The 144,179-nt window shown below is 46.8% G+C and overlaps 3 protein-coding genes across 4 annotated transcripts; 2 read left to right on the top strand and 1 right to left on the bottom strand.

The window, feature by feature from the left end:
- The first annotated feature begins 30,712 nt into the window (after window positions 1–30,712).
- LOC122926555 (radial spoke head 1 homolog) lies at window positions 30,713–44,351 on the top strand. 2 transcript variants are annotated; one of them, XM_044277961.1, is made up of 10 exons: window positions 30,713–30,988; window positions 38,943–39,056; window positions 39,128–39,233; window positions 39,331–39,421; window positions 39,592–39,727; window positions 40,043–40,114; window positions 41,501–41,602; window positions 42,737–42,857; window positions 42,988–43,290; window positions 43,934–44,351. In XM_044277961.1, the coding sequence occupies exons 1-10, from the start codon at window positions 30,938–30,940 to the stop codon at window positions 43,942–43,944; spliced, it is 1,107 nt and encodes a 368-aa protein (XP_044133896.1). In that variant the 5' UTR covers window positions 30,713–30,937; the 3' UTR covers window positions 43,945–44,351. The 2 variants fall into 2 exon arrangements, with proteins under 2 accessions (XP_044133896.1, XP_044133903.1); XM_044277968.1 differs by lacking the exon at window positions 41,501–41,602.
- A 383-nt stretch (window positions 44,352–44,734) lies between these two features.
- ART1 (ADP-ribosyltransferase 1) lies at window positions 44,735–92,612 on the top strand. The gene is made up of 5 exons (XM_044277937.1): window positions 44,735–44,801; window positions 67,795–67,879; window positions 87,465–88,209; window positions 88,299–88,337; window positions 92,107–92,612. Exons 2-5 carry the CDS (start codon window positions 67,802–67,804, stop codon window positions 92,196–92,198), a joined length of 954 nt encoding a protein of 317 aa, XP_044133872.1. The 5' UTR covers window positions 44,735–44,801; window positions 67,795–67,801; the 3' UTR covers window positions 92,199–92,612.
- A 6,606-nt stretch (window positions 92,613–99,218) lies between these two features.
- On the bottom strand, window positions 99,219–143,525 carry LOC122926569 (protein sel-1 homolog 3-like). Its single transcript, XM_044277981.1, has 22 exons — window positions 143,465–143,525; window positions 142,900–143,026; window positions 142,360–142,481; window positions 135,700–135,815; window positions 134,956–135,005; window positions 126,568–126,700; window positions 126,104–126,224; window positions 123,633–123,776; window positions 123,070–123,275; window positions 122,788–122,967; window positions 122,279–122,398; window positions 120,379–120,519; window positions 118,368–118,430; window positions 113,407–113,580; window positions 112,918–113,045; window positions 112,665–112,748; window positions 110,994–111,084; window positions 110,586–110,673; window positions 109,296–109,405; window positions 104,416–104,543; window positions 103,855–103,957; window positions 99,219–99,446 (listed from the first exon to the last, which is right to left on the bottom strand). Exons 1-22 carry the CDS (start codon window positions 143,523–143,525, stop codon window positions 99,345–99,347), a joined length of 2,592 nt encoding a protein of 863 aa, XP_044133916.1. The 3' UTR covers window positions 99,219–99,344.
- Window positions 143,526–144,179: the final 654 nt, after the last annotated feature.

Here is a 144,179-nt window from a genome sequence, read left to right as displayed (position 1 = left end):
AACCAGACTCCAACCAGGCTTCTTCCGTGGTAGTGATGGCACCATGGCAGAGTCCCGCTGATCCCTGCCCACAAAGCAACCTCCACTCCAAGCCAGGGAGCAACTCAGAGACCGGGAGTACCAGCTTCCAACATAACTTTGGTGGATTCACTGGACAGAGACAGCCTACTAAATTCAACAGGTCCAGTATTGGGTTGTGGGTGGGCTGCCAGACTAACTCAGGTACCGACCGGCGTGAGGTCAGGTATCTGGTTAGTCTTCCCTGGGGGGGGGAGATGTGTGGCGAAACCAACCTCGCCACTGGGTTTTGGAGAGGACTGTTTAAAAGCCTCTTGCCTCAGGATTATGGCCCATAGTAACTGTAAAGGAGAAGACAGACCGGCCGCACAGCTTAAATCTGTCTGTAGAATTGTGTTTTATGTTTATTATGCGTTCGGTTAAATTGTATGTTATGTGAGGCACCCAGATAGCTAATATTATTGTATTCGTGTATTCTGAGTGCCATTCACCTAATGATATGCACTCAGACTTGAGCTATCTGGGGATATGTTAAATGTCTGTGTTTGCTGTGGGGGTGTGCCATTGTGTGTTTGGGTGGTGATTCCTGTCCTGTTGTCTCCACATGTGTATTGGCGATCTCCCCTTTGTCCTGAGAGATAATTGGATTGTGTTCGGTCGTCTCCGGGACAGAGGGGAGGAAACCATGATGCATTGTGGGGATATGTTGTATCTGTCCTGTATCTGCAAAAACTGTAATAAAAACCAGGCTGGGTGTGCCAGCACTTCAGATCACTGCTTGACCCTCAACACGGAGCCTTGTCTCGTTATTGGGGGATTCCCTGTATGCTGTTGGAGACTGATTGCCAGGAGTGTAAGCTGACGGATACGCTTTTCCTGTTCGTCTGACTGACAGCTACTTGTGAGGTTCCAGTTTGGAGTGCTATTTTGTATCCAGTTCGGGAGGTTGGTGTTCTGCAGTAGCTGTGCCTGTCTCTCGGAAAGGGGCATATCGCCTAAACGGACTTTAACCCCTTGTCTGCTGAAACGGTGCCGTTACAGTAATGAGGGGGAAGTCGCAGACAGCGACGAGGAGAAAGCAAAGCTGTTAAATATTTTTTTCTCCAATGTATTCACTGAGGAAAATAAACTGTCAGATGACATGCAGAATGTAAAAATAAATTCCCCATTAAAATTGTCCTGTCTGACCCAGGAAGAAGTACATCAGCGACTTAAAAAGATTAAAATAGACAAATCGCCAGGACCAGATGGCATACACCCCCGTATCCTAAGGGAATTAAGTAATGTCATAGCCAGACCCTTATTTCTGATATTTGCAGATTCTATACTGACAGGGAATGTTCCACAGGACTGGCGCATGGCAAATGTGGTGCCGATATTCAAAAAGGGTCCAAAAACAGAGCCTGGAAACTATAGGCCGGTAAGTTTAACATCTGCTGTGGGTAAACTGTTTGAGGGTTTTCTGAGAGATGCTATGTTAGAGCATCTCAACTGAAATAAGCAAATAACGCCATATCAGCATGGCTTCGTGAGGGATCGGTCATGTCAGACTAATGTAATCAGTTTCTATGAGGAGTAGGGATGAGCGAACTCGAACTGTATAGTTCGGGTTCGTACCGAATTTTGGGGTGTCCGTGACACGGACCCGAACCCGGACATTTTCGTAAAAGTCCGGGTTCGGGTTCGGTGTTCGTCGCTTTCTTCGCGCTTTTGTGACGCTTTCTTGGCGCTTTTTGAAAGGCTGCAAAGCAGCCAATCAACAAGCGTCATACTACTTGCCCCAAGAGGCCATCACAGCCATGCCTACTATTGGCATGGCTGTGATTGGCCAGAGCACCATGTGACCCAGCCTCTATTTAAGCTGGAGTCACATAGCGCCGCCCGTCACTCTGCTCTGATTAGCGTAGGGAGAGGTTGCGGCTGCGACAGTAGGGCGAGATTAGGCAGATTAACTCCTCCAAAGGACTTGATTAACTGATCGATCTGCAGCTGTGGATCATTGAGCTGCTGATCCTCAATTGCTCACTGTTTTTAGGCTGCCCAGACCGTTTGTCAGTCACATTTTTCTGGGGTGATCGGCGGCCATTTTGTGTCTTGTGGTGCGCCAGCACAAGCTGCGACCAAGTGCATTTAACCCTCAATGGTGTGGTTGTTTTTTGGCTAAAGCCTACATCAGGGTGAAGCTGTCACACCAAGTGCATTTAACCAGCAATAGTCTGTTCATTTTTTGGCCATATACTAAATCAGGGGCAAGCTGCGCCTGTCACCAAGTGCATTTAACCCTCAATGGTGTGGTTGTTTTTTGGCTAAAGCCTACATCAGGGTGAAGCTGTCACACCAAGTGCATTTAACCAGCAATAGTCTGTTTATTTTTTGGCCATATCCCAGTCTAATTCTGTCACTAAATCCATACCTGTCACCCAGCGCCTAAATACTAGGCCTCAAATTTATATCCCGCTAAATCTGTCCTTAGTGCTGTAGCTGGGCGAGTTATTTAGTGTCCGTTCAAGCACATTTCTTGTTCTGGGTTGAAATACAATTCCCAATTTAGCAATTTCATAATTTAGTGGTTTCTGCTATATCAGAGCTATTTGAAATCTATCCCTAAAAGGGTATATAATATTCAAGGTGCACATTGGGTCATTCAGAATAACTTCACACACACCCGCTACTGTGTATTTCCAAGTCTAATTCTGGCACTAAACCCATACCTGTCACCCAGCGCCTAAATACTAGGCCTCAAATTTATATCCAGCTAAATCTGTCCCTAGTGCTGTAGCTGGGCGAGTTATTTAGTGTCCGTTCAAGCACATTTCTTGTTCTGGGTTGAAATACAATTCCCAATTTAGCAATTTCATAATTTAGTGGTTTCTGCTATATCAGAGCTATTTGAAATCTATCCCTAAAAGGGTATATAATATTCAAGGTGCACATTGGGTCATTCAGAATAACTTCACACACACCCGCTACTGTGTATTTCCAAGTCTAATTCTGGCACTAAACCCATACCTGTCACCCAGCGCCTAAATACTAGGCCTCAAATTTATATCCCGCTAAATCTGTCCTTAGTGCTGTAGCTGGGCGAGTTATTTAGTGTCCGTTCAAGCACATTTCTTGTTCTGGGTTGAAATACAATTCCCAATTTAGCAATTTCATAATTTAGTGGTTTCTGCTATATCAGAGCTATTTGAAATCTATCCCTAAAAGGGTATATAATATTCAAGGTGCACATTGGGTCATTCAGAATAACTTCACACACACCCGCTACTGTGTATTTCCAAGTCTAATTCTGGCACTAAACCCATACCTGTCACCCAGCGCCTAAATACTAGGCCTCAAATTTATATCCCGCTAAATCTGTCCCTAGTGCTGTAGCTGGGCGAGTTATTTAGTGTCCGTTCAAGCACATTTCTTGTTCTGGGTTGAAATACAATTCCCAATTTAGCAATTTCATAATTTAGTGGTTTCTGCTATATCAGAGCTATTTGAAATCTATCCCTAAAAGGGTATATAATATTCAAGGTGCACATTGGGTCATTCAGAATAACTTCACACACACCCGCTACTGTGTATTTCCAAGTCTAATTCTGGCACTAAACCCATACCTGTCACCCAGCGCCTAAATACTAGGCCTCAAATTTATATCCCGCTAAATCTGTCCCTAGTGCTGTAGCTGGGCGAGTTATTTAGTGTCCGTTCAAGCACATTTCTTGTTCTGGGTTGAAATACAATTCCCAATTTAGCAATTTCATAATTTAGTGGTTTCTGCTATATCAGAGCTATTTGAAATCTATCCCTAAAAGGGTATATAATATTCAAGGTGCACATTGGGTCATTCAGAATAACTTCACACACACCCGCTACTGTGTATTTCCAAGTCTAATTCTGGCACTAAACCCATACCTGTCACCCAGCGCCTAAATACTAGGCCTCAAATTTATATCCCGCTAAATCTGTCCTTAGTGCTGTAGCTGGGCGAGTTATTTAGTGTCCGTTCAAGCACATTTCTTGTTCTGGGTTGAAATACAATTCCCAATTTAGCAATTTCATAATTTAGTGGTTTCTGCTATATCAGAGCTATTTGAAATCTATCCCTAAAAGGGTATATAATATTCAAGGTGCACATTGGGTCATTCAGAATAACTTCACACACACCCGCTACTGTGTATTTCCAAGTCTAATTCTGGCACTAAACCCATACCTGTCACCCAGCGCCTAAATACTAGGCCTCAAATTTATATCCCGCTAAATCTGTCCTTAGTGCTGTAGCTGGGCGAGTTATTTAGTGTCCGTTCAAGCACATTTCTTGTTCTGGGTTGAAATACAATTCCCAATTTAGCAATTTCATAATTTAGTGGTTTCTGCTATATCAGAGCTATTTGAAATCTATCCCTAAAAGGGTATATAATATTCAAGGTGCACATTGGGTCATTCAGAATAACTTCACACACACCCGCTACTGTGTATTTCCAAGTCTAATTCTGGCACTAAACCCATACCTGTCACGCAGCGCCTAAATACTAGGCCTCAAATTTATATCCCGCTAAATCTGTCCCTAGTGCTGTAGCTGGGCGAGTTATTTAGTGTCCGTTCAAGCACATTTCTTGTTCTGGGTTGAAATACAATTCCCAATTTAGCAATTTCATAATTTAGTGGTTTCTGCTATATCAGAGCTATTTGAAATCTATCCCTAAAAGGGTATATAATATTCAAGGTGCACATTGGGTCATTCAGAATAACTTCACACACACCCGCTACTGTGTATTTCCAAGTCTAATTCTGGCACTAAACCCATACCTGTCACCCAGCGCCTAAATACTAGGCCTCAAATTTATATCCCGCTAAATCTGTCCCTAGTGCTGTAGCTGGGCGAGTTATTTAGTGTCCGTTCAAGCACATTTCTTGTTCTGGGTTGAAATACAATTCCCAATTTAGCAATTTCATAATTTAGTGGTTTCTGCTATATCAGAGCTATTTGAAATCTATCCCTAAAAGGGTATATAATATTCAAGGTGCACATTGGGTCATTCAGAATAACTTCACACACACCCGCTACTGTGTATTTCCAAGTCTAATTCTGGCACTAAACCCATACCTGTCACCCAGCGCCTAAATACTAGGCCTCAAATTTATATCCCGCTAAATCTGTCCTTAGTGCTGTAGCTGGGCGAGTTATTTAGTGTCCGTTCAAGCACATTTCTTGTTCTGGGTTGAAATACAATTCCCAATTTAGCAATTTCATAATTTAGTGGTTTCTGCTATATCAGAGCTATTTGAAATCTATCCCTAAAAGGGTATATAATATTCAAGGTGCACATTGGGTCATTCAGAATAACTTCACACACACCCGCTACTGTGTATTTCCAAGTCTAATTCTGGCACTAAACCCATACCTGTCACCCAGCGCCTAAATACTAGGCCTCAAATTTATATCCCGCTAAATCTGTCCCTAGTGCTGTAGCTGGGCGAGTTATTTAGTGTCCGTTCAAGCACATTTCTTGTTCTGGGTTGAAATACAATTCCCAATTTAGCAATTTCATAATTTAGTGGTTTCTGCTATATCAGAGCTATTTGAAATCTATCCCTAAAAGGGTATATAATATTCAAGGTGCACATAGGGTCATTCAGAATAACTTCACACACACCCGCTACTGTGTATTTCCAAGTCTAATTCTGTCACTAAACCCATACCTGTCACCCAGCGCCTAAATACTAGGCCTCAAATTTATATCCCGCTAAATCTCTCGTTACCGCTGTCCTGTTGTGGCTGGGAAAGTTATTTAGTGTCCGTCAAAGCACATTTTTTGTTCTGGGTTGAAATACAATTCCCAATTTAGCAATTTCATAATTTAGTCGTTTCTGCTATATCAGAGCTATTTGAAATCTATCCCTAAAAGGGTAGATCATATTGAAGGTGCACATAGGGTCATTCAGAATAACTTCACACACACGCTTCTGTGCATTTCCAAGTCTAATTCTGTCACTAAATCCATACCGGTCACCCAGCGCCTAAATACTAGGCCTCAAATTTATATCCCGCTGAATTTGAATACAATACATTGGGCCAAATAATATATTTGTTGTTGTGGTGAACCATAACAATGAGAAAAACATCTAGTAAGGGACGCGGACGTGGACATGGTCGTGGTGGTGTTAGTGGACCCTCTGGTGCTGGGAGAGGACGTGGCCGTTCTGCCACATCCACACGTCCTAGTGTACCAACTACCTCAGGTCCCAGTAGCCGCCAGAATTTACAGCGATATATGGTGGGGCCCAATGCCGTTCTAAGGATGGTAAGGCCTGAGCAGGTACAGGCATTAGTCAATTGGGTGGCCGACAGTGGATCCAGCACGTTCACATTATCTCCCACCCAGTCTTCTGCAGAAAGCGCACAGATGGCGCCTGAAAACCAACCCCATCAGTCTGTCACATCACCCCCATGCATACCAGGGAAACTGTCTCAGCCTCAAGTTATGCAGCAGTCTCTTATGCTGTTTGAAGACTCCGCTGGCAGGGTTTCCCAAGGGCATCCACCTAGCCCTTCCCCAGCGGTGAAAGACATAGAATGCACTGACGCACAACCACTTATGTTTCCTGATGATGAGGACATGGGAATACCACCTCAGCATGTCTCTGATGATGACGAAACACAGGTGCCAACTGCTGCGTCTTTCTGCAGTGTGCAGACTGAACAGGAGGTCAGGGATCAAGACTGGGTGGAAGACGATGCAGGGGACGATGAGGTCCTAGACCCCACATGGAATGAAGGTTGTGCCACTGACTTTCACAGTTCGGAGGAAGAGGCAGTGGTGAGACCGAGCCAACAGCGTAGCAAAAGAGGGAGCAGTGGGCAAAAGCAGAACACCCGCCGCCAAGAGACTCCGCCTGCTACTGACCGCCGCCATCTGGGACCGAGCACCCCAAAGGCAGCTTCAAGGAGTTCCCTGGCATGGCACTTCTTCAAACAATGTGCTGACGACAAGACCCGAGTGGTTTGCACGCTGTGCCATCAGAGCCTGAAGCGAGGCATTAACGTTCTGAACCTGAGCACAACCTGCATGACCAGGCACCTGCATGCAAAGCATGAACTGCAGTGGAGTAAACACCTTAAAACCAAGGAAGTCACTCAGGCTCCCCCTGCTACCTCTTCTGCTGCTGCCGCCTCGGCCTATTCTGCTGCTGCCGCCTCGGCCTCTTCCTCCGCCTCTGGAGGAACGTTGGCACCTGCCGCCCAGCAAACAGGGGATGTACCACCAACACCACCACCACCACCTCCGTCACCAAGCGTCTCAACCATGTCACACGCCAGCGTTCAGCTCTCCATCTCACAAACATTTGATAGAAAGCGTAAATTCCCACCTAGCCACCCTCGATCCCTGGCCCTGAATGCCAGCATTTCTAAACTACTGGCCTATGAAATGCTGTCATTTAGGCTGGTGGACACAGACAGCTTCAAACAGCTCATGTCGCTTGCTGTCCCACAGTATGTTGTTCCCAGCCGCCACTACTTCTCCAAGAGAGCCGTGCCTTCCCTGCACAACCAAGTATCCGATAAAATCAAGTGTGCACTGCGCAACGCCATCTGTGGCAAGGTCCACCTAACCACAGATACGTGGACCAGTAAGCACGGCCAGGGACGCTATATCTCCCTAACTGCACACTGGGTAAATGTAGTGGCAGCTGGGCCCCAGGCGGAGAGCTGTTTGGCGCACGTCCTTCCGCCGCCAAGGATCGCAGGGCAACATTCTTTGCCTCCTGTTGCCACCTCCTCCTTCTCGGCTTCCTCCTCCTCTTCTTCCACCTGCTCATCCAGTCAGCCACACACCTTCACCACCAACTTCAGCACAGCCCGGGGTAAACGTCAGCAGGCCATTCTGAAACTCATATGTTTGGGGGACAGGCCCCACACCGCACAGGAGTTGTGGCGGGGTATAGAACAACAGACCGACGAGTGGTTGCTGCCGGTGAGCCTCAAGCCCGGCCTGGTGGTGTGTGATAATGGGCGAAATCTCGTTGCAGCTCTGGGACTAGCCAATTTGACGCACATCCCTTGCTTGGCGCATGTGCTGAATTTGGTGGTGCAGAAGTTCATTCACAACTACCCCGACATGTCAGAGCTGCTGCATAAAGTGCGGGCCGTCTGTTCGCGCTTCCGGCGTTCACATCCTGCTGCTGCTCGCCTGTCTGCGCTACAGCGTAACTTCGGCCTTCCCGCTCACCGCCTCATATGCGACGTGCCCACCAGGTGGAACTCCACCTTGCACATGCTGGACAGACTGTGCGAGCAGCAGCAGGCCATAGTGGAGTTTCAGCTGCAGCACGCACGGGTCAGTCGCACTACAGAACAGCACCACTTCACCACCAATGACTGGGCCTCCATGCGAGACCTGTGTGCCCTGTTGCGCTGTTTCGAGTACTCCACCAACATGGCCAGTGGCGATGACACCGTTATCAGCGTTACAATACCACTTCTATGTCTCCTTGAGAAAACACTTAGGGCGATGATGGAAGAGGAGGTGGCCCAGGAGGAGGAGGAGGAGGAGGAGGAGGAAGAGGGGTCATTTTTAGCACTTTCAGGCCAGTCTCTTTGAAGTGACTCAGAGGGAGGTTTTTGGCAACAGCAGAGGCCAGGTACAAATGTGGCCAGCCAGGGCCCACTACTGGAGGACGAGGAGGACGAGGATGAGGAGGAGGTGGAGGAGGATGAGGATGAAGCATGGTCACAGCGGGGTGGCACCCAACGCAGCTCGGGTCCATCACTGGTGCGTGGCTGGGGGGAAAGGCAGGACGATGACGATACGCCTCCCACAGAGGACAGCTTGTCCTTACCCCTGGGCAGCCTGGCACACATGAGCGACTACATGCTGCAGTGCCTGCGCAACGACAGCAGAGTTGCCCACATTTTAACCTGTGCGGACTACTGGGTTGCCACCCTGCTGGATCCACGCTACAAAGACAATGTGCCCACCTTACTTCCTGCACTGGAGCGTGATAGGAAGATGCGCGAGTACAAGCGCACGTTGGTAGACGCGCTACTGAGAGCATTCCCAAATGTCACAGGGGAACAAGTGGAAGCCCAAGGCCAAGGCAGAGGAGGAGCAAGAGGTCGCCAAGGCAGCTGTGTCACGGCCAGCTCCTCTGAGGGCAGGGTTAGCATGGCAGAGATGTGGAAAACTTTTGTCAACACGCCACAGCTAACTGCACCACCACCTGATACGCAACGTGTTAGCAGGAGGCAACATTTCACTAACATGGTGGAACAGTACGTGTGCACACCCCTCCACGTACTGACTGATGGTTCGGCCCCATTCAACTTCTGGGTCTCTAAATTGTCCACGTGGCCAGAGCTAGCCTTTTATGCCTTGGAGGTGCTGGCCTGCCCGGCGGCCAGCGTTTTGTCTGAACGTGTATTCAGCACGGCAGGGGGCGTCATTACAGACAAACGCAGCCGCCTGTCTACAGCCAATGTGGACAAGCTGACGTTCATAAAAATGAACCAGGCATGGATCCCACAGGACCTGTCCGTCCCTTGTCCAGATTAGACATTAACTACCTCCCCATAACCATATATTATTGGACTCCAGGGCACTTCCTCATTCAATCCTATTTTTATTTTCATTTTACCATTATATTGCGAGGCTACCCAAAGTTGAATGAACCTCTCCTCTGCCTGTGTGCTAGGCCTAAATATATGCCAATGGACTGTTGCAGTGGTGGGTGACGTGAAGCCTGATTCTCTGCTATGACATGCAGACTAATTCTCTGCTGACATGAAGACAGATTCTCTGTTACGGGACCTCTCTCCTCTGCCTGTGTGTGTGCTGGGCCTAAATATATGCCAATGGACTGTTGCAGTGGTGGCTGACGTGAAGCCTCATTCTCTGCTATGACATGCAGACTAATTCTCTGCTGACATGAAGCCAGATTGTCTGTTACGGGACCTCTCTCCTCTGCCTGTGTGTGTGCTGGGCCTAAATATATGCCAATGGACTGTTGCAGTGGTGGCTGACGTGAAGCCTCATTCTCTGCTATGACATGCAGACTAATTCTCTGCTGACATGAAGACAGATTCTCTGTTACGGGACCTCTCTCCTCTGCCTGGGTGCTGGGCCTAAATATATGCCAATGGACTGTTGCAGTGGTGGGTGACGTGAAGCCTCATTCTCTGCTATGACATGCAGACTGATTCTCTGCTGACATGAAGCCAGATTGTCTGTTACGGGACCTCTCTGCTCTGCCTGTGTGCTAGGCCTAAATATATGCCAATGGACTGTTGCAGTGGTGGCTGACGTGAAGCCTCATTCTCTGCTATGACATGCAGACTGATTCTCTGCTGACATGAAGCCAGATTGTCTGTTACGGGACCTCTCTCCTCTGCCTGGGTGCTGGGCCTAAATTTATGACAATGGACTGTTGCAGTGGTGGCTGACGTGAAGCCTGATTCTCTGCTATGACATGCAGACTGATTCTCTGCTGACATGAAGCCAGATCCTCTGTTACGGGACCTCTCTCCTCTGCCTGTGTGTGTGCTGGGCCTAAATATATGCCAATGGACTGTTGCAGTGGTGGCTGACGTGAAGCCTCATTCTCTGCTATGACATGCAGACTGATTCTCTGCTGACATGAAGCCAGATTGTCTGTTACGGGACCTCTCTCCTCTGCCTGTGTGTGTGCTGGGCCTAAATATATGCCAATGGACTGTTGCAGTGGTGGCTGACGTGAAGCCTCATTCTCTGCTATGACATGCAGACTAATTCTCTGCTGACATGAAGACAGATTCTCTGTTACGGGACCTCCCTCCTCTGCCTGGGTGCTGGGCCTAAATATATGCCAATGGACTGTTGCAGTGGTGGCTGACGTGAAGCCTCATTCTCTGCTATGACATGCAGACTAATTCTCTGCTGACATGAAGACAGATTCTCTGTTACGAGACCTCCCTCCTCTGCCTGGGTGCTGGGCCTAAATATATGCCAATGGACTGTTGCAGTGGTGGGTGACGTGAAGCCTCATTCTCTGCTATGACATGCAGACTGATTCTCTGCTGACATGAAGCCAGATTGTCTGTTACGGGACCTCCCTCCTCTGCCTGGGTGCTGGGCCTAAATATATGCCAATGGACTGTTGCAGTGGTGGCTGACGTGAAGCCTCATTCTCTGCTATGACATGCAGACTGATTCTCTGCTGACATGAAGCCAGATTGTCTGTTACGGGACCTCTCTCCTCTGCCTGTGTGTGTGCTAGGCCTAAATATATGCCAATGGACTGTTGCAGTGGTGGCTGACGTGAAGCCTCATTCTCTGCTATGACATGCAGACTGATTCTCTGCTGTCATGAAGCCAGATTGTCTGTTACGGGACCTCTCTGCTCTGCCTGTGTGCTAGGCCTAAATATATGCCAATGGACTGTTGCAGTGGTGGGTGACGTGAAGCCTCATTCTCTGCTATGACATGCAGACTGATTCTCTGCTGACATGAAGCCAGATTGTCTGTTACGGGACCTCTCTCCTCTGCCTGTGTGTGTGCTAGGCCTAAATATATGCCAATGGACTGTTGCAGTGGTGGCTGACGTGAAGCCTCATTCTCTGCTATGACATGCAGACTGATTCTCTGCTGACATGAAGCCAGATCGTCTGTTACGGGACCTCTCTGCTCTGCCTGTGTGCTAGGCCTAAATATATGCCAATGGACTGTTGCAGTGGTGGGTGACGTGAAGCCTCATTCTCTGCTATGACATGCAGACTGATTCTCTGCTGTCATGAAGCCAGATTGTCTGTTACGGGACCTCTCTGCTCTGCCTGTGTGCTAGGCCTAAATATATGCCAATGGACTGTTGCAGTGGTGGGTGACGTGAAGCCTCATTCTCTGCTATGACATGCAGACTGATTCTCTGCTGACATGAAGCCAGATTGTCTGTTACGGGACCTCCCTCCTCTGCCTGGGTGCTAGGCCTAAATATATGCCAATGGACTGTTGCAGTGGTGGGTGACGTGAAGCCTCATTCTCTGCTATGACATGCAGACTAATTCTCTGCTGACATGAAGCCAGATTGTCTGTTACGGGACCTCTCTCCTCTGCCTGGGTGCTGGGCCTAAATTTATGACAATGGACTGTTGCAGTGGTGGCTGACGTGAAGCCTGATTCTCTGCTATGACATGCAGACTGATTCTCTGCTGACATGAAGCCAGATCCTCTGTTACGGGACCTCTCTCCTCTGCCTGTGTGTGTGCTGGGCCTAAATATATGCCAATGGACTGTTGCAGTGGTGGCTGACGTGAAGCCTCATTCTCTGCTATGACATGCAGACTGATTCTCTGCTGACATGAAGCCAGATTCTCTGTTACGGGACCTCTCTCCTCTGCCTGTGTGTGTGCTGGGCCTAAATATATGCCAATGGACTGTTGCAGTGGTGGCTGACGTGAAGCCTCATTCTCTGCTATGACATGCAGACTAATTCTCTGCTGACATGAAGACAGATTCTCTGTTACGGGACCTCCCTCCTCTGCCTGGGTGCTGGGCCTAAATATATGCCAATGGACTGTTGCAGTGGTGGCTGACGTGAAGCCTCATTCTCTGCTATGACATGCAGACTAATTCTCTGCTGACATGAAGACAGATTCTCTGTTACGGGACCTCCCTCCTCTGCCTGGGTGCTGGGCCTAAATATATGCCAATGGACTGTTGCAGTGGTGGCTGACGTGAAGCCTGATTCTCTGCTATGACATGCAGACTGATTCTCTGCTGACATGAAGCCAGATTGTCTGTTACGGGACCTCTCTCCTCTGCCTGTGTGTGTGCTGGGCCTAAATATATGCCAATGGACTGTTGCAGTGGTGGCTGACGTGAAGCCTCATTCTCTGCTATGACATGCAGACTAATTCTCTGCTGACATGAAGACAGATTCTCTGTTACGGGACCTCTCTCCTCTGCCTGTGTGTGTGCTGGGCCTAAATATATGCCAATGGACTGTTGCAGTGGTGGCTGACGTGAAGCCTCATTCTCTGCTATGACATGCAGACTAATTCTCTGCTGACATGAAGACAGATTCTCTGTTACGGGACCTCCCTCCTCTGCCTGGGTGCTGGGCCTAAATATATGCCAATGGACTGTTGCAGTGGTGGCTGACGTGAAGCCTCATTCTCTGCTATGACATGCAGACTGATTCTCTGCTGACATGAAGACAGATTCTCTGTTACGGGACCTCTCCACTGCCTGGGTGCCGGGGCCTAAATATCTGAGAATGGACTGTTCCAGTGGTGGGTGACGGGAAGCCAGATTCTCTGCTATGGAACCTCTCTCCAATTGATTTTGGTTAATTTTTATTTATTTAATTTTTATTTTAATTCATTTCCCTATCCACATTTGTTTGCAGGGGATTTACCTACATGTTGCTGCCTTTTGCAGCCCTCTAGCTCTTTCCTGGGCTGTTTTACAGCCTTTTTAGTGCCGAAAAGTTCGGGTCCCCATTGACTTCAATGGGGTTCGGGTTCGGGACGAAGTTCGGATCGGGTTCGGATCCCGAACCCGAACATTTCCGGGATGTTCGGCCGAACTTCTCGAACCCGAACATCCAGGTGTTCGCTCAACTCTAATGAGGAGGTAAGTTCTAGACTTGACAGCGGCGAATCAATGGATGTCGTATATCTGGACTTCTCCAAAGCATCTGACACTGTACCACATAAAAGGTTAGTATATAAAATGAGAACGGACTAGGAGAAAACGTCTGTAAGTGGGTAAGTAACTGGCTGAGGGATAGAAAACAGAGGGTGGTTATTAGTGGTACACACTCAGATTGGGTCACTGTCACTAGTGGGGTACCTCAGGGGTCAGTACTGGAGGGGTCACTGTCACTAGTGGGGTACCTCAGGGGTCAGTACTGGAGGGGTCACTGTCACTAGTGGGTACCTCAGGGGTCAGTACTGGAGGGGTCACTGTCACTAGTGGGGTACCACAGGGGTCAGTATTGGGCCCTATTCTCTTCAATATATTTATTAATGATCTTGTAGAAGGCTTCCATAGTAAAGTATCAATTTTCGCAGATGACACTAAACTGTGTAAAGTAATTAACACTGAAGAGGACAGTACACTGTATATATACTACAGAGGACAGTATACTGTATATATACTACAGAGGACAGTATACTGTATATATATATACTACAGAGGACAGTATACTGTATATACACTACAGAGGACAGTATACTGTATATATACTACAGAGGACAGTATACTGTATATATATATACTACAGAGGACAGTATACTGTATATATATATACTACAGAGGACAGTATACTGTATATATATATACTACAGAGGACAGTATACTGTATATACTACAGAGGACAGTATACTGTATATATATATACTACAGAGGACAGTATACTGTATATATACTACAGAGGACAGTATACTGTATATATATATACTACAGAGGACAGTATACTGTATATATACTACAGAGGACAGTATACTGTATATACACTACGGAGGACAGTATACTGTATATACACTACAGAGGACAGTATACTGTATATATACTACAGAGGACAGTATACTGTATATATACACTACAGAGGACAGTATACTGTATATACACTACGGAGGATAGTATACTGTATATATACTACAGAGGACAGTATACTGTATATATACACTACAGAGGACAGTATACTGTATATACACTACGGAGGACAGTATACTGTATATACACTACAGAGGACAGTATACTGTATATATACTACAGAGGACAGTATACTGTATATATACTACAGAGGACAGTATACTGTATATATATATACTACAGAGGACAGTATACTGTATATATATATATACTACAGAGGACAGTATACTGTATATATATATACTACAGAGGACAGTATACTGTATATACTACAGAGGACAGTATACTGTATATATATACTACAGAGGACAGTATACTGTATATATACTACAGAGGACAGTATACTGTATATATATATACTACAGAGGACAGTATACTGTATATATACTACAGAGGACAGTATACTGTATATACACTACGGAGGACAGTATACTGTATATACACTACAGAGGACAGTATACTGTATATATACTACAGAGGACAGTATACTGTATATATACACTACAGAGGACAGTATACTGTATATACACTACGGAGGATAGTATACTGTATATATACTACAGAGGACAGTATACTGTATATATACACTACAGAGGACAGTATACTGTATATACACTACGGAGGACAGTATACTGTATATACACTACAGAGGACAGTATACTGTATATATACTACAGAGGACAGTATACTGTATATATATATACTACAGAGGACAGTATACTGTATATACTACAGAGGACAGTATACTGTATATATATATACTACAGAGGACAGTATACTGTATATATACTACAGAGGACAGTATACTGTATATATATATACTACAGAGGACAGTATACTGTATATATACTACAGAGGACAGTATACTGTATATACACTACGGAGGACAGTATACTGTATATACACTACAGAGGACAGTATACTGTATATATACTACAGAGGACAGTATACTGTATATATACACTACAGAGGACAGTATACTGTATATACACTACGGAGGATAGTATACTGTATATATACTAGAGGACAGTACACAGAGGACAGTATACTGTATATACAACTACGGAGGATAGTATACTGTATATACACTACAGAGGACAGTATACTGTATATATACTACAGAGGACAGTATACTGTATATATACACTACAGAGGACAGTATACTGTGTATATATACTACAGAGGACAGTATACTGTATATATAAACTACAGAGAACAGTATACTGTATATATACTACAGAGGACAGTATACTGTATATATACTACAGAGGACAGTATACTGCTACAGAGGGATCTGGATAGACTGGAGGCTTGGGCAGATAAGTGACAGATAAGGTTTAACACTGATAAATGTAAAGTTATGCACATGGGAAGGAATAATGCAAGTCACCCGTACATACTAAATGGTAAAACACTGGGTAACACTGACATGGAAAAGGATTTAGGAATTTTAATAAACAGCAAACTAAGCTGCAAAAACCAGTGTCAGGCAGCTGCTGCCAAGGCCAATAAGATAATGGGTTGCATCAGAAGGGGCATAGATGGCGGTAATGAGAACATAGTCCTACCACTTTACACATCACTAGTCAGACCACACATGGAGGACTGTGTACAGTTCTGGGCTCCTGTGAACCAGTCAGACATAGAAGAGCTGGAGAGGGTCCAGAGGAGGGCAACTAAAGTAATAACTGGAATGGGGCAACTACAGTACCCTGAAGCATAATCAGCATTAGGGTTATTCACTTTAGAAAAAAGACGACTGAGGGGAGATGTAATAACTATGTATAAATATATCAGGGGTCAGTACAGAGATCACTCCCATCATCTATTTATCCCCAGGACTGTGACTGTGACGAGGGGACATCCTCTGCGTCTGGAGGAAAGAAGGTTTGTACACAGACATAGAAGAGGACTCTTTACTATAAGAGCAGTGAGACTATGGACTCTTTACTGTAAGAGCAGTGAGACTATGGACTCTTTACTGTAAGAGCAGTGAGACTATGGACTCTATACTGTAAGAGCAGTGAGACTATGGACTCTATACTGTAAGAGCAGTGAGACTGTGGACTGGACTCTTACTGTAAGAGCAGTGAGACTATGGACTCTTACTGTAAGAGCAGTGAGACTATGGACTCTTACTGTAAGAGCAGTGAGACTATGGACTCTATACTGTAAGAGCAGTGAGACTATGGACTCTTTACTGTAAGAGCAGTGAGACTATGGACTCTTTACTGTAAGAGCAGTGAGACTATGGACTCTTACTGTAAGAGCAGTGAGACTATGGACTCTTACTGTAAGAGCAGTGAGACTATGGACTCTATACTGTAAGAGCAGTGAGACTATGGACTCTTACTGTAAGAGCAGTGAGACTATGGACTCTATACTGTAAGAGCAGTGAGACTATGGACTCTTTACTGTAAGAGCAGTGAGACTATGGACTCTTACTGTAAGAGCAGTGAGACTATGGACTCTTACTGTAAGAGCAGTGAGACTATGGACTCTTACTGTAAGAGCAGTGAGACTATGGACTCTATACTGTAAGAGCAGTGAGACTATGGACTCTTACTGTAAGAGCAGTGAGACTATGGACTCTTTACTGTAAGAGCAGTGAGACTATGGACTCTTACTGTAAGAGCAGTGAGATAGGGACTCTTATACTGTAAGAGCAGTGAGACGTGGACTCTTTACTGTAAGAGCAGTGAGACTATGGACTCTTTACTGTAAGAGCAGTGAGACTATGGACTCTTTACTGTAAGAGCAGTGAGACTGTGGACTCTATACTGTAAGAGCAGTGAGACTATGGACTCTATTACTGTAGAGCAGTGAGACTGATGGACTCTTACGGTAAGAGCAGTGAGACTATGGACTCTTTACTGTAAGAGCAGTGAGACTATGGACTCTTTACTGTAAGAGCAGTGAGACTATGGACTCTTACTGTAAGAGCAGTGAGACTATGGACTCTATACTGTAAGAGCAGTGAGACTATGGACTCTTTACTGTAAGAGCAGTGAGACTGTGGACTCTATACTGTAAGAGCAGTGAGACTGTGGACTCTACTGTAAGAGCAGTGAGACTATGGACTCTTTACTGTAAGAGCAGTGAGACTATGGACTCTACTGTAAGAGCAGTGAGACTATGGACTCTTTACTGTAAGAGCAGTGAGACTATGGACTCTTTACTGTAAGAGCAGTGAGACTATGGACTCTTTACTGTAAGAGCAGTGAGACTATGGACTCTATACTGTAAGAGCAGTGAGACTATGGACTCTTTACTGTAAGAGCAGTGAGACTATGGACTCTTACTGTAAGAGCAGTGAGACTATGGACTCTTTACTGTAAGAGCAGTGAGACTATGGACTCTTACTGTAAGAGCAGTGAGACTATGGACTCTTTACTGTAAGAGCAGTGAGACTATGGACTCTCTACTGTAAGAGCAGTGAGACTATGGACTCTTTACTGTAAGAGCAGTGAGACTATGGACTCTTTACTGTAAGAGCAGTGAGACTATGGACTCTTTACTGTAAGAGCAGTGAGACTATGGACTCTTATACTGTAAGAGCAGTGAGACTATGGACTCTTTACTGTAAGAGCAGTGAGACTATGGACTCTTTACTGTAAGAGCAGTGAGGACTATGGACTCTATACTGTAAGAGCAGTGAGACTATGGACTCTTTACTGTAAGAGCAGTGAGACTATGGACTCTTACTGTAAGAGCAGTGAGACTATGGACTCTTTACTGTAAGAGCAGTGAGACTATGGACTCTTTACTGTAAGAGCAGTGAGACTATGGACTCTTTACTGTAAGAGCAGTGAGACTATGGACTCTTTACTGTAAGAGCAGTGAGACTATGGACTCTTTACTGTAAGAGCAGTGAGACTATGGACTCTTTACTGTAAGAGCAGTGAGACTATGGACTCTTTACTGTAAGAGCAGTGAGACTATGGACTCTTTACTGTAAGAGCAGTGAGACTATGGACTCTTACTGTAAGAGCAGTGAGACTATGGACTCTTTACTGTAAGAGCAGTGAGACTATGGACTCTTTACTGTAAGAGCAGTGAGACTATGGACTCTATACTGTAAGAGCAGTGAGACTATGGACTCTATACTGTAAGAGCAGTGAGACTATGGACTCTTTACTGTAAGAGCAGTGAGACTATGGACTCTTTACTGTAAGAGCAGTGAGACTATGGACTCTATACTGTAAGAGCAGTGAGACTATGGACTCTTTACTGTAAGAGCAGTGAGACTATGGACTCTTTACTGTAAGAGCAGTGAGACTATGGACTCTTTACTGTAAGAGCAGTGAGACTATGGACTCTTACTGTAAGAGCGTGAGACTATGGACTCTATACTGTAAGAGCAGTGAGACTATGGACTCTTATCTGTAAGAGCAGTGAGACTATGGACTCTTACTGTAAGAGCAGTGAGACTAGGACTCTTTACTGTAAGAGCAGTGAGACTATGGACTCTTTACTGTAAGAGCAGTGAGACTATGGACTCTTATACTGTTAAGAGCAGTGAGACTATGGACTCTTACTGGTAAGAGCAGTGAGACTATGGACTCTTTACTGTAAGAGCAGTGAGACTATGGACTCTTTACTGGTAAGAGCAGTGAGACTATGGACTCTTTACTGTAAGAGCAGTGAGACTATGGAACTCTTTACTGTAAGAGCAGTGAGACTATAGACTCTTTACTGTAAAGCAGTGAGACTATGGACTCTTTACTGGAAGAGGCAGTGGAACTATGGACTCTTACTGTAAGAGCAGTGAGACTGGACTCTATACTGTAAGAGCAGTGAGACTATGGACTCTTACTGTAAGAGCTGTAAGAGCAGTGAGACTATGGACTCTTTACTGTAAGAGCAGTGAGACTATGGACTCTTTACTGGTAAGAGCAGTGAGACTATGGACTCTTTACTGTAAGAGCAGTGAGACTATGGACTCTTTACTGTAAGAGCAGTGTAGGACTATGGACTCTTTACTGTAGAGCAGTGAGACTATGGACTCTTTACTGTAAGAGCAGTGAGACTATGGACTCTCTACTGTAAGAGCAGTGAGACTATGGACTCTTTACTGTAAGAGCAGTGAGACTATGGACTCTTTACTGTAGAGCAGTGAGACTATGGACTCTATACTGTAAGAGCAGTGAGACTATGGACTCTTTACTGTAAGAGCAGTGAGACTATGGACTCTTTACGGTAAGAGCAGTGAGACTATGGACTCTATACTGTAAGAGCAGTGAGACTATGGACTCTTTACTGTAAGAGCAGTGAGACTATGGACTCTTACTGTAAGAGCAGTGAGACTATGGACTCTTTATGGTAAGAGCAGTGAGACTATGGACTCTTTATTGTAAGAGCAGTGAGACTATGGACTCTATACTGTAAGAGCAGTGTAAGAGCAGTGAGACTATGGACTCATTACTGTAAGAGCAGTGAGACTATGGACTCTTTACTGTAAGAGCAGTGAGACTATGGACTCTTTACTGTAAGAGCAGTGAGACTATGGACTCTATACTGTAAGAGCAGTGAGACTATGGACTCTTTACTGTAAGAGCAGTGAGACTATGGACTCTATACTGTAAGAGCAGTGAGACTATGGACTCTTTACTGTAAGAGCAGTGAGACTATGGACTCTTTAAGGTAAGAGCAGTGAGACTATGGACTCTATACTGTAAGAGCAGTGAGACTATGGACTCTATACTGTAAGAGCAGTGAGACTATGGACTCTATACTGTAAGAGCAGTGAGACTATGGACTCTTTACTGTAAGAGCAGTGAGACTATGGACTCTTTACTGTAAGAGCAGTGAGACTATGGACTCTATACTGTAAGAGCAGTGAGACTATGGACTCTTTACTGTAAGAGCAGTGAGACTATGGACTCTTTACTGTAAGAGCAGTGCGACTATGGACTCTTTACGGTAAGAGCAGTGAGACTATGGAGCTCTCTGCCTGAGGAGGTGGTGATGGTGAGTACAATAAAGGAGTTCAGGAGGGGCCTGGATGTATTTCTGGAGTGTAATAATATTACAGTCATAGCTACTAGAGAGGGGTCGTTGATCCAGGGAGTTATTCTGATGCCTGATTGGAGTCGGGAAGGAATTTTATATTCCCCTAAAGTGGAGAAAATTGGCTTCTACCTCACAGGGTTTTTTGCCTTCCTCTGGATCAACTTGCAGGATGACAGGCCGAACTGGATGGACAGAGGGCTTTTTTCAGCCTTATGTACTATGTTACTATGTTACACACAGATAGATGAGAGGACACTAATGACTGTGACACACTGGAAGATGAGGGGACACTAATGACTGTGACACACAGATAGATGAGAGGACACTTATGACTGTGACACACAGGGAGATGAGGGGACACTAATGACTGTGACACATGGAGAGAGAAGGGGACACTAATGACTGTGACACACAAGAAGAAGAGGGGACACTAATGACTGTGACACGCGAGATGAGGGGACACTAATAACTGTGACACATGGAGAGAGGAGGGGACACTAATGACTGACACAGGGGGAGATGAGGGGCCACTAATAACTGTGACACACAGATAGATGAGGGGACACTAATGACTGTGACACACAGATAAAACAAAACCTGACCCAAGAGAGAGTCACAAGAACCACCCCATAAATGCACATCCGACAATGAATCAGTATGAAAAATATATATAAAGTTTATTGGACACACCAACAGACAAATATTAAAAATTGTATACAATTGGAACAAAGTGCGGTATGCAATAAAATGTATGTAACCGACACACACAGGTCCACTGAATTGCCACAAAATGGGCATAAATGCTATAAACCAGCATATGAAAATACAATGCAAAACATAAAGCAAATATGAAGTAAGGTAAGACCACTAAAAATGCAAACAGACCATGATAAGGTCTAATTTAGAGAGCCAAAACCTACATGAGCCGCTGGAGCAGTGGACCTGGAAGAATGAGTAACTTCATATTTGCTTTATGTTTTGCATTGTATTTTCATATGCTGGTTTATAGCATTTATGCCCATTTTGTGGCAATTCAGTGGACCTGTGTGTGTCGGTTACATACATTTTATTGCATACCGCACTTTGTTCCAATTGTATACAATTTTTAATATTTGTCTGTTGGTGTGTCCAATAAACTTTATATATATTTTTCATACTGATTCATTGTCGGATGTGCATTTATGGGGTGGTTCTTGTGACTCTCTCTTGGGTCAGGTTTTGTTTGATGCTCTTTTTACCACCCTTTGCACTCCGTGTATTATTTGGTGTGCCCCCAACCTTTTTAAAATCATTTGTGACACACAGATAGATGAGGGGCCACTAATAACTGTGACACACGGGGAGATGAGGGGACACTAATGACTGACACACAAGGAGATGAGGGGACACTAATGACTGTGACACACAGGGGGATGAGGGGACACTAATGACTGACACACAGGGAGATGAGGGGCCACTAATAACTGTGACACACAGGGAGATGAGGGGACACTAATGACTGACACACGGGGAGATGAGGGGACACTAATGACTGTGACACACAGGGAGATGAGGGGACACTAATGACTGACACACGGGGAGATGAGGGGCAACTAATAACTGTGACACACAGGGAGATGAGGGGACACTAATGACTGACACACGGGGAGATGAGGGGACACTAATGACTGTGACACACAGGGAGATGAGGGGACACTAATGACTGACACACGGGGAGATGGGGGGCCACTAATAACTGTGACACACAGGGAGATGAGGAGACACTAATGACTGACACACGGGGAGATGAGGGGCCACTAATAACTGTGACACACGGGGAGATGAGGGGACACTAATGACTGACACACGGGGAGATGAGGGGCCACTAATAACTGTGACACACGGGGAGATGAGGGGACACTAATAACTGTGACACATGGGGAGATGAGGGGACACTAATAACTGTGACACACGGGGAGATGAGGGGACACTAATGACTGACACACAAGGAGATGAGGGGACACTAATGACTGTGACACACAGGGAGATAAGGGGACACTAATGACTGACACACGGGGAGATGAGGGGCCACTAATAACTGTGACACACAGGGAGATGAGGGGACACTAATGACTGACACACGGGGAGAAGAGGGGACACTAATTACTGTGACACACAGGGAGATGAGGGGACACTAATGACTGACACACGGGGAGATGAGGGGCCACTAATAACTGTGACACACGGGGAGATGAGGGGACACTAATAACTGTGACACACGGGGAGATGAGGGGACACTAATGACTGACACACGGGGAGATGAGGGGCCACTAATAACTGTGACACACAGGGAGATGAGGGGACACTAATGACTGACACACGGGGAGATGAGGTGACACTAATGACTGACACACGGGGAGATGAGGGGCCACTAATAACTGTGACACACGGGGAGATGAGGTGACACTAATGACTGACACACGGGGAGATGAGGGGCCACTATTAACTGTGACACACGGGGAGATGAGGGGACACTAATAACTGTGACACATGGGGAGATGAGGGGACACTAATGACTGTGAAACACGAGGAGATGAGGGGACACTAATGACTGTGACACACAGATAGATGAGGGGACACTAATGACTGTGACACACGGGGAGATGAGGGGACACTAATGACTGTGACACACGGGGAGATGAGGGGACACTAATGACTGTGACACACGAAGAGATGAGGGGACACTAATGACTGTGACACAGGGGGAGATGAGGGGCCACTAATAACTGTGACACACGGGGAGATGAGGGGACACTAATGACTGTGACACTCGAGGAGATGAGGGGACACTAATGACTGTGACACAGGGGGAGATGAGGGGACACTAATGACTGTGACACACAGGGAGATGAGGGGACACTAATGACTGTGACACATGGAGAGAGGGGACACTAATGACTGTGACACACTGGAAGATGAGGGGACACTAATGACTATGACACACAAGAAGAAGAGGGGACACTAATGACTGTGACACGCGAGATGAGGGGACACTAATAACTGTGACACATGGAGAGAGGAGGGGACACTAATAACTGTGACACACGGGGATATGAAGGGCCACTAATAACTGTGACACACGGAGAGATGAGGGGACACTAATGACTGTGACACACAAGGAGATGAGGGGACACTAATGACTGACACACGGGGAGATGAGGGGACACTAATAACTGTGACACACGGGGAGATGAGGGGACACTAATGACTGACACACGGGGAGATGAGGGGCCACTAATAACTGTGACACACAGGGAGATGAGGGGACACTAGTGACTGACACACGGGGAGATGAGGGGCCACTAATAACTGTGACACACGGGGAGATGAGGGGACACTAATGACTGTGACACTCGAGGAGATGAAGGGACACTAATGACTGACACACGGGGAGATGAGGGGACACTAATAACTGTGACACACGGGGAGATGAGGGGACACTAATGACTAACACACGGGGAGATGAGGGGCCACTAATAACTGTGACACACAGGGAGATGAGGGGACACTAATGACTGACACACGGGGAGATGAGGGGACACTAGTGACTGACACACGGGGAGATGAGGGGCCACTAATAACTGTGACACACGGGGAGATGAGGGGACACTAATGACTGACACACGGGGAGATGAGGGGCCACTAATAACTGTGACACACGGGGAGATGAGGGGACACTAATAACTGTGACACACGGGGAGATGAGGGGCCACTAATAACTGTGACACACGGGGAGATGAGGGGACACTAATGACTGTGACACTCGAGGAGATGAGGGGACACTAATGACTGTGACACAGGGGGAGATGAGGGGACACTAATGACTGTGACACACGAGGAGATGAGGGGACACTAATGACTGACACACAAGGAGATGAGGGGACACTAATGACTGTGACACACAGGGAGATGAGGGGACACTAATGACTGACACACGGGGAGATGAGGGGCCACTAATAACTGTGACACACAGGGAGAGGAGGGGACACTAATGACTGACACACGGGGAGATGAGGGGACACTAATGACTGTGACACACAAGGAGATGAGGGGACACTAATGACTGACACACAGAGAGATGAGGGGACACTAATGACTGACACATGGGGAGATGAGGGGACACTAATGACTGACACACGGGGAGATGAGGGGACACTAATGACTGTGACACAGGGGGAGATGAGGGGCCACTAATAACGTTGACACACGGGGAGATGAGGGGACACTAATGACTGTGACACACGGGGAGATGAGGGGACACTAATGACTGTGACACACGGGGAGATGAGGGGACACTAATGACTGACACACGGGGAGATGAGGGGCCACTAATAACTGTGACACACGGGGAGATGAGGGGACATTAATAACTGTGACACACGGGGAGATGAGGGGACACTAATAACTGTGACACACGGGGAGATGAGGGGACACTAATGACTGACACACAGATAGATGAGGGGACACTAATGACTGTGACACTCGAGGAGATGAGGGGACACTAATGACTGTGACACACGAGATGAGGGGACAGTAATGACTGACACACAAGATGAGGGGACACTAATGACTGTGACACACGAGGAGATGAGGGGACACTAATGACTGTGACCCATGAGGAGATGAGGGGACACTAATGACTGTGACACACAGATAGATGAGGGGACACTAATGACTGTGACACACGGGGAGATGAGGGGACACTAATGACTGACACACGGGGAGATGAGGGGACACTAATGACTGTGACACAGGGGGAGATGAGGGGCCACTAATAACTGTGACACACGGGGAGATGAGGGGACACTAATGACTGTGACACACGGGGAGATGAGGGGACACTAATGACTGACACACGGGGAGATGAGGGGCCACTAATAACTGTGACACACGGGGAGATGAGGGGACACTAATAACTGTGACACACGGGGAGATGAGGGGACACTAATAACTGTGACACACGGGGAGATGAGGGGACACTAATGACTGACACACGGGGAGATGAGGGGCCACTAATAACTGTGACACACGGGGGGATGAGGGGACACTAATGACTGTGACACTCGAGGAGATGAGGGGACACTAATGACTGTGACACACGAGATGAGGGGACAGTAATGACTGACACACAAGATGAGGGGACACTAATGACTGTGACACACGAGGAGATGAGGGGACACTAGTGACTGTGACCCATGAGGAGATGAGGGGACACTAATGACTGTGACACACAGATAGATGAGGGGACACTAATGACTGTGACACACGGGGAGATGAGGGGACACTAATGACTGACACAGGGGGAGATGAGGGGACACTAATGACTGTGACACACAGATAGATAAGAGGACACTAATAACTGTGACACACAGGGAGATGAGGGGACACTTATGACTGACACACAGGGAGATGAGGGGACACTAATGACTGACACACGGGGAGATGAGGGGACACTAATGACTGTGACATACAGGGAGATGAGGGGACACTAATAACTGTGACACACGGGGAGAAGAAGGGACACTAATGACTTTGACACACAGGGAGATGAGGGGACACTAATGACTGTGACACACGGGGAGATGAGGGGACACTAATGACACACAGGGAGATGAGGGGACACTAATGACTGTGACACACAGGGAGATGAGGGGACACTAATGACTGTGACACACAAGGAGATGAGGGGACACTAATGACTGTGACACACAGGGAGATGAGGGGACACTAATGACTGTGACACACGGGGAGATGAGGGGACACTAATAACTGTGATACACGGGGAGATGAGGGGACACTAATGACTGTGACGCAGGGGGAGATGAGGGGACACTAATGACTGACACACGGGGAGATGAGGGGACACTAATAACTGTAACACACGGGGAGATGAGGGGACACTAATAACTGTGACACATTGAGAGATGAGAGGACACTAATAACTGTGACACACGGAGAGATGAGGGGACACTAATGACTGACACACGGGGAGATGAAGGGACACTAATGACTGACACACGGGGAGATGAGGGGACACTAATAACTGTGACACACATGGAGATGAGGGGACACTAATGACTGACACACAGAGAGATGAGGGGACACTAATGACTGACACACAGAGAGATGAGGGGACATTAATGACTGACACACGGGGAGATGAGGGGACACTAATGACTGACACACGGGGAGATGAGGGGACACTAATGACTGACACACGGGGAGATGAGGGGACACTAATGACTGTGACACAGGGGGAGATGAGGGGACACGAATAACTGTGACACACGGGGAGATGAAGGGACACTAATGACTGACACACGGGGAGATGAGGGGACACTAATGACTGTGACACACGAAGAGATGAGGGGACACTAATGACTGACACACGGGGAGATGAAGGGACACTAATGACTGACACACGGGGAGATGAGGGGACACTAATGACTGACACACAGAGAGATGAGGGGACACTAATGACTGTGACACACGGGGAGATGAGGGGACACTAATAACTGTGACACACGGGGAGATGAGGGGACACTAATGACTGTGACACACAAGGAGATGAGGGGACACTAATAACTGTGACACACAGGGAGATGAGGGGACACTAATGACTGACACACAGAGAGATGAGGGGACACTAATGACTGACACACAGGGAGATGAGGGGACACTAATGACTGACATACGGGGAGATGAGGGGACACTAATGACTGACATACGGGGAGATGAGGGGACACTAATGACTGTGACACACAGAGAGATGAGGGGACACTAATGACTGACACACGGGGAGATGAGGGGACACTAATGACTGTGACACACGAGGAGATGAGGGGACACTAATAACTGTGACACACGGGGAGATGAGGGGACACTAATAACTGTGACACATTGAGAGATGAGAGGACACTAATAACTGTGACACACGGAGAGATGAGGGGACACTAATGACTGACACACGGGGAGATGAAGGGACACTAATGACTGTGACACATTGAGAGATGAGAGGACACTAATAACTGTGACACACGGAGAGATGAGGGGACACTAATGACTGACACACGGGGAGATGAAGGGACACTAATGACTGACACACGGGGAGATGAGGGGACACTAATAACTGTGACACACAAGGAGATGAGGGGACACTAATGACTGACACACAGAGAGATGAGGGGACACTAATGACTGACACACAGAGAGATGAGGGGACACTAATGACTGTGACACAGGGGGAGATGAGGGGACACTAATGACTGTGACACAGGGGGAGATGAGGGGACACGAATAACTGTGACACACGGGGAGATGAAGGGACACTAATGACTGACACACGGGGAGATGAGGGGACACTAATGACTGTGACACACGAAGAGATGAGGGGACACTAATGACTGACACACGGGGAGATGAAGGGACACTAATGACTGACACACGGGGAGATGAGGGGACACTAATGACTGACACACAGAGAGATGAGGGGACACTAATGACTGTGACACATGGGGAGATGAGGGGACACTAATAACTGTGACACACGGGGAGATGAGGGGACACTAATGACTGTGACACACAAGGAGATGAGGGGACACTAATGACTGACACACAGAGAGATGAGGGGACACTAATGACTGACACACAGAGAGATGAGGGGACACTAATGACTGACACACGGGGAGATGAGGGGACACTAATGACTGTGACACACGAGGAGATGAGGGGACACTAATGACTGGCACACAAGGAGATGAGGGGACACTAATGACTGTGACACACAAGGAGATGAGGGGACACTAATGACTGTGACACACAAGGAGATGAGGGGACACTAATGACTGTGACACACAGATAGATGAGAGGACACTAATGACTGTGACACACGGGGAGATGAGGGGACACTAATGACTGTGACACACAGGGAGATGAGGGGACACTAATGACTGACACACGGGGAGATGAGGGGACACTAATGACTGTGACACACAGATAGATGAGGGGACACTAATGACTGTGACACACGGGGAGATGAGGGGACACTAATGACTGACACACAGGGAGATGAGGGGACACTAATAACTGTGACACACGGGGAGATGAGAGGACACTAATGACTGACACACAGGGAGATGAGGGGACACTAATGACTGACACACAAGGAGATGAGGGGTCACTAATGACTGACACACAAGGAGATGAGGGGTCACTAATGACTGACACACAAGGAGATGAGGGGACACTAATGACTGACACACACACGGGGAGATGAAGGGACACTAATGACTGACACACGGGGAGATGAGGGGACACTAATGACTGACACACAGAGAGATGAGGGGACACTAATGACTGTGACACATGGGGAGATGAGGGGACACTAATAACTGTGACACACGGGGAGATGAGGGGACACTAATGACTGTGACACACAAGGAGATGAGGGGACACTAATGACTGACACACAGAGAGATGAGGGGACACTAATGACTGACACACAGAGAGATGAGGGGACACTAATGACTGTGACACACGGGGAGATGAGGGGACACTAATGACTGACAGACGGGGAGATGAGGGGACACTAATGACTGTGACACACAGAGAGATGAGGGGACACTAATGACTGACACACGGGGAGATGAGGGGACACTAATGACTGTGACACACGAGGAGATGAGGGGACACTAATGACTGGCACACAAGGAGATGAGGGGACACTAATGACTGTGACACACAAGGAGATGAGGGGACACTAATGACTGTGACACACAGATAGATGAGAGGACACTAATGACTGTGACACACGGGGAGATGAGGGAACACTAATGACTGACACACAGGGAGATGAGGGGACACTAATAACTGTGACACACGGGGAGATGAGGGGTCACTAATGACTGTGACACACGGGGAGATGAGGGGTCACTAATGACTGTGACACACGGGGAGATGAGGGGACACTAATAACTGTGACACACGGGGAGATGAGGGGACACTAATGACTGTGACACACGGGGAGATGAGGGGACACTAATGACTGTGACACACGGGGAGATGAAGGGACACTAATGACTGTGACACACAGGGAGATGAGGGGACACTAATAACTGTGACACACGGGGAGATGAGGGGACACTAATGACTGACACACGGGGAGATGAGGGGACACTAATAACTGTGACACACGGGGAGATGAGGGGACACTAATGACTGACACACGGGGAGATGAGGGGACACTAATAACTGTGACACACGGGGAGATGAGGGGACACTAATGACTGTGACACAGGGGGAGATGAGAGGACACTAATGACTGCGACACACAGATAGATGAGAGGACACTAATGACTGTGACACACGGGGAGATGAGGGGACACTAATGACTGTGACACAGGGGGAGATAAGAGGACACTAATGACTGACACACAGGGAGATGAGGGGACACTAATGACTGTGACACACAGGGAGATGAGGGGACACTAATGACTGACACACGGGGAGATGAGGGGACACTAATGACTGTGACACACAGGGAGATGAGAGGACACTAATGACTGACACACAGGGAGATGAGGGGACACTAATGACTGTGACACACAGGGAGATGAGGGGACACTAATGACTGACACACGGGGAGATGAGGGGACACTAATGACTGTGACACACGGGGAGATGAGGGGACACTAATGACTGACACACAGGGAGATGAGGGGACACTAATGACTGTGACATACAGGGAGATGAGGGGACACTAATGACTGACACACAGATAGATGAGGGGACACTAATAACTGTGACACACAGATAGATGAGAGGACACTAATGACTGACACACGGGGAGATGAGGGGTCACTAATGACTGACACACAAGGAGATGAGGGGACACTAATGACTGTGACACACAAGGAGATGAGGGGACACTAATAACTGTGACACAGGGGGAGATGAGAGGACACTAATGACTGACACAGGCTTAATACAGTTTGGTTCTGCCCTTTACAAAGATGGCCACTCAGCAATCATGTGACTTTATCACCATAGAAACCACAGGCGCCGTTTGGCGGCACTGATCTCTATGGATACTGGACGCGTCTCCTTGGTAACGGAGGCTGTAGCTACAGGAAGAGCGCGTGGCCCGAACCCTCGGCAGACAGCACCGGAGAGCGGCGGATCCCGGCACACACTGAGTAGACCGGACACAGCGCCGCCGTATACCGGATATCTTCCGTGCAGCCTCATCAGACATGTCAGACCTGGGCTCCGATTTTGAGGAGGACGCTGTGCCCGACCTGGGGGTGAGATACAGAGGCTGTACAGGTGTACAGCGGTGTCTGGATTATTAGGTGGAGGTACAGGGGGTGTCTGGATTACTAGGTGGAGGTACAGGGGTGTCTGGATTACTAGGTGGAGGTACAGGGGTGTCTGGATTACTAGGTGGAGGTACAGGGGTGTCTGGATTACTAGGTGGAGGTACAGGGGTGTCTGGATTACTAGGTGGAGGTACAGGGGTGTCTGGATTACTAGGTGGAGGTACGGGGGTGTCTGGATTACTAGGTGGGGGTACAGCGGTGTCTGGATTACTAGGTGGAGGTACAGGGGTGTCTGGATTATTAGGTGGAGGTACAGGGGTGTCTGGATTACTAGGTGGAGGTACAGGGGTGTCTGGATTATTAGGTGGAGGTACAGGGGTGTCTGGATTACTAGGTGGAGGTACAGGGGTGTCTGGATTATTAGGTGCAGGTACAGGGTGTCCGGATTACTAGGTGGAGGTACAGGGGTGTCTGGATTACTAGGTGGAGGTACAGGGGTGTCTGGATTACTAGGTGGAGGTACAAGGGGTGTCTGGATTACTAGGTGGAGGTACAGGGGTGTCTGGTTTATTAGGTGGAGGTACAGGGGTGTCTGGATTACTAGGTGGAGGTACAGGGGTGTCTGGATTACTAGGTGGAGGTACAGGGGTGTCTGGATTATTAGGTGCAGGTACAGGGTGTCCGGATTACTAGGTGGAGGTACAGGGGTGTCTGGATTATTAGGTGGAGGTACAGGGGGTGTCTGGATTACTAGGTGGAGGTACAGGGGTGTCTGGATTACTAGGTGGAGGTACAGGTGTGTCTGGATTATTAGGTGGAGGTACAGGGGTGTCTGGATTATTAGGTGGAGGTACAGGGGGTGTCTGGATTATTAGGTGGAGGTACAAGGGGTGTCTGGATTACTAGGTGGAGGTACAGAGGTGTCTGGATTACTAGGTGGAGGTACAGGGGTGTCTGTATTATTAGGTGGAGGTACATGGGTGTCTGGATTATTAGGTGGAGGTACAGGGGGTGTCTGGATTATTAGGTGGAGGTACAGGGGGTGTCTGGATTACTAGGTGGAGGTACAGGGGTGTCTGGATTATTAGGTGGAGGTACAGGGGTGTCTGGATTATTAGGTGGAGATACAGGGGTGTCTGGATTATTAGGTGGAGGTACAGGGGGTGTCTGGATTATTAGGTGGAGGTACAGCGGTGTCTGGATTACTAGGTGGAGGTACAGGGGTGTCTGGATTATTAGGTGGAGGTACAGCGGTGTCTGGATTATTAGGTGGAGGTACAGGGGTGTCTGGATTACTAGGTGGAGGTACAGGGGTGTCTGGATTACTAGGTGGAGGTAAACGGGTGTCTGGATTACTATGTGGAGGTACAGGGGTGTCTGGATTACTATGTGGAGGTACAGGGGTGTCTGGATTACTAGGTGGAGGTACAGGGGTGTCTGGATTACTAGGTGGAGGTACACGGGTGTCTGAATTACTAGGTGGAGGTACAGGGGTGTATGGATTACTAGGTGGAGGTACACGGGTGTCTGGATTACTAGGTGGAGGTACAGGGGTGTCTGGATTACTAGGTGGAGGTACAGGGGTGTCTGGATTACTAGGTGGAGGTACAGCGGTGTCTGGATTATTAGGTGGAGGTACAGGGGTGTCTGGATTACTAGGTGCAGGTACAGGGGTGTCTGGATTATAAGGGGGAGGTACAGGGGTGTCTGGATTATTAGGTGGAGGTACAGGGGTGTCTGGATTACTAGGTGGAGGTACAGGGGTGTCCGGATTATTAGGTGGAGGTACACAGGGGTGTCTGGATTATAAAGTGGAGATACAGGGGTGTCAGGATTATTAGGTGGAGGTACAGGGGTGTCTGGATTACTCGGTTGAGGTACAGGGGAGTCTGGATTACTAGGTGGAGATACAGGGGAGTCTGGATTACTAGGTGGAGGTACAGCGGTGTCTGGATTATAAGGTGGAGGTACAGGGGTGTCTGGATTACTAGGTGGAGATACAGGGGTGTCTGGATTATAAGGTGGAGGTACAGGGGTGTCTGGATTATTAGGTGGAGGTAAAGGGGTGTCCGGATTACTAGGTGGAGGTACAGGGGTGTCCGGATTACTAGGTGGAGGTACAGGGGTGTCAGGATCATTAGGTGGAGGTACAGGGGTGTCTGGATTACTAGGTGGTGGTACAGGGGTGTCTGGATTACTAGGTGGAGGTACAGCGGTGTCTGGATTACTAGGTGGAGGTACAGGGGTGTCTGGATTATTAGGTGGAGGTACAGGGGTGTCTGTATTATCAAGTGGAGGTACAGGGGTGTCTGGATTACTAGGTGGAGGTGCAGAGGTGTCTGGATTACTAGGTGGAGGTACAGGGGTGTCTGGATTACTAGGTGGAGGTACAGGGGTGTCTGGATTACTAGGTGGAGGTACAGGGGTGTCTGGATTACTAGGTGGAGGTACAGGGGTGTCTGGATTATTAGGTGGGGGTACAGGGGTGTCTGGATTACTAGGTGGAGGTACAGGGGTGTCTGGATTATTAGGTGGAGGTACAAGGGTGTCTGGATTACTAGGTGGAGGTACAGGGGTGTCTGGATTACTAGGTGGAGGTACAGGGGTGTCTGGATTATTAGGTGGAGGTACAGGGGGTGTCTGGATTACTAGGTGGAGGTACAGGGGTGTCTGGATTACTAGGTGGAGGTACAGGTGTGTCTGGATTATTAGGTGGAGGTACAGGGGTGTCTGGATTATTAGGTGGAGGTACAGGGGGTGTCTGGATTATTAGGTGGAGGTACAAGGGGTGTCTGGATTACTAGGTGGAGGTACAGGGGTGTCTGTATTATTAGGTGGAGGTACAGGGGTGTCTGTATTACTAGGTGGAGGTACAGAGGTGTCTGGATTACTAGGTGGAGGTACAGGGGTGTCTGTATTATTAGGTGGAGGTACATGGGTGTCTGGATTATTAGGTGGAGGTACAGGGGGTGTCTGGATTATTAGGTGGAGGTACAGGGGGTGTCTGGATTACTAGGTGGAGGTACAGGGGTGTCTGGATTATTAGGTGGAGGTACAGGGGTGTCTGGATTATTAGGTGGAGGTACAGGGGTGTCTGGATTATTAGGTGGAGGTACAGGGGGTGTCTGGATTATTAGGTGGAGGTACAGCGGTGTCTGGATTACTAGGTGGAGGTACAGGGGTGTCTGGATTATTAGGTGGAGGTACAGCGGTGTCTGGATTATTAGGTGGAGGTACAGGGGTGTCTGGATTACTAGGTGGAGGTACAGGGGTGTCTGGATTACTAGGTGGAGGTAAACGGGTGTCTGGATTACTATGTGGAGGTACAGGGGTGTCTGGATTACTATGTGGAGGTACAGGGGTGTCTGGATTACTAGGTGGAGGTACAGGGGTGTCTGGATTACTAGGTGGAGGTACACGGGTGTCTGAATTACTAGGTGGAGGTACAGGGGTGTATAGATTACTAGGTGGAGGTACACGGGTGTCTGGATTACTAGGTGGAGGTACAGGGGTGTCTGGATTACTAGGTGGAGGTACAGGGGTGTCTGGATTACTAGGTGGAGGTACAGCGGTGTCTGGATTATTAGGTGGAGGTACAGGGGTGTCTGGATTACTAGGTGCAGGTACAGGGGTGTCTGGATTATAAAGGGGAGGTACAGGGGTGTCTGGATTATTAGGTGGAGGTACAGGGGTGTCTGGATTACTAGGTGGAGGTACAGGGGTGTCCGGATTATTAGGTGGAGGTACACAGGGGTGTCTGGATTATAAAGTGGAGATACAGGGGTGTCAGGATTATTAGGTGGAGGTACAGGGGTGTCTGGATTACTCGGTTGAGGTACAGGGGAGTCTGGATTACTAGGTGGAGATACAGGGGAGTCTGGATTACTAGGTGGAGGTACAGCGGTGTCTGGATTATAAGGTGGAGGTACAGGGGTGTCTGGATTACTAGGTGGAGATACAGGGGTGTCTGGATTATAAGGTGGAGGTACAGGGGTGTCTGGATTATTAGGTGGAGGTATAGGGGTGTCCGGATTACTAGGTGGAGGTACAGGGGTGTCAGGATTACTAGGTGGAGGTACAGGGGTGTCAGGATCATTAGGTGGAGGTACAGGGGTGTCTGGATTACTAGGTGGTGGTACAGGGGTGTCTGGATTACTAGGTGGAGGTACAGCGGTGTCTGGATTACTAGGTGGAGGTACAGGGGTGTCTGGATTATTAGGTGGAGGTACAGGGGTGTCTGGATTATCAAGTGGAGGTACAGGGGTGTCTGGATTACTAGGTGGAGGTGCAGAGGTGTCTGGATTACTAGGTGGAGGTACAGGGGTGTCTGGATTACTAGGTGGAGGTACAGGGGTGTCTGGATTACTAGGTGGAGGTACAGGGGTGTCTGGATTACTAGGTGGAGGTACAGGGGTGTCTGGATTATTAGGTGGGGGTACAGGGGTGTCTGGATTACTAGGTGGAGGTACAGGGGTTTCTGGATTATTAGGTGGAGGTACAAGGGTGTCTGGATTACTAGGTGGAGGTACAGGGGTGTCTGGATTACTAGGTGGAGGTACAGGGGTGTCTGGATTATTAGGTGGAGGTACAGGGGTGTCAGGATCATTAGGTGGAGGTACAGGGGTGTCTGGATTACTAGGTGGAGGTACAGGGGTGTCTGGATTACTAGGTGGAGGTACAGGGGTGTCTGGATTATTAGGTGGAGGTACAGGGGTGTCTGGATTATTAGGTGGAGGTACAGGGGTGTCTGGATTACTAGGTGGAGGTACAGCGGTGTCTGGATTACTAGGTGGAGGTACAGGGGTGTCTGGATTATTAGGTGGAGGTACAGGGGTGTCTGGATTACTAGGTGGAGGTACAGGGGTGTCTGGATTATTAGGTGGGGGTACAGGGGTGTCTGGATTATTAGGTGGAGGTACAGGGGTGTCTGGATTACTAGGTGGAGGTACAGGGGTTTCAGGATCATTAGGTGGAGGTACAGGGGTGTCTGGATTACTAGGTGCAGGTACAGCGGTGTCTGGATTACTCGGTGGAGGTACAGGGGAGTCTGGATTACTAGGTGGAGGTACAGGGGAGTCTGGATTACTAGGTGGAGATACAGGGGAGTCTGGATTACTAGGTGGAGGTACAGCGGTGTCTGGATTATAAAGTGGAGGTACAGGGGTGTCTTGATTACTAGGTGGAGATACAGGGGTGTCTGGATTATAAGGTGGAGGTACAGGGGTGTCTGGATTACTAGGTGGAGGTACAGGGGTGTCTGGATTATTAGGTGGAGGTACAGGGGTGTCTGGATTACTAGGTGGAGGTACAGGGGTGTCTGGATTATTAGGTGGAGGTACAGGGGGTGTCTGGATTACTAGGTGGAGGTACAGGGGTGTCTGGATTATTAGGTGGAGGTACAGGGGTTGTCTGGATTATTAGGTGGAGGTACAGGGGTGTCTGGATTACTAGGTGGAGGTACAGGGGTGTCTGGATGGCAGCGGTGGTCATGACTCAGTATAGATGGCGGCAGTGGTCAGGACTCAGTATAGATGGCGGCAGTGGTCAGGACTCAGTATAGATGGCGGCAGTGGTCAGGACTCAGTAGAGATGGCGGCAGAGGTCAGGACTCAGTAGAGATGGCGGCAGAGGTCAGGACTCAGTATAGATGGCGGCACTGGTCAGCACTCCAGTATAGATGTCGGCAGGGGTCAGCACTCAGTATAGATGGCGGCAGCGGTCAGGACTCAGTATAGATGGCGGCAGCGGTTAGGACTCAGTATAGATGGCGGCAGTGGTCAGCACTCCAGTATAGATGGCGGCAGTGGTCAGCACTCAGTATAGATGGCGGCAGCGGTCAGGACTCAGTATAGATGGCGGCAGCGGTTAGGACTCAGTATAGATGGCGGCAGTGGTCAGCACTCCAGTATAGATGGCGGCAGTGGTCAGCACTCAGTATAGATGGCGGCAGTGGTCAGCACTCAGTATAGATGGCGGCAGCGGTCAGGTCTCAGTATAGATGGCGGCAGTGGTCAGGACTCAGTGTAGATGGCGGCAGCGGTCAGGACTCAGTATAGATGGCGGCAGCGGTCAGGACTCAGTATAGATGGCGGCAGCGGTTAGGACTCAGTATAGATGGCGGCAGTGGTCAGCACTCCAGTATAGATGGCGGCAGTGGTCAGCACTCAGTATAGATGGCGGCAGCGGTCAGGACTCAGTATAGATGGCGGCAGCGGTTAGGACTCAGTATAGATGGCGGCAGTGGTCAGCACTCCAGTATAGATGGCGGCAGTGGTCAGCACTCAGTATAGATGGCGGCAGTGGTCAGCACTCAGTATAGATGGCGGCAGCGGTCAGGTCTCAGTATAGATGGCGGCAGTGGTCAGGACTCAGTGTAGATGGCGGCAGCGGTCAGGACTCAGTATAGATGGCGGCAGCGGTCAGGACTCAGTATAGATGGCGGCAGCGGTCAGGACTCAGTATAGATGGCGGCAGTGGTCAGGACTCAGTATAGATGGCGGCAGTGGTCAGGACTCAGTACAGATGGCGGCAGTGGTCAGGACTCAGTGTAGATGGCGGCAGTGGTCAGGACTCAGTGTAGATGGCGGCAGTGGTCAGGACTCAGTAGAGATGGCGGCAGCGGTCAGGACTCAGTATAGATGGCGGCAGTGGTCAGGACTCAGTATAGATGGCGGCAGTGGTCAGGACTCAGTATAGATGGCGGCAGTGGTCAGGACTCAGTATAGATGGCGGCAGCGGTCAGGACTCAGTATAGATGGCGGCAGCGGTCAGGACTCAGTAGAGATGGCGGCAGTGGTCAGGACTCAGTATAGATGGCGGCAGTGGTCAGGACTCAGTATAGATGGCGGCAGTGGAGTGGTCAGGACTCAGTATAGATGGCGGCAGTGGTCAGGACTCAGTAGAGATGGCGGCAGTGGTCAGGTCTCAGTATAGATGGCGGCAGTGGTCAGGACTCAGTATAGATGGCGGCAGTGTTCAGGTCTCAGTATAGATGGCGGCAGTGTTCAGGTCTCAGTATAGATGGCGGCAGTGGTCAGGACTCAGTGTAGATGGCGGCAGTGGTCAGGACTCAGTGTAGATGGCGGCAGTGGTCAGGACTCAGTATAGATGGCGGCAGTGGTCAGGTCTCAGTATAGATGGCGGCAGTGGTCAGGACTCAGTATAGATGGCGGCAGCGGTCAGGACTCAGTGTAGATGGCGGCAGTGGTCAGGACTCAGTATAGATGGCGGCAGCGGTCAGGACTCAGTATAGATGGCGGCAGCGGTCAGGACTCAGTATAGATGGCGGCAGTGGTCAGGACTCAGTATAGATGGCGGCAGCGGTCAGGTCTCAGTATAGATGGCGGCAGTCGTCAGGTCTCAGTATAGATGGCGGCAGCGGTCAGGTCTCAGTATAGATGGCGGCAGTCGTCAGGTCTCAGTATAGATGGCGGCAGTCGTCAGGTCTCAGTATAGATGGCGGCAGTGGTCAGGACTCAGTATAGATGGCGGCAGCGGTCAGGACTCAGTATAGATGGCGGCAGCGGTCAGGACTCAGTATAGATGGCGGCAGCGGTCAGGACTCAGTGTAGATGGCGGCAGTGGTCAGGACTCAGTATAGATGGCGGCAGTGGTCAGGTCTCAGTATAGATGGCGGCAGTGGTCAGGACTCAGTATAGATGGCGGCAGCGGTCAGGACTCAGTATAGATGGCGGCAGCGGTCAGGACTCAGTGTAGATGGCGGCAGTGGTCAGGTCTCAGTATAGATGGCGGCAGCGGTCAGGACTCAGTATAGATGGCGGCAGCGGTCAGGACTCAGTATAGATGGCGGCAGTGGTCAGGACTCAGTATAGATGGCGGCAGCGGTCAGGACTCAGTGTAGATGGCGGCAGTGGTCAGGACTCAGTATAGATGGCGGCAGTGGTCAGGACTCAGTGTCGCCCCCTTTCTCCCTCCGCAGTATTATGAAGGGGAGAAGAATGAGGCCGGGGAGAGACACGGACAAGGTAAAGCGCGGCTTCCGAATGGAGACACGTATGACGGGATGTATGAGAACGGGCGGCGGCACGGTCAGGTGAGCACATTAGCCCCGCCCCCGGTATGGAAGCGGTGTGATCGGCCGCCACTCACGCTGCTTCTCCGCAGGGGACGTACCGCTTCAAGAACGGCGCACGCTACGTGGGAGAATACTACCAGAACCGCAAGCACGGCGGGGGCACCTTTATGTACCCGGACGGATCCCGATATGAAGGTAACGCCCATCACACTCCCGGCTGCTGCAGAACCTCTTAGTGCAGGAGCATGGCACCACCGCGCTGCGGGCGCTAACACTGCTTCTCCTCTTCCAGGTGACTGGGTGGATGACCAGCGACAAGGCCAGGGCGTGTATACTTATGCCAACGGGGACACCTACAGCGGGGACTGGTATGCCCATCAGAGGTAGGCAGCTCAGCGGGGGCAGGGCCCGGGCGTCCGATGGGGGAGTCCTGTGTGAACAGATCCCTGCATGCACCTGCAGTACCTTCTGTCACCACAGATCCCTCATAGACCCCAATGCAACAGCGCCCCCCTGAAAGCTGTGTGTCTCATATGAAGGGTCTTCTCGGCAGGCACGGGCAGGGGGTCTACACCTACGCGGACACCGGCTCCAGGTACATGGGCACCTGGGTGAACGGGAAACAGGAGGGCGCCGGAGAGCTCGTCCATCACAACCACCGCTACCAGGGGAAGTTCTCCAACAACACGGTGAGGAGACGTCCACTACAAAGATCGTGCTGTCAGTGAATAGAAACCGAGGCCGAGAACCTGTACAAGCCTGATACTTTACACAGCTGAGGGTTTGTTACTGTGTGTCAGTGTAAATGATGCTGAGCTTCAGGCTGATGGTTTTTACTCGCACTGACACACTGTAACAAGCTGTCAGCTTGTTTTTCCGGTGTTGAAAAAAGTTTAATATTTTGGCACAAAACTGGCGAAAGTGCCGTAATAAGCTCCTCCCACAGTCACATTGGGGGCGGGGTCTGCAGCGGCATGGCTGATCTCTCCCTGTCTTCTCCGCAGATCCTGGGTCCGGGGAAGTACGTTTTTGACATCGGCTGCGAACAACATGGATCATACGTGCAGGCAGAGCAGGTGAGCGCAGAGCAGGCATCACTATCCCAGCACAGATACTCCTCATCCGCTGGGCAGAGCTGGTCTTAAGGGCCCACTCAGACGGCCATATGAACGGGTCCGCGCGGGCGTGGACCTATTCATTTCAATGTGGACACGTGGTTCTGTTCCACGGCCCCGCGGAGAGGGGAGAGCCTGTCCTGGTATGTCCGCAGACAGGGGTAGGCATTTTCTATTATGGTTGCGGCCATGTGCGGTCCGCCAAACACTGAGTGAGGCCTCTGAGCAGCAGCCCAACTCTCAGCAACATACTGACTCACTCCAGTCACACCCAGAGCTGCATTTGCAATTCTATTGTTACATTACACCATATGCTCCAGTCACATCCAGAGCTGTAGTCACTGTCCTGCTGTTACATCGCATCATATGCTAGGCCCCTTTCACACGGGCGAGTATTCCGCGCGGATGCGATGCGTGAGGTGAACGTATTGCGCCCGCACTGAATCCTGACCCATTCATTCCTATGGGGCTGTTCACATGAGCGGTGATTTTCACGCGGCATGTTCTATATTGTGCGTTGCGGTGCGATAATCCACGCAACGCAGGCCCCATAGAAATGAATGGGGTTGCGTGAAAATTGCAAGCAAGTGCGGATGCGGTGCGATTTTCACGCACGGTTGCTAGGAGACGATCGGTATGGAGACCCGATCACTATTATTTCCCCTTATAACATGGTTATAAGGGAAAATAATAGCATTCTGAATACAGACTGCATAGTACAATAGCGCTGGAGGGGTTAAAAAAATAAAAAATAATTTAACTCACCTTAATCCACTTGCTCGCGTAGCCCGGCATGTCTTCTGTGCTCTGTGCAGGAAAAGGACCTGTGGTGACGTCACTCCAGTCATCACATGGTCCGTCACACTTTTACCATGGTGATGGATCATGTGATGGACCATGTGATGACATGAGTGACGTCACCACAGGTCCTGTTCCTGCACACAGCATAGAAGACAGACAGAAGGAGATGCCGGCTGCGCGATCAAGTGGATTGAGTTAAATTATTTATTTATTTATTTTTAACCCCTCCAGCGCTATTGTACTATGCATTCTGGGTACCAAACATGCCGATTTTTCTCACGCGAGTGCAAAACGCATTACAATGTTTTGCACTCGCACGGAAAAATCGTGCGTGTTCCTGCAATGCACCCGCACCTTTTCCCGCAACGCCCGTCTGAAAGGGGCCTTATGCTCCAGTCACATGTATCCCTGCAGCTCTGGATGTGACTGGAGAATAGGGCGTGGGGGTGCGTCGGGGGAGGGGGATCAGTCGCTGCAGTCTGCGGCTCCTGTCTTGTAATGTTTTATGATTGTCCTCCATTAACAAGTCTGCACCTTGTGTTAAAGCCACAGCAGCCGCCGCACCCCGGCCGGGGGAGAGCAGGGGGCCCCTCCAAGGACCCCCCTGTAATCAAGGGCTTTGTGCTGAACGCCCCCGCGGAAGTCCAGGTCCTGGCCGGCTTGATGTGCAGTGTGTGTACATTGTGTGCAGTGTGTGTGCAGTGTGTGTACATTGTGTGCAGTGTGTGTACATTGTGTGCAGTGTGTGTACATTGTGTGCAGTGTGTGTATATTGTGTGCAGTGTGTGTATATTGTGTGCAGTGTGTGTGCAGTGTCTATATTGTGTGCAGTGTCTGTATTATGTACAGTGCGTTTACATTGTGTACATTGTGTGCAGTGTGTGTATATTGTGTGCAGTGTGTGTACATTGTGTGCAGTGTGTGTACATTGTGTGCAGTGTGCGTGCAGTGTGTGTACATTGTGCAGTGCGTGTACATTGTGTGCAGTGTGTGTACATTGTGCAGTGCGTGTACATTGTGTGCAGTGTGTGTGCAGTGTGTGTACATTGTGTGCAGTGTGTACATTGTGTGCAGTGTGTGTACATATTGTGTGCAGTGTGTGTACATTGTGTGCAGTGCGTGTGCATTGTGTGCAGTGCGTGTACATTGTGTGCAGTGTGTGTGCAGTGTGTGTACATTGTGCAGTGCGTGTACATTGTGTGCAGTGTGTGTACATTGTGTGCAGTGTGTGCAGTGCGTGTGCATTGTGCAGTGCGTGTACATTGTGTGCAGTGTGTGTACATTGTGTGCAGTGTGTGTACATTGTGCAGTGTGTGTGCAGTGTGTGTACATTGTGCAGTGTGTGTACATTGTGTGCAGTGTGTGTACATTGTGTGCAGTGTGTGTACATTGTGTGCAGTGTGTGTACATTGTGTGCAGTGTGTGTACATTGTGTGCAGTGTGTGTACATTGTGTGCAGTGTGAGTACATTGTGCAGTGCGTGTACATTGTCTGCAGTGTGTGTATATTGTGTGTACATTGTGTGTGCAGTGTGTGTACATTGTGTGCAGTGTGTGTATATTGTGTGCAGTGTGTGTACATTGTGTGCAGTGCGTTTACATTGTGTACATTGTGTGCAGTGTGCAGTTCATAGAGTGCAGTGCATGCTGGGGATGGATTGCAGCTGGGCCCCTACACCCGGGTGCCACACATAAAGCTTCGCCGCAGGGTGCTGGTGCAGACAATCCATCCTGAGGAGGGGGCAGCGGGGCGTCTCCTAATGTCCTGCTGCTCATCACACAGGAGAAGGATGACGAGGAGGAGGAGGAGCCGCTGGCGGTGCCCGTGACCCGGTGGATCCCAGAGAAGATCAGCGGCTTGACCCTGTGGTCCCCGACAGCGGAGGTGCAGCCGCCCCCACCAGGTACCCAATATCTATCCCAGGATCCCCGACCTCTGGGGCCTCCACCAATCACAGAGTCCAGGGGTCTGTGAGGTCCCAGAGGTTCACCCCACCAGTTAGCGACAACTTGATTAATCCAGTCTCCTTCTAGTGGTTGGAGACCCAGCAGAGGTGACGGCATCTGACGCCGCTGCTCTGGACACCGCTGCTCTGGACACCGCTGCTCTGGACGCCGCTGCTCTGGACGCCGCTGCTCAGGACACCGCTGCTCAGGACACCACTGCCCAGGACGCCGCTGCTCAGGATGCCGCTGCTCAGGACGCCGCTGCTCATCACCAGAACGCAGAGACCACCAAGGCCCCGGCCCAGGAAGAGTCACCGAATCGAATCACTGCCGAGGCCGAACCGCAAATACCTGACAGCGCCAGAGGCGGCGACACTGCGCGGGACGAAGGTGAGAGGTCAGGTGACCAGCATTAACCCCTCAGCGACACATACGGTAAATGTACAGTGTGCAGTGAGGCTGGCGCTCTGCTGCAGTGTGACGTAGACAGATCCCAGCCGCTTAACCCAGTGGATGCTGTAACAAATTGTGGTCATGGCATCTGGGTGGTTAGTAGAGGGATGGGCTTCCTTGACCACCCTGTCTACACCACCCCACACCATCAATTGTTGGGTTTCCATGGCAGCCGTCGGCCTTATTGCGCTCCCCTGGTCCGCCATCTTTGGGCCACGTCAGAGAGGCTGGTAGTGCGGGATACAAAGGGTGGGACAGGACATGGCATCTACAGTGATGGGAGCGCTGTGCTTGCTCTGAGGTTACCATGGTAATGTTTACACCATGGACTTTCTGTCATGTGATCACCACTCATAGGAACTAACCTGGAGGTCACATGACAGGAAGTCCAGGAAAACATTTATGTGGTAATGCTGCTATGGCAACCCCAGAGCAAGCGCAATACATAGATGGCTACAGCTCAGAAGTGAGAAGGGGGGGAAGAGACTAGAAAGGGTCAGGACTTTTAGGAATACAGTATGGTTGGGCCCTATGTGGCCCCTGCACATGAAGCCCTTGTGCTGATGATTTTCTCTTGCAGACGCCAATTAACACAATGAGAGACGGGAAGGAGACCGAGGAACATCTGCATCCTCCAGCATGGACCCAACCACCCAGAAGAACACGGACACCACCGCCCACAGGAGCCCGAGCCAGACCCCAGCGCCTAGAGGTACCTGGAGCCCAGCGCCCAGAGGAGTCCACGCTGGAGCCCACCACCCAGAGGAGTCCACGCTGGAGCCCACCACCCAGAGGAGTCCACGCTGGAGCCCACCACCCAGAGGAGTCCACGCTGGAGCCCACCACCCAGAGGAGCCCAAGCGGGAGCCCACCACCCAGAGGAGTCCACACTGGAGCCCAGCACCAAGAGAAGCCCAAGCTGGAGCCCACCACCAAGAGAAGCCCAAGCTGCAGCAGCTTCTACACAACTTGCTCACTAATAAACTGTGTTCACCCCAGATGTGGCCTGTGGTCATTACTGCCTGTAGGCACAGAATACGGTATATCCCCCTCACACCAGAACCTGCGGTATAGAGGGGGGCCCCGCAGAGAGGACTCCTGTATACCCTGAGTGCGATAAAGATAGGTAGATAGTCACGGATTGATGTGTATCCTTCTCTAGGAGGTTCTGCAGCAGTTGGGTCTTAGATGACGCCATTCTCCAGCTACGATACGGTCGGGAGCTCCTCCCGGTCTTATAATTTACGTGTGCGTTACACCCCGTGTGCCCCCTATGATTTATTTGGGGGGACCCGTCCATCGGCTCGCTCTGTCTGGATTATTACAGATCCTGCCTGACAGTTGTCGTCTTCCTGCTTCTATATTAAGAACAGGCTGTCAGGCTTCTTAAATATCCATGCCAGGGTCGGGCGTCACAGCAGCTGAGGGGCTCCGGAGCCGGACAGCAGGTAAACATGAGTCTGTGTGGCCCCCTGTGCAGCAGACGGGCCCCGAATCAGGTACTACACTATCAGAGGTTTATGCTCAGGGCCTGCAGGAACAAATGCAAGTGATCAGAGCGGTCTGTTCACCCCAACCATGTACAGTGAGGCTGTAGTAGTCAGGGGCCCGTAGCCTCTAATGCTGGGGGCCCAGATCACTTACAGGCCACCTGTATGTGGAGGTGGGGGGATGGTAGCAACACAAACTTCACCAGTTATATCTCCTCCATCCAACTCTAACTTACTGACACAACAGCAATGAGAAAGATAAATGATGAGAAGAGTAGTACTTAAAATACTAGAAGATGCATGATTAAAGCTATAAACCCAGGGATGCAGTACTTGGAGGAGGGGTCCTATTACCTATAAACCACCACAAAGTAATTCAGGAAGAAACAATACCCTTTCTTAGTACGGCGCCCCCTAGTGTTCAGTAACACACATAGTATGGCGTCCCCTGGTGTTCAGTTACTTACATGGTATGGCGCCCCCTGGTGTTCAGTTACTTACATAGTATGACTCCATCTGGTGTTCAGTTACTTACATAGTATGACTCCACCTGGTGTTCAGTTACTTACATAGTATGGCTCCCCCTGGTGATCAGTTACTTACATAGTATGGCGCCCCCTGGTGTTCAGTTACTTACATAGTATGACTCCATCTGGTGTTCAGTTACTTACATAGTATGACTCCACCTGGTGTTCAGTTACTTACATAGTATGGCTCCCCCTGGTGATCAGTTACTTACATAGTATGGCTCCACCTGGTGTTCAGTTACTTACATAGTATGGCGCCCCCCTGGTGTTCAGTTACTTACATAGTATGGCTCCCCCTGGTGATCAGTTACTTACATAGTATGGCTCCACCTGGTGTTTAGTTTCTTACATAGTATGGCTCCACCGGAGATCAGTTACTTACATAGTATGGCACCCCCTGGTGATCAGTTACTTACATAGTATGGCTCCCCCTGGTGATCAGTTACTTACATAGTATGGCTCCACCTGGTGTTCAGTTACTTACATAGTATGACTCCCCCTGGTGTTCAGTTACTTACATAGTATGGCTCCCCCTGGTGATCAGTTACTTAAATAGTATGGATCCCCCTGGTGTTCAGTTACTTACATAGTATGGTTCCACCTGGTGATCAGTTACTTAAATAGTATGGCTCCACCTGGTGTTCAGTTACTTAAATAGTATGGCTCCACCTGGTGTTCAGTTACTTACATAGTATGGCTCCCCCTGGTCATCAGTTACTTATATAGTATGACTCCACCTGGTGTTCAGTTACTTACATAGTATGGCTCCACCTGGTGTTCATTTACTTACATAGTATGTCTCCACCTGGTGTTCAGTTACTTACATAGTATGGCTCCACCTGGTGTTTAGTTTCTTACATAGTATGGCTCCACCTGAGATCAGTTACTTACATAGTATGGCGCCCCTTGGTGATCAGTTACTTACATAGTATGGCTCCAACTGTTGTTTATTTACTTGCATAGTATGGCTCCACCTGGTGTTCAGTTACTTACATAGTATGGCTCCACCTGAGATCAGTTACTTACATAGTATGGCGCCCCCTGGTGATCAGTTACTTACATAGTATGGCTCCACCTGGTGTTCAGTTACTTACATAGTATGGCTCCACCTGGTGTTTATTTACTTACATAGTATGGCTCCACCTGGTGTTCAGTTGCTTACATAGTATGGCTCCCCCTTATGTTCAGTTACTTACATAGTATGGCTCCACCTGGTGTTCAGTTACTTACATAGTATGGCTCCACCTGGTGTTCAGTTACTTACATAGTATGGCTCCACCTGGTGTTCAGTTACTTACATAGTATGGCTCCACCTGGTGTTCAGTTACTTACATAGTATGGCTCCACCTGTTGTTTATTTACTTACATAGTATGGCTCCACCTGGTGTTCAGTTGCTTACATAGTATGGCTCCCCCTTATGTTCAGTTACTTACAAAGTATGGCTCCACCTGGTGTTCAGTTACTTACATAGTATGGCTCCACCTGGTGTTCAGTTACTTACATAGTATGGCTCCACTTGCCGATCAGTTACTTACATAGTTTGGCTCCACCTGGTGTTCAGTTACTTACATAGTATGGCTCCACCTGGTGTTCAGTTACTTACATAGTATGGCTCCACCTGGTGTTCAGTTACTTACATAGTATGGCTCCACTTGCCGATCAGTTACTTACATAGTTTGGCTCCACCTGTTGTTTATTTACTTACATAGTATGGCTCCACCTGGTGTTCAGTTGCTTACATAGTATGGCGCCCCCTGGTGATCAGTTACATAGTATGGCTCCACCTGTTGTTTATTTACTTACATAGTATGGCTCCCCCTTATGTTCAGTTACTTACATAGTATGGCTCCACCTGGTGTTCAGTTGCTTACATAGTATGGCGCCCCCTGGTGATCAGTTACATAGTATGGCTCCCCCTTATGTTCATTTACTTACATAGTATGGCTCCACCTGGTGTTCAGTTACTTACATAGTATGGCTCCCCCTGGTATTTAGTTACTTACAAAGTATGGCTCCACCTCGTGTTCAGTTGCTTGCATAGTATAGCTCCACCTGGTTTTTAGATACTTACATAGTATGGCTCCACCTGGTGTTTAGTTACTTACATAGTATGGCTCCACCTGGTGTTCAGTTACTTACATAGTATGGCGCCCCCAGGTGTTAATTTGCTTACATAGTATGGCTCTACCTGGTGTTCAGTTACTTACATAGTATGGCTCCACCTGGTGTCCAGTAACTTACATAGTATGGCTCCCCCTGGTGTTCAGTTACTTACATAGTATGTCTCCACCTGGGGATCATTTACTTATGCAGTATGACTCCACCTGGTGTTTAGTTACTTATACAGTATGGCTCCCCCTGGTGTTTAGTTACTTACATAGTATGGCTCCACCTAGTGTTCATTTACTTACATAGTATGGCGCCCCCTTGTGTTCAATTACTTACATAGATTGGCTCCTCCCGGTTTTCAGTTACTTGCATAGTATGGCTCCACCTGATGATCATATACATACATAGTATGGCTCCCCCTTGTGTTCAGTTACTTACATAGTATAGCTCCACCTAGTGTTTAATTACTTACATCGTATGGCGCCCCATGGTGATCATTTACTTACATAGTATGGCTCCACCTGGTGTTCAGTTACTTACATAGTATGTCTCCCCTTGGTAATCAGTTACTTTTGCCTCCACCTGGTGTTCAGTTACTTACATAGTATCGCTCCCCCTGGTGATCAGTTTCTTACATAGTTTGGCTCCAATTGGTGTATAGTTACTAATATAGTATGTCTCCACCTTGTGTTCAGTTACCTACAGTGTATGATGCCCCCTAGTGTTCAGTTACTTACATAGTATGGCTCCCCCTGGTGTTCAGTTACTTGCATAGTATGGCTCCACCTGGTGTTCAGTTACTTACATAGTATGGCTCCTCCTGGTGTTCAGTTACTTACATAGTATGGCTCCACCTGGTGTTCAGTTACTTACATAGTATAGCTATTCCTGGTGTTTAGTTACTTACATAGTATGGCTCCACCTAGTGTTCAGTTACTTATATAGAATAGCTCCACTTGGTGTTCAGTTACTTACAAAGTATGGCTCCAGCTAGTGTTCAGTTACTTACATAGTATGGCTCCACCTGGTGTTTAGTTTCTTGCATAGTGTGGCTCCACCTGATGTTCAGTTACTTACATAGTATGGCTCCACCTAGTGTTGAGTTACTTACATAGTATGGCTCCCCCTGGTGTTCAGTTACTTACATAGTATGTCTCCACATAGGGATCATTTACTTACGCAGTATGACTCAACCTGGTGTTCAGTTACTTATATAGTATGGCTCCACTTGGTGTTTAGTTACTTACATAGTATGGCTCCACCTGGTGTTTATTTACTTACATAGTATGGCGCCCCCTGGTGTTCAATTACTTACATAGTTTGGCTCCTCCTGGTGTTCAGTTACTTGCATAGTATGGCTCCACCTCGTGTTCAGTTACTTGCATAGTATGGCTCCACCTGGTGTTCAGTTACTTACATAGTATAGCTCCACCTGGTGTTGAGTTACTCACATAGTATGGCGCCCCCTGGTGATCATTTACTTACATAGTATGGCTCCACCTAGTGTTCAGTTATTTACATAGTATGGCTCCCCTTGGTGTTCAGTAACTTACACAGTTTGACTCCACCTGGTGTTCAGTTACTTACATAGTTTGGCTCCAATTGGTGTTTAGTTACTTACCTAGTATGGCTCCCCCTGGTGTTCAGTTACTTACATAGTATGGCTGCACCTGGTGTTCAGTTTCTTAGTGTGGCGCCCCGTAGTGTTCATTTACTTACATAGTATGGCTGCACCTGGTGTTCAGTTACTTACATAGTATCGCTCCACTTGGTGTTCAGTTACTTACATAGTATGGCTTCACCTACTGTTCAGTTACTTACATAGTGTGGCTCCACCTGGTGTTCAGTTACTTACATAGTATAGCGCCATCTGGTGTTCAGTTACTTACATTGTATGGCTCCACCTGGTGTTCAGTTACTGACTTAGTATGGCTCCACCTAGTTTTCAGTGACTTAGTTACTTACATAGTATGGCTTCACCTAGAGTTCAGTTACTTACATAGTGTGGCTCCACCTAGTGTTCAGTTACTTACATAGTATGGCTTCTCCAGGTGTTCAATTACTTACATAGTATGGCTCCACCTTGTGTTCAGTTACTTACATAGTATGAAGCTCCCTAGTGTTCAGTTACTTATATAGTATGGCTGCTCTTAGTGTTTAGTTACTTACATTGTATGGGACCACCTGGTGTTCAGTTACTTACATAGTATGGCTCCATCTGGTGTTCAGTTACTTGCATAGTATGGCTCCACCTGGTGATCAGTTACTTACATAGTATGGCTTTACCTGGTGTTCAGTTACTTACATAGTATGGCTCCCCCTGGTGTTCATTTACTTACATAGTATGGCTCCACATGCTGTTCATTTACTTACATAGTATGACACCCCCTGGTGTTCATTTACTTACATATTTTGGCTCCCTCTGGTGTTCAGTTACACAGTATGGTGCCCCCCTAGTGTTCATTAACACACATAGTATGGCTCCACCTGGTGTTTAGTTACTTACATAGTATGGCTCCATCTGGTGTTCAGTAACTTACACAGTATCGCTCCTCATGGTGTTTAGTTACTTACACAGTATATCTCCAAATGGTGTTAATTTACTTACTTAGTATGGCGCCCCCCTGGTGTTTATTTCCTTACATACTTTGGCTCATCCTGGTGTTCAGTAACTTACATAGAATGGCTCCACCTGGTGTTTAGTTACTTACATAGTATGGCTCCAGCTGGTGTTCAGTTACTTACATTCTATGGCTCCACCAGATGTTTAGTTACATGCATAGTATGGCTCCACCTGGTGGTCAGTTACTTACATAGTATGGCTCTTCCTGGTGTTCAGTTACTGACATAGTTTGGCTCCACTTGGTGTTCAGTTACTTACATTTTATGGGACTACCTGCTGTTAAGTTACTTACATATTATTATGCCTTTCCCTGGTGTTCAGTTACTTACATAGTATGGTTCCACCTGGTGTTCAGTTACTTACATAGTATGGCTCCTCCTGGTGTTCAGTTACTTACATAGTATGGCTCCCCCTGGTGTTCATATACTGACATAGTATCGCTACTCCTGGTGTTCAGTTACTTACATAGTACGGCTCCAGCTGGTGTTCAATTACTTACATTGTTTGGCTCCTCCTGGTGTTTAGTTACTTACATAGTATGGCGCCCACTAGTATTGAGTAACACACATAGTATGGCTCCTCCTGGTGTTCAGTTACTTACATAGTATGGCTCTACCTGGTGTTCAGTTACTTACATAGTATGGCTCTACCTGGTGTTCAGTTACTTACATAGTATCGCTCCTCCTGGTGTTCAGTTACTTACATAGTATCGCTCCTCCTGGTGTTCAGTTACTTAAAAAACAGATTCCAAAAAAGTTGGGACACTATACAAATCGTGAATACAAACTGAATGCAATGATGTGGAGGCGCCAACTTCTAATATTTTATTCAGAATAGAACATAAATCACGGAACAAAAGTTTAAACTGAGAAAATGTACCATTTTAAGGGAAAAATATGTTGAATCAGAATTTCATGGTGTCAACAAATCCCCAAAAAGTTGGGACAAGGCCATTTTCCCCACTGTGTGGCATCTCCCCTTCTTCTTACAACTAGGGATGAGCGAACTCGAACTGTATAGTTCGGGTTCGTACCGAATTTTGGGGTGTCCGTGACACGGACCCGAACCCGGACATTTTCGTAAAAGTCCGGGTTCGGGTTCGGTGTTCGTCGCTTTCTTCGCGCTTTTGTGACGCTTTCTTGGCGCTTTTTGAAAGGCTGCAAAGCAGCCAATCAACAAGCGTCATACTACTTGCCCCAAGAGGCCATCACAGCCATGCCTACTATTGGCATGGCTGTGATTGGCCAGAGCACCATGTGACCCAGCCTCTATTTAAGCTGGAGTCACATAGCGCCGCCCGTCACTCTGCTCTGATTAGCGTAGGGAGAGGTTGCGGCTGCGACAGTAGGGCGAGATTAGGCAGATTAACTCCTCCAAAGGACTTGATTAACTGATCGATCTGCAGCTGTGGATCATTGAGCTGCTGATCCTCAATTGCTCACTGTTTTTAGGCTGCCCAGACCGTTTGTCAGTCACATTTTTCTGGGGTGATCGGCGGCCATTTTGTGTCTTGTGGTGCGCCAGCACAAGCTGCGACCAAGTGCATTTAACCCTCAATGGTGTGGTTGTTTTTTGGCTAAAGCCTACATCAGGGTGAAGCTGTCACACCAAGTGCATTTAACCAGCAATAGTCTGTTCATTTTTTGGCCATATACAAAATCAGGGGCAAGCTGCGCCTGTCACCAAGTGCATTTAACCCTCAATGGTGTGGTTGTTTTTTGGCTAAAGCCTACATCAGGGTGAAGCTGTCACACCAAGTGCATTTAACCAGCAATAGTCTGTTCATTTTTTGGCCATATACTAAATCAGGGGCAAGCTGCGCCTGTCACCAAGTGCATTTAACCCTCAATGGTGTGGTTGTTTTTTGGCTAAAGCCTACATCAGGGTGAAGCTGTCACACCAAGTGCATTTAACCAGCAATAGTCTGTTTATTTTTTGGCCATATCCCAGTCTAATTCTGTCACTAAATCCATACCGGTCACCCAGCGCCTAAATACTAGGCCTCAAATTTATATCCCGCTAAATCTGTCCTTAGTGCTGTAGCTGGGCGAGTTATTTAGTGTCCGTTCAAGCACATTTCTTGTTCTGGGTTGAAGTACAATTCCCAATTTAGCAATTTCATAATTTAGTGGTTTCTGCTATATCAGAGCTATTTGAAATCTATCCCTAAAAGGGTAGATCATATTGAAGGTGCACATTGGGTCATTCAGAATAACTTCACACACACGCTTCTGTGCATTTCCAAGTCTAATTCTGTCACTAAACCCATACCTGTCACCCAGCGCCTAAATACTAGGCCTCAAATTTATATCCCGCTGAATTTGAATACAATACATTGGGCCAAATAATATATTTGTTGTTGTGGTGAACCATAACAATGAGAAAAACATCTAGTAAGGGACGCGGACGTGGACATGGTCGTGGTGGTGTTAGTGGACCCTCTGGTGCTGGGAGAGGACGTGGCCGTTCTGCCACATCCACACGTCCTAGTGTACCAACTACCTCAGGTCCCAGTAGCCGCCAGAATTTACAGCGATATATGGTGGGGCCCAATGCCGTTCTAAGGATGGTAAGGCCTGAGCAGGTACAGGCATTAGTCAATTGGGTGGCCGACAGTGGATCCAGCACGTTCACATTATCTCCCACCCAGTCTTCTGCAGAAAGCGCACAGATGGCGCCTGAAAACCAACCCCATCAGTCTGTCACATCACCCCCATGCATACCAGGGAAACTGTCTCAGCCTCAAGTTATGCAGCAGTCTCTTATGCTGTTTGAAGACTCCGCTGGCAGGGTTTCCCAAGGGCATCCACCTAGCCCTTCCCCAGCGGTGGAAGACATAGAATGCACTGACGCACAACCACTTATGTTTCCTGATGATGAGGACATGGGAATACCACCTCAGCATGTCTCTGATGATGACGAAACACAGGTGCCAACTGCTGCGTCTTTCTGCAGTGTGCAGACTGAACAGGAGGTCAGGGATCAAGACTGGGTGGAAGACGATGCAGGGGACGATGAGGTCCTAGACCCCACATGGAATGAAGGTCGTGCCACTGACTTTCACAGTTCGGAGGAAGAGGCAGTGGTGAGACCGAGCCAACAGCGTAGCAAAAGAGGGAGCAGTGGGCAAAAGCAGAACACCCGCCGCCAAGAGACTCCGCCTGCTACTGACCGCCGCCATCTGGGACCGAGCACCCCAAAGGCAGCTTCAAGGAGTTCCCTGGCATGGCACTTCTTCAAACAATGTGCTGACGACAAGACCCGAGTGGTTTGCACGCTGTGCCATCAGAGCCTGAAGCGAGGCATTAACGTTCTGAACCTGAGCACAACCTGCATGACCAGGCACCTGCATGCAAAGCATGAACTGCAGTGGAGTAAACACCTTAAAACCAAGGAAGTCACTCAGGCTCCCCCTGCTACCTCTTCTGCTGCTGCCGCCTCGGCCTATTCTGCTGCTGCCGCCTCGGCCTCTTCCTCCGCCTCTGGAGGAACGTTGGCACCTGCCGCCCAGCAAACAGGGGATGTACCACCAACACCACCACCACCACCTCCGTCACCAAGCGTCTCAACCATGTCACACGCCAGCGTTCAGCTCTCCATCTCACAAACATTTGATAGAAAGCGTAAATTCCCACCTAGCCACCCTCGATCCCTGGCCCTGAATGCCAGCATTTCTAAACTACTGGCCTATGAAATGCTGTCATTTAGGCTGGTGGACACAGACAGCTTCAAACAGCTCATGTCGCTTGCTGTCCCACAGTATGTTGTTCCCAGCCGCCACTACTTCTCCAAGAGAGCCGTGCCTTCCCTGCACAACCAAGTATCCGATAAAATCAAGTGTGCACTGCGCAACGCCATCTGTGGCAAGGTCCACCTAACCACAGATACGTGGACCAGTAAGCACGGCCAGGGACGCTATATCTCCCTAACTGCACACTGGGTAAATGTAGTGGCAGCTGGGCCCCAGGCGGAGAGCTGTTTGGCGCACGTCCTTCCGCCGCCAAGGATCGCAGGGCAACATTCTTTGCCTCCTGTTGCCACCTCCTCCTTCTCGGCTTCCTCCTCCTCTTCTTCCACCTGCTCATCCAGTCAGCCACACACCTTCACCACCAACTTCAGCACAGCCCGGGGTAAACGTCAGCAGGCCATTCTGAAACTCATATGTTTGGGGGACAGGCCCCACACCGCACAGGAGTTGTGGCGGGGTATAGAACAACAGACCGACGAGTGGTTGCTGCCGGTGAGCCTCAAGCCCGGCCTGGTGGTGTGTGATAATGGGCGAAATCTCGTTGCAGCTCTGGGACTAGCCGGTTTGACGCACATCCCTTGCTTGGCGCATGTGCTGAATTTGGTGGTGCAGAAGTTCATTCACAACTACCCCGACATGTCAGAGCTGCTGCATAAAGTGCGGGCCGTCTGTTCGCGCTTCCGGCGTTCACATCCTGCTGCTGCTCGCCTGTCTGCGCTACAGCGTAACTTCGGCCTTCCCGCTCACCGCCTCATATGCGACGTGCCCACCAGGTGGAACTCCACCTTGCACATGCTGGACAGACTGTGCGAGCAGCAGCAGGCCATAGTGGAGTTTCAGCTGCAGCACGCACGGGTCAGTCGCACTGCGGATCAGCACCACTTCACCACCAATGACTGGGCCTCCATGCGAGACCTGTGTGCCCTGTTGCGCTGTTTCGAGTACTCCACCAACATGGCCAGTGGCGATGACGCCGTTATCAGCGTTACAATACCACTTCTATGTCTCCTTGAGAAAACACTTAGGGCGATGATGGAAGAGGAGGTGGCCCAGGAGGAGGAGGAGGAGGAGGAGGAAGAGGGGTCATTTTTAGCACTTTCAGGCCAGTCTCTTCGAAGTGACTCAGAGGGAGGTTTTTGGCAACAGCAGAGGCCAGGTACAAATGTGGCCAGCCAGGGCCCACTACTGGAGGACGAGGAGGACGAGGATGAGGAGGAGGTGGAGGAGGATGAGGATGAAGCATGGTCACAGCGGGGTGGCACCCAACGCAGCTCGGGTCCATCACTGGTGCGTGGCTGGGGGGAAAGGCAGGACGATGACGATACGCCTCCCACAGAGGACAGCTTGTCCTTATCCCTGGGCAGCCTGGCACACATGAGCGACTACATGCTGCAGTGCCTGCGCAACGACAGCAGAGTTGCCCACATTTTAACCTGTGCGGACTACTGGGTTGCCACCCTGCTGGATCCACGCTACAAAGACAATGTGCCCACCTTACTTCCTGCACTGGAGCGTGATAGGAAGATGCGCGAGTACAAGCGCACGTTGGTAGACGCGCTACTGAGAGCATTCCCAAATGTCACAGGGGAACAAGTGGAAGCCCAAGGCCAAGGCAGAGGAGGAGCAAGAGGTCGCCAAGGCAGCTGTGTCACGGCCAGCTCCTCTGAGGGCAGGGTTAGCATGGCAGAGATGTGGAAAACTTTTGTCAACACGCCACAGCTAACTGCACCACCACCTGATACGCAACGTGTTAGCAGGAGGCAACATTTCACTAACATGGTGGAACAGTACGTGTGCACACCCCTCCACGTACTGACTGATGGTTCGGCCCCATTCAACTTCTGGGTCTCTAAATTGTCCACGTGGCCAGAGCTAGCCTTTTATGCCTTGGAGGTGCTGGCCTGCCCGGCAGCCAGCGTTTTGTCTGAACGTGTATTCAGCACGGCAGGGGGCGTCATTACAGACAAACGCAGCCGCCTGTCTACAGCCAATGTGGACAAGCTGACGTTCATAAAAATGAACCAGGCATGGATCCCACAGGACCTGTCCGTCCCTTGTCCAGATTAGACATTAACTACCTCCCCATAACCATATATTATTGGACTCCAGGGCACTTCCTCATTCAATCCTATTTTTATTTTCATTTTACCATTATATTGCGAGGCTACCCAAAGTTGAATGAACCTCTCTGCTCTGCCTGTGTGCTAGGCCTAAATATATGCCAATGGACTGTTGCAGTGGTGGCTGACATGAAGCCTGATTCTCTGCTATGACATGCAGACTAATTCTCTGCTGACATGAAGCCAGATTGTCTGTTACGGGACCTCTCTCCTCTGCCTGGGTGCTGGGCCTAAATATATGCCAATGGACTGTTGCAGTGGTGGGTGACGTGAAGCCTCATTCTCTGCTATGACATGCAGACTGATTCTCTGCTGTCATGAAGCCAGATTGTCTGTTACGGGACCTCTCTGCTCTGCCTGTGTGCTAGGCCTAAATATATGCCAATGGACTGTTGCAGTGGTGGCTGACGTGAAGCCTCATTCTCTGCTATGACATGCAGACTGATTCTCTGCTGACATGAAGCCAGATTCTCTGTTACGGGACCTCTCTCCTCTGCCTGTGTGTGTGCTGGGCCTAAATATATGCCAATGGACTGTTGCAGTGGTGGGTGACGTGAAGCCTCATTCTCTGCTATGACATGCAGACTGATTCTCTGCTGACATGAAGCCAGATTCTCTGTTACGGGACCTCTCTCCTCTGCCTGTGTGTGTGCTGGGCCTAAATATATGCCAATGGACTGTTGCAGTGGTGGCTGACGTGAAGCCTCATTCTCTGCTATGACATGCAGACTGATTCTCTGCTGACATGAAGCCAGATTCTCTGTTACGGGACCTCTCTCCTCTGCCTGTGTGTGTGCTGGGCCTAAATATATGCCAATGGACTGTTGCAGTGGTGGCTGACGTGAAGCCTCATTCTCTGCTATGACATGCAGACTGATTCTCTGCTGACATGAAGCCAGATTCTCTGTTACGGGACCTCTCTCCTCTGCCTGTGTGTGTGCTGGGCCTAAATATATGCCAATGGACTGTTGCAGTGGTGGCTGACGTGAAGCCTCATTCTCTGCTATGACATGCAGACTGATTCTCTGCTGACATGAAGCCAGATTCTCTGTTACGGGACCTCTCTCCTCTGCCTGTGTGTGTGCTGGGCCTAAATATATGCCAATGGACTGTTGCAGTGGTGGCTGACGTGAAGCCTCATTCTCTGCTATGACATGCAGACTAATTCTCTGCTGACATGAAGACAGATTCTCTGTTACGGGACCTCTCTCCTCTGCCTGGGTGCCGGGGCCTAAATATCTGAGAATGGACTGTTCCAGTGGTGGGTGACGGGAAGCCAGATTCTCTGCTATGGAACCTCTCTCCAATTGATTTTGGTTAATTTTTATTTATTTAATTTTTATTTTAATTCATTTCCCTATCCACATTTGTTTGCAGGGGATTTACCTACATGTTGCTGCCTTTTGCAGCCCTCTAGCTCTTTCCTGGGCTGTTTTACAGCCTTTTTAGTGCCGAAAAGTTCGGGTCCCCATTGACTTCAATGGGGTTCGGGTTCGGGACGAAGTTCGGATCGGGTTCGGATCCCGAACCCGAACATTTCCGGGATGTTCGGCCGAACTTCTCGAACCCGAACATCCAGGTGTTCGCTCAACTCTACTTACAACACTCAACAGACGTCTGGGGACCGAGGAGACCAGTTTCTCCAGTTTAGAAATAGGACTGCTCTCCCATTCTTGTCTAATACAGGCCTCTAACTGTTCCATCGTCTTGGGCCTTCTTTGTTGCACCTTCCTCTTTAAGATGCGCCAAATGTTCTCTATAGGTGACAGATATGGACTGCAGACCGGCCATTTCAGTACCAGGATCCTTCTCCTACGCAGCCATGATGTTGTGATTGATGCAGAATGTGGTCTGGCATTATCTTGTTGAAAAATGCAGGGTCTTCCCTGAAAGAGATGACGTCTGGATGGGAGCAGATGTTGTTCTAGAACCTGAATATATGTTTCTGCATTGATGGTGCCTTTCCAGACATGCAAGCTGCCCATGCCACACACACTCATGCCACCCCATACCATCAGAGATGCAGGCTTCTGAACTGAGCGTTGATAACAACTTGGGTTGTCCTTGTCCTCTTTGGTCCGGATGACATGGCGTCCCAGATTTCCAAAAAGAACTTCGAATCGTGACTCGTCTGACCACAGAACAGTCTTCCATTTTGCCACACTCCATTGTAAATGATCCCTGGCCCAGTGAAAACGCCTGAGCTTGTGGATCTTGCTTAGAAATGGCTTCTTCTTTGCACTGTAGAGTTTCAGCTGGCAGCGGCGGATGGCGTGGTGGATTGTGTTCACTGACAATGGTTTCTGGAAGTATTCCTGAGCCCATTCTGGGATTTCCTTTACAGTAGCATTCCTGTTTGTGGTGCAGTGTCGTTTAAGGGCCCGGAGATCACGGGCATCCAGTATGGTTTTACCGCCTTGACCCTTACGCACAGAGATTGTTCCAGATTCTCTGAATCTTCGGATGATGTTATGCACAGTTGATGATGATAGATGCAAAGTCTTTGCAATGTTTCGCTGGGTAACACCTTTCTGATATTGCTCCACTATCTTTCTGCGCAACATTGTGGGAATTGGTGATCCTCTACCCATCTTGGTTTCTGAGAGACACTGCCGCTGTGAGAAGCTCTTTTTATACCCAATCATGTCGCCAATTGACCTAATTAGTGTTAATTGGTCTTCCAGCTCTTCGTTATGCTCAAATTTACTTTTTCCAGCCTCTTATTGCTTCTTGTCGCAACTTTTTGGGGATTTGTTGACACCGTGAAATTTTGAATCAACGTATTTTTCCTTTAAAATGATACATTTACTCGGATTAAACGTTTGATCTGTCATCTACGTTCTATTACACATAACATACTGACATTTGCCATCTCCACATCATCGCATTCAGTTTTTATTCACAATTTGTTTAGTGTCCCAACTTTTTGGGAATCCGGTTTGTACATAGTATGGCACCCCCTGGTGTATATTTACTTACGTAGTTTGGCTCCTCCTGGTGTTCAGTTACTTACATAGTATGGCTCCACCTGTTGTTCAGTTACTCACATAGTATGGCTCCACCTGTTGTTCAGTTACTTACATAGTATGGCTCCACCTGGTGTTCAGTTACTTACATGGTATGGCTCCACCTGTTGTTCACTTACATTATATGGGACTACCTAGTGTTCAGTTACTTACATAGTATGGCTCCACCTGGTGTTCATTTACTTACATAGTATGACGCCCCCTACTGTTTAGTAACTTACATAGTATGGCGCCCCCTGGTGTATATTTACTTACATAGTTTGGCTCCTCCTGGTGTTCAGTAACTTGCATAGTATGGCTCGACCTGGTGTTCAGTTACTTACATAGTATAGCTCTTCCTGGTGTTCAGTTACTTTCATTGTATGGCTCCACCTGTTGTTCAGTTACTTACATAGTATGGCTCCACCTGGTGTTCAGTTACTTACATAGTATGGCTCAACCTGTTGTTCAGTTACTTACATAGTATGGCTCCACCTGGTGTTCAGTTACTTACATAGTATGGCTCCACCTGTTGTTCAGTTACTTACATAGTATGGCTCCACCTGGTGTTCAGTTACTTACATGGTATGGCTCCACCTGTTGTTCACTTACATTATATGGGACTACCTGGTGTTTAGTTACTTACATAGTGTGGCTCCACCTGGTGTTCATTTACTTACATAGTATGACGCCCCCTACTGTTTAGTAACTTACATAGTATGGCTCCACCTGGTGTTCATTTACTTACATATTATGGCGGCCCCTGGTGTTCATTTACTTACACAGTATGGCTCCTCCTGGTGTTCAGTTACTTACATAGTATGGCTCCTCCTGGTGTTCAGTTACTTACATAGTATGGCTCCACCTGGTGTTCAGTTACATACATAGTACGGCTCCACCTGGTGTTCAGTTACTCACATAGTATGGCTCCACCTGGTGTTTAGTAACTTACATAGTATGGCTCCACCTGGTGTTCATTTACTTACATATTATGGCGGCCCCTGGTGTTCATTTACTTACATATTATGGCGGCCCCTGGTGTTCATTTACTTACACAGTTTGGCTCCTCCTGGTGTTCAATTGCTTGCATAGTATGGCTCCACCTGATGCTCATTTACTTACATAGTATTGCTCCATCTGGTGTTCAGTTACTTACTTAGTATCGCTCCCCTTGGTGATCAGTTGCTTACATAGTATGGCTCCACTCTGTGTTCAGTTACTTACATAATATGGCTCCAACTGTTCAGTTACATTATATGGGTCTACCTGGTGTTCATTTACTTACATAGTATCGCTCCCCCTGGTGATCAGTTACTTACATAGTATGGCTCCACCTGTTGTTCAGTTACTTACATAGTATGGCTCCACCTGGTCTTCATTTACTTACACAGTATGACTCCACCTGGTGTTTATTTACCTACATATTATGGCTCCAACTAGTGTTCAGTTACTTACATAATATGGCACCCCTGGTGTTCAGTTACTTACATAGTATCGCTCTCCCTGGTGAACAGTTACTTACATAGTATTGCTCCAACTGGTCTTCGGTTACTTATATAGTATGGCTCCACCTGGGCTTTAGTTACCTACATAGTATGACGCTCCCTAGTGTTCAGTTACTTACAAAGTTTGGCTCCCCCTGGTGTTCAGTTACTTGCATAGTATGGCTCCTCCTGGTGTTCAGTTACTTACATAGTATGGCTCCTCCTGGTGTTCAGTTACTTACATAGTATGGCTCCACCTGGTGTTCAGTTACATACATAGTATGGCTCCACCTGGTGTTCAGTTACTTACATAGTATGGCTCCACCTGGTGTTCAGTTATTTACATAGTATGGCGCCCCCTATTGTTCATTTACTTTAATGGTATGGCTCCCTCTAGTGGTCGAGGATGTTCAGTCACTCTGCTTTTAGCTGAGTCTCTCCATAGTGATCATCTGTCCACTAGGAATAAAGCCTCATTCACACTTTAATGTTTCACTTTTGTGTTCTCCACGGACAGCAGACGTACCCATTAATTTTAATCTGTTTTTTACCACGGTCCGTAGAAGCACGCCCTATTTTCTCCTTGTTCACGGATCCATCACGCCCATTATTGTCTATGATTTCGTTAGCATCACGGATGCCATCCGTATTTCATAGATCATTAGGAAGAGATTCTTTTAAACTTATTTTCTAGCTGTACAGCGTCAATGAAACACGGATGACACATCGAAAGCAAAAAACGGACACACATTCCACAAATGGATCCATCACGGACATCTTTACAGAGGCATCACTGACCTTCTTTAACGGATTTAAGCACGGACGTGTGAATGAGGCTCAACACGGTCAAGAGAATCCTCTGCAGCAGGATGGCAGTATAGCAGAGAAGACTCTGTCTGGTGGGAAATAAGAATCGGGCAAAAAAAGAAACAGAAGAACTTCATTTTTCATGAATCATATAATTTTTCAAAACAATTTGGCAAAAAACCCTGCGATTCTAGGGAGACTCGTTCACATTGCGGCTGGCTATTGGCTGCCCCCTCGTCTTGGATGTTTTTATCCGCGTGACACAGAGATGCATCGGTGGCAGACATCAGAAGCAGTGCGGGTTCTAGGGAGCTGGGTATGTATAACTAGTATGAGGGGCCGGGGCATTTTGGGGGTTATTATAGGGTTAGATAACCCCTTCAACTTTTGGGGATCTGATCCCCTCTACAATGCATTTCTATACATCTGTATTGTAATCCATTGTCTGTCAGTGTATTACACAGTGTAATACAGTGGGCTGGGTCTCACAGGCTTACACTTATATGTAAAGGGTAGTAGTACTAGTGGTGGTAGTAGTAGCAGTAGTAGTGGTAGTAGTAATAATGCAGTGTGGATGTGGAAAGGGTACAGTAATAAGAGGTACGTTGCCACAATAGTAGCAGCAGCTGAAGCAACACAGCATGGAAGCTACAATGCTGTCTATGGGTAGAAGTAGTAATAGTAGGAGTGGTGACTGTGTGGCATCAATGGCAGTAGGGGAATAGCAGCTATGGTGACAGCAGCAGCCATACTGTACAGAACATGATGGTAGGCAGACAGACAGCAGCAGTGGCAAGATCCAGCCAGAGGAATGTAATAATTCACCCAGATCCAGACCAAAAAAGTGACGTTTTGGACACTAGCAAAGGACAATTTGGTCAGTTTGGGTGTCACTAGCCCCCCGCGGTGCTAAGAACCCTCGCCGAGATGACACTGGAGGCTGGGAAAGAAAGAAGAAAGCGGTCATGCTGTGCCAGTTCTGGCCACTTTTCCAGTCTGCCTGCCTAGAAATCCATGAGGTCAGGGAACAGGGTATGCTCCAGAGGCCGGTCATAGTTTAGAAGAACCTAAACCTGGGTGTTGAGGTGGGAGCTGTCGGCTTGCTGATTGGCCTCAGCTGGGAGCAGGACATGGAGAAACTGCTCCATCATGTTGAGGAGACTGAAATGGCTGCTGTTGTGGCTTCTGGGGGAATGGTAAAAAAGTCCAGAGTGTCAGTGTCTGCAGTAACCAGGGTGCTTCTTTACTGGAGGAATTCAGGAGCAAAACAGTACAGGCGAGGCGTAGGGCTGGCTTCTCCCTGAGACAAGGCATTGAGATGGCTTCTCCAGTCTCCTCCTGGGCAGAAGAAGGGTTCGATGCTGAGCAAAGGCATCAGCTAGCTGTCCCTCCCTCCCTCCCTCCTCTCTCTCTCTCTCTCTCTCTCTCTGAAGGCTGGTACCCTGGTCCAAGGCTGGTGAGCCAGGGTCTGTGGCAGAGTATCCCCATCTCAGCGTCTTCTCATGGTCACTCAGTAGTCTGGCAGTCTACTCTTCCAAGCACTGTTCCCTAAGTGCAGCACACTAGGGGCTCTGACTAGAACCTTCTAGTGGGAGGGGTGGAGTGGAGAAGCTCAGCACAGACAGATACACTGTAACACTTTCCGTCTGTCATAGACTTACATTACAGCTTCAATGAAACTCAATGGCAATGACACCGCAGATTTTCCAGACAAAAACAAGTTTCCAGACATAAAAACAGAGCTAAACCAGACAGTCCCAAGGTCAGTTTGTCTGGTTTTGGTGGTAAACAAGTCTGGCCTTTTCCCTCCAAAATATGGTCTTCTTTAAACTCTATGGCAGCTATGGAAAATGACCAGCTTCTCATTCAAAGTCCTAACAGTCTCTCAGTGCTCATTAACCCTTTCTACAGAGCCTTGCAAATACAGTGATGATGAACAGGATATATATCACAACATATATATAAAATGCAGTTACACAGTATTAAACAGTGCAAGTCAACCTTTTCAAGTGAAATAAAGTAAGAAGTTTATAACTATGCATAGGGGAAATAGGCAAATGTCCACAAATGTCCAAACATGAAAGTACTCCCTACTCCAGAGCACTTTCCCCCAACAGCTAAAAGGGGTGGCAACAAGATGCGTCAGCTGTTCTTCTGCCGTCGTCCCCTGCTACATGAGCATCAGCAACTGTTCTAAGATAAATATGAGAGGCATGACATTGTTGATGCTGCAGTTGTCCCCTGCCGAAAAACTTTCTGGCCTATTCGAAAGGCTTCAGCACCTGACAGGAGTCTCAGTTGAGCTGCCACTGTCTGACCTCGTATGAACACATGCTCCTTCCTGCTGAGGCGTCTGGTGCATGACAAAATCATTCACAACTTTCCACTGATCGAACAGATGCTTGAGCATGTGCAATGTCAAATTCCAGCAAGTTGGCGCGTCCATCATGGCGTGAGATGTGCCGCAAGGTGAGAATCGCAGGGAGTGGCCCACATTGTTCATCTAAAGGCAGCAGACTCCACTAAATGGTACGGCAGCGACTGGAACTTGGCTGGGTGTCAGGGGATTGCTAGGCATGTAAATTTGTTTCCTGGCCCCACATTCTGTAATCAATGGCTGACGATGAACCGGAGAAGGAGTCTGAGCTGGACAGGCAGAAAGTGATGACGACTATGTGAAAGACACCATACTACCCGTGGATGCTGCCTATCTGGCACAAAGGAGACTGGGAGAAGGAGTAAAGTCTTGTTGTGCTAGCACCCACCTCTGTTTTCCCACTGGATCAGTGATCATGTGGTTCAATAGTGCTGTGGTGCCTATGTTTGTGTTTGAAGGCCCACGGCTTATTTTCATCCTGCAGATCTTGCACAGTGCAATGCTTCTGTCAGAAAGGTGGAGAAACACTTGTACACTACGTAGAGAGCTACCGGAAGCTGAGCTTAGCTTAGATCTGGCACATTTTGAGTCTGTGCCCAGAGTATCAGCAGCATCACCAGTTCCTGAGCTGACCACAATAGAAGCAGATCTGACCCTGGCAGTTCTTTGGGAGGTTCTGGCCATATGTGTTCTCTGCTCTTTATTGCTGCTAGTGTTGATCGAGCATGCATGTTAGTCAGGAAGAGCTGTGCTGAAGAAGGGAAAGATGCAGGGAGGGAAATATATATTTTTTTAAAGGACTATTGTGTGTGGCAGCAATATATATTTTTAGCCCAACCTGCGCTAAATTGCTAAAACTTTACAGACCCAAAAGCGAAGTCTTGCCTGTTGGTACTCTGGCACACATGGCTGATTTTATGTTAGGCTGCCTTTCCCGTGACCCATTGGACAACACCGATTACTGGTTGTTCACCCTTCTCGACCCCCGCTACAAAGAGAACTTCTCATCTCTCATTCCTGTGGTGGAGAGAAAGAGCAAAATGCTGCAATACCAGAAGGTTCTTGTGGAAAAATTGCTCCAAAAATTTCCAGCTGACAACGCTGGCGGCAGAGTACTTATTTCCTTGGGCAACCGAGGAGGGGAGACGAGGGGAACACACAGCAGTTCCAACACAGGCAGGGCAACACTCTCCAAGGCCTGGGACAGTTTCATGACACCGGACAAGCACCCTCACCCTGATGCGCGGCTTAGTGTCACAAGGAGGGAAACATTTTGGAAGATGGTGAAGGAGCGCGTAGCAGACCGTGTCAGCGTCCTCAATGATCCCTCAGTTTCTTACAACTACTAGGTGTCCAAGCTGGACACGTGGCACGAACGTGCTTTGTCAGAGCGGGTATTTAGTGCTGCTGGGGGCATAATAACTGATAAGCGCATCCGCCTGTCAACTGGCAATACTGACAGGTTGACTCTTATCAAAATGAACAAGGCCTGGATTGCCCCTGACTTCTCTACTCCACCAGAGGAATGCTGATGAACATAAAAGCACTTTAAATGTGTTTTTTTTTATAATGTACTGAATACACTGTATTCCCATGCACCCCTTCCACCACAAAAAAGGGTATATGTTTCAATCTTCCTTTTTTCGCCATCTTCCTCCTCCTCTTCCATCATATCAACATGCTTATTAGGGTCAGCTCCCCAGGAGGCCCTCACCTATAATCTTTTAGAGGGTCAGCTCACCTGCAGGCCCTCGCATATAATGTTTTAGAGGGTCAGCTCACCAGCAGGCTCTCACCTACAATTCTTTAGAGGGTCAGCTCACCTGCAGGCCCTCGCATATAATGTTTTAGAGGGTCAGCTCCCCAGGAGGCCCTCACCTATAATCTTTTAGAGGGTCAGCTCACCTGCAGGCCCTCGCATATAATGTTTTAGAGGGTCAGCTCACCAGCAGGCTCTCACCTACAATTCTTTAGAGGGTCAGCTCACCTGCAGGCCCTCGCATATAATGTTTTAGAGGGTCAGCTCCCCAGGAGGCCCTCACCTACAATCTTTTAGAGGGTCAGCTCACCTGCATGCCCTCGCATATAATGTTTTAGAGGGTCAGCTCACCAGCAGGCTCTCACCTTCAATTTTTTAGAGGGTCAGCTCACCTGCAGGCCCTCGCATTTAATGTTTTAGCGGGTCAGCTCACCAGTAGGCCCTCACATACAATCTTTTAGAAGGTCAGCTCACTGCAGGCCCTCGCATATAATGTTTTAGAGGGTCAGCTCACCTGCAGGCCCTTGCATATAATGTTTTTGAGGATAAGCTCACCTGCAGGCCCTCAACCATAATTTTTTACAGGGTCAGCTCACCAGCAGGCCCTCAACCATAATTATTTTGATGCTCAGATCAGCAGCAGGCACTCGGCCCTAATGATTTAGAGAGTCAGCTCTGCAGCAGATCCTCACCCCTAAAGTTTTAGATGGTCAGCTCAGCAGCAGACCCTAGCCTGTAATGTTTTAGAGGGTCACCAGCAGGCCCTCAACCATAATGTTTTTGAGGGTCACCAGCAGGCCATCAATCATAAATTTTCAAGGGTGTATGATGCCCTCCTTTATGTGTAATAAAGGGTATATTGGAGTGCCGGTTCCTTGTAATTTTTGAAAGCCCTGTCACTTAGTACATAGGCTTTATGAGTTTAGGAGTCCCACTACCTGAACAATTGTACCACAATGTTAATGAGGCCCTCCTTTATGTGATATACAGGTTGCATCAGAGTGCCTCTTCCTTGTAATCTTTCCATAATTTTTATCTTCAGTTTTGTGCGTATTAGTGTTAGTCTGTAAAAGTGGCGTACTCCTAAGACAACATCGTTCCCAGCAGCGACCTGGGAGTCCAAGATGCATCCAGACATTCTTCCCATGCTGTTCCCGAACCATTTCAGTGGTGGTACCATAAATTTTTGACCTTTTCCTATGAACCAGACACCCTCTCATCTCCAGAGCAGGGGGCGCCTGGTTTAATGCTCGGGTTCTCCCATTGACTTGCATTGTGCTCAGGTGCTCGGTAGAGCACCCGAGCATCCCGAGGTGTTCGGCCCGAGCACTTTGGTGCTCGATTAACACTATTTGCTGCCACTGCTACCTTGGGTTGGGCGATATACCGCTGTTTCCTCATTACCGCAGTATTTTGTGAGGTCATAGAAGCGGTCATGAGCGCTGACCGTTTCAAAATCTGCGTCTGCGGAACCTGAAGAGTTAATTGCGCGGATCACAGCGTCCTGTCAGAGGTCAGGGGCCGGTAATGTTCTTCAGTCTCTGCATTGGTGGCAGTGGGCAGTCCGCCCCCTCCCTCCCCAGTATTAATCATTGGTGGCAGTGGCCACAGGGTCCCCCTCCCCCTCTCCCCCGCCATCATTGGTGGCAGTGGGCAGTTCCGATCAGAGTCCCAGCAGTGTAATGCTGGTGCTCCGATCGGTTACCATGGCAGCCAGGACGCTACTGAAGCCCTGGCTGCCATGGTATGTTAGTGAGCAGCATTATACTCACGTGCGCCGTTGCCGCCCCGGGCGCTCCTTCTTCTCATAGGTCTGTGCGCATAGGTCTAGGAGCGCCCGGCGGCCACGGCGCACGTGAGTATAATGCTGCTCACTAACATACCATGGCAGCCAGGGCTTCAGTAGCGTCCTGGCTGCCATGGTAACCGATCGGAGTCCTCTTGCAGGCTGCAGCAGGTTTTTGGACAGAATCTCCCTGTGTTTGGGTCATTATTTCTCCCTCCGTCTTTAGAAACCTTCCTGGAACTGGAGCAGAAAAGATAATCCCCCCCCCGCCAACGTCCCCAGACAGAGGGGATGGCGGTGCCTGGTGACATCATATCATATCTTTTGGTGATATAGTGCGTGTGCAGCATGTTTCTCTCACTGAGTGAGACCCAAGAGTTTTTGAAGTAGTTTAGTTTTCAAGAGAATCTGACAAAAAAAAAAAACAGACACCGGGAGTTATATGTACAGAACTGTGAATGATGAACGCCCTCACTAACAGCGGTGTGCCCCACGTCACCCGCAGAGGCTCACACACCCTCACTGGTGCCCTCGGCACATGGTCACTCCGACCACATCAAAATCCTGTGCCTGCTATCAACTCTCCTAAATCTCTCTAATTTCAGGTGAAAAATGGGGAAGCAATCCGATTATTCCTGTACTACAACACCCATCATCATCAGCCTGATAATACTGAGCACAGTCATACAGGTAAAATAACAACAAATATCTCTGTACATACAAGGCAGTATTATAGTAGTTATATTCTTGTACATAGGAGCAGTATTATAGCAGTTATATTCTTGTACATAGGAGCAGTATTATAGTAGTTATATTCTTGTACATAGGAGCAGTATTATAGTAGTTATATTCTTGTACATAGGAGCAGTATTATAGTAGTTATATTCTTGTACATAGGAGCAGTATTATAGTAGTTATATTCTTGTATATAGAAGCAGTATTATAGTAGATATATTCTTGTACACAGGAGCAGTAATATAGTAGTTATATTCTTGTACATAGGAGCAGTATTATAGTAGTTATATTCTTGTATATAGGAGCAGTATTATAGTAGTTATATTCTTGTACATAGGAGCAGTATTATAGTAGTTATATTCTTGTACATAGGAGCAGTATTATAGTAGTTATATTCTTGTACATAGGAGCAGTAATATAGTAGTTATATTCTTGTACATAGGAGCAGTAATATAGTAGTTATATTCTTGTACATAGGAGCAGTATTATAGTAGTTATATTCTTGTATATAGAAGCAGTATTATAGTAGATATATTCTTGTACACAGGAGCAGTAATATAGTAGTTATATTCTTGTACATAGGAGCAGTATTATAGTAGTTATATTCTTGTACATAGGAGACAGTATTATAGTAGTTATATTCTTGTACATAGGAGCAGTATTATAGTAGTTATATTCTTGTACATAGGAGGCAGTATTATAGTAGTTATATTCTTGTAGATAGGAGCAGTATTATAGTAGTTATATTCTTGTACATAGGAGGCAGTATTATAGTAGTTCTATTCTTGTACATAGGAGCAGTATTATAGTAGTTCTATTCTTGTACATAGGAGCAGTATTATAGTAGTTATATTCTTGTACATAGGAGCAGTATTATAGTAGTTATATTCTTGTACATAGGAGCAGTATTATAGTAGTTATATTCTTGTACATATGGGCAGTATTATAGTAGTTATATCCTTGTACATAGGAGCAGTATTATAGTAGTTATATTCTTGTACATAGGAGCAGTATTATAGTAGTTATATCCTTGTACATAGGAGCAGTATTATAGTAGTTATATTCTTGTATATAGAGGGCAGTATTATAGTAGTTATATTATTGTACATAGAGGGCAGTATTATAGTAGTTATATTCTTATACATAGGAGCAGTATTATAGTAGTTATATTCTTGTACATAGGAGCAGTATTATAGTAGTTATATTCTTGTATATAGAGGGCAGTATTATAGTAGTTATATTCTTGTACATAGAGGGCAGTATTATAGTAGTTATATTCTTGTATATAGAGGGCAGTATTATAGTAGTTATATTCTTGTACATAGGAGCAGTATTATAGTAGTTATATTCTTGTATATAGAGGGCAGTATTATAGTAGTTATATTCTTGTACATAGAGGGCAGTATTATAGTAGTTATATTCTTGTACATAGGAGCAGTATTATAGTAGTTATATTCTTGTACATAGGAGCAGTATTATAGTAGTTATATCCTTGTACATAGGAGCAGTATTATAGTAGTTATATTCTTATACATAGGAGCAGTATTATAGTAGTTATATTCTTGTATATAGAGGGCAGTATTATAGTAGTTATATTCTTGTATATAGGAGCAGTATTATAGTAGTTATATTCTTGTACATAGGAGCAGTATTATAGTAGTTATATTCTTGTACATAGGAGGCAGTATTATAGTAGTTATATTCCTGTACATAGGAGGCAGTATTATAGTAGTTATATTCTTGTACATAGAGGGCAGTATTATAGTAGTTATATTCTTGTACATAGAGGGCAGTATTATAGTAGTTATATTCTTTGTCAAATTTCTTTTTATTGAGAAAGGCACAAAGTTATGTAAAAGAACATACATCTCATGTACCAGACGCAGCTGGGTTTAAGCTTAATCAGCATACACGATACATCTCAGTGATGGCATACATAACTCCGAACAGTAATAACCTGTGCAAACAGATATCTGGTGGTGGGGGAATCGACAAGACAAGGGGAAGATGGGACAGGGGGAGGGGAGGATAGGGTCAGGTAGATGTCAACCATATAGCTTGCAATTTGTCTTATCAAAGCCTAGAACTTGCAATATTGTTTCCAGGGGGACCAAATTTTAACAAACGTCGCTCTAGAGTGATTCTCCCAGTGGGCCAGCTCTTCAAACCGGTATAGTTGGTCAATTTTCTCGGTCCACATCACGTGTGAGAGAGCCGCATCATTCTTCCAGAGGAGAGGAACCAGTAAACGGGCCGCTGTTATAAGCATGGTGGGTAGATTAGACTTCGAAGGGGTAAGCGTACTATTAGGGCACCAAAGTAATAGGAGCTTTGCATCTAGCCTGACCTGGGTATTACAGATCTTATTTATAGCTGCCACCACTTCTACCCAGAAAGGCTGGATTTTCTCGCAACCCCACCAAATGTGAGATAAAGAACCGGGACCTCCCCCACACCTCCAGCAACTGTCTGGGATAGCGGGATTAAGCTTATGGAGGAATTCTGGCGTTTTGTACCATCTTGTAAGTAATTTATACGAGTTAGCTTGAATCTTAATGCAGCGGTTGAATCCGTGCGAGTGTGTGAGGATAAACGCTTTTTCAGGTTCCGATAATGTTATGGACAATTCTTTTTCCCAGGCTGCTAGGAACCACAGATCTGGAGGCGTGGAGGAGAGCAGCTCCTTATAAAATGTGGAGAGAGGTTTCTTTGGGCGAGTGGTGATAGAGAGTTTGCCTTCTAACCATGAGGGATCCATAGTAGGCCTAGGGAGCGTTGCTAAGCACGCCAAATCCTTTTTAAAAGCCATAGCCGCTCGGAATTGCGTCTATTTTGCTCCAATCTAAAGCACCCGACACTGACGTGATGTCTTGTAGTTTGAGGCCGGACAACAGTGCCCAGATTCCTGATGCCCCAGAGGTGGTAGGATGCACATAAGCCTGCAGCAGTTGCAGGGGAAGGTTCAAACTAGGAAATTGGAGGGTAGAAGAGCTATATAGTTTGGACCACTCTGTTAATAAGCCCTTCCATAAGGGCGATGCAAACTTATTGTTGGCGGTGCATTTGCGTAAGCCCCAAAAAACCAGCTTATCGTTGTATGAAAGCATATCGCACTCCAGTCGGGAGACAAGGCCGGGGGGACGCCAAGATAGGAGGCTCAAGGCTCTATTTAGCATTGACGCTCTATAATAGAGGTACATGTCAGGTAGGCCGAAGCCTCCCAACCTTCTCTCCCGAGTGAGAATGGCATACGCCAGTCTAGGGGACTTGCCTGACCACACGAATGCTGAGAAGACTCTGCGGACCTCCACAAAGAAGGAATGGGGTAGCCAGATAGGGAGTGTTTGGATGAGATAGAGCAGTCTGGGGACAATAAAAGCTTTGAGGTAATTCTTCTGTCCTATCCATGAGATAAACGGTAGCTTTAAAGAGTGTAGGTGAGATTTAATGGATTTAAGCAAGGGGGCCTGATTCAGCTCAAAGAGCTCCTCTGGTTTTGCTGAAATGTTAGTACCCAGAAATGGGATTGACTTAGGGGCCCACGAAAAGGCAGTGGAACTTTTAAGCGTGGCCACAAAGGAGGGTGGGCAAGAGATATTCAGGGCCTGTGACTTAGTATAATTAATCTTAAAGTTTGAGACCATTCCATATTCTTCAAAAAGGGCCTGAAGTCTGGGAAAGGAGGTTAAAGGGTTGGACGTTATAACCAGCAGATCGTCCGCAAAAGCAGCTGTCAAGTGAGTCTGCGACCCTAAAGTGATACCTGCAATGTCCGGGTCCTGCCTGATCTTAGCCAGCAGGGTCTCCATGACAATAACAAAGAGAGCAGGTGAGAGAGGGCAGCCCTGTCTCGTCCCATTAGTGATGGGAAAGGATGGGGACAGTGTTCCATTGATCCGTATTCTGGCAGAAGGGAGCGAATAGAGTGAGAAGATGGATTGGATGAACTGGTCCGAAAGGCCAAATTTCGACAATGCTCGCGACATGAATTGCCAGCTGATCCTGTCGAAGGCCTTCTCTGCATCCGTACTAAGTAGTGCTAGCGGTACCGAGTGCTTTCGGGCATGTGTAATCAGTTGTATGACACGGACCGTATTCTCACTCCCTTGCCTGCCAGACACGAATCCCACCTGCTCCTCGTTGATAATGCCAGGGAGAACCGCCTGAATCCTTTGAGCCAAAATCTTGGCCCACCACTTCACATCTGTATTCAGAAGCGAAATTGGGCGGTAACTCCCACAGTTTAGGGGATCTTTCTTTTCCTTATGGATTACTGTGATGTGGGCAGCAAGCGATTGGGGCGGGAGGGAACCCCCCTGGAGTAAGTGGTTACATAGGATGTTAAACTGGGGGATTAAAATGTGCTTAAAGGTTTTGTAGTAGGAGATGGTGAAACCATCAGGGCCAGGGCTTTTCCCTGAGGGTATGGAGGAGAGGACCTTACCAATTTCAGTGTCAGTGATGGGTGATAAAAGCTGAGCTGACTGCGCTGGGGTAATAGCAGGTAACTGAAGGGAGGAGAGGAATTTCTCCGTCGCTTCCCCTAGTTGGTCTGGTGAGAGGCCATCTGGTGTTTTAAGATTATAAAGGTCTCTATAGAAGGCACAGAAGGACCTTGCAATGTCCGGAGTACTTTTATGCAGGACACCTTTATCGTCTTTAACTGCAGGAATAAAGGAGTCAGTTCTCTGCTTCTTGACTAGGGCAGACATCAACCTGTTACCTTTGTCCCCGTGAGCGTAAGAGCGGAATTTGGCGCTGAGTAACAGCTTGGCTGAAGTGACATTCATCAGGTTTTTGAGCTTAGTGCGTGCTTCTGCGAGCTCTGAGGCACAGCTAAGAGCCTGGGAAGTTTTATGCGATAGCTCTAGAGCCTGGATCTGGGAGAGAAGTGACACCATGGCTTGACTTCGTTGTCTTTTAATATGGGCACCTAAGGCTATTAGTTCTCCTCTCAGGACCGCTTTATGGGTTTCCCAAATAATGGAAGGGGAGGGCGCGTCCGGGCCTGAAGCGTTAGCAGTGAAGAAATCAGTTATGATAGAGGAGAGTTTAGCAGCATGGGAGGGGTCCGAAATAATGGTCTCGTTTATGCGCCAATTCCATTCCCTCTTTGGGAGGTCCTGCAGAGAAATGCTCAGGAATACAGGAGCATGGTCAGACAGGGTGATGTTCCCTATGTGGGATCCGATAGCCCTATTAGCAAAGGATTTAGACAGGAATAGATAATCTAGTCTATGATAGGACAATTTAGCTGCCGAGTAAAAGGAAAAATCCCTACCAGTGGGGTTTGTGGTGCGCCAAATATCTAAGACTCCCAACCTCTGTAAAGCGCGTTTAAGGCGTCTTAAGCGAACATGTGTAATGGCAGATTTCCCATTTGATGAATCTAATGCAGGTTCAAGGGTAGCATTAAAATCACCTCCTAAGATAACCATTCCCTCCTTGAAGGAGGACAATAAGCCAAGGGTCTGAACGAGCCAAGCAACCTGCCCTCTGTTGGGAGCATATACAGTTGCCAGGGTAACAGGAGCGTCAGCGATAGTGCCCTTAACAAACAGGTAACGACCCTCAGGGTCCGAGGAGACAGCAGAATGCTTGAAGGGGAGCTGCTTGTGGATCGCTATGCTGACACCCCTGCTAGCCGAACCGTAAGTGCTGTGGAACCATTGTGAAAACCTTTTGGGGGGCAATTTGGGAATCTTACCCTCTCGGAAGTGGGTTTCCTGAAAGAATGCTATAGACACTTTATCCCTCTGTAAAAGGGCCAGGATTTGGGACCGCTTGCAAGGCTCGTTCATTCCCCGGACGTTAAAGGATGAAATCACAATAGACGACATTCTGAGAAATAAAGTAGACAATCAGCATCTGACAATGCAATATATGACATCTGATGGTGTACGACTAAGCATTTGCAATTCGACATCTGATGGAAGGGGAGTGGATCTGACACACAAGGAAAGGAGGGGAGACAAACAGGTGGGAAACATGACAACATTGCAAATATGGCTTGCAAGAGAAGCTCTGCTGAGCACCTCCTGACTATATAGCGACCCTTTCGCATCACGGCTATCAGCCGGGGTCTGTCAGGTGGGGGGTCCCGCAGAGCTAAAGATGGCCAGTGGGCAGCCATCAAGAGGGGAAAAGGGTAATCCTCGGGTACAACCGGGTTAACCCCTGCAAAATAGGATGAAGGCAGGGAGTGGGGAAGGGAAACATCTCAGAGAGGCTTCCGAATCCTAAAACAAGAAAAAGATCATACTAACAGCAAACAATAACTATAAGACTGGCAAGAAGCAGCAGCCTAAAGTCAGGTAAAGAACCCTGGGGCACATCCAGCTTCAGGCCTTCCCGCCAAAGTAACATGCAGTCCCGCACAAATCGCTAGAAGCGAATAAGAAATGAAGAGAACCTTACTAACTGTCAGGTAATCAGGTTGAGGCAAGTGCAGACTTTTCAGCCCTGGTTCTGGGCCCTTTCCTCCCTGGTACGGAGCTCCAGCCGGCCATCTGCGGAGGTGGTATAGGTGGATCTTCCAGATCCGCCGGCATCCATGATGGAATTTCAATAGGGGATATCTCCAATGCGGCCCAGCTTGCTTGAAGGTCTACAGGTGTTCGGATGGTAAGCTGGCGACCGTTCCGCAGAATCGCTATGCCGAACGGGTAGAGCCAGCGGAATTGAGTCCTGGACTCTCTGAGGGCATTCAGGAGCGGCCGCAAGATGCGCCGCTTAGCCAATGTGGACGGCGCCAGATCCTGAAAGAACTGGATAGGCGACCCTTCATACTGCAGACTTTCGGCCTCCCTGCCTGCTCTCATAATTGCGGCCGTATCCACAAAGCTAAGAAGGCCGCAGATCACATCCCGAGGTGGATCTGCAGCTTTGGGCTTTGGCCTAAGCGCGCGGTGTATGCGCTCAATTACGATGCGCTCCGATCTGTCAGGCCTGAGGAGACCCGCGCCACCTTGTCCAATGCTTCATTTGCGAACGATTCTGGGAGGCCACGGATCCTAAGATTCCTCCTGCGACTCCTTGGTCCTCGATGCGAAGAAGCGCGTCATTTAATAATGCGGAATGCGCGTTAATCGCATGATACGATTTCTCCTCCCTTTTAACGGCCGCCTCATGCGCATTTTCTAGGTCCGACACCCTGTGCCCGATGCTGCGAAGATCCTCCTTAATATCGGAGAGGTCCTTTTTTATAGGAGCGAGTGCCGAGTTGAGCACTTCCAGGAGCGCAGCTTTGGTAAAGGTTCCCCCCTGGTATCGGGACTTACAAGTCGAGGTATCAGAAGCGCTGCCAGCATCCGACTCCTCTTCCGCATCTGATAGCTGAGCAGGGGTCGCCGCCATCTTAGGGGTCTCAGCCGCTCTAAGCTTCGGATGTTTCCTGAGATATTGGTCCATCTCAGGCTGTCTGGACTTAGCAGGAGTATGGTCCACAGGTTCTTTGGTTCTGTCCTTTCCCACTTTACCCATCTGTGCAGCTTATTAGCTATTTTAAGGGGTTAAAACACCGGTAAGGTAGAGGAGCTCAGCAACACACAGCCATTCAGCTAGGCAGCCAGGCTCCGCCCCATAGTAGTTATATTCTTGTACATAGGAGCAGTATTATAGTAGTTATATTCTTGTACACAGAGGGCAGTATTATAGTAGTTATATTCTTGTACATAGGAGCAGTATTATAGTAGTTATATTCTTGTACATAGAGGGCAGTATTATAGTAGTTATATTCTTGTACATAGAGGGCAGTATTATAGTAGTTATATTCCTGTACATAGGAGGCAGTATTATAGTAGTTATATTCTTGTACATAGGAGCAGTATTATAGTAGTTATATTCTTGTACATAGGAGGCAGTATTATAGTAGTTATATTCTTGTACATAGGAGCAGTATTATAGTAGTTATATTCTTGTACATAGGAGCAGTATTATAGTAGTTATATTCTTGTACATAGGAGGCAGTATTATAGTAGTTATATTCTTGTACATAGGAGCAGTATTATAGTAGTTATATTCTTGTACATAGGAGCAGTATTATAGTAGTTATATTCTTGTACATAGGAGCAGTATTATAGTAGTTATATTCTTGTACATAGGAGCAGTATTATAGTAGTTATATTCTTGTACATAGGGGCAGTATTATAGTAGTTATATTCTTGTACATATGAGCAGTATTATAGTAGTTATATTCTTGTACATAGGAGCAGTATTATAGTAGTTATATTCTTGTACATATGAGCAGTATTATAGTAGTTATACTCTTGTACATAGGAGCAGTATTATAGTAGTTATATTCTTGTACATAGGAGGCAGTATTATAGTAGTTATATTCTTGTACATAGGAGCAGTATTATAGTAGTTATATTCTTGTACATAGGAGCAGTATTATAGTAGTTATATTCTTGTACATAGGAGCAGTATTATAGTAGTTATATTCTTGTACATAGGAGCAGTATTATAGTAGTTATATTCTTGTACATAGGGGCAGTATTATAGTAGTTATATTCTTGTACATATGAGCAGTATTATAGTAGTTATACTCTTGTACATAGGAAGCAGTATTATAGTAGTTATATTCTTGTACATAGGAGCAGTATTATAGTAGTTATATTCTTGTACATAGGAGCAGTATTATAGTAGTTATATTCTTGTACATAGGAGGCAGTATTATAGTAGTTATATTCTTGTACATAGGAGCAGTATTATAGTAGTTATATTCTTGTACATAGGAGCAGTATTATAGTAGTTATATTCTTGTACATAGGAGCAGTATTATAGTAGTTATATCCTTGTACATAGGAGCAGTATTATAGTAGTTATATCCTTGTACATAGGAGGCAGTATTATAGTAGTTATATTCTTGTACATAGGAGCAGTATTATAGTAGTTATATTCTTGTACATAGGAGCAGTATTATAGTAGTTATATTCTTGTACATAGGAGCAGTATTATAGTAGTTATATTCTTGTACATAGGAGGCAGTATTATAGTAGTTATATTCTTGTACATAGGAGCAGTATTATAGTAGTTATATTCCTGTACATAGGAGGCAATTTTTATTAGTATAAAACAAGTAAAAATACAATAGTACATTCCGAAATGAGAATGAACAAACAATTATTGAACTGAAATCATACATATCATCAAAATAATAAGTTTATAATAACTATAACTTAAGAGTCCATTGCAAATAAATGGGAGAAAAGATGAATAAATAAACATAATTCCAGGATACATGAACCAGAAATTACTCCAAATATACATTCTTCCATAATTTTCCATTCTCGCCCTTTCTCCTAACTTCTATAGATCTGACCCACCTTAGCTCCGACAGGATGAGGTTTACGGCTTTCTCATGGTTGAAGGGCTCACTATGGATGGATACTCTTGTTCTTGTCTGCCAGTGATAGTACTTAACGATGGTAATAATCAAATGCAGGGTCCCCCGGTCAATGTCAGCTACCTGTGATGTCACACCATATACAATGTCTGGGTAGGTCAGAGACTGCAGCCTTGGGATTTTTAGCTTGCTGGCTATCTCCTGCCATATCTGTCGCCCTCCCCAGCACTCAGTTATAAAATGTTCCATAGTCTCCTCCTGCTGACAGCCCAAGGGACACATGCGATCTAGAACACTCAGGAACTTTAAATTGCCTCTGACAAAAAGCTTCCCATGGAATGACAGCCAGGCAATGTCAAACAACTTTGCAGGAAGCCTTGGTCCGTTGAGGAACCTAAGACTTTCCTGCAAGGTGGCTGTTGTACAGTCTCTCAGTGCTGGCTGCAAGTTATAGAAGGCCCCACAGATCTTTATATAGAGATCCTTCCTGGTCTTAGTCTCCAGATACACCTTGTCTATTCCCCATTTCTTCACACACTTTAGACCATATTCCAGGTACTGGGGGAGGAAGCCACGAGTAAACCGACCCCTCTTGAGACTGCCGCCTCGCACCCAAGACTCTGCAAAAGGCAATATCCAGTCCCTGACACTGTTCGCCCACAGGGAGCTGCTGTTTGAGTCCAGGCAACCAAAATTAACTTTTAGAAACATGGAGTCAAAGAACACCCTTGGATTTAACATATCCAGCCCACCCTCTCTCCTCTGTAGGTAGGTGATCCCTCTTTTTATTGGGTTCAACCTGTTCCCCCACAAAAGTTGGAAGAACAGGCTAAAGAGCCTAGCCGAGAAAGGTTCTGGCAAAGGAAAGACAACAGAGACGTACAAGAAGACGGGGACCAGGTAAGTCTTCAACATAGTAACCCTTTCTCTATAGGTCAGCCTCCAGTTCTTCCATCGCTGAACCTTTGCATTTCCGGAATCCAACTTTTCTTCCCAATTTAGTTTGGCATTATCTTCCCTCCCAAATTTGACCCCAAGGATTTTAATATAGGTGGAGGCCTTTGCAAATTGTGGCAGATCAAAGTCTGGATCAGTACTTAAAGTCCAGAGAGCTTGACTCTTCTCAAGGTTGACTAGAGACCCCGAGGCCTCCGAGTAGCTTCTGATGGCTGCAGACAACATCTGCACCTCACGAGGCTCAGATATCACCACAGTCACATCATCCGCATAGGCAACTACTTTCAAAGGCAAGCAGTGGGGGACCGGCACCCCCTGAAAATCGCACTCCTGCAGTGACCTCAGGAACGGGTCCAAGGCAAACACATACAGCAGTGGACTCAAAGGGCAACCCTGTCTCACCCCTGCCTCTACTTCAAAAGTGTCCCCTTGCCAACCATTGATTAGAGGAAAGCTCTTCGCCTCACAATATAAAGTTTTCAGCCAATCTACAAATTGTCCTGGAATACCGTACTTTGACAAAGTGGCCCATAGATACTCGTGATCCACTCTGTCAAAAGCTTTAGCCTGGTCCAGACCTACAACATATCTCCCACACCTCAGAGCTTTACATCTCTCAAACATCTCCCTTATCGAGATGACTGCTCCAGAGATGTTCCGCCCTTTTACTGTGCCAAACTGACAGCCTGCCAACAGTGCCCGGGACAAACAGACTAACCTAGAGAACATGATTTTTGCCAGAATCTTCCTGTCAACATTCAAGAGGGCAATCGGCCTCCAGTTCTTGATGTCACTAGGCTCCTTACCTTTAGACAGCAGAATTAGCGAGGACACCCTCATGGACGGAGGCATCAGGTGATTTTCTAGACAATTTTTGTACACGTCCACGAGGATTGGGGCCAAGTGGTCTACGAACTTCTTATAGAATTCTGCTGTTATACCATCTGGACCTGGTGCCTTCTTCAGATGTAACTGATCAATGGCCACTTTAACTTCCTCCACCGTTAATTCTGCTGTCAAAGGAGAAAAGTCCACATCATTAGTATCAGGACCTGGAGTTGCCTCCAAGAATTGAGTCATCTTCTCTTTATCCAAAACCTTCTTCTGAAATAAGCCAGCATAGTAAGATCTCACCACCCCCAGGATACCCTCCCGAGATTCCTGCAAAACACCCTGGGAGTCAGTGAGACCTGCCACCGATCTATTAGCCACACGTTCCCTGCAATTCTCAAAGGGATCAGGAGCCCCTAAGGTCCCATAATCCCGTTCCAGAACCAGGGAGGTGTACCTGCTGTACTGATACTGACTTATCTCAAATTTCAGTTGGTCGATCTTTTGTTTTTCATCCCCACCCGCCGAATACAGTGACTCCAATTCTTTCCGCAGCCTGAGATACTGGCTATACTTACTCTTCCCTCTTTTAACTGACAGTCCCTGTAAGAGGGATCTGATCTCCACCTTGACATCCTCCCACCAGTCGGCCACGTTGTTATAAAAGTCCACTCTCTGAAGCTGAACCTGGAAAAGAGAGTGGACACAATCCTGGACATAGACATCATCCAGGAGGCTAGAATTAAGCCTCCATAGCCCTCTACCAATATCAGAGCGTCTAGTGGCTCCCAAGCAAAAAAACAAAGCCAGGTGGTCAGAGTAGGGGACGACCTTCTCACTTATCCCGCTAACAGTCTCTGTGGGGTTCACAAACGCCATGTCGATTCTACTGCTTCTGTCAGCACAAGAATATGTGAAGTTTGGCTTCCTGCCACCCCATGTGAAGACATCACTTAGGCCAGCCTGCGATATTATATTACTTAAGACTCTGGAGTCTCTGACCACCGCCCTGCCCGAGGACCGGTCACCTGATGACAAAGTGACATTAAAGTCCCCCGCCATTACTACAGGTATAGAGGTGAAAAGATACTGCTTCACATCATTAAACAGCTGGATTCTCTCAGCCACTGTCTGTGGGCCGTAGATGTTAATAAAGCGGAGCCGTCTACCATGGATGGTCACTTCCAGCACCAGGCACCTTCCCATAGCTACCTCCGTTAACCTGTGCACAGTCACGTCATTTGTGTTAAACAATATGGCCACCCCGGCATAAGGCTCCACAGCCAGCGACCAGCAAGAAGGACCAGACCGCCATTCACTCTCAGCCTCACGTAGATGCCCCAAGGTGTTCAAACGTGTCTCCTGCAGAAAGATGACATCTGCATCCAGGTATCTGAGGTGATCGTATACCGCGTATCTGGTCCTTCTTACTTTGATGCTGTTCACATTGCTCGAAGCAACTTTTAGAAAAAACCCAGCCATCACAAGACAACATAGAAAGAGCAGATAAGTGACTCCCATCAACATAGGTCAGGATCAGAGGCTTCCTGCCTACCACCGGTCTCCATATCTGACTCTACAAGGGCTTCTACAGGAGGGGGCTTCTTCTTTGTTGGGGGGTCCCCTGTGTCTGCCTCACACTCATTATCTATTCTCTGTTGCTCTTCCTCATAATCCCCATCAGACTCTGATAACGCCTCATATCTGTTTGATAGGACCATGACGCCTGCACCGGTACTGACTTTTTTCCTGGTGTTTTGGCCCAGGTTATGTTCCTCCTCAGACTTACGGGAAGACTTATCTTTTTTCCTCCTTTTGTTCCTCTTGGCCTCTTCATATACAGACGGTGATACAGAGGCGGCTGCCTGAGACTGGTCCTGAGTGACCACCTCCATGGTGCCCTGTGTGCTCTCTGAAGGCTGAGGTTCGGGTGTTGTCTCACCTGACCCCTGTTGTACCTCGTGCCTCGTCAGTATGGTCCCTGACATCAAAGCCTCCTCCTCTATAGCGTCTGCGGCCTCCGCTAACTCCTCATCTGGAAGCTCCCTGCATACGTTATGCCAGGCATCTGGGCAATCCTTATGTGAGTGGCCAATCTGCCCGCAGAGATTGCACCTAACGTTCTTACATGTGGCACTCAGATGGCCGAGCTCACCACACAGGTTGCACTTGACCACTGTGCACACATTTGCCACATGACCGACTTTGCCACACTTGAAGCACTTTCTAGGTTGCCCAGGATAAAAACAGACGCCCTTCTCTCTACCGATAAAGAAGGAGTTAGGGAGATGTAAGGTGATGTTATTGTGCTGGCGCAGCTTCACCAGCACCTTCCACCCTCCAGTCCAGACACCATCATCGTCCCTGTTCTTAGTGAGATCGGACACGAGGTCACAGTGCCTCCGGAGCCACACCACAATGTCCTGGGGAGGAACAGATTCATTCCAGAAGATGACATTCACAATAACAGTGTCTGGCTTGGAAATGGGAATGAAAATGAACTTATTCCAGCCCTCGGTGTCTCTAACCCTGGCAAAGTTTGCCCAGAACCTATCCAGACTAGACATAAGCTTAAAGCTGACATCATAGCCCTGCCTGTCTGGTAGATTTATCACCGCCAGGATGTCCTCTGGAGCAAACCCCATCTGGTGGCACAGGAGTTCCCTCACCACAAACCTCCTATCGGGGAGGTCTTCTTTGGTGCCTCGGTGCTTAAACCTTACCACGTTCCTCCTCTTAAACGCCTGGCCTGTATAGCCTGCACTGGAGGTGAAGGATGGAGCACCGCGGCTCCAGGCATTCCTGGGAGGATCCTGACGGGGCTCACTACCTTGAGTATTGGGCCGCGCGTCTGCACTAGAAGGGACAGTCTCATCCGACGTAGGTTGTGTTAAGGGGGGGAAATTACAGACATCATTCCGTACACCCTCCTGACCACCATCCACCTCTATATCCCACACAGACTGTACAGTATCCCCAGCCCCCAACCCCTCAGGTACAATATCAATGTCCCCGGTCTGTGCCCCAGTAACAGAGCTCTCCTGCGTCACCGCATCACCCTGACCCATGGATACATGTCCACTGTCCTGCTGTTGGGCTGGCTCTGCTGGGACTTGTGGTGCCACATATCCAGGATGTTGCTCAGGGACAGCTGAAGGTTCTTGCTGCTGCACTTGCCCACCTCCCTTCTGGAAAGAGAAACTTGCAGGCTTCAGTATTGGTTGTGTCACTCGCCGGGCCTCATCTGGGGACACGGACCCTGATTGTGCTCCAGAGGAGCGGGATCCAGAGTCACTGTTCTGTCTCTGCTGTGAGAAGCGTTCCTGGTTCCCGTAGGACTCGGCCAGGGGCCCCATCCTCTCCAGGACACAGTCCATCTCCTTCACCACCTGTGCCAGCTCTATGCTCAGTGAGTGCAGCTTGGTATCATACAAGGTGTTACTATCGGGGTGTGCAGTTTTCAGGTTATATATACAGTCTATCTGCATCTGTAGCAGTTGTTTGTGATGCTTTAACTCCCCCATTCTCCTTACCAGTGCCGGGATCTCCTCCGCCATCTGCAGCTCAGGTGCTCTCGTGGTCTCCTTCACCTGCTGTCCTGGTCGGGGCAGGGGTCCAGGCTGTTTGGATTCACCGGTCTCCTGCAGCTTTGCCTTCCCAGCTTTACTGCTAGTACTTGCGGTTGCATCTGCTGAGGCCTGTTCACACTTTGCAGTGTTTGTAGACATGGCATTCCTGGTTACCTGTGGAGGCATTGCTGCAGATCTGGTGCGGCCCTGACAGGCCATGCTGGAAGCCACAACTTGCTGCTTCAGGTTTTCTTGCAGTGTTTGTTTCTCCAGTGATGTCCGTCTCTGTCTGTGTGCAGGAGAGGGGAGCTGCTCACCTGCTGCACGGCCTGTGCTCATCACCCCTGCACCTTGCTGGCTGGACTTGGGATCCGCTTGCATCTTCACTGCACTCACTTTCCTCTCTTCTTCTTTCTTCAGAACAACAATATTTCCTTCATCCTGCTGCTGACTGGAAACTTTGGGATTAGTATCCACTTTAGGAATGGTTTGGGAGTTTTCTCCCAGTGTAGGCCTGGAAGCCTGGGCCTTGCTGAGGGAAGTTCCCCGCCCGGGCTGGCCACACCCTGGGCTCTGGACAGACATCCACAGGCTCAGGAGAGCTACTCACACACGTCCTCACAGCTAGGAGGCAGTATTATAGTAGTTATATTCTTGTACATAGGAGCAGTATTATAGTAGTTATATTCTTGTACATAGTAGGCAGTATTATAGTAGTTATATTCTTGTACATAGGGGCAGTATTATAGTAGTTATATTCTTGTACATAGGAGCAGTATTATAGTAGTTATATTCTTGTACATAGGAGCAGTATTATAGTAGTTATATTCTTGTACATAGGAGGCAGTATTATAGTAGTTATATCCTTGTACATAGGAGCAGTATTATAGTAGTTATATTCTTGTACAGAGGAGCAGTATTATAGTAGTTATATTCTTGTACATAGGAGCAGTATTATAGTAGTTATATTCTTGTACATAGGAGCAGTATTATAGTAGTTATATTCCTGTACATAGGAGCAGTATTATAGTAGTTATATTCTTGTACATAGGAGCAGTATTATAGTAGTTATATTCTTGTACATAGGAGCAGTATTATAGTAGTTATATTCTTGTACATAGGAGCAGTATTATAGTAGTTATATTCTTGTACATAGGAGCAGTATTATAGTAGTTATATTCTTGTACATAGGAGCAGTATTATAGTAGTTATATTCTTGTACATAGGAGCAGTATTATAGTAGTTATATTCTTGTACATAGGAGCAGTATTATAGTAGTTATATTCTTGTACATAGGAGCAGTATTATAGTAGTTATATTCTTGTACATAGGAGCAGTATTATAGTAGTTATATTCTTGTACATAGGAGCAGTATTATAGTAGTTATATTCTTGTACATAGGAGGCAGTATTATAGTAGTTATATTCTTGTACATAGGAGCAGTATTATAGTAGTTATATTCTTGTACATAGGAGCAGTATTATAGTAGTTATATTCTTGTACATAGGAGCAGTATTATAGTAGTTATATTCTTGTACATAGGAGCAGTATTATAGTAGTTATATTCTTGTACATAGGAGCAGTATTATAGTAGTTATATTCTTGTACATAGGAGCAGTATTATAGTAGTTATATTCTTGTACATAGGAGCAGTATTATAGTAGTTATATTCTTGTACATAGGAGCAGTATTATAGTAGTTATATTCTTGTACATAGGAGCAGTATTATAGTAGTTATATTCTTGTACATAGGAGCAGTATTATAGTAGTTATATTCTTGTACATAGGAGCAGTATTATAGTAGTTATATTCTTGTACATAGGAGCAGTATTATAGTAGTTATATTCTTGTAATAGGAGCAGTATTATAGTAGTTATATTCTGTACATAGGAGGCAGTATTATAGTAGTTATATTCTTGTACATAGGAGCAGTATTATAGTAGTTATATTCTTGTACATAGGAGGCAGTATTATAGTAGTTATATTCTTGTACATAGGAGCAGTATTATAGTAGTTATATTCTTGTACATAGGAGGCAGTATTATAGTAGTTATATTCTTGTACATAGGAGCAGTATTATAGTAGTTATATTCTTGTACATAGGAGGCAGTATTATAGTAGTTATATTCTTGTACATAGGAGCAGTATTATAGTAGTTATATTCTTGTACATAGGAGCAGTATTATAGTAGTTATATTCTTGTACATAGGAGCAGTATTATAGTAGTTATATTCTTGTACATAGGAGCAGTATTATAGTAGTTATATTCTTGTACATAGGAGCAGTATTATAGTAGTTATATTCTTGTACATAGGAGCAGTATTATAGTAGTTATATTCTTGTACATAGGAGGCAGTATTATAGTAGTTATATTCTTGTACATAGGAGCAGTATTATAGTAGTTATATTCTTGTACATAGGAGCAGTATTATAGTAGTTATATTCTTGTACATAGGAGCAGTATTATAGTAGTTATATTCTTGTACATAGGAGCAGTATTATAGTAGTTATATTCTTGTACATAGGAGCAGTATTATAGTAGTTATATTCTTGTACATAGGAGCAGTATTATAGTAGTTATATTCTTGTACATAGGAGCAGTATTATAGTAGTTATATTCTTGTACATAGGAGGCAGTATTATAGTAGTTATATTCTTGTACATAGGAGGCAGTATTATAGTAGTTATATTCTTGTACATAGGAGCAGTATTATAGTAGTTATATTCTTGTACATAGGAGCAGTATTATAGTAGTTATATTCTTGTACATAGGAGCAGTATTATAGTAGTTATATTCTTGTACATAGGAGCAGTATTATAGTAGTTATATTCTTGTACATAGGAGCAGTATTATAGTAGTTATATTCTTGTACATAGGAGCAGTATTATAGTAGTTATATTCTTGTACATAGGAGCAGTATTATAGTAGTTATATTCTTGTACATAGGAGCAGTATTATAGTAGTTATATTCTTGTACATAGGAGGCAGTATTATAGTAGTTATATTCTTGTACATAGGAGCAGTATTATAGTAGTTATATTCTTGTACATAGGAGCAGTATTATAGTAGTTATATTCTTGTACATAGGAGCAGTATTATAGTAGTTAGCAGTATTATAGTAGTTATATTCTTGTACATAGGAGCAGTATTATAGTAGTTATATTCTTGTACATAGGAGGCAGTATTATAGTAGTTATATTCTTGTACATAGGAGCAGTATTATAGTAGTTATATTCTTGTACATAGGAGCAGTATTATAGTAGTTATATTCTTGTACATAGGAGGCAGTATTATAGTAGTTATATTCTTGTACATAGGAGGCAGTATTATAGTAGTTATATTCTTGTACATAGGAGCAGTATTATAGTAGTTATATTCTTGTACATAGGAGCAGTATTATAGTAGTTATATTCTTGTACATAGGAGGCAGTATTATAGTAGTTATATTCTTGTACATAGGAGGCAGTATTATAGTAGTTATATTCTTGTACATAGGAGGCAGTATTATAGTAGTTATATTCTTGTACATAGGAGCAGTATTATAGTAGTTATATTCTTGTACATAGGAGGCAGTATTATAGTAGTTATATTCTTGTACATAGGAGCAGTATTATAGTAGTATATTCTTGTACATAGGAGGCAGTATTATAGCAGTTATATTCTTGTACATAGGAGGCAGTATTATAGTAGTTATATTCTTGTACATAGGAGCAGTATTATAGTAGTTATATTCTTGTACATAGGAGCAGTATTATAGTAGTTATAGTCTTGTACATAGGAGCAGTATTATAGTAGTTATATTCTTGTACATAGGAGGCAGTATTATATTAGTTATATTCTTGTACATAGGAGCAGTATTATAGTAGTTATATTCTTGTACATAGGAGGCAGTATTATAGTAGTTATATTCTTGTACATAGGAGCAGTATTATAGTAGTTATATTCCTGTACATAGGAGCAGTATTATAGTAGTTATATTCTTGTACATAGGAGCAGTATTATAGTAGTTATATTCTTGTACATATGAGCAGTATTATAGTAGTTATATTCTTGTACCTAGGAGGCAGTATTATAGTAGTTATATTCTTGTACACAGGAGGCAGTATTATAGTAGTTATATTCTTGTACATAGGAGCAGTATTATAGTAGTTATATTCTTGTACCTAGGAGCAGTATTATAGTAGTTATATTCTTGTACATAGGAGGCAGTATTATAGCAGTTATATTCTTGTACATAGGAGCAGTATTATAGTAGTTATATTCTTGTACATAGGAGGCAGTATTATAGTAGTTATATTCTTGTACATAGGAGGGAGTATTATAGTAGTTATATTCTTGTACATAGGAGCAGTATTATAGTAGTTATATTCTTGTATATAGGAGCAGTATTATAGTAGTTATATTCTTGTACATAGGAGCAGTATTATAGTAGTTATATTCTTGTACATAGGAGCAGTATTATAGTAGTTATATTCTTGTACATAGGAGCAGTATTATAGTAGTTATATTCTTGTACATAGGAGGCAGTATTATAGGAGTTATATTCTTGTACATAGGAGGCAGTATTATAGTAGTTATATTCTTGTACATAGGAGCAGTATTATAGTAGTTATATTCTTGTACATAGGAGCAGTATTATAGCAGTTATATTCTTGTACATAGGGGCAGTATTATAGTAGATATATTTTTGTACATGTGGCAGTATTTTAGTAGTTATACTGCTCTTTTTATTTGTGTACAGATTAGGTATTTGTGATGATGTACTATGGAGAGTCCTATTCGGAGTATATTATGTAGAGTTGATGACTTGTGACACTATTATTGTCTCTTTATCAGGTGGACAGTTACAGAGTTTCCAGAAGAGAAATCTTTTCCAGTAAAGAATCCATTCTTGATATGGCTCCTATGTCATTTGATGACCAGTATAGAGGATGTAGTGAAGCAATGGAGGAGGAGATTTCTCAGCTTTTCCAGTCAGAGTATGCTGCCAATAAGGAGTTTGCAGATGCCTGGGACACGGCTACGTTTAAGTGGAATCAGGAGCGGAGAAGATATTTGGGTTTGCCTAAGGGCTTTAAGGATGAGTACGCCATCGCTCTGTTCGCTTACACTATAAATGGTCCTCTGCACAAGGTCTTCAATGAGGCGGTGAGAGATGCCGGGCAGTCCAAGCAATATTACCTGAAGAACTTCAACTTCAAGGTTCTACACTACTATCTGACCAAAGCACTGCAGGTTCTGGATGAGGTGGACACTACGGCTTGTCACAAGGTCTTCAGAGGAATCAGAGGGATAAAATTCAAGTCTGAGTCTCGGAAACCCGTCCGTTTCGGGCAATTCACTTCTTCTTCTAAGAACGACCAGAATGCTTTGCTGTTTGGAGAAGACACTTTTTTCAGCATCCAGACCTGCTACGGTGTCAACATCAAGAACTTCTCCTTCTTCCCGGGGGAGGAAGAGGTGCTTATTCCTCCCTACGAGAAGTTCAAGGTGACTAATTTCACCCGAGACAGAGACAGGAACGTGATTTCTCTGCAGTCTCTGGAGAAGTCCAGTGTTTACAACTGCGAGCTGGTGAAAAGTGAGTGACCGGCCATCTTGTCAGGAGATACTTACCTATGGCTGCCATTACTGGATGTGATAATAATAATTATATATTTGTTTTCACAGGCAGAAGGTGTAAGTCTACCTGGTGTCCTTTTAATTCAGGTAATCATGACCTCCAGATGCCCCATCCCCACCAGTTGTCTGTTCCAGGTGTGGTAGGGTCTTCCTAGCTTCCAGGTTATTTCTGGACTCTGCTCTCTTCACTATAGACTGGTATTATGAGGTTGTGGTCCTCCAAGGTGACACTTTTCTCTTAGACTCTGTTCACATTAGCCTCATGACTTCCATTTTTAACAGAAGCCAAAACAATTCATTAAAGGCAGAACAACCCCTGGACCCTGACAGACTTCATTGGCCTCTAATAAGGTCCATCTCCTTCCACCATGCATGCTGTGCCACTCTTCTCTTGAAATCTGCCGAGATTGCTGTTGGAGGTTCTGACAGCAGTGTGAACAGAGCGTTAAAGTGCACCTGTCAGCAGAATCAGCCCTATTACAGCTGGTATACAACCTGGCAGGGTTGATTCTACTGATTAAAATGGTACCTGTCTAGTGAAAATTGGTTGTGGCGTTCCCGAGAAAAAGGAATTGTATTCCTCATAAATCACTTAACCCCTTAAGGAACCGCGCAGTACATGTATGGCGCTAGTGGCTGTGACTTAAGGACCAGCGTCGTACATGTACGGCGGGCTGATCGGGCGAGTGCAGGAGCTGCGCCCGCCCGATCAGCGGCATGGACCCTGCAGTCACTGATAGCCGGGCCCCTGCTGCATACGCCGGCATCGGTGAAAACACCGATGCCGGCGTGTTAATCCCTTGTATGCCATGATCAAAGCTGACCGCCACATGCAGAGGGTTCGCAGAGGCTACGGGTGCCCTCCACTTCCCCATCGGGTCCCCGTGCTGCAGTGACAGGGACAGGCAGAGAAGCCAAGCCTGATACCTTCTACGGAAGCCTGTGAGATCCAGCCCCATAGGATGACAGGCAATGCTTTACAATACAGGTTGTATTTTAATGCACTGTAGAGGGGATCAGACCCCAGAAGTTGAAGTCCCAGAGTGGGACAAAAGATAAAAGTAAAAAAAAATGTGTTTTTCATAATAAAAAAATAAAGTTTAAATAAAAAAAATGAAAATCAGACATATTGAGTATTGCCGCATCCGTAACTACCGGCTCTACAAAAATATCCACCCCCTCACCTGAACGCCGTAGAAAAAATAAAATAAAAACTGTGCTAAAACTATCATTTTTTGTCACCTTACATCACAAAAAGTGCTACAGCAAGAGACCAAAAAGGCGTATGCCCCCCCAAACTAGTACCAATAAAACCGTCCCCTCATCCCGCAAAAGATGAGCCCTTACATAAGACATTTGCCTAAAAAATAAAAAAAATATCATTTTCAGAATATGGAGACACTATAAAATATATTTTTTTTAAATGCTTTATTATGTGAAACTTAAACAAACAACCAAAAAAAGTTGTAATATTTGGTATTGTCGCATCCATAACAACCTGCTCTATAAAACATACCACATGATCCTTTCTGTCAGATGAACATTGTAAAAAACAAAAAATAAAAACTGTGCCAAAACAGCTATTTTTTGTTAACTTGCCTCACAAAAAGTGTAATAGAGATTAATCAAAAATCATATGTACCCTAAAATAGTACCAACAAAACTGCCACCTTATCCAGTATTTTCCAAAATGGGGTCACTTTTTTGGAGTCTCTGCTCTAGGGGTGCGTCAGGGGGGCTTCAAATGTGACATGGCAACTTAACATTATCCCAGTGAAATCTGCCTTCCAAAAACCATATGGCGTTCCTTTCCTTCTGCGCCCTGCCGTGTGCCCGTACAGCAGTTTACGACCACATATGGAGTGTTTCTGTAAACTACAGAATCAGTTATAAATATTGAGTTTTTGGGGGCTGTTAACCCTTGCTTTGTTACTGGAAAAAATAGATTAAAATGTAAAATCTGCCAAAAAAGTAAAATTCCCGAAATGTCATCTACATTTTCCTTTAATTCTTGTGGAATACCTAAAGGGTTAACAAAGTTTGTAAAATCAGTTTTGAATACCTTGAGGGGTGTAGTTTCTAAAACGGGGCCATTTTTGGGTGGTTTCTATTATGTAAGCCTCACGAAGTGACTTCAGACCTGAACTGGTCCTTAAAATTGGTTTTTGGACATTTTCTTAGGATTTGCTTATAAACTTCTAAGCCTTCTAACGTCCCAAAAAAGAAAACGTAATTTACAAAATGATCCAAACATGAAGTAGACATATGGGGAATGTAAAGCAATAACTATTTTAGGAGGTATCACTATCTGTTTTAAAAACAGAGAAATTTTAAATTAGAAAATTCTGAATTTTTGAAGATTTTGGGTAAATTTGGCATTTTTTTTTATAAATAATGAAATATTTTGACACAAATTTACCAGTGTCATGAATTACAATATGTGACGAGAAAACAATCTCAGAATGTCCTGGATAAGTAAAAGCGTTTTAAAGTTATCACCACATAAAGTGACAAATAGCAGGGTCCTGAAGGGGTTAAGGACAAGCGCCATGTATGGTGGAAGTCTATGGCTTAAAGATGGTGCACACAATACCTGTGATCAATGCCGATCATGGATGCTTAACCCCTAATTATTCCATATGGTGAACGCTATAAAAATAAAAATATAAAAATTAAAGTCACCCCTCTTTTCCCAAATTAAAAATGAACAATAAAAGAATTATAGAAATCACCCAAACATCCCAAAACCCATACTATGAAAATGTAAAAGTATTTATTCCACCGTAAAGGAAAAAAATCAAAATGGCCGTTTCGCCATTTTTTCCTTCACTTTACCTCCCCAAAAATTTTATAAAAAGTGATCACAAAGTAATACGCAAAATGTTATCAATATAAACTACAGATCACCCTGCATAAAAAAACGCACCCTCACACAGCTCCATGAATGTAACTATAAAAAAGTTATAGGAGTCAGAATATGGCAATGAAAAGAAAAAATATTACATATATATTAAAATGCAATAAAAAAAAGCAGTATGGTTGTAATCGTACTGACCTGGAGAATGAAGGGCGCAGGTCACCAGCCCTATCCTGTGCTGCAGTGATGATGTCATCTACCCCATGTGCTGACTACAGCCAATCACTGGCTTCAGGGGTCACGGGGTTTGTCTGGAATGTCATCATACACCTGACGTGACCACAGAGGCCACTCACCACCGCAGCAACCACATGGAGTCACGACTTGATTGGGCAGGTGAGTAAGACTATTTATTTACGTTTTCCCAGCCTTAATCAAATCCCTTTAATTATATTCCCGCGACTACTGTTGGTCGGGGGCAGCTGTTGGGAGGTTTAGAGGCCCTGGAGCCTGAGGTGCCCAAAAGGATCCTCTGCTACACTTGAGGAGGACAATACTAAAAATAAGGGCTCATCCACACGGCCGTAGCAGTTTTTGCGGTCCACATATTGCGGATACGTAAAACACAGATACTGGCCGTGTGCGTTCCTCATTTTGGAGAACGCTCAGCCCTCTATAGAACGTAATGTAGACAAGAATGGGACATGTTCCATTTTTTTTTGCGGGGCCGTCGAACGGACATATGGATGCGGACAAACACGGCGGCCCCATTGTAGTGAATGTGCCCGCATCCGATCCATAAAATACAACTGTCCTATGCATGAGCTCGAACACATGATGGTGGGGGCCTGGAGTACCAGTAGTAGTAGAGGGAAGACCCTGGAAAAGGGTTCGTGGTCAGAGTCTTGAGTCTAAGGCCTTATCCCACTCTACCTCCCGATCCTGCACATAGGTCTATATAGAGGGAGACGTCCATATTGTTTTGTTTTTTCCCATCAGCTTCGAGTATTTGGAAAACGAAGGCGTCGCGGAAAATAATCCTGATCATTGGAGCGCTCCTTCTAACCCTGGGACAAGTCTTCTACCCTTGAGTACCCGGGGGGCTGAGCCGCGACTCGAGACTCCACCATGTCTTCTCAGAACCTGGAGGGTCTTCTTCATGCTGGAGAGACACAGTTTTCAGCGGGCGTGCGCTCATCTTATGCCTGTGATGTCATGGCTGTCTCCTGTCTGGATGCATGCGCAGTGCGGTACATACAGTGCACATATAGGGCGCAGGCTGGCGGCTGCTTCTACTGTATTTGTATAATTAGACAGCGCTCCATTTGGTTGATGTGATGATAAGTGATATTTATTCAGCCGGACATAATGATGCACAATGTACAGTTATGGCAACGTTTCGGGCTAAGTGAAAGCCCTTCATCAGGCCACAATCAGGCCACACCGGAAACGCCGGCGCTAGGGTGCTTCTACTGTATTATTAATTAAATGCTGGGTTGAATGTTCTTTGGTTTTCTTTCCTTGTGGTTCAGTCTCTGCACAGACTCTACATGTGCCCTCATCAACCTTCAGGAGCTCCATGACCATCCCACAACCATGAGTTACTACAGCTTTATATTCTGGTATGAAGCATGTACCAGCCCCCAACCTCAGAGTCATCCATCAGAGTCCAGTGATTACGTACTTTACACCATTCCAGCCACCACCTGGCATTGTGCACTGTGATCTTAGACCTGTGAGCTCCAGAGTCCAGTGATGACGTGCTTTCCCTTATTTCAGCCACCACCTGGCATTGTGCACTGTGATCTTAGACCTGTGAGCTCCAGAGTCCAGTGATGACGTGCTTTCCCTTATTTCAGCCACCACCTGGCATTGTGCACTGTGATCTTAGACCTGTGAGCTCCAGAGTCCAGTGATGACGTGCTTTCCCTTATTTCAGCCACCACCTGGCATTGTGCACTGTGATCTTAGACCTGTGAGCTCCAGAGTCCAGTGATGACGTGCTTTCCCTTATTCCAGCTACCACCTGGCATTGTGCACTGTGATCTTAGACCTGTGAGCTCCAGAGTCCAGTGATGACGTGCTTTCCCTTATTTCAGCCACCACCTGGCATTGTACACCATGGTCTGAAGCTTGTGTTAAGCTTTTTCATAGAATTGTTCCATGTCACAGTGAGTGAACTCGTCAGCACAACCCATTCTACTTTCTGCTGCCTGAGGCAAAAACTAAAATCCCCCCCACCTCCCCATCTCAATTTTTTAACCTAACCCCTTTCCTCCAGGCCTACTGTTAAAGACACACTTGGAAAACATTACATACAGAGCTACAAAGCATACAGGGTAATACAGCGCCAGATACCTCTTACATCCAGTGATATCTCCTCTACGTTATCTTTCCTCATCTTCTCCATTCGGGCCAGACCACCATGATGATTTCTTTCAGACTTCTCTTGTCTCTGTAGAGTTTGACAACTACTTTTTCATCCTCCTCCCCATCTTTTGAACACCCCATTATGCTAGCCCTAATACTAACACTGTGCCCACTGTGCTTCCCAATACTATTACTGCAGAAACAGATAATCCCCCGCTTGGGCTGCCTTATGATAGAACCGGCCCTGCTCACCTGGCCTCACTGGTGGTGCACTCCTGGCTTTGTCCAATGAGACTGAAGCAGCTGAACTGAATAAGATGGGAGCACATACGACTGACCATGTAGTGTACATTGTATATAGAGCGGGGGCAGTGTCGGACTGAGGAGCCTAGGGCCCAGCAGTTAAATTCATTTTTGGTGCCCACTGTAAATATTACCTGCTCAACCGCAGCAGCAGTAGCAAGACATTACAAGATGATGGATTATGGGGGTCCCTGTAGTGCAGCTGAGAGGTCAGGTCCCTGGGGAAAGAGGATACTGGCTGGCCTGCCCTTGCACCTAGAAGTCTTCTCCAACACCTGATGTGTGCATAATGATAAACTGGGTGACTTCTCAAGGCCTCATGCACACGAACGTTGTTTTGGTCCAGATCTGAGCTGCAATTTTTGAGGCTTGGATGCAGACCGTATCACTTCAATGGGGCCGCAAAAAAAAAATATAACCTGTCCTATTCTTGTCCGTTTTGTGGACAAGAATAGGCAGTTATATTAATGGCTGTCCGTGCCGTTCCGAGAATTCCAGAACGCATACGGACACCATCCATGTTTTGCGGATCCGAAATTTTCAAAACCGCAAAACACACAATGGTCATGTGCATGTAGCCATAATACTATACCCAGTTTTATTCAAGCATAGGCTGGTGTCTGTTTGTACTGCAGTTGGTCTTATGCACCAATTGGGCAGAAGGTGGAGGAATAAGGGCCCACCTTGCTCAGGGGCCCACCGGGGGATTCACCTGTTCCCCTGTGGGCCAGTCCTAGCCTCCCTTATAGACCCTTCACCTATAAACCTCGATTTACAGAAGTTGGAAAGATCATAGGAGGGTCTTGTATGTAGTGAGCTCCCCCTAGTGGTGGCTGTATAATCTGTATATAGTGAGCTCCCTCTAGTGGTGACTGTATAACCTGTATATAGTGAGCTTCCTCTAGTGGTGGCTGTATACTCTGTATGTAGTGAGCTCCCCCTAGTGCTGACTTTATAATCTGTATGTAGTGAGCTCCCTCTAGTGGTGGCTGTATAATCTGTATGTAGTGAGCTCCCTCTAGTGGTGGCTGTATAATCTGTATGTATTGAGCTCCCTCTAGTGGTGGCTGTATAATCTGTATGTAGTGAGCTCCCTCTAGTGGTGTCTGTATATTCTGTATGTAGTGAGCTCCCTCTAGTGGTGGCTGTATAATCTGTATGAAGTGAGCTCCCTCTAGTGGTGGCTGTATAATCTGTATGCAGTGAGCTCCCTCTAGTGGTGGCTATATAATCTGTATGTAGTGAGCTCCCCCTAGTGGTGGCTGCATAATCTGTATGTAGTGAGCTCCCTCTAGTGATGGCTGTATAATCTGTATATAGTGAGCTCCCCCTAGTGCTGACTGTATAATCTGTATGTAGTGAGCTCCCTCTAGTAGTGGCTGTATAATCTGTATGTAGTGAGCTCCCTCTAGTGGTGGCTGTATAATCTGTATATAGTGAGCTCCCTCTAGTGGTGGCTGTATATTCTGTATGTAGTGAGCTCCCTCTAGTGGTGGCTGTATAATCTGTATGTAGTGAGCTCCCCCTAGTGGTGACTGTATAATCTGTATGTAGTGAGCTCCCTCTAGTGGTGGCTGTATAATCGGTATGTAGTGAGCTCCCTCTAGTGGTGGCTGTATAATCTGTATGTAGTGAGCTCCCTCTAGTGGTGACTGTATAACCTGTATATAGTGAGCTTCCTCTAGTGGTGGCTGTATAATCTGTATATAGTGAGCTCCCCCTAGTGGTGGCTGTATAATCTGTATGTAGTGAGCTCCCCCTAGTGCTGACTTTATAATCTGTATGTAGTGAGATCCCTCTAGTGGTGGCTGTATAATCTGTATGCAATGAGCTCCCTCTAGTGGTGGCTGTATAATCTGTATGAGTGAGCTCCCTCTAGTGGTGGCTGTATAATCTGTATGTAGTGAGCTCCCTCTAGTGGTGTCTGTATATTCTGTATGTAGTGAGCTCCCTCTAGTGGTGGCTGTATAATCTGTATGTAGTGAGCTCCCTCTAGTGGTGGCTGTATAATCTGTATGCAGTGAGCTCTCTCTAGTGGTGGCTGTATAATCTGTATGTAGTGAGCTCCCCCTAGTGGTGGCTGCATAATCTGTATGTAGTGAGCTCCCTCTAGTGATGGCTGTATAATCTGTATATAGTGAGCTCCCTCTAGTGGTGGCTGTATATTCTGTATGTAGTGAGCTCCCTCTAGTGGTGGCTGTATAATCTGTATGTAGTGAGCTCCCCCTAGTGGTGACTGTATAATCTGTATGTAGTGAGCTCCCTCTAGTGGTGGCTGTATAATCGGTATGTAGTGAGCTCCCTCTAGTGGTGGCTGTATAATCTGTATGTAGTGAGCTCCCTCTAGTGGTGGCTGTATAATCTGTATGTTGTGAGCTCCCTCTAGTGGTGACTGTATAATCTGTATGCTGTGAGCTCCCTCTAGTGGTGGCTGTATAATCTGTATGCAGTAAGCTCCCTCTAGTGGTGACTGTATAATCTGTATGTAGTAATCTCCCTCTAGTGGTGGCTGTATAATCTGTATGTTGTGAGCTCCCTCTAGTGGTGACTGTATAATCTGTATGCAGTGAGCTCCCTCTCGTGGTGGCTGTATAATCTGCATGCAGTGAGCTCCCTCTAGTGGTGACTGTATAATCTGTATGTAGTGATCTCCCTCTAGTGGTGGCTGTATAATCTGTATGTAGTGAGCTCCCTCTAGTGGTGGCTGTATAATCTGTATGTAGTGAGCTCCCTCTAGTGGTGACTGTATAACCTGTATATAGTGAGCTTCCTCTAGTGGTGGCTGTATAATCTGTATGTAGCTAGCTCCCTCTAGTGGTGGCTGTATAATCTGTATTTAGTGAGCTCCCTCTAGTGGTGGCTGTATAATCTGTATGTAGTGAGCTCCCTCTAGTGGTGGCTGTATAATCTGTATGTAGAGATCTCCCTCTAGTGGTGACTGTATAACCTGTATGCAGTGAGCTCCCTCTAGTGGTGACTGTATAATCTGTATGCAGTGAGCTCCCTCTAGTGGTGACTGTATAATCTGTATGTAGTGATCTCTCTCTAGTGGTGGCTGTATAATCTGTATGTAGTGAGTTCCCCCTAGTGGTAGCTGTATAATCTGTATGTAGTGAGCTTCCTCTAGTGGTGGCTGTATAACCTGTATATAGTGAGCTCCCTCTAGTGGTGGCTGTATAATCTGTATGTAGCGAGCTCCCTCTAGTGGTGACTGTATAATCTGTATGTAGTGATCTCCCTCTAGTGGTGGCTGTATAATCTGTATGTAGTGATTTCCCTCTAGTGGTGGCTGTATAATCTGTATTTAGTGAGCTCCCTCTAGTGGTGGCTGTATAATCTGTATGTAGTGATCTCCCTCTAGTGGTGACTGTATAATCTGTGTGTAGTGAGCTCCCTCTAGTGGTGACTGTATAATCTGTATGCAGTGAGCTCCCTCTGGTGGTGACTGTATAATCTGTATGTAGTGATCTCCCTCTAGTGGTGGCTGTATAATCTGTATGTAGTGATCTCCCTCTAGTGGTGGCTGTATAATCTGTATGTAGTGATCTCCCTCTAGTGGCGACTGTATAATCTGTATGTAGTGAGCTCCCTCTAGTGGTGGCTGTATAATCTGTATGCAGTGAACTCCCTCTAGTGGTGACTGTATAATCTGTATGTAGTGATCTCCCTCTAGTAGTGGCTGTATAATCTGTATGTAGTGAGTTCCCTCTAGTGGTGACTGTATAATCTGTATGTAGTGATCTCCCTCTAGTGGTAGCTGTATAATCTGTATGTAGTGAGCTCCCTCTAGTGGTGGCTGTATAACCTGTATATAGTGAGCTCCCTCTAGTGGTGGCTGTATAATCTGTATGTAGCGAGCTCCCCCTAGTGGTAGCTGTATAATCTGTATTTAGTGAGCTCCCTCTAGTGGTGACTGTATAATCTGTATGTAGTGAGCTCCCTCTAGTGGTGGCTGTATAATCTGTATGTAGTGAGCTCCCTCTAGTGGTGGCTGTATAATCTGTATGTAGTGATCTCCCTCTAGTGGTGACTGTATAATCTGTATGTAGTGAGCTCCCTCTAGTGGTGGCTGTATAATCTGTATGTAGTGAGCTCCCCCTAGTGGTGACTGTATAATCTGTATGTAGTGAGCTCCCTCTAGTGGTGGTTGTATAATCTGTATGCAGTGATCTCCCTCTAGTGGTAGCTGTATAATCTGTATGTAGTGAGCTCCCTCTAGTGGTGGCTGTATAATCTGTATGTAGTGAACTCCCTCTAGTGGTGGCTGTATAATCTGTATATAGTGAGCTCCCTCTAGTGGTGGCTGTATAATCTCTATGTAGTGAGCTCCCTCTCGTGGTGGCTGTATAATCTCTATGTAGTGAGCTCCCTCTAGTGGTGGCTGTATAATCTGTATGTAGTGAGCTCCCTCTAGTGGTGGCTGTATAATCTGTATGTAGTGAGCTCCTTCTAGTGGTGGCTGTATAATCTGTATGTAGTGAGCTCACTCTAGTGGTGGCTGTATATTCTGTATGCAGTGAGCTCCCTCTAGTGGTGGCTGTATAATCTGTATGTAGTGAGCTCCCTCTAGTGGTGGCTGTATAATCTGTATGTAGTGAGCTCCCTCTAGTGTTGTCTGTATAATCTGCATGTAGTGAGCTCCCTCTAGTGGTGTCTGTATAATCTGTATGTAGTGAGCTCCCTCTAGTGGTGTCTGTATAATCTGTATGTAGTGAGCTCCCCCTAGTGGTGGCTGTATAATCTGCATGTAGTGAGCTCCCTCTAGTGGTGTCTGTATAATCTGTATGTAGTGAGCTCCCTCTAGTGGTGTCTGTATAATCTGCATGTAGTGAGCTCCCCCTAGTGGTGGCTGTATAATCTGTATGTAATGAGCTCCCTCTAGTGGTGGCTGTATAATCTGTATGTAGTGAGCTCCCTCTAGTGGTGTCTGTATAATCTGCATGTAGTGAGCTCCCTCTGGTGGTGGCTGTATAATCTGTATGTAGTGAGCTCCCTCTAGTGGTGTCTGTAAAATCTGCATGTAGTGAGCTCCCTCTAGTGGTGGCTCCTTTTTTGGCTTACACTCTACTAGATGCCTGTGGACGCTGTTTATGGGGTAACTCTGTTTTATAGCTTGTTTTATGGAGGTGCACTCTGCTTCCAGTGTTAATGGCCAGAACTTTGATGTCACTGATAAAGGAGGTTTGCCCGCTCCCTTCTAAATGGCCCACATTACTAATTAGGTGCCACTAAATGAGTCCCATTTACATGACTTAGGAGAGGGATACGTCATATGACCGTCTCAGCTCTGCTAAATGGTTGAAGGAGAGGGGATGTGATAGACTTTTCCAACCCTGACTGTAACTTTTTGGGGGGCTCTTCCATGGAGGCGGCTGGTGGTGTGCAGACAATGCAGTCCAGTCTTGGGGTACAGATTTTGTTCTTTATTTAAAGGGTGTCGCTCGCCGCTCCCCACCCGTGTAATACTTAATACAATAAATACAGTCAGATTTAGCTGTCACATCTGGATCCAGGGGTCCCATCATATGCAACAGGTGGTGACGGGGCTCGGTCCGGGCGGCTCCTCACACGGACAGCTGCAGGTTCTGAGCCGCCGCCTGTAATCTCCCAAATATTGTCATCAAACTGAGAGCGGTGACGATGGCGATGGCGGCTGCACTGGAGCACTGTAAGAAAACCAGCAGAGAATGGGTTAATACGGTCATGTGGTAGTTTATAGTATAATGGTGGTCACTGGTCAATCACCACAATCACCTGTCTGCGAGGGTGACCTTGTGCATAATACACCGCAGTGAACGCTCTTCACCTCGCCCCCACCATGCCGTCTGCTCGCCCCAAAATTACCATCACTGCCCACTATATACAAGCCACTGCACAACTGCAAATACGGACACCATGGAATATAATGTCCACCAGGGTTCACCTGCTGGACACCAGAGATTATAACCTGCCGTCCATGTACTGGACACCAGAGATTATAACCTGCCGTTCATGTACTGGACACCAGAGATTATAACCTGCCGTCCATGTCCTGGACACCAGAGATTATAACCTGCCGTTCATGTACTGGACACCAGAGATTATAACCTGCCGTCCATGTACTGGACACCAGTGATTATAACCTGCCGTCCATGTACTGGACACCAGAGATTATAACCTGCTGTCCATTTACTGGACACCAGAGATTATAACCTGCCGTCCATGTGCTGGACACCAGAGATTATAACCTGCCGTCCATGTACTGGACACCAGAGATTATAACCTGCCGTCCATGTACTGGACACCAGAGATTATAACCTGCCATCCATGTACTGGACACCAGAGATTATAACCTGCCGTCCATGTGCTGGACACCAGAGATTATAACCTGCCGTCCATGTACTGGACACCAGAGATTATAACCTGCCGTCCATGTACTGGACACCAGAGATTATAACCTGCCATCCATGTACTGGACACCAGAGATTATAACCTGCCGTCCATGTACTGGACACCAGAGATTATAACCTGCCGTTCATGTGCTGGACACCAGAGATTATAACCTGCCGTCCATGTGCTGGACACCAGAGATTATAACCTGCTGTCTATGTACTGGACACCAGTGATTATAACCTGCCGTCCATGTACTGGACACCAGAGATTATAACCTGCCGTCCATGTACTGGACACCAGAGATTATAACCTGCCGTCCATTTACTGGACACCAGAGATTATAACCTGCCGTCCATGTCCTGGACACCAGAGATTATAACCTGCCGTCCATGTACTGGACACCAGAGATTATAACCTGCTGTCCATGTACTGGACACCAGAGATTATAACCTGCCGTCCATTTACTGGACACCAGAGATTATAACATGCGTCCATGTACTGGACACCAGAGATTATAACCTGCCGTCCATTTACTGGACACCAGAGATTATAACCTGCCGTCCATGTACTGGACACCAGAGATTATAACCTCCCGTCCATGTGCTGGACACCAGAGATTATAACCTGCCGTCCATGTACTGGACACCAGAGATTATAACCTGCCGTCCATGTACTGGACACCAGAGATTATAACCTGCCGTCCATGTCCTGGACACCAGAGATTATAACCTCCCGTCCATGTGCTGGACACCAGAGATTATAACTTTCCGTCTATGTACTGGACACCAGACATTATAACTTGCCGTCCATGTGCTGGACACCAGACATTATAACCTCCCATCCATGTGCTGGACACCAGAGATTATAACCTGCCATCCATGTGCTGGACCCCAGAGATTATAACCTGCCGTCCATGTGCTGGACCCCAGAGATTATATCCTCCCGTCCATGTACTGGACACCAGAGATTATAACCTGCCGTCTATGTCCTGGACACCAGAGATTATAACCTGCCGTCCATGTACTGGACACCAGAGATTATAACCTGCCGTATATGTACTGGACACCAGAGATTATAACCTGCCGTCCATGTACTGGACACCAGAGATTATAACCTGCCGTCCATGTGATGGACACCAGAGATTATAACCTGCCGTCCATGTACTGGACACCAGAGATGATAACCTGCCGTCCATGTGCTGGACACTAGAGATTATAACCTGCCGTCCATGTACTGGACACCAGAGATTATAACCTGCCGTTCATGTGCTGGACACCAGAGATTATAACCTGCCGTCCATGTGCTGGACACCAGAGATTATAACCTGCTGTCTATGTACTGGACACCAGTGATTATAACCTGCCGTCCATGTACTGGACACCAGAGATTATAACCTGCCGTCCATGTACTGGACACCAGAGATTATAACCTGCCGTCCATTTACTGGACACCAGAGATTATAACCTGCCGTCCATGTCCTGGACACCAGAGATTATAACCTGCCGTCCATGTACTGGACACCAGAGATTATAACCTGCTGTCCATGTACTGGACACCAGAGATTATAACCTGCCGTCCATTTACTGGACACCAGAGATTATAACATGCGTCCATGTACTGGACACCAGAGATTATAACCTGCCGTCCATTTACTGGACACCAGAGATTATAACCTGCCGTCCATGTACTGGACACCAGAGATTATAACCTCCCGTCCATGTGCTGGACACCAGAGATTATAACCTGCCGTCCATGTACTGGACACCAGAGATTATAACCTGCCGTCCATGTACTGGACACCAGAGATTATAACCTGCCGTCCATGTCCTGGACACCAGAGATTATAACCTCCCGTCCATGTGCTGGACACCAGAGATTATAACTTTCCGTCTATGTACTGGACACCAGACATTATAACTTGCCGTCCATGTGCTGGACACCAGACATTATAACCTCCCATCCATGTGCTGGACACCAGAGATTATAACCTGCCATCCATGTGCTGGACCCCAGAGATTATAACCTGCCGTCCATGTGCTGGACCCCAGAGATTATATCCTCCCGTCCATGTACTGGACACCAGAGATTATAACCTGCCGTCTATGTCCTGGACACCAGAGATTATAACCTGCCGTCCATGTACTGGACACCAGAGATTATAACCTGCCGTATATGTACTGGACACCAGAGATTATAACCTGCCGTCCATGTACTGGACACCAGAGATTATAACCTGCCGTCCATGTGATGGACACCAGAGATTATAACCTGCCGTCCATGTACTGGACACCAGAGATGATAACCTGCCGTCCATGTGCTGGACACTAGAGATTATAACCTGCCGTCCATGTACTGGACACCAGAGATTATAACCTGCCGTCCATGTACTGGACACCAGAGATTATAACCTGCCGTCTATGTCCTGGACACCAGAGATTATAACCTGCCGTCCATGTCCTGGACACCAGAGATTATAACCTGCCATCCATGTACTGGACACCAGAGATTATATCCTGTCGTCCATGTCCTGGACGCCAGAGATTATAACCTCCCGTCCATGTGCTGGACACCAGAGATTATAACCTGCTGTCCATGTCCTGGACACCAGAGATTATAACCTGCCGTCCATGTACTGGACACCAGAGATTATAACCTGCCGTCCATGTCCTGGACACCAGAGATTATAACCTGCCGTCCATGTACTGGACACCAGAGATTATAACCTGCCGTCCATGTCCTGGACGCCAGAGATTATAACCTCCCGTCCATGTGCTGGACACCAGAGATTATAACCTGCCGTCCATGTACTGGACACCAGAGATTATAACCTGCCGTCCATGTCCTGGACACCAGAGATTATAACCTGCCGTCCATGTGCTGGACACCAGAGATTATAACCTGCCGTCCATGTCCTGGACACCAGTGATTATAACTTGCCGTCCATGTACTGGACACCAGAGATTATAACCTGCTGTCCATGTGCTGGACACCAGAGATTATAACCTGCCGTCCATGTGCTGGACACCAGAGATTATAACCCGCCATCCATGTACTGGACACCAGAGATTATAACCTGCCGTCCATGTACTGGACACCAGAGATTATAACCTGCCGTCCATGTGCTGGACACCAGAGATTATAACCTGCCATCCATGTGCTGGACCCCAGAGATTATAACCTGCCGTCCATGTACTGGACACCAGAGATTATAACCTGCTGTCCATGTGCTGGACACCAGAGATTATAACCTGCCATCCATGTGCTGGACACCAGAGATTATAACCTGCCGTCCATGTGCTGGACACCAGAGATTATAACCTGCCGTCCATGTGCTGGACACCAGAGATTATAACCTGCCATCCATGTGCTGGACCCCAGAGATTATAACCTGCCGTCCATGTACTGGACACCAGAGATTATAACCTGCTGTCCATGTGCTGGACACCAGAGATTATAACCTGCCATCCATGTGCTGGACACCAGAGATTATAACCTGCCGTCCATGTACTGGACACCAGAGATTATAGATTATAACCTGCCGATCACCAGGGATATTACAACTCTCCCACCGTCCACCATGACTCAGAAGTCTTCATGTTCTCCTCACAGATCGGTGGAGGAATAATTGGGGCTCCACGTTTCCTGACAATGTTGATCGGGGTAATGACCTGACGGCGCCCCCTGCTGGAGGGTCCTAAATACCTTAAGGACAGAGCCATGGAACGTCCATATGTACTGGAGATGGGTGTTGAGGAGGGCCAGGCTGCAGGGAAGGTACGAATCCTCCTGCTCATGATCGCGACACCTGCACAAGAAAAGTCCACGAGTAAAGGATGATATCAAGTATCTTATCTGGGGTGTGATACACCTGGTGCAATGCTCTGCAGAGCCGCCTAGTCATTTACACCAAAGCTACAGTATCCTCAAGGAGATCTGAAAAAGCAGAGCGGCAGTTTAAAGTATAGGGAGAGACAGAATTGCAACATGTCTAAGAGACATTGAAGCCTAGTGGGAGTAACAAATTATACGGTAGCTTTACTATTATGGAGTAGGGCTGCTATGTAAAGCATGAGGGAGGGACCGAACAGCAGCCAGGACCAACCCACAGACTCCAACAGATGATGCAGCAGAGCTGGAGTCACGAGTCCTAACTCCATAGGGAAGGAAAGGCGATAAACTGCAGGAAGCCCCGAAGTGCAGATCTGTGAATGAACCCCCCCCCCAATTACATCGGTGCCCCTACCAGATACGGCGATCACTCACCTGCGGTACAGCTCCATGACGATGGTGTAATTACTGCGCGAAGACGAGCTGTTAAATCCCAGCTGACGAAGAGCGGATCGGGGGAGCGAGACGCCTTCTTCTACCAGGATCCCCAAATTATAGAGGCCCTGAAACCACCGCACACGAGACCCATCAGTGTCACAGCACCCTGGACTGCATTATCTGTGGTGTTACATAGGACTGCAGGTGGGATCTACTACATTATCTGTACTCAGAGAGTTATCACTGTGTTATCTGTGGTGTTACATAGGACTGCAGGTGACATCTACTACATTATCTGTACTCTGATAGTTATCACTGTGTTATCTGTGGTGTTACATAGGACTGCAGGTAACATCTACATTATCTGTACTCAGAGAGTTATCACTGTGTTATCTGTGGTGTTACATAGGACTGCAGGTGACATCTACTGCATTATCTGTACTCAGAGATTTATCACTGTGTTATCTGTAGTGTTACATAGGACTGCAGGTGACATCTGCTAAATTATCTGTACTCAGAGAGTTATCACTGTGTTATCTGTGGTGTTACATAGGACTGCAGGTGACATCTACTACATTATCTGTACTCAGAGAGTTATCACTGTGTTATCTGTGGTGTTACATAGGACTGCAGGTGACATCTACTGCATTATATGTGCTCAGAGTTATCACTGTGTTATCTGTGGTGTTACATAGGACTGCAGGTGACATCTACTACATTATCTGTACTCAGAGACTTATCACTGTGTTATCTGTGGTGTTACATAGGACTGCAGGTGACATCTACTACATTATCTGTACTCACTGAGTTATCACTGTGTTATCTGAGGTGTTACATAGGACTGCAGGTGATATCTACTACATTATCTGTACTCAGAGTTATCACTGTTATCTGTGGTGTTACATAGGACTGCAGATGACATCTACTACATTATCTGTAATCAGAGAGCTATCACTGTGTTATCTGTGGTGCTACATAGGACTGCAGGTGACATCTACTACATTATCTGTTCTCAGAGAGTTATCACTGTGTTATCTGTGGTGTTACATAGGACTGCAGGTGAAATCTACTACATTATCTGTACTCACGGAGTTATCACTGTGTTATCTGTAGTGTTACATAGGACTGCAGGTGTATCTACTACATTATCTGTACTCAGAGAGTTATCACTGTGTTATCTGTGGTGTTACATAGGACTGCAGGTGACATCTACTACATTATATGTACTCAGATAGTTATCACTGTGCTATCTGTGGTGTTACATAGGACTGCAGGTGACATCTACTACATTATCTGTACTCAGAGAGTTATCACTGTGTTATCTGTGGTGTTACATAGGACTGCAGGTGACATCTACTACATTATCTGTACTCAGAGAGTTATCACTGTGTTATCTGTGGTGTTACATAGGACTGCAGGTGAAATCTACTACATTATCTGTACTCACGGAGTTATCACTGTGTTATCTGTAGTGTTACATAGGACTGCAGGTGGTATCTACTACATTATCTGTACTCAGAGAGTTATCACTGTGTTATCTGTGGTGTTACATAGGACTGCAGGTGACATCTACTACATTATATGTACTCAGATAGTTATCACTGTGCTATCTGTGGTGTTACATAGGACTGCAGGTGACATCTACTACATTATCTGTACTCAGAGAGTTATCACTGTGTTATCTGTGGTGTTACATAGGACTGCAGGTGACATCTACTACATTATCTGTACTCAGAGAGTTATCACTGTGTTATCTGTGGTGTTACATAGGACTGCAGGTGAAATCTACTACATTATCTGTACTCACGGAGTTATCACTGTGTTATCTGTAGTGTTACATAGGACTGCAGGTGGTATCTACTACATTATCTGTACTCAGAGAGTTATCACTGTGTTATCTGTGGTGTTACATAGGACTGCAGGTGACATGTACTACATTAACTGTACTCAGAGAGTTATTACTGTGTCATCTGTGGTGTTACATAGGACTGCAGGTGACATCTACTACATTATCTGTACTCATAGACCTATCACTGTGTTATCTGTGCTGTTACATAGGACTGCAGTTGGCATCTACTACATTATCTGTACTCACTGAGTTATCACTGTGTTATCTGTGGTGTTGCATAGGACTGCAGGTGACATCTACTATATTATCTGTAATCAGAGAGCTTGTGACTGCATTATCTGTGGTGTTACATAGGACTGCAGGTGACATCTACTACATTATCTGTACTCAGAGATTTATCACTGTGTTATCTGTGGTGTTACATAGGACTGCAGGTGACATCTACTACATTATCTGTACTCAGAGAGTTATCACTGTGTTATCTGTGGTGTTACATAGGACTGCAGGTGACATCTACTACATTATCTGTACTCAGAGAGTTATCACTGTGTTATCTGTGGTGTTACATAGGACTGCAGGTGACATCTACTACATTATCTGTACTCAGAGAGCTATTCACTGTGTATCTGTGGTGTTACATAGGACTGCAGTGACATCTACTACATTATCTGTACTCAGAGACTTATCACTGTGTTATCTGTGGTGTTACATAGGACTGCAGGTGACATCTACTACATTATCTGTACATCAGAGAGTTATCACTGTGTTATCTGTGGTGTTACATAGGACTGCAGGTGACATCTACTACATTATCTGTACTCAGATATCACTGTGTTATCTGTGGTGTTACATAGGACTGCAGGTGACATCTACTACATTATCTGTACTCAGAGAGCTTATCACTGTGTATCTGTGGTGTTACATAGGACTGCAGGTGACATCTACTACATTATCTGTACATCAGAGAGTTATCACTGTGTTATATGTGGTGTTACATAGGACTGCAGGTGACATCTACTACATTATCTGTACACAGATAGTTATCACTGTGTTATCTGTGGTGTTACATAGGACTGCAGGTGACATCTACTACATTATCTGTACTCAGAGAGTTATCACTGTGTTATCTGTGGTGTTACATAGGACTGCAGGTGACATCTACTACATTATCTGTACTCAGAGAGTTATCACTGTGTTATCTGTGGTGTTACATAGGACTGCAGGTGACATCTACTATATTATCTGTACTCAGAGAGTTATCACTGTGTTATCTGTGGTGTTACATAGGACTGCAGGTGACATCTACTACTATTATCTGTAATCAGAGAGTTATCACTGTGTTATCTGTGGTGTTACATAGGACTGCAGGTGACATCTACTACATTATCTGTACTCAGAGAGTTATCACTGTGTTATCTGTGGTGTTACATAGGACTGCAGGTGACATCTACTACATTATCTGTACACAGATCGTTATCACTGTGTTATCTGTGGTGTTACATAGGACTGCAGGTGACATCTACTACATTATCTGTACTCAGCGAGTTATAACTGTGTTATCTGTGGTGTTACATAGGACTGCAGGTGACATCTACTATATTATCTGTACTCAGAGAGTTATCGCTGTGTTATCTGTGGTGTTACATAGGACTGCAGGTGACATCTACTACATTATATGTACTCAGATAGTTATCACTGTGCTATCTGTGGTGTTACATAGGACTGCAGGTGACATCTACTACATTATCTGTACTCAGAGACTTATCACTGTGTTATCTGTGGTGTTACATAGGACTGCAGGTGACATCTACTACATTATCTGTACTCAGAAAGTTATCACTGTGTTATCTGTGGTATTACATAGGACTGCAGGTGACATCTACTACATTATCTGTACTCAGAAAGTTATCACTGTGTTATCTGTGGTATTACATAGGACTGCAAGTGACATCTACGACATTATCTGTGCTCTGAGAGTTATCACTGTGTTATCTGTGGTGTTACATAGGACTGCAGGTGACATCTACTACATTATCTGTGCTCTGAGAGTTATCACTGTGTCATCTGTGGTGTTACATAGGACTGCAGGTGACATCTACTATATTATCTGTAATCAGAGAGCTGTCACTGTGTTATATGAGGTGTTACATAGGACTGCAGGTGACATCTACTACATTATCTGTACACAGATCGTTATCACTGTGTTATCTGTGGTGTTACATAGGACTGCAGGTGACATCTACTACATTATCTGTACACAGATCGTTATCACTGTGTTATCTGTGGTGTTACATAGGACTGCAGGTGACATCTACTACATTATCTGTACTCAGCGAGTTATAACTGTGTTACCTGTGGTGTTACATAGGACTGCAGGTGACATCTATTACATTATCTGTCCTCAGAGAGTTATCACTGTGTTATCTGTGGTGTTACATAGGACTGCAGGTGACATCTACTACATTATCTGTACACAGATCGTTATCACTGTGTTATCTGTGGTGTTACATAGGACTGCAGGTGACATCTACTACATTATCTGTACTCAGAGAGTTATCGCTGTGTTATCTGTGGTGTTACATAGGACTGCAGGTGACATCTACTACATTATATGTACACAGATCGTTATCACTGTGTTATCTGTGGTGTTACATAGGACTGCAGGTGACATCTACTACATTATCTGTACTCAGCGAGTTATAACTGTGTTATCTGGGGTGTTACATAGGACTGCAGGTGACATCTACTATATTATCTGTAATCAGAGAGCTGTCACTGTGCTATATGAGGTGTTACATAGGACTGCAGTCACTGGAGCCGCAGACATGGCTGCCTGTGGATGACCGGCTGCCCCCACCTCACCTTCCCCTCAGAGACTCCTCCCTCCGTTTTTTCGCACCCGGCGATGGGGGACGCGGCCGGTGAGGTGAAGCCCGCGGCCGCTCTAATAGGACTGCAGGTTGTATCTGGAGTTGTTGCTATGTACATGACTCGGCTCTGCTACACCTGCACATATTCCCAGTGGTACCTGTGGCTCTCGCTGCAGTGCTGCTGCTGTGTACATCTCCACCGCGGCCGCCACGTTCCTCTTCCTTCTGACGTGCGAGGTGTAGAACAGATCCCCCATCTTTATCTGAGCTGCAGGAGGAGGACAGGGGTCAGTGCACATTTGGGGGCCACCCTCGCACCCCCATACTGTCATTGACCTGGGCAGTTGTATCTGTTTCCAGGAATGCTGGGTGACGACGGAGCCTTCCTGGCCTCCTGCATGTCAGGCTGTGTAAGGCTCTCAGGGTGACAGGAGAGGACGCACAGGAGTCACATTATTAGACCCCAGCTGGGGCCCCCGGCCTGTCACCCCCCCCCCCCCCTCCGGGTTCCTGCGCTAACGTCACCGCAGCCGCCGACAGGACGGGATCTGATCGTCACAGGCTGAACCTCCATCTAAATCCTCTGCTTACTGATCCCCCACATGTCTTCTACTCTATTCACATCCAAAGCTGCATTTACAATCCTGAGGTCGCCTCTACTCCAGTCACCTCCAGAGCTGTATTTACAATCCTGCTATTACATTATTATTAGAGCAGCATTAACCGTGCTGTTGTTACATCATCCCATATACTCCGGTGACATCTAAAGCTGCAGCCACAATTCTATTGTCACATTATGTCTTATTTTGCACTCACCTCCAGAGCTGTATTCACAATTCTGCTGTTACGTGCTGTTTTACACTCCATTATCATGAAGAACTGCATTCACATCATTACATCATGTATTGTACTCCACTCACCTCCCACTCTGCATTAACCTTTCTGCATCATACCCTATACTCCAGTGACATTTAGAGCTGCAGCCACAATTCTATTGTTACATTACGTCTTCTTCTGCACTCACCTCTAGAGCTGTATTCACAATTCGGCAATTACATTGCGATTCATACTCCAGTCACATCAAGAGCTGCATTCACACTCCAGCTGTCACATCAGTTGTTATACTGTAGTCCCATACAAGATAATTTTACAGCCCTGCAGTTACATCATGTGTTATACTGCAGTTGCCTCCAGAGCTGCACTCACAATCTGGAGGAGCTGTTCCTAGCAGTGAATGCTCATTTTCTGCTGCACAGCTCCGGGTGTGTCCCACGATGCAGCGCAGCAGGATGTGCACAATACAAGTCCTAAGCAGAATGATGGCAGCAGCTTTGGATGTGACTGGAGCATAAGTGCGATGTAACCCCAGATGAGCACAGTATGGGTGGATCTCATATGTAATGTATACCCCCCCCCCCCCCCCCGTACAGCGCGCTGCTCCCACTCACCGTACGCCGGAGGTCGTTCGCCGTGGGTCGAGAGGTTGTAATATTTCCACGCACAGTCGATCTGCATGAAGCGTCTCACCAGTCCGTCCTGCGTACAACACGTACAGTCATTATTACAGGTCCTGCAGTCCCATGTAAATCACTCTGGAAGAAAATACTCTGCAACTTCTAATGCTGCAACATTTCAAGATCTCTGAAACATCTGGCGTGGCTCCATTCAGCCCTATGCTCACAGAGTGGATGGCCTTGTGTCAGTGTAGGTCAGGACAGGACTTGCCTGCGCTGATACACTGTAACAAACCCCCACATGGAGAGAAGAGATGTAAGCAGTGGTAGTGTATGAACAGGGAGGTAACTGTAAGGGTCCCTCTCCACGGAGGTCTGTGGGGGGGTCCGTCATGTACTCACAGGGTCGTCCTCACAGATAAAGGCTGCATTGAACTGAGCGACCTCAAATCCGGCCTCCGCTGCCTCGATATAATGGAGGAGAGCCCCGGGCCTAGGAGACAAGAGGAGACCCGATGAGAGAGAATTCATCAGAGGAGACCACAGAATGATGGGAGTTATGGTTCGCCTGCACTTCACTAAAACCACAGGGAGCAAAAGGAAACAATGGGCAGAAGCATCACCAGGGACAGGAGGGACATGCTGGATCCGGAGGGGGTTATCCTTCTCAGGGGCTTGTTGTATCTCACATGTGGCCCACATTCACCAACAACCACCTCGAAAACAAATGGCAGCTATTACCAGGAGAGGCCCCGACCGGTGGAGAATGTCCATGTCCACTGCTGACCACTTCACTCACTGGATTGGTTTGGTGGAACTCATCCATGTTTCATGGTTTGTGATAAGTCCGTAGTATCTTGTGGTTTGGCTTCTGTCTCCCTGGTGTCTTGTGGTTTATTTTCTTTGTCCCTAGCATCTTGTGGTTTACTTTCTATATCCTTGGTGTCTTGAGGTTCGGATTCTCTATTCCTTGTGTCTTGTGGTTTGGTTGCTCTATCCTTGCTGTATTGTGATGTGGTTCATCAATGCCTGCTGTCTTGAGGTTTCTTTTTTCTATCCCTGCTGTCTTGAGGTTTGGTTGTTGTTTTTCTAGTATCTTCTGGGTTGGGTTTTTCCCATCCCTGGTGTCTTGTGGTTTGGTTTCTCTATCTCCGGCACCTTGAGCATTAGATTCTGTATCCCTGGTGTCTTGTGGCACTGCTTTTCTATCCCTGGTGTGGTGTCTTGTGGTTTGGTTGCTCTATCCCCGATATCTTGAGCATTAGATTCTGTGTCCCTGGTGACTTGTGGTACAAATTTCTATCTCTGGTGTCTTGTGGTTTGGTTTTTCTATCCATGGTTCCTTCAGCATTAGTTTTTCTATCCCTGGTGTCTTGTGGTTTGGTTGCTCTATCTCCGGTACCTTGAGCTTTAGACTCTGTGTCCCTGGTGTCTTGTGGCACTGTTTTTCTATCCCTGGTGTCTTCAGCGTTAGTTTTTCTATCCCTGGTGTCTTGTGGCACAGTTTATCTATCTCTGGTGTCTTGTGGTTTGGTTTTTCTATCCATGGTGCCTTCAGCGTTAGTTTTTCTATCCCTGGTGTCTTGTGGTTTGGTTGCTCTATCTTCGGCACCTTGAGCCTTAGACTCTGTGTCCCTGGTGTCTTGTGGCACTGTTTTTCTATCCCTGGTGTATCAAGGTTTGCCACCTGCAGCCCTCGTGTATTGTTGTTCATTTTTACCAAGTTCCTGGTGTCTGGTCATTAACACTGTCACTTGATGTCCGATCCTTGGCCTCCAATGGACTCTTTCCTGCCCCGTTCCTTGTGCTCAGAGGAGGTCTCTGTGGTTCCTGTACCTGATATATGTATGAAAGCTCAATGCAGGAGGGAGAGAAGGGAGCGGCTGTCATCCGTCCCGTGTGAGCCTCCACATTGATCTCAACACTGACCTCATTTCCAGGGGCACAGGCCTGGGGATAATTTCTTCTAAACTTACAGAATTAAGTCTCCCATCCAGGATGTGGAAGACATGACACCAGTGAGAACAAAGTCTAACATCAATGTGAAGGAGATGCTGGAAGGAAGCTTCTCACCAGGAGTTCTGGAGGTAATCATCTAAAGCTTTCCTCAGTGTGGCCCCCAGGTACCCGTCCTGCTCTCCTGCCCATTTGGTCCACCTGAGGGAATAAGAAGAAATATAAATTGATGCTTTTGATGAGAATGTTCAGGGTGGCCAGGTCATTCTCCCTCTCTCGTCTCTGCTCCTCATGCCAGCTTGATGTAGGGCATATCAACAGCAATACATAGGGATGGTCCTGACATGAGGGACCAGGAGGTTGCACTTACATCACAGCATCATATGGCAGACGATCCACGACCCCCGGAAGACCCTCTATCCAGAAGGAGGAGACGTGCACGGCTGCATCAATGTGGCCTCGGATTGCTGAGCGCAGGTAATAGTAGTACGCTGCAGACTGAGAAAGGTTTATTTAGTGAGCGGTGGAGGAAAGCCCAGAAGTCCCAGACACCATGACTACACAAACAGAACTCATGCACAAGGAAAAGCGGAAATTTTGGGGGGTGGGGTACATGCCACGTCTCTAGGGGGTGCTCATACTATGCTCATACCATGCTCTTATTGGACAGCTCAGTATCCGGTCATGGCCTGGGGAACCTTCATGGCCAATACTATCAAGTAGAAGGGGACATTGGTTCAGAAGATGCATGTGTCATTCTGTTATTCTCTACAGCTGGAAAGCTGAAATCTCATCTCTGTTCATATTGACCCTCCTCTACTGCTGGGATGTTTCCAAGAGGGGGGATACAGTAACTCACGTGGTTCTGAGGCTTCCCAGGGATTAGCCCATAGTAGTTTAGGATTCCTAGGTTGAACGGAGCCTCAGGATTTCCAAGTTCATCCGCTTTCTCCCAGAACTCCACGGCTTTCTTGTAATCATTCTCGAACTGCTCGTAATACCAGCCGAGACTGTTCATCGCTGGAACAAAGTCCTGAAGGGAAGAGTCATGAGAATTTATCTGAACGTCTCACTGCCAGTCCTCACATCTCTGCACTCCAGACTTCAGCAGGTACCAGACTTGTCCCATAATCAGCCAGATGAACCAGGAGATCCTCCCAGAATTTCCTGGCAGTGTCTCCTTCTTACTGTGCAGACACAGAACTGAGATCAGGAGTGCACAACCTGGTTTCAGGACCACAGTTCCAGATTGTGCCCCTCACATTACCAGATTGTGGGCAGCACGGTGGCTCAGTGGGTAGCATCCGACCAAGGACATCTTCATGGAGTTTGTATCTTCTCCCTGTGTTTCCTCTGGACTGATAGGTACAGACTGACAGGGACCTTAGATTGTGAGCCCCATTGGGGACAGTTGGATGATAATGTCTGTATAGTAGCGCTATATAAGTGCATAAGATAAATAATTGTGCCCCTCACATTGCCTGTGCTCCTACCAAGTACCCATTCAGTGTTCTGCTGCTTCTGACATACATCGGGCAGCTCACAGCTTTCTCTGCTCTTGTCAGATCAGAGTATGGAGAGGGGACAAGCATCCAAGTCATCACGAGGTCACACGGGCTGTACTCTATTTGAATGTATTTGATGACTAGTGATGAGCGGGAGGTGCCAAATTTGATTTCGCGATATTTCGCGAATATTCGATTGAATATTCGTCTTATATTTGTCGAAATCGAATATTCGTCATTATTCTATTTATCGCAAATAATATGTGACCTAATTATTCGCGTATTACGATTTTTTTTTACAGTATAAGACAACTTTCCTATTGGTTGGCAATGGCTAATATGTGTATTTTACGGATATTCGCTATATTGCTACATATTCTTGTTTTAGAATATGACAAATATTCTAAAAAACGTTATAGCAATATAGCGAATATATTCGTAAAATACACATATAGACTGCAATTTAGCTAATATAGTGCTGTAATCTTTTTTTATATTAGCTAAATTACAGTCTATATGTGTATTTACGAATATTCGCTATATTGCTATAACTTTGATTTTTAGAATATTACGAATATGACAAATATTCTAAAAAACAAAGTTATAGCAATATAGCGTTATTTAGAATATTCGTCATTTTTTTTTTTTTCAATCTGTACTGCTATTCTACTTTGGCATACTCCTCCCCGACAATCGTCCCCGTCACCATGGGAACGCCTGTGGATTAGAATATACCATCGGATCTGAGTTTTCACGATCTCAGGGAAAACTCAGATCCGATGGTATTTTCTAACCCACAGGCGTTCCCATGGTGACGGGGACGCTTGTCGGGAAGGAGTTTGCAAACAACTGTACTGATTAGAAAAAAATATGCGAATATTCTAAATACCGAATATACAGACGTGGACAAAATTGTTGGTACCCTTTGGTCAATGAAAGAAAAAGTCACAATGGTCACAGAAATAACTTTAATCTGACAAAAGTAATAATAAATTAAAATTCTATAAATGTTAACCAATGAAAGTCAGACATTGTTTTTCAACCATGCTTCAACAGAATTATGTAAAAAAATAAACTCATGAAACAGGCATGGACAAAAATGATGGTACCCCTAGAAAACACAGAACATAATGTGACCAAAGGGACATGTTAATTCAAGGTGTGTCCACTAATTAGCATCACAGGTGTCTACAACCTTGTAATCAGCCATTGGGCCTATATATATGGCTCCAGGTAATCACTGTGTTGTTTGGTGATATGGTGTGTACCACACTCGACATGGACCAGAGGAAGCAAAGGAAAGAGCTGTCTCAAGAGATCAGAAAGAAAATTATAGACAAGCATGTTAAAGGTAAAGGCTATAAGACCATCTCCAAGCAACTAGATGTTCCTGTGAGTACAGTTGCACATATTATTCATAAGTTTAAGATCCATGGGACTGTAGCCAACCTCCCTGGACGTGGCCGCAGGAGGAAAATTGATGACAAATCTAAGAGACGGATAATCCGAATGGTAACAAAAGAGCCTAGAAAGACTTCTAAAGAGATTCAAGGTGAACTTCATGCTCAAGGAACATCAGTGTCAGATCGCACCATCCGTCGTTGTTTGAGCCAAAGTGGACTACATGGGAGACGACCAAGGAGGACACCATTGTTGAAAACGAATCATAAAAAAGCAAGACTGGAATATGCCAAACTACATGTTGACAAGCCACAAAGCTTCTGGGAGAATGTCCTGTGGACAGATGAGACAAAAATCGAAGTTTTTGCCAAGGCACATCAGCTGTATGTTCACAGACGAAAAAATGAAGCATATCAAGAAAAGAACACTGTCCCTACTGTGAAACATGGAGGAGGCTCTGTTATGTTCTGGGGCTGCTTTGCTGCGTCTGGCACAGGGTGTCTTGAATCTGTGCAGGGTACAATGAAATCTCAAGACTATCAAGGAATTCTAGAGAGAAATGTACTAGCCAGTGTCAGAAAGCTTGGTCTCAGTCGCAGGTCATGGGTCTTGCAACAGGACAATGACCCAAAACACACCGCTAAAAACACCCAAGAATGGCTAAGAGGAAAAAATTGGACTATTCTAAAGTGGCCTTCTATGAGCCCTGACCTCAATCCTATTGAGCATCTTTGGAAGGAGCTGAAACATGCAGTCTGGAAAAGGCACCCTTCAAACCGGACACAACTGGAGCAGTTTGCTCATGAGGAGTGGGCCAAAATACCTGCTGAGAGGTGCAGATGTCTCATTGACAGTTACAGGAAGCGTTTGATTGCAGTGATTGCCTCAAAAGGTTGCGCAACAAAATATTAAGTTAGGGGTACCATCATTTTTGTCCATGCCTGTTTCATGAGTTTATTTTTTTACATAATTCTGTTGAAGCATGGTTGAAAAACAATGTCTGACTTTCATTGGTTAACATTTATAGAATTTTAATTTATTATTACTTTTGTCAGATTAAAGTTATTTCTGTGACCATTGTGACTTTTTCTTTCATTGACCAAAGGGTACCAACAATTTTGTCCACGTCTGTATATTCCCTATATTGCTATATATTTGTTATTTAGAATATTGGTCATTTTTTTCCCTATATGAAAACGTGATTCCTTCCTGCTTAAGTTGCTTGTGGGCCAATGACTCTGATCTTTAAAAATGACGAATATTCGATATAGCGACTATATAGCACTATATTCTAAATATTCACGAATTAGCGAAGTTGCGATATTCGGGATTAATATTCGCTATTCGAATATTCGTGCTCAACACTATTGATGACTCACACATTGTTCTGTATGGGAGAAGGAGAGCGTGGATCAACCAGGCCATACTGTATCCAAGTGTAGATAGAGAGGAGATGGCTGTCTATAAGGGAGGGGGATCAGGAGGCTCTGCATGTGTACAGAGGAGGAATGAACAGGGGAGGGCTGTACGCTATCGAAGTATAGATAGACAGTCGGTAGGGGAGAGGAGATCACCCAGACTGGGTATGAGGGTACAGATAGAACACACAGACTCTGCAGGAGGAGGAATCACAAGCGTCTTATCCTCGGCACAGAGCTGCAGAAGGTAGAGCGACCAAGCGATGAGGCTGTGCTGCTGACAGATGAAAGCTAGTGAAGACAGCAGCATCCTGGACCTCACATGCAGCGTGTGTTACACAGAGGGACACAACCACGTGGGAAAAGTAAAAAAACTCGGATCAGGGTGTAAACTGAATATCAGGGCACTGAAAATAAAAGAAGGAAAATCTGTACAAAGCACAAAGCACACCACCCTACAGTACCACGTACCAGGGCCAGCCCGCTGGTTTGGGACCACATAGAATGGCATCATCTGCCAGACACCTTAAGGTTTGCTGGGAAGTGTAGTGGACATCAGTGAGGGAGGACGTAGCTAGTTTTCTTGTGGACAAACATCAGAGGGATCTTCAAAAATCCTTCTAGAACCTTACATTACCACCTCTTTTGGGCCCCCACTATCTTTATTGGTTGATCCTGTGTCCTCTCATGCATATAATACCATGTCCTGCATAGGGTGCATATATATTTCCTTGCAGAGTACTGTTCAAGTGTAATGTGCCTGGTTCACCAGCAGATGGCGGCACTTCTGGCAGAACCCTTCTTCCATTCTATTGCCCTCTCTAGAGAAAGAGGAGTTTAGCTAGTGAGAGTTCAGTTCCAGCCTACCCCTCCTGCGGAGAGGTTGTAAGTAGCTTACCCCTGTAAGGGGAAGCAGCAGGCCTCGTCCCTGCCGGACAGGCCCTGCCCGGGAGTTCCTTATGGCCGCATGTCCCCTCCTGGGCTTGCATTGCCTAAAAGCCAAGCTAAGGAAGCTTGAAGCCAGGAAGAAGTTCATAGGATTAAAGTAAGAGACAGACTACAGAAAGATAAGATACAAGTTACAGCAGAAAGCAAAAGGAAAAGTTCCTAATTAATCCAGCATAGCAGAGCTGAGAGAGTACAGATGTAGCAGAGCTGAGAGTGTTTGCCTGCCAGAATTAATGCCAAGACCTGCTGATGACCAAGACAAAGTTGGGAGATTGTTTGCTGATGAAAGTTTATGCCAAGTAAAGCTGTGTTTAATGTTAATACAAGTCTGGACTCAAGTTATTCTACAAATTCCTCAACTGTTAACCCTTTTTTTGCACTGCTTCATCCGACCACGTTGGGATCCAAGGATATCCAGGTAGGAGCACCGTGACAAGTGCTAAAGCCACACCTAAAGGACACTATATGAGACCCTCATGTGACCCAAATATCCAATAGATTGCAACCATTGTCCCAGACATCCAGGGCACCAGGAGGGGGCGTCTCACCATGTCGGCTGCTTTCTTCAGGAACTCCAGCGCCTTAGGGATGTTCTGCTTCACTCCTTGACCCTGAAACAAAAAGCCATAAAAAATAGGAAGAGAAACATCAGCAACAAGATTCCAACACTCACTCTCCACCACTACTACTACTCTAAACATCCTCCCTGAAGACTCATAGGAGCGAAACTGCTGCATCTAAAGAACATGTGAAGTTTGTGAATGTGTCCTGGTGGCACGGTGGTCCTCCAGGTATTTGGCAGTATTATTTGAGCACTATGTGGCGCACGGCTCTTTGGTGCTCTTATTTGGGCAGTGTAGAGCACAGCCTTTTTGTGTTCACTGTATTATGTAGGCACTGCATGGCGGTACTACTTGTCCTGCAGATATGTAAATGATATGTAAATGATATGTAAATGATTACAGGTGTGCTCTGATTAGACCTCGGGTATTGCCACAAGAGGGCGTAAAAGTGCTTCCCCCGCTGCCCTATTCGGCAGTCCTATGTGGACGGCGTTACTGTCATTTGGCACTAAGCACTGCATGGCAGTATTATGTAGGAACTCTGTGTCAGTATTATGTGGGAAATATATTTCACTGGTATTTAGCACTATATGGCGGTATGTATGATAGTAATGAAATTTGGACACTAAGGGAAACTGTACGAAGACCGGCATGGGAAGGTCTGAGCTGAGAAGGGGCACAAGACTCTTAATTGTTTTGGTGGATCTCGGGAGGTCCACAAACCAGATACTGGGCCGAGCGCGGTCATAGATGTCATCTGTAATTGACCAGTATCTGGTATCAGCTGCGTCCTTCGCCTCCCAATTTTTGGAGGATTGCAGAGCGCGGCATAAAAGGCTATAAAAATATTGTAGAACGGAAAGCTGGTGTAGAACTTTACATACATTATTCCTCCAACGTGTTTCTGCTGTGGGGACATTGTACGGTACTCGTATATGGCACTGTATGACGTTACTATTCATGTATTATATTGTAGCGTTATTAGGGCATTGTATGTCAGTATTATGTTCCCACTACATAGCTGCAACCACAAGGTGGACGGAAAGGGGTGGAAATGTCAGCAATGATACCTGACAACTGTACACTATAGGGCACTACTATTATTTGGCATTATATGGTGTTACTATGTAGACAGTATATTGTATTGTATGTTATTAGGGCATGGTACCTCAGTATTAGACCACACGGTACGATTATTTTGCCTTCTATGTTGTTCCTACTGTATGTAGACAGTATATTGCAGTATTATTAGGACAGTGTATGTCAGTATTATTTGGCTCTGGTATTATTATATTGCAGTATTATTAGGGCAGTATATGTCAGTATTATTTGGCTCTGGTATTATTATATTGTAGTATTATTAGGGCAGTAAATGTCAGTATCATGTTTGGACTATATATTATATAGCATTATTATATGGTACTGTACGATGTTACTTTGTAGACAGTATATTGCAGTATTACTAGGGCAGTATTATGTTTGGTACTATTATTTGGCACTGTATGATGTTACTATGTAGACAGTATACTTCAGTATTATTCAGGCAGTGTATGTCAGTATAGTGTTTGGACTATGTAGTAATATTTTTGGCATTGTATGGCGTCACTATGTGGACAGTATACTTAGGTATTATTCAGGTAGTGTATGTCAGTATAGTGTTTAGACTATGTGGTCCTATCTTTTGGCACTGTATGGCGTCACTATGTGGACAGTATGTTGCAGTATTATTAGGGCAGGGAACATCGGTATTATGTTTGGACTATATGAGACTATTATGTGGCACTGTATGGCGTCACTATGTGGACAGTACCTTGTCATTACGGTATGGTATATCAGTATTAGGATGGCAGTGTATGGCGCTATTTAGCAGCAGATGCGGTATTACTATATTTGGCACTATATGAGGAATGTATTATAAGAATATTACTCTCCGTTTTTCTTTAATTCTTTTCATTACATTAATGATAAAGGACTAGGCAGAAGAGCTTGCACTCACCCTGAGTAGCACCACCCCATAGTCGTACATCATCACAGGGTCTTTCATCTGCATGGCGCCCTTTTCGTAGAACCTCACTGCAGCCTCAGGATTGGAGGAGATTCCCTGCTGACCCCAGAAGAGCATCCGGCTGACGGCTTGCTGAGAACAAACAAGCGAGTGTCAGTGTGTACTGCCATACACGTGTCACCCTGCCAGGCGCTGTGCCAGCCAGACACTCATTGTCCTATTAATTACTCCGGAAGTCAAGTCCACAAACATCCTCTAAGTCTACACGGCTCGTCCCGTAAATCACCCCGACACTAATGCTGAGGAATAGATGGAAGCAGCACAACATGGCGGCATCTGTCGCTGAACTCATAGACTGGTGAGGGAAGGGGATGTGACAGGTCCAGACCGACACATGGAGTAATGTGCTGGTCCAGAGGAGAAGACCAAGCGCCAACCAGCAGAGCTGTATGGATGAAAATGGCGCTGGTGGTCTACATCTTCACATCTGGTACATCTTCTCCAAGCTTCTGCTTAAACCTGGAGACGTCAGTCAAAAAACCTCCTCCAAATCTTATTATTATAATTCTAATCGTCTGTGAGATCTGATGTCATCATCTGTGAGCTCTGATGTCATCATCTGTGAGCTCTGATGTCATCATCTGTGAGCTCTGATGTCATCATCTGTGAGCTCTGATGTCATCATCTGTGAGCTCTGATGTCATCATCTGTGAGCTCTGATATCATCATCTGTGAGCTCTGATGTCATCATCTGTGAGCTCTGATGTCATCATCTGTGAGATCTGATATCATCATCTGTGAGCTCTGATATCGTCTGTGAGCTCTGATATCGTCTGTGAGCTCTGATGTCATCATCTGTGAGCTCTGATGTCATGGTCTGTAAGCATCTTCACTATATCCCCAAACAGTATATTAGGACACCCCTGTCTCCACCATATCTTTTGTTCTCACCAGTACCTGAGCTGAGGACACCACTTGCCTCCACCATATTCCGCTCCGCCACCATTACCTGAGCTGAGGACAACCCTTGTCACCACCACAACCCCCGCTACCACCATTACCTGAACCGAGGGCACCCTCTATCTCCACCGTATCCTCTGCCACTACTAGTTTCTGAGCTGAGGACACCACTTGTTTCCACCACATTCCCCGTCACCACTAGTTCCTGAGGTGAGGGCACCTTCTATCTCCACCGTATCCTCTGCCACTACTAGTTTCTGAGCTGAGGACACCACTTGTTTCCACCACATTCCCCGTCACCACCAGTTCCTAAGGTGAGGGCACCTTCTATCTCCACCATATGTCCTACCACTACTAGTACATGAGCTGAGGACAACCTCTATCTCCACTGTATCCTCTGACACCACAAATTTTAGAACTGAGGGAACCACTTTTCTTCACCACATCCCCTACCACCAATAATACCTGAGTTGAGGACACCCTCTATCTCCACCGTATCCTCTGCCACCATTAGTACCTGAGCTGAGGACACCATTGTCTCCACCACATCCCCACCACCAACAGAACCTGAGCTGAGGACACCCTCTATCTCCAACACATGCCCCACCACCACTAGTATATAGGCTGAGGACACCCTCTATCTCCACCGTATCCTCTGCCACCACCAATACCTGAGCTGAGGATACCACTTGTCTCCACCACATCCCCCACCACCAATAGTACCTGAGCTGAGGACACCCTCTATCTTCACCGTATCCTCTGACACCACTAATTTTAGAGCTGAGGACACCATTTTTCTTCACCACATCCCCCACCACCAATAGTACCTGAGCTGAGGACACCATCTATCTCCACCATATCTTCTGCCACCACCAGTATCTGAGCTGAGGGCACCCTCTATGTCCAACACAGGCCCCACCATCACCAGTACCTGAGCTGAGGACACCCCTTGTCTCGCCTGGAACCTCAGCCACATGAAGAGATCATCATTTTCTTTTGTCTGCTTCTTCAATACATCCTCGTCTATCAGGCGGATGTACTCCACGAAAGCCTACGAGGGCAACATATGCGTCACTATGCTTTATGTTTTGAAACTTAAAAGTTTTGCAAAGAGGTGTTAAGTGCCTCATACCTCCGGAAGGTCACAGATTGACCATTCAACAGGATCAATCTAGTCACATCCAGAGCTGCAGCAATTCTACCGGCCTCCTGTTAGCACCTCCTGTAGGACTTTGGGCCTCTTTGCTGCTCCCTGCTGGGATAAGTTCAGTGCTGTGTTGCATTATTGGAGATGGAGTCAGAGGTAGGATACATCCAAGAAAATACCACAGAATTGTCAATACAGTATACGATGTAACATTAGAATTGTGTCTGCAGCTTTGGATGTGACTGGAGTCTGAGACATGATGTCATTCAGGATCAGTACAGTGATTTACATACCTGGTGCTTGTTCGGCTGCAGTCGGTCCACCATTGTCTGGCGAGCAATATTGGAGTAGTACGCGTAGGACAGGTCGTAATCCAGCGGGTGCCCGTCCACCCCTAGGTGATGCTTGTGCCCAAGACACAGCTGAGAGAGACGCTCGTCATTCTGAGCAGCAATGAGGCTAAACCTCAGGGCCTGGAGAAGAGCACAAAGCAGCAAAAACTGTAGTAATACAGCAAAAACCGCCATTGGCCCATTGCCGCTGCATGCATCCTACGTGTAACCGCCATTTAATACCTTAGATGTGTCCTTCTTCAGCCCCAGGCCTGTTTGGTGCAGGACTGCTGCTGTGTACAGCGCAGGGTGATACCCCAGACACCCGGCCTGGAGCAGGAGAGCCAGAGAACGTCTTATTCGGGAGAAACCATCAGGAGCCAGGATCCTCTTCTTGTATATTCTATACAGGGCTTGGCCAAAGAGCTCACCATTAAAGGTGACGGGACCTGCAAGAAATGCAGTGATCAACCACCGCCTCAGCTAGGGGACACAAAGCACATGAACTGAGGCATCTGAAATGGTTGACTTTCCTGATATTTTAGGAAAATCTTCACTGATCTTAGACTGATCCTGAGTCCACTACTGCAGTCTCTCCCAGAGCTGCACTCACTCCTAAATTTGCACTCACTCCCAGAGCTGCATTCACTCTGCCGAAACATAAAACCCTACAAACTCAGCTACGACCCGATAATCCGCTAGATTGCTGGATGATGATTTCTAGGAGCCTCTTTCACATTGTAAATACCAGCTCCTGATCGGTGACACTCCAGTCATTCCCAGTACACCCTGAACAGTGATCTCACCTGCCCGGCTCACCCTCCTCCTCAACAGCCTGGTGATAAGGACCCTGTGCGGCAGAGGAGGTGAATCCCACATGGAGCTCTGAGGCCCAGAAGACATTGGAGCATAACGGGTCTGGTATTTATGGTAGACATCAGTGCAGATTCCTGACGTGGAGGATGGAGGCAAATAAAAAAAAAACATTATGCCAAGTCCGTGAGAACAGAGAGGAAGGAACATGGAGAGCAGTGGATGATGGAGGTGGAAGCGGGCAGATAATGAAGAACATTATACCAAGTCCATGAGAACATGGAAGAGGAAGGAACATCGAGAGCAGTGGATAATGGAGGTGGAAGCGGGCAGATAATGAAGAACATTATACCAAGTCCATGAGAACATGGAGAGCAGTGGATGATGGAGGTGGAAGCGTGCAGATAATAAAGAACATTTTACCAAGTCCATGAGAACCGGGAAGAGGAAGGAACATGGAGAGCAGTGGATAATGGAGGTGGAAGCGGGCAGATAATGAATAACATTATACCAAATCCATGAGCATGAGACAGTGTAAAGAAACATGGAGAGCAGCGGATGGTGGTCGAGGATGTGAGCAGATAATGAAGAACATTATACCAAATGCATGAGAACAGGGAAGAGGAAGGAACATGGAGAACAGTGGATGATGGTAGAAGATGCATGCAGATAATAAAGAACATTATACCAAGCCCATGAGAAGAGGAAGGCACCTGGAGAGCAGTGGATAATGGAGGTGGAAGCGGGCAGATAATGAAGAACATTATACCAAGTCCATGATCATAAGACAGTGGAAAGAAACATGGAGAGCAGCGGATGGTGGTGGAGGATGCGAGCAGCTAATGAAGAACATTATAACAAATGCATGAGAACAGGGAAGAGGAAGGAACATGGAGAACAGTGGACGATGGTAGAAGATGCGTGCAGATAATGAAGAACATTATACCAAGTACATGATAACAGGCACGAGGAAGGAACATGGAGAGCAGTGAAGGATGGAGGTGGAAAATGCATGCAGATAATGAAGAACATTATACCAAGTCCATGAGAACAGGGAAGAGGAAGGAACATGCAGAGCAGTGGATGATGATAGAAGATGCATGCAGATAATGAAGAACATTATACCAAGTCCATGAGAACAGGCAAGAGGAAGGAACATGGAGAGCATTGGAGGATGGAGGTGGAAGCAGGCAGATAATGAAAAACATTATACCAAGTCCATGAGAACAGGGAGGAGGAAGGAACATGGAGAATAGGGGATGATGGTAGAAGATGCGTGCAGATATTGAAGAACATTATACCAAGTCCACGAGAACAGGGAAGAGGAAGAAACATGGAGAACAGTGGAGGATGGTGGAAAATGCGGGCAACAATGAAGAACATTATACCAAGTCCATGAGAACAGGGAGGAGGAAGGAACATGGAGAGCAGTGGAGGATGGTGGAAGATGCTGGCAAATAATGAAGAACATTATACCAAGTCCATGAAAACAGGCACGAGAAAGGAATATAAAGAGCAGTGGAGGATGGAGATGGAAAATGCGTGCAGATATTGAAGAACATTATACCAAGTCCATGAGAACAGGGAAGAGGAAGGAACATGGAAATCAATGGATGATGGTAGAAGATGCGGTCAGATAATGAAGAACATTATACCAAGTCCATGAAAACAGGCACGAGGAACGAACATAGAGAGCAGTGGATGATGGTGGAAGATGCGTGCAGATAATGAAGAACATTATAACAAATGCATGAGAACAGGGAGGAGGAAGGAACATGGAGAGCAGTGGATGATGGAGGTGAAAGCGGGCAGATACTGAAGAACATTATACCAAGTTCATGAGAACAGGGAGGAGGAAGGAACATGGAGAGCAGTGGAGGATAGTGGAAGATGCAGGCAGATAATGAAGAACATTATACCAAGTCCATGAAAACAGGCACGAGGAAGGAACATAGAGAGCAGTGGATAATGGAGGTGGAAGCGTGCAGATAATGAAGAACATTATACCAAGTCCATGAGAACAGGAAAGAGGAAAGAACATGGAGAGCAGTGGAGGATGGTGGAAGATGCGTGCAGATAATGAAGAACATTATACCAAATGCATAAGAACAGGGAGGAGGAAGGAACATGGAGAGCAGTGGAGGATGGTGGAAGATGTGTGCAAACAATGAAGAACATTATACCAAGTCCATGAGAACAGGGAAGAGGAAGGAACATGGAGAGCAGTGGATGATGGAGGTGGAAGTTGCATGCAGATAATGAAGAAGATTATACCAAGTCCATAAGATCAGGGAAGAGGAAGAAACATGGAGAGCAGTGGAAGATGCGGGCAAATAATGAAGAACATTATACCAAGTCCATGAGAACAGGGAAGAGGATGGAACATGGAGAGAGCAGTGGATGAAGATTGGGGTGGATTTATCTTGATGGAGTCCTGATTGCCGGTAGAGAGCAGTTTCTGTACCTGTTGTTTTCTGCTGTGACAGAAAATGCCGGAACCTGATGGAACATTCTTCCTTGAAGGCCTCGCACTTCTGGAACCACGGAGGGAGGTCTATGCTGTCCACCAACCTTGGAGGTCGAGTCTTAGGAAGACAAAAGGCATAAAAGCTATAATGTAAATGAGGGTTCAGCAATGTCCTGGGGCCCAGGCAGAAGGGCAGAGTTACTCAAAGCCAGGCGAACCCCAAAATATGTCGGTTTTATCAGGTCACCTGTCTGAGGTCCAGTGACATCAGTGCTGGTTGGGACCATGTGTCGGTGTGAACAGAGCCTTATACTCTGCTTTCATGGCATCATTTATAAAAAGCTGTGGGGGAGGGGTAACCTGTAGGACTGGTCAGTAGGGGTGTCCAGTTGGTGCAGATGTTGCGTTACTATTTTCCGTCACAGAGTGGTGGGGTCACCCGGCCCCCGCGGACACCTTACCCTGGACAAGGGCACAATCCTGTTCCTGTGGTAAACGCTCGGCCCGTAGAATCCGCTCATCCCCCGCACGTATTTAGAGCCTCCAAGATGGAAACTTCCGTCCGTGTCCGAGAGCAAAATTGTATCTGGGAATCTGAACGGGAATAAAGGAGACATAAAGGGGAGGGGCTAATAGTGAAACTCCTCCCTTAGTTCTGTATCGGTACATATACCTGCGTAATCACTGATCCAGTATTAAACTCCAGTCACAGTCAGAGCTGCGGTCAGAGTTCTGCAGACTTCCTGTACTCAGTGGTAAATCCTGGGAGCTCAGCTGTAAGTTACTCAGACAAACACTGTAAATGCAGCTCTGGATGTGACTGGAGAAGGCGACAGAGGATCGGTGAACAAGAAAGGAGATGGACAGCGCTTCAGTCATGCTGTGTGCTATATGGCAGGACACATGTACCACGCTCCGTACTATATGGCAGGACACATGTACCATGCTCTGTACTATATGGCAGGACACATGTACCACGCTCTGTACTATATGGCAGGACACATGTACCACGCTCTGTACTATATGGCAGGACACATGTACCATGCTCTGTGCTATATGGCAGGACACATGTACCACGCTCTGTACTATATGGCAGGACACATGTACCGTGCTCTGTGCTATATGGCAGGACACTTGTACCACGCTCTGTACTATATGGCAGGACACTTGTACCACGCTCTGTGCTATATGGCAGGACACATGTACCACGCTCTGTACTATATGGCAGGACACATGTACCACGCTCTGTGCTATATGGCAGAACACATACCACGCTCCGTACTATATGGCAGGACACATGTACCGCGCTCTGTGCTATATGGCAGGACACATGTACCACGCTCTGTACTATATGGCAGGACACATGTACCGCGCTCTGTACTATATGGCAGGACACATGTACCACGCTCTGTGCTATATGGCAGGACACATGTACCGCGCTCTGTACTATATGGCAGAACACATACCACGCTCTGTACTATATGGCAGGAAACATGTACCACGCTCTGTACTATATGGCAGGACACATGTACCACGCTCTGTACTATATGGCAGGACACAAGTACCACGCTCTGCACTATATGGCAGAACACACATACCACGCTCTGTACTATATGGCAGGACACATGTACCACGCTCTGTACTATATGGCAGGACACATGTACCACGCTCTGTACTATATGGCAGGACACATGTACCACGCTCTGTACTATATGGCAGGACACATGTACCACGCTCTGTACTATATGGCAGGACACAAGTACCATGCTCTGCACTATATGGCAGAACACACATACCACGCTCTGTACTATATGGCAGGACACACGTACCACGCTCTGTACTATATGGCAGGACACATGTACCACGCTCTGCACTATATGGCAGGAGACATTTACCACGCTCTGTACAGGACACATGCAGAACGCTCTGTACTATATGGCAGGACACATGTACCACGCTCTGTACTATATGGCAGGACACATGTACCACGCTCTGTACTATATGGCAGGACACAAGTACCACGCTCTGTACTATATGGCAGGACACAAGTACCACTCTCTGCACTATATGGCAGGATACATGTACCACGCTCTGTACTATATGGCAGGACACATGTACCACGCTCTGTACTATATGGCAGGACACATGTACCACGCTCTGTACTATATGGCAGGACACATGTACTACGCTCTGTACTATATGGAAGGACACATGTACCACGCTCTGTACTATATGGCAGGACACATGTACCACGCTCTGTACTATATGGCAGAACACATACCACGCTCTGTACTATGTGCCAGGACACATGTACCACGCTCTGTACTATATGGCAGGACACATGTACCATGCTCTGTACTATATGGCAGAACACACATACCACGCTCTGTACTATATGGCAGAACACATGTACCACGCTCTGTACTATATGGCAGGACACATGTACCACGCTCTGTGCTATATGGCAGGACACATGTACCACGCTCTGTACTATATGGCAGGACACATGTACCACGCTCTGTGCTATATGGCAGGACACATGTACCACTCTCTGTACTATATGGCAGAACACATACCACACTCTGTACTATATGGCAGGACACATGTACCACGCTCTGTACTATATGGCAGGACACATGTACCACACTCTGTACTATATGGCAGGACACATGTACCACGCTCTATACTATATGGCAGGACACATGTACTACGCTCTGTACTATATGGCAGGACACATGTACCACGCTCTGTACTATATGGCAGGACACATGTACCACGCTCTGTACTATATGGCAGAACACATACCACGCTCTGTACTATATGGCAGGACCCATGTACCACGCTCTGTACTATAAGGCAGGACACATGTACCACGCTCTGTGCTATATGGCAGGACACATGTACCACGCTCTGTACTATATGACAGGACACATATACCACGCTCTGTACTATATGACAGGACACATGTACCACTCTCTGTACTATATGGCAGAACACATACCACACTCTGTACTATATGGCAGAACACATACCACGCTCTGCACTATATGGCAGGACACATGTACCACGCTCTGTACTATATGGCAGGACACATGTACCACGCTCTGTACTATATGGCAGGACACATGTACCACGCTCTGTACTATATGGCAGGACACATGTACCACGCTCTGTACTATATGGCAGAACACATGTACCACGCTCTGTACTATATGGCAGGACACATGTACCACGCTCTGTACTATATGGCAGGACACATGTACCAGGCTCTGTACTATATGGCATGACACATGTACCACGCTCTGTACTATATGGCAGGACACATGTACCACACTCTGTACTATATGGCAGGACACATGTACCACGCTCTGTACTATATGGCAGGACACATGTACCACGCTCTGTACTATATGGCATGACACATGTACCACGCTCTGTACTATATGGCATGACACATGTACCACGCTCTGTACTATATGGCAGGACACAAGTACCACGCTCTGTACTATATGGCAGGACACAAGTACCACTCTCTGCACTATATGGCAGGATACATGTACCACGCTCTGTACTATATGGCAGGACACATGTACCATGCTCTGTACTATATGGCAGGACACATGTACCACGCTCTGTACTATATGGCAGGACACATGTACCACGCTCTGTACTATATGGCAGAACACATACCACGCTCTGTACTATATGGCAGGACCCATGTACCACGCTCTGTACTATAAGGCAGGACACATGTACCACGCTCTGTGCTATATGGCAGGACACATGTACCACGCTCTGTACTATATGACAGGACACATATACCACGCTCTGTACTATATGACAGGACACATGTACCACTCTCTGTACTATATGGCAGAACACATACCACACTCTGTACTATATGGCAGGACACATGTACCACGCTCTGTACTATATGGCAGGACACATGTACCACGCTCTGTACTATATGGCAGGACACATGTACCACGCTCTGTACTATATGGCAGGACACATGTACCACGCTCTGTACTATATGGCAGAACACATGTACCACGCTCTGTACTATATGGCAGGACACATGTACCACGCTCTGTACTATATGGCAGGACACATGTACCAGGCTCTGTACTATATGGCATGACACATGTACCACGCTCTGTACTATATGGCAGGACACATGTACCACGCTCTGTACTATATGGCAGGACACAAGTACCATGCTCTGCACTATATGGCAGAACACACATACCACGCTCTGTACTATATGGCAGGACACACGTACCACGCTCTGTACTATATGGCAGGACACATGTACCACGCTCTGCACTATATGGCAGGAGACATTTACCACGCTCTGTACAGGACACATGCAGAACGCTCTGTACTATATGGCAGGACACATGTACCACGCTCTGTACTATATGGCAGGACACATGTACCACGCTCTGTACTATATGGCAGGACACAAGTACCACGCTCTGTACTATATGGCAGGACACAAGTACCACTCTCTGCACTATATGGCAGGATACATGTACCACGCTCTGTACTATATGGCAGGACACATGTACCACGCTCTGTACTATATGGCAGGACACATGTACCACGCTCTGTACTATATGGCAGGACACATGTACTACGCTCTGTACTATATGGAAGGACACATGTACCACGCTCTGTACTATATGGCAGGACACATGTACCACGCTCTGTACTATATGGCAGAACACATACCACGCTCTGTACTATGTGCCAGGACACATGTACCACGCTCTGTACTATATGGCAGGACACATGTACCATGCTCTGTACTATATGGCAGAACACACATACCACGCTCTGTACTATATGGCAGAACACATGTACCACGCTCTGTACTATATGGCAGGACACATGTACCACGCTCTGTGCTATATGGCAGGACACATGTACCACGCTCTGTACTATATGGCAGGACACATGTACCACGCTCTGTGCTATATGGCAGGACACATGTACCACTCTCTGTACTATATGGCAGAACACATACCACACTCTGTACTATATGGCAGGACACATGTACCACGCTCTGTACTATATGGCAGGACACATGTACCACACTCTGTACTATATGGCAGGACACATGTACCACGCTCTATACTATATGGCAGGACACATGTACTACGCTCTGTACTATATGGCAGGACACATGTACCACGCTCTGTACTATATGGCAGGACACATGTACCACGCTCTGTACTATATGGCAGAACACATACCACGCTCTGTACTATATGGCAGGACCCATGTACCACGCTCTGTACTATAAGGCAGGACACATGTACCACGCTCTGTGCTATATGGCAGGACACATGTACCACGCTCTGTACTATATGACAGGACACATATACCACGCTCTGTACTATATGACAGGACACATGTACCACTCTCTGTACTATATGGCAGAACACATACCACACTCTGTACTATATGGCAGAACACATACCACGCTCTGCACTATATGGCAGGACACATGTACCACGCTCTGTACTATATGGCAGGACACATGTACCACGCTCTGTACTATATGGCAGGACACATGTACCACGCTCTGTACTATATGGCAGGACACATGTACCACGCTCTGTACTATATGGCAGAACACATGTACCACGCTCTGTACTATATGGCAGGACACATGTACCACGCTCTGTACTATATGGCAGGACACATGTACCAGGCTCTGTACTATATGGCATGACACATGTACCACGCTCTGTACTATATGGCAGGACACATGTACCACACTCTGTACTATATGGCAGGACACATGTACCACGCTCTGTACTATATGGCAGGACACATGTACCACGCTCTGTACTATATGGCATGACACATGTACCACGCTCTGTACTATATGGCATGACACATGTACCACGCTCTGTACTATATGGCAGGACACAAGTACCACGCTCTGTACTATATGGCAGGACACAAGTACCACTCTCTGCACTATATGGCAGGATACATGTACCACGCTCTGTACTATATGGCAGGACACATGTACCATGCTCTGTACTATATGGCAGGACACATGTACCACGCTCTGTACTATATGGCAGGACACATGTACCACGCTCTGAACTATATGGCAGAACACATACCACGCTCTGTACTATATGGCAGGACCCATGTACCACGCTCTGTACTATAAGGCAGGACACATGTACCACGCTCTGTGCTATATGGCAGGACACATGTACCACGCTCTGTACTATATGACAGGACACATATACCACGCTCTGTACTATATGACAGGACACATGTACCACTCTCTGTACTATATGGCAGAACACATACCACACTCTGTACTATATGGCAGAACACATACCACGCTCTGCACTATATGGCAGGACACATGTACCACGCTCTGTACTATATGGCAGGACACATGTACCACGCTCTGTACTATATGGCAGGACACATGTACCACGCTCTGTACTATATGGCAGGACACATGTACCACGCTCTGTACTATATGGCAGAACACATGTACCACGCTCTGTACTATATGGCAGGACACATGTACCACGCTCTGTACTATATGGCAGGACACATGTACCAGGCTCTGTACTATATGGCATGACACATGTACCACGCTCTGTACTATATGGCAGGACACATGTACCACACTCTGTACTATATGGCAGGACACATGTACCACGCTCTGTACTATATGGCAGGACACATGTACCACGCTCTGTACTATATGGCATGACACATGTACCACGCTCTGTACTATATGGCATGACACATGTACCACGCTCTGTACTATATGGCAGGACACAAGTACCACGCTCTGTACTATATGGCAGGACACAAGTACCACTCTCTGCACTATATGGCAGGATACATGTACCACGCTCTGTACTATATGGCAGGACACATGTACCATGCTCTGTACTATATGGCAGGACACATGTACCACGCTCTGTACTATATGGCAGGACACATGTACTACGCTCTGTACTATATGGCAGGACACATGTACCACGCTCTGTACTATATGGCAGGACACATGTACCACGCTCTGTACTATATGGCAGAACACATACCACGCTCTGTACTATATGGCAGGACACATGTACCACGCTCTGTACTATATGGCAGGACACATGTACCATGCTCTGTACTATATGGCAGAACACACATACCACGCTCTGTACTATATGGCAGAACACATGTACCACGCTCTGTACTATATGGCAGGACACATGTACCACGCTCCTTACTATATGGCAGAACACATGTACCACGCTCTGTACTATATGGCAGAACACATACCACACTCTGTACTATATGGCAGGACACATGTACCACGCTCTGTACTATATGGCAGGACACATGTACCACACTCTGTACTATATGGCAGGACACATGTACCACGCTCTGTACTATATGGCAGGACACATGTACTACGCTCTGTACTATATGGCAGGACACATGTACCACGCTCTGTACTATATGGCAGGACACATGTACCACGCTCTGTACTATATGGCAGAACACATACCACGCTCTGTACTATATGGCAGGACCCATGTACCACGCTCTGTACTATAAGGCAGGACACATGTACCACGCTCTGTGCTATATGGCAGGACACATGTACCACGCTCTGTACTATATGGCAGGACACATGTACCACGCTCTGTGCTATATGGCAGAACACATGTACCACGCTCTGTACTATATGGCAGGACACATGTACCACGCTCTGTACTATATGACAGGACACATATACCACGCTCTGTACTATATGACAGGACACATGTACCACACTCTGTACTATATGGCAGAACACATACCACACTCTGTACTATATGGCAGAACACATACCACACTCTGTACTATATGGCAGAACACATACCACACTCTGTACTATATGGCAGAACACATACCACACTCTGTACTATATGGCAGAACACATACCACACTCTGTACTATATGGCAGGACACATGTACAACGCTCTGTTCTATATGGCAGGACACATTTACCACGCTCTGTACTATATGGCAGGACACATGTACCACGCTCTGTACTATATGGCAGGACACTTGTACCAGGCTCTGTACTATATGGCAGGACACATGTACCACGCTCCTTACTATATGGCAGAACACATGTACCACGCTCTGTACTATATGGCAGGACACATGTACCACGCTCTGTACTATATGGCAGAACACATACCACACTCTGTACTATATGGCAGAACACATACCACACTCTGTACTATATGGCAGGACACATGTACCACTCTCTGTACTATATGGCAGAACACATACCACACTCTGTACTATATGGCAGGACACATGTACCACGCTCTGTACTATATGGCAGGACACATGTACAACGCTCTGTTCTATATGGCAGGACACATTTACCACGCTCTGTACTATATGGCAGGACACATGTACCACGCTCTGTACTATATGGCAGGACACTTGTACCAGGCTCTGTACTATATGGCAGGACACATGTACCACGCTCCTTACTATATGGCAGAACACATGTACCACGCTCTGTACTATATGGCAGGACACATGTACCACGCTCTGTACTATATGGCAGGACACATGTACCAGGCTCTGTACTATATGGCATGACACATGTACCACGCTCTGTACTATATGGCAGGACACATGTACCACGCTCTGTACTATATGGCAGGACACATGTACCACGCTCTGTACTATATGGCAGGACACATGTACCACGCTCTGTACTATATGGCAGGACACATGTACCGCGCTCTGTACAATATGGCAGGACACATACCATGCTCCATACTGAAAGCAGACGTTACCTGTGTGTCATCTGATCAACATGTTCTCCACAAATGACAGTTAGGTTTACCTAGAAAAGACAAGATAATAACCACCATCATCCTCACTACTTCCACCACCATCATAATCAAAACCACCACCATCATCACTAACATCACATTGTGTCAAAGCAGAATTGAGACTGGAGCATTAGACATGAAATTAAATAATTGACCACAACTTTGGATGTGAGTGGAGTATAAGACATGATGTCACAGCAGAATTGTGACCACAGCTCTGGATGTGACTGGAGTAACAGATCTAATGTCACAGCAGAATTGCGACTGCAGCTCTGGCTGTGAGTAGAGTATAAGACATGATGTCACAGCAGAATTGTGACCGCAGCTCTGGATGTGAGTAGAGTATAAAACATGATGTCACAGCAGAATTGTGACCGCAGCTCTGGATGTGACTGGAGTATAAGACATGATGTCACAGCAGAATTGTGACCGCAGCTCTGGATGTGAGTAGAGTATAAAACATGATGTCACAGCAGAATTGTGACCGCAGCTCTGGATGTGACTTGAGTATAAAACATGATGTCACAGCAGAATTGTGACCGCAGCTCTGGATGTGAGTAGAGTATAAAACATGATGTCACAGCAGAATTGTGACCGCAGCTCTGGATGTGACTGGAGTATAAAACATGATGTCACAGCAGAATTGTGACCACAGCTCAGGCTGTTATCACACATATCGCACACAGTACATCTAATATACTCTACCAGCGAGGACTCCAGTGTCAGCTGGATCTGGCACCACTGGTCCATGGGCACGGGCTTGTGGCTGAGGAACGCCTGCGCCTCCTGGGACAGCAGCTCCGCCTGGATGTGCAGATGACCTGGGGGGGGGGGAGAAACAACGGCTATGAGATGATTTACATATCATTCAGGGTCTGAGGAAAGCTGGGGGACATGCATTGTGGGCAGCATAATGGCGCCCAGTATCAGGGTGGCTCAGTGGTTTTTATTTGGGGGGTGAGTGCGGGGGAACTAGTTATTTAGAGGGGTGCCCCTAAGTATTTGTACATGTAGACCGTATCCTCTAGATAGAAGTAAAATAAGAGGCATCTGCTAATCCTCTGCTATGTTACAGACTGAAAGAGAAAGAGCAAGGTCCCCAGCAGTACAGAGTGTTTCAGGAGAATATTGTGCTGCTGCTGCTGAGGAAAGAGAGTCTAAGACCTGTCCATTTATGTGAACATGTAAGGCTCTGTTCACACTGATGTCATGGCTTATGAGTGAAAGTGTGACCTATACATTAAATGCAATCATGGTGATGTCACTCTTATGCCTCTGGGACAGAGGTACAAGCTGATCAGGAGTGCACACTGCAGGTACCTGTCTAATCAGGAGTGCACACTGCAGGTACCTGTCTGATCAGGAGAGCACACTGCAGGTACCTGTCTAATCAGGAGTGCACACTGCAGGTACCTGTCTGATCAGGAGCGCACTGCAAGTACCTGTCTGATCACGAGCGCACTGCAGGTACCTGTCTGATTAGGAGTGCACACTGCAGGTACCTGTCTGATCAGGAGAGCACACTGCAGTTATCTGTCTGATCAGGAGTGCACACTGCAGGTACCTGTCTGATCAGGAGCGCACTGCAGGTACCTGTCTGATCAGGAGAGCACACTGCAGGTACCTGTCTGATCAGGAGCGCACTGCAGGTACCTGTCTGATCAGGAGAGCACACTGCAGGTACCTGTCTGATCAGGAGAGCACACTGCAGGTACCTGTCTGATCAGGAGAGCACACTGCAGGTACCTGTCTGATTAGGAGTGCACACTGCAGGTACCTGTCTGATCAGGAGCACACACTGCAGGTACCTGTCTGATCAGGAGCGCACTGCAGGTACCTGTCTGATCAGGAGAGCACACTGCAGGTACCTGTCTGATCAGGAGAGCACACTGCAGGTACCTGTCTGATCAGGAGAGCACACTGCAGGTACCTGTCTGATTAGGAGTGCACACTGCAGGTACCTGTCTGATCAGGAGCGCACACTGCAGGTACCTGTCTGATCAGGAGCGCACACTGCAGGTACCTGTTTGATCAGGAGCGCACTGCAGGTACCTGTCTGATCAGGAGCGCACACTGCAGGTACCTGTCTGATCAGGAGAGCACACTGCAGGTACCTGTCTGATCAGGAGAGCACACTGCAGGTACCTGTCTGATCAGGAGCGCACTGCAGGTACCTGTCTGATCAGGAGAGCACACTGAAGGTACCTGTCTGATCAGGAGAGCACACTGCAGGTACCTGTCTGATCAGGAGAGCACACTGCAGGTACCTGTCTGATTAGGAGTGCACACTGCAGGTACCTGTCTGATCAGGAGCGCACACTGCAGGTACCTGTCTGATCAGGAGCGCACTGCAGGTACCTGTCTGATCAGGAGAGCACACTGCAGGTACCTGTCTGATCAGGAGAGCACACTGCAGGTACCTGTCTGATCAGGAGAGCACACTGCAGGTACCTGTCTGATTAGGAGTGCACACTGCAGGTACCTGTCTGATCAGGAGCGCACACTGCAGGTACCTGTCTGATCAGGAGCGCACACTGCAGGTACCTGTTTGATCAGGAGCGCACTGCAGGTACCTGTCTGATCAGGAGCGCACACTGCAGGTACCTGTCTGATCAGGAGTGCACACTGCAGGTACCTGTCTGATCAGGAGAGCACACTGCAGGTACCTGTCTGATCAGGAGCGCACACTGCAGGTACCTGTCTGATCAGGAGAGCACACTACAGGTACCTGTCTGATCAGGAGCGCACACTGCAGGTACCTGTCTGATCAGGAGTGCACACTGCAGGTACCTGTCTGATCAGGAGTGCACACTGCAGGTACCTGTCTGATCAGGAGCGCACACTACAGGTACCTGTCTGATCAGGAGAGCACACTGCAGGTACCTGTCTGATCAGGAGAGCACACTGCAGGTACCTTTATTATCAGGAGAGCACACTGCAGGTACCTGTCTGATCAGGAGAGCACACTGCAGGTACCTGTCTGATCAGAAGAGCACACTGCAGGCACCTGTCTGATCAGGAGCTCACACTGCAGGCACCTGTCTGATCAGGAGAGCACACTGCAGGTACCTGTCTGATCAGGAGAGCACACTGCAGTTACCTGTCTGATCAGGAGAGCACACTACAGGTACCTTTATGATCAGGAGTGCACACTGCAGGTACCTGTCTGATCAGGAGTGCACACTGCAGGTACCTGTCTGATCAGGAGAGCACACTGCAGGTACCTTTATGATCAGGAGAGCACACTGCAGGTACCTGTCTGATCAGGAGAGCACACTGCAGGTACCTGTCTGATCAGGAGCGCACACTGCAGGTACCTGTCTGATCAGGAGTGCACACTGCAGGTACCTGTCTGATCAGGAGAGCACACTGCAGGTACCTGTCTGATCAGGAGCGCACACTGCAGGTACCTGTCTGATCAGGAGAGCACACTACAGGTACCTGTCTGATCAGGAGCGCACACTGCAGGTACCTGTCTGATCAGGAGTGCACACTGCAGGTACCTGTCTGATCAGGAGTGCAAACTGCAGGTACCTGTCTGATCAGGAGCGCACACTACAGGTACCTGTCTGATCAGGAGAGCACACTGCAGGTACCTGTCTGATCAGGAGAGCACACTGCAGGTACCTTTATGATCAGGAGAGCACACTGCAGGTACCTGTCTGATCAGGAGAGCACACTGCAGGTACCTGTCTGATCAGAAGAGCACACTGCAGGCACCTGTCTGATCAGGAGCACACACTGCAGGCACCTGTCTGATCAGGAGAGCACACTGCAGGTACCTGTCTGATCAGGAGAGCACACTGCAGTTACCTGTCTGATCAGGAGAGCACACTACAGGTACCTTTATGATCAGGAGTGCACACTGCAGGTACCTGTCTGATCAGGAGAGCACACTACAGGTACCTGTCTGATCAGGAGCGCACACTGCAGGTACCTGTCTGATCAGGAGTGCACACTGCAGGTACCTGTCTGATCAGGAGCGCACACTACAGGTACCTGTCTGATCAGGAGAGCACACTGCAGTTACCTGTCTGATCAGGAGAGCACACTACAGGTACCTTTATGATCAGGAGTGCACACTGCAGGTACCTGTCTGATCAGGAGTGCACACTGCAGGTACCTGTCTGATCAGGAGAGCACACTGCAGGTACCTTTATGATCAGGAGAGCACACTGCAGGTACCTGTCTGATCAGAAGAGCACACTGCAGGCACCTGTCTGATCAGGAGCACACACTGCAGGCACCTGTCTGATCAGGAGAGCACACTGCAGGTACCTGTCTGATCAGGAGAGCACACTGCAGGTACCTGTCTGATCAGGAGAGCACACTGCAGTTACCTGTCTGATCAGGAGAGCACACTACAGGTACCTTTATGATCAGGAGTGCACACTGCAGGTACCTGTCTGATCAGGAGAGCACACTGCAAGTACCTGTCTGATCAGGAGCGCACACTGCAGGTACCTGTCTGATCAGGAGCGCACACTGCAGGTACCTGTCTGATCAGGAGCACTCTGCAAGTACCTGTCTGATCAGGAGAGCACACTGCAAGTACCTGTCTGATCAGGAGAGCACACTGCAAGTACCTGTCTGATCAGGAGCGCACACTGCAGGTACCTGTCTGATCAGGAGAGCACACTGCAGGTACCTGTCTGATCAGGAGCGCACTGCAGGTACCTGTCTGATCAGGAGAGCACACTGCAGGTACCTGTCTGATTAGGAGTGCACACTGCAGGTACCTGTCTGATCAGGAGCACACACTGCAGGTACCTGTCTGATCAGGAGCGCACACTGCAAGTACCTGTCTGATCAGGAGAGCACACTGCAGGTACCTGTCTGATCAGGAGAGCACACTGCAGGTACCTTTATGATCAGGAGAGCACACTGCAGGTACCTGTCTGATCAGGAGAGCACACTGCAGGTACCTGTCTGATCGGAAGAGCACACTGCAGGCACCTGTCTGATCAGGAGCACACACTGCAGGCACCTGTCTGATCAGGAGAGCACACTGCAGGTACCTGTCTGATCAGGAGAGCACACTGCAGGTACCTGTCTGATCAGGAGAGCACACTGCAGTTACCTGTCTGATCAGGAGAGCACACTACAGGTACCTTTATGATCAGGAGTGCACACTGCAGGTACCTGTCTGATCAGGAGAGCACACTGCAAGTACCTGTCTGATCAGGAGCGCACACTGCAGGTACCTGTCTGATCAGGAGCGCACACTGCAGGTACCTGTCTGATCAGGAGAGCACACTGCAGGTACCTGTCTGATCAGAAGAGCACACTGCAGGCACCTGTCTGATCAGGAGCACACACTGCAGGCACCTGTCTGATCAGGAGAGCACACTGCAGGTACCTGTCTGATCAGGAGAGCACACTGCAGGTACCTGTCTGATCAGGAGAGCACACTGCAGTTACCTGTCTGATCAGGAGAGCACACTACAGGTACCTTTATGATCAGGAGTGCACACTGCAGGTACCTGTCTGATCAGGAGAGCACACTGCAAGTACCTGTCTGATCAGGAGCGCATACTGCAGGTACCTGTCTGATCAGGAGCGCACACTGCAGGTACCTGTCTGATCAGGAGAGCACACTGCAGGTACCTGTCTGATCAGAAGAGCACACTGCAGGCACCTGTCTGATCAGGAGCACACACTGCAGGCACCTGTCTGATCAGGAGAGCACACTGCAGGTACCTGTCTGATCAGGAGAGCACACTGCAGGTACCTGTCTGATCAGGAGAGCACACTACAGGTACCTTTATGATCAGGAGTGCACACTGCAGGTACCTGTCTGATCAGGAGAGCACACTGCAAGTACCTGTCTGATCAGGAGCGCACACTGCAGGTACCTGTCTGATCAGGAGCGCACACTGCAGGTACCTGTCTGATCAGGAGCACTCTGCAAGTACCTGTCTGATCAGGAGAGCACACTGCAAGTACCTGTCTGATCAGGAGAGCACACTGCAAGTACCTGTCTGATCAGGAGCGCACACTGCAGGTACCTGTCTGATCAGGAGAGCACACTGCAGGTACCTGTCTGATCAGGAGCGCACTGCAGGTACCTGTCTGATCAGGAGCGCACACTGCAGGTACCTGTCTGATCAGGAGCGCACACTGCAAGTACCTGTCTGATCAGGAGAGCACACTGCAGGTACCTGTCTGATCAGGAGAGCACACTGCAGGTACCTGTCTGATCAGGAGAGCACACTTCAGGTACCTGTCTGATCAGGAGAGCACACTGCAGGTACCTGTCTGATCAGGAGAGCACACTGCAGGTACCTATCTGATCAGGAGAGCACACTGCAGGTACCTGTCTGATCAGGAACGCACACTGCAGGTACCTGTCTGATCAGGAGCGCACACTGCAGGTACCTGTCTGATCAGGAGCGCACACTGCAGGTACCTGTCTGATCAGGAGCGCACACTGCAGGTACCTATCTGATCAGGAGAGCACACTGCAGATACCTGTCTGATCAGGAGCGCCATGCAGGTACCTGTCTGATCAGGAGCGCACACTGCAGGTACCTGTCTGATCAGGAGAGCACACTGCAGGTACCTGTCTGATTAGGAGTGCACACTGCAGGTACCTGTCTGATCAGGAGCGCACACTGCAGGTACCTGTCTGATCAGGAGCGCACACTGCAAGTACCTGTCTGATCAGGAGAGCACACTGCAGGTACCTGTCTGATCAGGAGAGCACACTGCAGGTACCTGTCTGATTAGGAGTGCACACTACAGGTACCTGTCTGATCAGGAGCGCACACTGCAGGTACCTGTCTGATCAGGAGCGCACACTGCAAGTACCTGTCTGATCAGGAGAGCACACTGCAGGTACCTGTCTGATCAGGAGAGCACACTGCAGGTACCTGTCTGATCAGGAGAGCACACTTCAGGTACCTGTCTGATCAGGAGAGCACACTGCAGGTACCTGTCTGATCAGGAGAGCACACTGCAGGTACCTATCTGATCAGGAGAGCACACTGCAGGTACCTGTCTGATCAGGAACGCACACTGCAGGTACCTGTCTGATCAGGAGCGCACACTGCAGGTACCTGTCTGATCAGGAGCGCACACTGCAGGTACCTGTCTGATCAGGAGCGCACACTGCAGGTACCTATCTGATCAGGAGAGCACACTGCAGGTACCTGTCTGATCAGGAGAGCACACTGCAGGTACCTGTCTGATCAGGAGAGCACACTGCAGGTACCTGTCTGAGCTAACACTACAAAGCACAAGTTAACATTTGGGTTCACTGGGCAATGACCTGCTTTTCTCAGCACCAGTCCATACTAATCTGTAGGATCTATATCCAGACCCCCCCCCCCCTCCCCCCATCCAGCTCTGTGCCCCTGTACTCACCTGTGTCCGTCATCAGCACTGCTGGGGTTATGTAATCATGTCTGATGTCCAGATGGTAGAAAACTCCACAGAACGTTGATGGACACCACTGCGTAACGTAGACCCAGAAGCGGAACGTGCAGCTGAAGAGAAGAGGGAATGTGAGAGGATGTAATGATATCATTTCATATCATTCAATACAACATCTAAAATGAACTACAGCTCTTGAGGTGTAATGCAGCAGAAGGCAGTACAGTGGATTATGGGAACTCAGTTCTGTAGTTTGTTAATATTGTGCTCAAAATCTAAACTGGAGCTGAAAGAATTGTGATTGCAGCTCTGGGAGTAACAAGATGTGATTTATTGTAAGATCTTCCTTAAAGGAGCCGCATGACATTCTTAAAAGCATCTGACAATGGTTTATAGGAACATCCAACCAGACCCCTCCTACTCCTACATACAGCAGCCTGAATCTCAGCTTCCTGCACCCTTTGGGTGGAGGGGATATTGAGCTCTAATGTAGTAACTCCCCATTGTCTTACTAAGGTGGAGATGATTTACCGTGGGGACAGTGCGGACCGCTGCCTGTGCGTCTCCAGCACGCGGTCCCTGTGCGGTTCTAGCGTCCGTACGACCCCGTAGCTTTCCCCGGTGCAGGCGTACAGGAAGGACAGGAGCCGGACGACTTCTGCAGAGAGAAGGGAGTTCATTTAATACATCTTGAAAAGCACAAAACAACACATTTCTAATACACTTTGCTTTTTAAAGCGTTGCAATGTCCAAGATCTCTGCTTGCAGTCAGGGAATTTAACTTTTTCTCTGTTTACACCCACAGACTGAAATCTTAATCTGATGTATGAGGGTTTGTAACAACTGTATCTATCTGTGGATACACGCTGCTATCACTGATACATTGTAACAAACCACAGGCACTGGGGGGACATTTGTGCCGCTGATGTGTTTACCGCACAGAAGGCTGTCCAGACTGGAAAAAAATGTAGCAAACCCTCAGCTGTCAGAAGTATTAGGCAGGTTTTAAGCCCCTGATTGTAGACAAGGATAATTCTATTCACTGACAGCAAGAAGAGATATAGTGAGAATTGATTTAAAATCTGCAGAACTTTACTTCCCACAGTGATCGAAATGTGATGAGAGAGGATCGGACGGGTCATCGTCTGGACCAGCATCTTCTATGGGACATCTATGGGGAGCGGAGAGCCCTGCGTGTTCTGTGTTAGGGGCAATAATACTGTATATCACGCTTTATATTATATATTACACACCATATTCTGCAGCATATCACACACACGTCACACACCATATTCTGCAGCATATCACACACATGTCACACACATATCACACACACGTCACACACCATATTCTGCAGCATATCACACACACGTCACACACCATATTCTGCAGCATATCACACACACGTCACACACCATATTCTGCTGCATATCACACACACGTCACACACCATATTCTGCAGCATATCACACACACGTCACACACCATATTCTGCAGCATATCACACACATGTCACACACATATCACACACACGTCACACACCATATTCTGCAGCATATCACACACACGTCACACACCATATTCTGCAGCATATCACACACACGTCACACACCATATTCTGCAGCATATCACACACACGTCACACACCATATTCTGCAGCATATCACACACGTCACACACCATATTCTGCAGCATAGCACACACACGTCACACACCATATTCTGCAGCATATCACACACACGTCACACACCATATTCTGCTGCATATCACACACACGTCACACACCATATTCTGCAGCATATCACACACAC

This window comes from Bufo gargarizans, chromosome 1 (assembly GCF_014858855.1).
Source record: "Bufo gargarizans isolate SCDJY-AF-19 chromosome 1, ASM1485885v1, whole genome shotgun sequence".
Lineage (NCBI taxonomy): Eukaryota > Metazoa > Chordata > Amphibia > Anura > Bufonidae > Bufo > Bufo gargarizans.
The sequence above is the reverse complement of the archived record's forward strand: the minus strand, read 5'-3'. Positions and strand labels throughout refer to the sequence as shown.

What these genes read in the sequence shown, in the direction of transcription:
- LOC122926569 (XM_044277981.1), bottom strand. Translation starts at nt 143,525, where the DNA reads ATGCTGGTCCAGACGATGACCCGTCCGATCCTCTCTCATCACATTTCG. An exon ending in CGGTCCGCACTGTCCCCACG is followed by an intron (nt 142,482 to 142,899) that starts GTAAATCATCTC and finishes TCTTCTCTTCAG; the next exon opens with CTGCACGTTCCGCTTCTGGG. An exon ending in GATTACCTCCAGAACTCCTG is followed by an intron (nt 111,085 to 112,664) that starts GTGAGAAGCTTC and finishes CTTGTCTCCTAG; the next exon opens with GCCCGGGGCTCTCCTCCATT.
- LOC122926555 (XM_044277961.1), top strand. Translation starts at nt 30,938, where the DNA reads ATGTCAGACCTGGGCTCCGATTTTGAGGAGGACGCTGTGCCCGACCTG. An exon ending in GACTGGTATGCCCATCAGAG is followed by an intron (nt 39,422 to 39,591) that starts GTAGGCAGCTCA and finishes TCTTCTCGGCAG; the next exon opens with GCACGGGCAGGGGGTCTACA. An exon ending in GGAAGTTCTCCAACAACACG is followed by an intron (nt 39,728 to 40,042) that starts GTGAGGAGACGT and finishes TCTTCTCCGCAG; the next exon opens with ATCCTGGGTCCGGGGAAGTA.
- ART1 (XM_044277937.1), top strand. Translation starts at nt 67,802, where the DNA reads ATGGGGAAGCAATCCGATTATTCCTGTACTACAACACCCATCATCATC. An exon ending in CAACTGCGAGCTGGTGAAAA is followed by an intron (nt 88,210 to 88,298) that starts GTGAGTGACCGG and finishes TTGTTTTCACAG; the next exon opens with GCAGAAGGTGTAAGTCTACC. An exon ending in CTGGTGTCCTTTTAATTCAG is followed by an intron (nt 88,338 to 92,106) that starts GTAATCATGACC and finishes TTTTCCCATCAG; the next exon opens with CTTCGAGTATTTGGAAAACG.